This window comes from Sylvia atricapilla, chromosome 4, assembly GCF_009819655.1.
Source record: "Sylvia atricapilla isolate bSylAtr1 chromosome 4, bSylAtr1.pri, whole genome shotgun sequence".
NCBI lineage: Eukaryota > Metazoa > Chordata > Aves > Passeriformes > Sylviidae > Sylvia > Sylvia atricapilla.
Genome location: NC_089143.1, coordinates 3207326 through 3330422, shown reverse-complemented (window position 1 = coordinate 3330422; position 123097 = coordinate 3207326). Strand labels below are relative to the sequence as shown.

The window sequence follows — 123097 nt, the reverse complement described above, 5'->3', positions numbered from 1 at the left end:
TCTTCTAAAGATGTTTAAAGTGGGCAGGTTTTCCCATCAGTTTAGTTTGATAAACATCTTCTGCTCTTTCTTAATTATTTTCTTCTTTTAGTCCAGTCTGAGGAAGAGCTGTTTGCAGTCTGATTATTTCTCTCTTTGGGGGTTGAGGACTTTGTTTGGTGTTGTTTTTTTTTTCTTTTTGGAAGCATCCATTTTTGAAACGTGGCTTTTTAAAAGAGAGACTACTTTCAGAGGAGGTTGTGTTCCAAAGAGTAAGTCTGAAGTCACTTAAAGGGGCTCCTGGAAGTTGGTTTTGCCTCACTGGAATTCATGCACTTTCAGGAGGGAAATAAGGACTGGTAATTCTCTGGCATGAGCATAAGCAGCAGATTGGTTGTACCCTCAGCTCTGAGATATTTCTGTGTGGCAGTTAAAAAAGTAACAAAAAAGATAGTTACTGTCTACGTTTATGTGACATACAGTTGCTGGAATAAGAGCCCTTACATAAAACTTCTTTTAGCTACTTTGCATTTAACTTCATTACTTTATTGTCAATATGTGAGTTATATTTTTCCCTAGGGATTGAATAGAATACTTTTAGTAAAGCTGCTGAAGTCACCGCAACAGACCAAATAATTCTATCTTAGATATGAAAAATACAGCCCACACCCCCTGCCAATGTGTTAGAATTAGAATTCCTGTCCCACTAAAGGATCTGTTCAATATCCTGTATCCCATAATCCTCCTTATTTCAGCAGAGGACTAATGACCGAAAGTGCCAGATGTAGTTTACACTAATGTAAGAGAATTGGTTTTTAATCATGTTGGTAGCTGTAAGTACTGTAAAAATAGCTCGTGTCATTTTATGAACTGGTGGCCTGTTTGCTGTGCAGTCAGTACTTATCACTGTTCTCCTGAAGCAGATCAATAACAAATCTGTGAACAGTTTTATTGGGTTCCTCTTCACGGTGGGATTTTTATACTGGTAATCACTTTCCCCTTCAAGTTGATGAGACTCGTTACAATCACATAATTTTTACGTGTTCTTTGATTCCAGTTAACGTGTTTTGTGATTAATGTTCTGTTGCAGTTCAAGAACAAAGCTGTTGTTGGAAGGAAGATGCGTTCTTCCAAACGTGAGCCCTGTTGGCCAGCTGCTGCTGTCTGCTCCTCTATGGATGTGCTCAGAAAACAAACTGACAGATGATTAGCTGTCTCCATGTCACTGCTTGAAACACGAAACTAAAGCATATTCTTTGCTTCAACTTCAGATTACTGGCTTTGAATGGTGAAGGATGACTGAGTACTAGAAAGTAGGAAAAAAAAAAAAAAAACAAACTGTCTGCGTTTACAATTGTAAAAATTCAATGGCTGGTTTTACTTTGATAGTCAGCACAAGAAAAATGTGACCTCCTTGCTATCAGTTCATGTTCTTGGCTTGGTTTTGAAAATTTCCCTTTTAATTCGAATTGTTTTAAGTTATTGACGTTAAAATCAAATTTTTGCACTACTGGCTCTATGAACTGGGAGAAGAGCCAGTCTTGATTAGGAATAGTTTAGTTGCTTGGTGGACTGTATTTTCCTTTGAGCCCCTGATAAGCAATTTTTGAAGATAAGAAGACCTAAGTGAAATGTCTGACTATTTTTGGACCATTTTTTAGAAAACATTATTGTAAAAGCTCTGTTTTCCCTCAGCTCTGCCCTACCAATAGTTTGAAAAGTTGTTGAGAGGGGGTGAAAAAAAATCCTTTGGTTAATTGAACGCTACGGTGGGCCAGTGATGTGATAAAAGGCCAGTGTTCAGATGGGGAATATGTGAGTGAAACTGGCCAGCTGGGGATTTTTGGTGGAAGAAACTTCACCAAATAGTCCTATAAAATGGGATTTTATTGTCCCATTTGGAGCTCTTACCCCTTTGGGAAGCAAATGTTGGCCCTGAACTTGGATCCAAAAGGTTCTTTACCAACCTATGTTAATTATGAGGGCCACTGTCTCTCAAGCTCCCAACTTCCTCTTAATCAATATTTGTCTCAGATTTCTTGTTTCACTTTTTCTTCAAAGACACTGCCTTTCTTACTGCATAACTTAATGAATGCCATGTACAGTCGAGGAGACTTTACTGTTACAACTTGTGATATTTGCATTTACAGGACAATGGACTTTGGATTGCAATACCAAAAAAAGCCAAGCTGCTGCACATGGGAAATCCCATCCAATTCAGTTAGGACCTAGCAGCTTTCTTAGGCTCAGAGTTCACTGACCAGAATAAAAGAGGCATTTTTGGCTTTTCAAAGTCAAAGGAAGTTTCAGCGACACAAATCTAATTGTCTTGTGCCTTTTGTATACACTACATTTATCAGTGTTTACATTGAAATGCAAATGAAAACCACTTTAAGGAGGAACTTAGTTATGCTTTCTAGGGGGCTAGAGAAAAAGACAAGTCAAAAAAAGAAAGGTGGAAACCTCTCAGACTACACTGAGTTTGGTTGAAACAGGAAAGTGCTGCTATTATCAAACCTGAGTTACTGGGTTGGTTCACAGTGTAAAAATGCCAGTCATTTGTTCAGGAAACTGGCAGCAGGACTAATTTATATTCTTCTGAAAGCAAAAGATGTTATCAACTCTTCTACCAGCAGGGAACTTCAAAATTTGTCTTTCTTGGCTTTGCAACTTAAATAATAGCTGGTGTAGCAAAATGTGGGGCTTTTTCTTTACTCTAATGAGGGAAAATGTATTTATTTTACTTCTTTTTTTTTTTTAATCTAAAATTTTTACCAGCCTGAAAACATCTGTTTATTGCCAGAAGTGCCAGAGTGTGGATCCCTTGATGTAGAACACCCTTTTTTAAACTAGCATGAAGGTAGCATACAGTTTACATGATGCCTGCAGAGATCTAGTGACCAAAAGATTTTTTTGCAGCTCTTTATTCAGTGTTGTTCTGTCAGCTTACCTCGTATTCATGTTTGTTTAAAGGCAAACTTGTCAAGGGATAAGGGGGAAAGGGAAAATATATATTTTTAACACTTCAGGTTCTCTCTATCTGTAGAGTCTTGTTTTTTATGCAGTTAGTCACAGGGTGGTTTGTCATGGAGCATGCATTTCAAACTACTGAGTTACAAAGTTGAAATTCAGCTTCAGTGTATTTTAACACCGTATTTTTTCTGTGAAGACAAAAGATTTCTTCCCCAGCAAAACGTGTCCTGGAAATGGATCTAATACACAGGTGTCAGTCTCTCTGTGGCAGGGCTCTGAGATCTCTCAGTAAGGATCAGTGCAGAGAAAGGACAGGGATTAGGGATCAACAAATGCCTGCTTTCTCCACGTCTCAGAAGTCTCCCACTTGGAAAGCACAATAGCAGTAAAGAATCTGCAGTTTTGTTGCAGCCAGAGGCTGTCCCCCTCACAGAAACCTGATGGAGGCATGACACTGATGAAGGGAGGAGAAAGGGAAAGGAAGGATGGCAGCTCAGAGGTCAGCACTGAGCAGATCTGAGCCAGAGGGCTGGAGCTACCTGTGCTCTCTGGATGAAGAGCTGTGTGTCCATGCAGAGCACTTGGCAGCAGGCTTTGAGGGTTCCTGGCAGTTCTCACTGTGTAGAGTATGGACAAACTCCAGCTAATCATACTCCAGAGTCTAATTTCTGATAATATGACTGTACTCTTGGCTTGAAACTCTCTTAATACTTTCTATATCCAAGTGCAAATTCTCTTTTTGACGTACTGACCACTGTCAGTGCTACAATGCATGCAGGAGGATTTGTGAAGAAGTCAGGGTAGCAAGGATGCACTGTTGTTTGTCTGCCTACACTGATTCTCCTGGCCTTTATATTCTTGCTAGGCACTTTACTACAGCCTTTTGTGTAATTCCTGTATTTTTTTTAAGGAGTGCTTTTTACCTACTGTACAGTTGCTAATCTACTTTTTTGCTAAAAAGAAAATAATATCCCTGATATTTGTCTAGAGGTATGACTGCATTTCAAGCTTTAGTGGAAACTAGATGAGTTCTGCAGACTCCTCAGATGGGCCCGAGTCCCAAATGACAACAGAATTAAATTTATTTTGTATATATGTAAACAGTCATATGAACCATAGCTCCCTACATGTGTAAAAAAATTCTTTTATTTGTAGGTTAGAACAAATCTAAAACATCTGCACCAGAAGTAGTCCACACATTATCAGTAGATGTACTGGTGATGGAGTACTCCAAGTCTTCACAGAGAACTATTTTTGTTAAGAAAATGGAACACAATCTTTGTGAGCAGTTAAGATAAGAGCTGCTGTTATGCACTTTAATTCTTTAACTGGAGAGAAAAAAACATTGTCCAGGTCTAGGTTACAAACTGAAAGTTCTTTAGTGGGTGGGCAGGTAATGAATGGAACAGAAAATCACAGAGTGGCAAAAGTTGGAACAGACCACCACTGGGGTTATCTGCTCCCTGCTCGAGTGGGATCAGCCCAGAGCACATTGCAGGGTGTGAAATACAGATGGTTCTTGAGTCTCTCTTGTGAGGGACACTCCAGAAAGGAAACAAGTTTGTTCCAGTGTGTGGAATGCTGTAACTGGTTTTCATCATTATTTGGACTGAGAGTTCTTCCTCTGGTTCAGTTGGTTGGTATGTGGAGGGATGGGGGGGAAATATATTCCTACATCAATTCAGTGTCTAACGTTACCACTTGTTGATGCATTGCTGACATCAATAAATGCTTCATGTTCAGCATGCCCTGTGTGTCGTGGTCATTGACACACTGCCATCAGTTTTACTGTGTAGCTGAACAGCACAACACCATCTCTGCCAGGGCCTCACTAACAACACAGCTGCTGTAAATGTCCCCTCTCAGCCCTCCACCAGGAATCTTGGATTTTATAGGTGTGTTTCCCTTCTCCAGCTTCACCTCACAGTGCAGTGACACTGAAAGAGGTTGAGACAGAACCAGTTCTTTGTCTTTCCTGGGTGAAACACTTCATGCCTTTATGCTGGCAGAGCAGACAGAGCTCTGAGTACTCCTTTGAGTACTGTTGATGGGAAAAAAGGTGGAATTTTGTCCCTGAGAAAAGGGTGAGGGAACGGGGTGCCTTAAACCTCCCATACTTTATAGAAGTGAGAAGGTACAGAAAGATGGCTACTAACCAGGACTGTCACCCACAGCAGCTTTGTTCCATGAGGGTTCTCTGCTCCCTGCCAGGCCAGATTCTTCAGAGCTGCCTGACTTGCCCCTTTCCCAACAGCCTTCCTTAGGAAAGTGCTGGATCCACCTCCTGTGCAGAGAGGAGTGAGACTCTTGGCTCAGGGACCTCTAAAACTGCAGGAACAGTTACATAAAGATGAAAGCAGCTTTTTACCTCTTCCACTTCAGACATAACCTGCAGTATATGATCCAAGCTCATCCTGTTTTTAAAACCCTTCCAAAAATATTGATATTGAACCATACACAAACATTCTCATCCAAAACAAGATTAAAAAAAAGAATGTGCTGCTATGCAGTGGGGGTGGTGGGAATTCTCTGTTGCTATTTTACTTGCATCACCTGCTTATCTGTGACCTTGTAGTAGGATAGGAAAAGCAGCAGCCCTCTGGGATGAAACTTTGAGCAAGTGACATCTGACAGTTTTTCAATTGTTCCTTCTTTAATTTTTTTATCACCTTTCTTTCTCTCATTTCCTTCCCTCAAAGTCTAGATTAAAAGTGTTTAATGTGAAATGTACAATCACTACTTACATCCTCTTTATTATTTTCCCTCCCAAAGTTGATTGCAGATAGGTAATTCCTTTATTTCTCCAGTTTGTCACTCATCACTGAAATACAGTAACTCAGTCATCCTGAAATCCAGTATTTGAGACACTGATGACATCCTCCATCCTGGATCCCTGTAATCTCAAGCAGATGGTCCCAATAGTTTGATTGCAGCAGTTGGAAGAATGTTCTCTGTGAGCCATCTCCCCTTTCTCCCCCTCTGCATGCTCAGTTTAACTGATTGGCATAACTGGAACAGACCCAACACTTCCTGACAGTCATCACTTTCTGAAGTCACTTTCCCTTTTTTTTTAATCTGAAAATAGGATAATTTTATAGTTCAGTTCAGAAAGAACTCCTGTCATAAAGGCAAAAAACAGACCACACACATGTGTTACAGCCTGAACAACAGGAACTTGCTTCCAGTTACTTTCTCCATCCCATTAAGAGATGTAACCGGCCAGTATTTCAGATAAAACAGTAAATCTCAGCAGCTTCATATAAACCACTATCATCAATACTACAGCTACTCCCCAGAGCACGCAGAAGGACAAGAATGAAGGGAACAGGGAACTTGCCAAACTCAGCTATTTTATGGTGAGAAGTAAAGAAAGGGTATGGCCAGTGCAACCCCAGCTTTGCTTCGCTGTCCTACAAAAGATAAAGCGCATTTTCTCTAACACAGCTTCAAGAGTTCAGCTGCAGCCAACTTCTACCTGATGCACAGAGAAGGGAAAAGGCTTCCCCTTTCCACTTTCTCCAGTTCTTCCTCACATTATTCAACACAGTTAGCTGAGGCAAGTGTCTTAGGAGCATGGGAAAGAGAACTCTTGGGCAAAACAATTCCACTTCAACAGAGGCAGGAAATAATGTCTCATCTGTGCTGGCAGAAGGACACCAGCCTCTGCAGGAATCAGATCTTCACAGCTGGCATGAATGGGCAGATTTATTCCCAACCCAAGACTGTAAAATAATGCAGGAGAATCATCCTCATTTCAGTGCCCGTGTGAGGGTAGTGCAAGAGGGAAATAAACACCAAAGAAGCATCCTCATGGAAGAGAGAAATAAAACAATCTCCCATGACCCAAGCAAGGTGCACTAAACATCAGATAGACCAAGAAAATAACTTCATTATATGTATAGAAAAGCAGAGATAACTGATTTTACTCTGTGTAAAAATCGGGATTTATTCAAACTCAACCATTTTAAGTAGTTAGACAAATACTCAGAGTTCTTCTGGAGTATTTTGGCTTCCTTTGCCATCACTGACCTGGTGGTGTAAAACAAAAATCTTGAGAAGTCTGTTTAAAATTTCACTTAATTAGTTGACAGGTTAATAAACTGCAATGAACCCACACCACCATCCACTGACCTGTGAATATTCAGCTTCCAGGGAAGTTCTAAAAATTGCTTCAGTATAGAAGTGTTTTCTTTCAGCACATGTTGGTTTAAGTGAGTTATTAGTTAATTCAAGGTTGAAAACCCAATTGGGAATTTAAACAGACCTTTTTTATGTCCAGTTTGTTTTTACATTTCTAATCTGTTCTTCCTCCACCAAGGATCAGTCTTCCTTATTCCAGACTTTGCTAGGAAAAAATCTCAGGGACTTGGGATGCCTAAAGAGAGGTCCTAAACCAGAGTAAAAACCAAAGCAAAGGCATTGAGTAGCTTGGCCTTTTCCATGTCTCCTGCCCCCTTTTACTGTCCTTGTACAACCTTTTCTTGTCCTGCACCAGAATCAACTTCAGACAGACTTTGCTTTTCTTAAACCAACCCCTTCATCCACACTTCAGACAATGTCACACATCCTGCTTCCACCTTTCTGTGTTTTGAGTTGAATCAGAAGCACTTTGTTCAGGCTTCCTGCTACTTTTCTTGGATTTTCAGAGTAAGGGAATGAACCATTCTTGAGCATGGAGTAACCAGTCAGGTAAGAGAAATTTTTTGGTTATCTGAGTTTATAGGTCATCAGTAAATTCATGTGGGAGAAAGCCTTGAATACTCTGAATACTCCAGACCTATTTTCCTCCACCTCAAGGATGCTTCTTGCCTAGTTTCAATGAGGAAAAGAATTAAATGCTTTAAAAAAAAATTATATATATATATAAAATAGTGACAGAGAACATAAGGTTCCTGGAACACTCATCTGACTCCAGAAGCCAAAAATACAAGTGGATTAAAAATAGAAAGATCAAATATAACAGGTTTGGATATTGCATTTCTTCTGACAAACCTACTCAACAACAGTGTATTTTAAATGGATTGGGAAAAGCAGAGGGCTAGAAAGAGAATTCTTGTCTCTGAACGAAAAGGTGAACGTCTAGACATCTGGAACTGTGCCTGCACATTCATTTTTGCAAAAGCAATTAAAGCTGACCACTTTGGAAACAGAATTCAGGCTCTGAAGTTTACACTGTAATGGTCCTACACGGAAGAAATTGCTTTTTTTCATCATCTCTACAATTCACAATTTAAATCACTCCTTAATGGAAACGAAATCTAATTTTGCTGAGGAAATGAATGATGCACAGATGTCTCCCCAGCTGCTATCAACTCTCAACAGACAGATCACAGTGGTCAGACCAAGAGTTCTCTCACAGAATAAAGCATCATCTGTTTCATGCTGACCAGTGGCTTTGGAGAAACTCATTTGTTACTGGAAGAAAACTCAAGAGTAGAATTCTTTGAAGTGAAACACTGGTCTAGTGGAAGGTGCCCCTGTGCACGGCAGAGGGGTTGGAACTAGATGATCTTTTTAAGGTTCCTTTCAACCCAAACCATTCTATGATTCTATGACAGGAAGCAAAGAAAAGCACAGCACAGCACATGGGATGTTCAAAAGCACATCCCCATCGGCACTAGAACTTTTACTGTAGGCACACATTCACAAGGCTCTAAAAACTTCCTTTGATCCACGATTAAAAAACCTACTTCAAAACAAAACCCCCATGAAAGTCCTTCAAAGAGTCCTTCTGCTCGAGTTAACCAGATAGCTGTATCCATATGCTTTAGGCAAAGCTACTACTTTAAAGCAAATGCATCAAACTTCAGGAGTTCTTCGTTCCCTGTCTGTGCAAACTTTCCCTGGAGGCCACAGTCAGAATTCATCCTGCTTTCACTACCACTGCCTTAAAGCCAAAAACAACTGAAGTTAAAACACAAGTCATCATCATCTAAAGCATAATGGTCTAAAATAATAATAATAATGGGATTAGGATGCCTCAGAAGGAAATTGCAATCACCCCTCTTCCAGCTCAGGACAGTGAGAATTAAATTCCTGGAAACCCATGAAGATAATTCTGCTCTGGATGTGAAATCAGTCAGGGAGCAGAGAGTCAGATCCCTCTCTATCAGCATGTAGAATAGAACTATGCCTAACAAAACAGAGCTGAACTGACTAAAGAAACACATTCCAGGAAAAAATTTTGCAACAAAACCACCAGTCTGATGTTATGTAAGAAAACATTTCTTAGGCCTTTATTTACAAAAGCTTTAAAAACAAATACCCTCTGTTATGCAAATTACTCGTTTAAAAAGGACCGCCCCAGTTACATCATCGTCATTCAAGGAGGAAAAAAAGGTGTTTTGATTTTTTGTTTTTGCTTTTAAGTACAAGATAAAACAGAGTAATTGGTGAACACTGGAGATTTTTCTGCCATTGATTTCGGTGTCAAACACACGCACACACACACAATGTCAAGCATTCCATCATTCCAGGCTAGTATTTAGCTATTCAATCCCAAAACTCCTTCCTGCACAACTGCTCTGTTATATGCTATGTATGCAGGGTTAAGAACATAACTTTAGGGTCCTTGAAAACAATATATCTAAAATATATTGTAAGATATACTCAAAAATAAACTAGCATTACACTCCTCAGGCAACTTTATTAGCTGGAAATTATTTATATTTTGTTGTATTACAACAAGTATCTGTAACATCTGTCTTTGTAACAACTACAAAAAAGCATGATTTAATTGTCCTTCTAATTCAATTAAATAGTATTTTTTCAGATCTTTGGGGTTTATCTTCAACTAAACTGACTTACAAAAAATCATGAGATCAAGTACATAATAAATATGACTTCATAAAAAATATCTGAGGTGTACATTGCTAAGATAAAAGCCACAAGTTTAATCAAGGGAAATGTGCCATTACAAGACTCCTACTTTTCCATTATCCTTCAACTCTCAGCTTAAATGGCCAAAATGCTGAAGTCATAGCCGTTCTTTTCCTGAAGTGTGTAAAGCTGTTTTTTCAAGCCTCTTTTTCCCCATCACAGAGCTGTTTTAAAGCAGCAGGCCAACCAGCAGCTGACATGTGCAGGATATGTTGGAAGATGACCAAACACTAGTAAAGTAAGAGCAATTACTATGATTTCAGTAGTTTGTTTTGCTTGAACAAACAGAGATTATGCAGCAAATAAGTCCCGTTGTGTGGGTTGAGATACCAAGGAAATACAGCCTGAAGCTGCTGAACTTGGCAGATGATTGTTTTCTAGCTGAGGGCAAAAGAAAAAAAAAACAAAACAAACTTCAAATAAAACAGAGGATCTGAGTCAAGTCGCTCTCTAAAGTGCAAATTTGATGGTCCACAATCTTGAATAGCTAAAACGCCTGCATACTGGAAAGAACAGACATGAAGGGGGAAGTTAGTTATAATCAGAGCCAATTAATTTAGAGAAGGGAAAGACAAAAAAACCTGGAAGAACGATGTAGGCAAGTTTACCAGAATATTCATTCTCATTCAACTTTCCCCTTCTCTCTGCCACACTGATCCTATACATGCTTCTTTACAAATGGGCTTGGTGAGAGGCCAAAATGTCACCCAGAAAATTTGACGTATCAATATTTAAGATCAAAATCTGTGATAGGAACAGTCAAGTTTAGTACATAGAAAGGCAGAAAAGAAAGTGTGCTGAGAAAGGGGAGGAAAAAAAAGCCTTAATTGTCCAAGGGGTTCAACCAGAGATAAAACCTATATACAAGCATGTGGAGGTCAAAAAGACGGCCTTTCATTTCATGTCATGACTGTTTGTTGGCTTCTTCTTCATAAGCGTTTCCTGTGCCGTTTTGTACATAAGATGACCCCGAACCAAGACCATATAAGTGGCCACAATATTTGGCATCGTCAATGTGATCTTCAAAGAACATCTAAAAAGTTAAAAGAGAGATATGAGTTAGTGCTAAGGAAAAGGTTTTGTTTCAATAGAACCGCAGAAAGGCTTCAAAATTACTTTCTTTTTTAAATAAGCTATCAAATCCCAAGGTGCAAAAGATGATATAATTAGTATAATAAGACACTGAATCTCAACACATTATCACAATGTGTTATATGACACAATTATTTAAGTCTGTCAGAAATACAGGCAGTCCCCTGTGCACCTCTCCCAATTAAATGGCCAACTGCAATGTTTTCACAATTTTGTATAATTACTCATCACTCACATATCTGCAAAAGCAACAAAGATATTTCTCCATCTGATTTTTGTGGCACTTCTTACAACAGCCATATGCTTAGCATCCATCATCAGTGCCCATTCCCTTCCCTCTCCTCAGTGTGGAGTTTTCACCTGTCTTGGAATAGAGATGTCCTGATTTATATTTATGAGCACAAACCCCACTTGTCCTGAGGTGACTTTATGATGCTTGTATCCCCAGCTGTCATTCTGTTTGTGCTGGATTCTGAGTTCTGCACCTCTCAGTCTGGTTCCAAGGGCAAAGGGGAGAGAAGGAGCCTGCAGTTTGTTTGCAGAACCTGCACTTGCTCCCCTGCATTCCTTCACACAGACAGCTGCTGGAGAGAGCTCTCCTTTGCTTTTAGATAAGTTTTTTTCTAGCTAGCTGAGGCAGAGAAGTTCCCCAGACTGTGGTTTTTGTTTTTCTTGGAACTGTTCAAGCCTGCTCAGGACTGAAAACCAGAGGAGCACCAGGAGCACACAGCTGTGGCCCACCAGAGCCTGGGACGTGGCATTTTCCAGCACAAGGAGATGATATCTCACTGATATGAGATGGAGCATGATGAGCTACCCCACCCCAAAAGGACTTTCTCAATTTGCCATCTCTTCAGAACAACAGGAGGTTTTATTGCTTAATATTATTCTTTTTTCAATGCTTGTGAATTCTTTGCTTGTTAAATAAACTGGTTTTTTCCACTTTTCCCAAACCAATTGGGGGAGAGGCTGCTTGAATTTGCTTTTCTAGAGGGAGGTTTCCTCCCAAAATTTGCCCTAAACGAGAACACCATTGTAGACTTTAGAGAAATGTAGAAAGATGCATTTTCAGCTCCTCACAGAGGGCGAATTCATTTAATGAGGAACAGCAAAATTTTGTACCAAGACTGCATTTACACATTACAAGTCTAAGTTGGAAATGGAGCCTTTCAGTGGAAGACAAAATAAAGCCTGTGATATTCTGATACTCTGCCTTGCAGACTTGGGTTTTCGAGCACAAAATCACAAATTATCTTGCAAAAATAAGGCACACACGAACATTTTTCACCCTAAAACCTTCACAGCACTCCTGGACACCTCAGTGGTTCACACCCTGAATCATCATAAATAGCAGAAATCTAAGACAGGCAGAAGTTTGCAGGAAGAGAATGGATGCAATACACAATCTATGTGTAAGCAAGACTTCTCCCTTCAAGCTTTGCTTTTAGCAGCACAGTCAGGATGAAAAGTTCTGTACTGCAGGAATCAGAGACTTTAATTAAAAGTTTTACAGCCCCCCATAGGTCTTAATGAAAGAAAACAGGTAGGAAAAGCCAAAAATAACAACTCTACTCTTGTAATTTTCATTATTTAAGTATTCCTGATGGAAAGAAAATGATCAGTAACTTTTTTGGCTGGTACTCCAAGACCCAGCAAGCAAGTTGCCTCTCCTTCACAGCAATCAGTAACAAAATTTTGTGCCTCAAAAAGCACAAAAAGTGAAGTCTTTTTACTCAGAAATACATTTTTAAACACTGAACTCTGCTGAAAAGCTTAAAAAAATCTACATTAAATGTATTTCTCTCTGGTTACTACTGTGTCCTTATTTAGAAATGCTGCATTTGCAAAAGTATTCATAAGTACTGGGGAAAAAATTCATTATCAGTTCATGTCTGTTGGCTTAATTAAGTAAGTGTGTTGCACTAACTTAATTTGAGATTTCTACTTCTGGTGAAAGCTTTTAGAAAATAAATTCAACCAGCTAGTTTGCCACTTAACACAAACTGCATCTCATTAAAGAAACTATCATGGGTTGGAACCTTTATTCTAGAAAACTAACTTGAAAGGCTGCATCTTAAGCGTGATTATCATATTCTTCCCTTTCTCTGCTTTGGATTTGGGTACAAATCCAAGAGTGGAAGTTTAGCAATCCCAGGCAGACAGCAGCAGATGGGATGCACTTTTGAGTGCATCTGGAGCCCAGGACCTGCTGGACAACTGCAGCAGCTCCAGCAGAGGCAGAACAGAGTGCTGAGATGAGCAAACCAGCTTAACCAGCATCCTTCAGTGTTCAGTGGCTGTGTCACTACTAATATTTGTCAGTCTTGTGGTCATTTTCTTCTTCATACAAGAGGCTGGACTCCAGAAGGCAGATTTCAGCATATAATACTTAATGTGATTAAATGATGAGGTTTGATATTGCCATCTGTTTTGACATGGTAAATGGCATTGAATTGCTGGCAGAATGCCATGATCTGATGCACTGGCATTTGTTCAGTGCAACTGCTTTCCAGAAGAGGCCTGTTTGACATTTGATTATGCTGCTAATGCAAAATATCCTGATATTTTCCTGTTGTATGCAGACAAATCCCAAGGAAATGTGAAGCTTATAAGACCTGACTGTTCTTGGTGTAAACCTTGAATTGCCTGACCTTTAGAACCTTAGTTAAACTGTGCTTTGCTCAATGGCAAGGGAAATGAAATGCATGGAAATTCTCCAAAGCAGCCTGGAAGTCATTATTTAATATACCTCTAGCCTGAAAGTTTAGCTCTATGTGGTTCACATACACTCCTTCCTCATCTTTCAGCCTGCCACAAGCAGCAGTACACACCAGCTGGATATTATACTGAGCAAAAGCTCTAAAAAAAAAATATTGGCTTGAGTACAGTTGCCCAGAAAGGAGTCTGGCTTCAGCAGTTCATAAATCACTGCAGCAGCCACCTAAAAAAGGGCACCCTGCAAAACAGATGAGGAAAATAAACACCCCAAAACGAAACTTCACAAAAAATCCAAAAGTCAGGCTTAGGCTGGAACTGGGAAAAAATACTCACAGCAGCAAAGCAAGGAATCAGTGAGGCTGGTTCACACTTCCTCAGGAAATAATACAGGTGTTCTCGTATTTGTCAAGAAAGGATTGACCCCTGAAGCCCTTCAAAAACTTCTTTAAAATACCACAGACTTATCAGAATCAGCAATTCTACAATGGAAATAAAAACAGTATGTCCACCTACTTCTCTCATTTTGAAAAAGGCCATTCCTGTGAGTAAGGAATCGGATCCTGCCTGATGCTGTGGTCCTATCCTTTCCAGCTCCAACTGCTCAGCCACTTCTTGTAATCCACCCTGAAAAACAGAACATTTTTGTTTTAAAATGCTGAAAGAAGTTAAGTTAGAACATGGAACAGCTATATTTGGGAAAATCTGTTACACAGGCCATACCACCTCAGGCATTTTTTAGCTGTAACAGTCATTATACCAGATAAATGCATACCAAGAGCATCAAACTTTCTATATCAAACAGTGTTAATTAGTCTATGTCAGTATTGACTAAATAAAGCAGTCTCTGCAACCAACAGAAGTAACCAGATGTCATTAGTTCACAATTCCTTCAAGATGACTGTTGATACAATGCTTTAAAAGGAGACTACAGGGCTGTAGAGAACACACCAAAGTTGCAAATCTATCTTCTCTAAAGGATAAAACTTCTTCAGCTTTGAAGGAAATTTTCTTCTCAATAAGCTTATGTGAAAAATTATCCCCTTAACTGCAAACTGACTAAATAAACATCATTTTAGTGTCCTCACCAAAACAGTAATAGCTTCTACATGTGAGAGCAAAGCTGTCTAATTTTGGTTTGGTTTTACATGGATAACACTGATCAGCTGAAGGACAGACATGTAACACTGTAACCACAGTCTTTTAATGCTGTAAGCACAAAGACTCTTTTTAAAATGCATTAAGCTATAAAGCTACTGGCAAGACTGAAGCACATGCACATTCTTAAAGATCTAGAAAGATTAACAAGAAAAAAAAAAGACAGAATATTTAGTGCTGCCATAAGCATTGAAAGGCAAAAAGGTTGCACAAAGGCAATGCTTTTAAATAAAGAATGCCTAGTATTCACCTTCCCATGCACTCTTAACCTGTTCCAAGTACAGGAAGTGAAGCAGTAAAAGTGTAACAGTCAAAATTAAAATTCATGGAGCTATAAAGGAGTGTAAACTGAAAATCAGATCAAACATTATAAAAATTCCTTTGAATCTTATGGCAACATGTTTGGGTCCAGGTTTTTGTTTAAAAAGATGGAAGTTTCAATAATACAATTCCCAAATAACACCTACAAACTAACATGAAAACCTGGCACTGCTATTGCTAGTTTTAGTCTCTCTTGAGCATCACAAAAACACCTAACAACAGCTGATTGCTCCCTCCACCACACTACCCTGACCCAGAAGGGAGTCCTTCTCTCATGCCCAAAAAATGACAGGAGGTGTCAAAGAATAACTCCATGTCCTAGCCATCCCCATCCTGCCTACTGCAAAAATTCTGCAAAAATTCACCCTGTCCTGGCTGGAACCAGGACATTTTTATTCTTATTCTACACTGTCTATGTCATGTCCAAATCTTGTAACTTCCAATTATATATATATATATATTCACACACACAAGCACAGGTATAATTTCTTTAGTCAATGGCCTTTGCTCTGAGATGTCTGTTAATTTAGTGCACTGCTGTGGGTTTTATTTACTCCAATGTCTTCCAGGGCAGGAGGGCTGGTGTGCTGTCAGCTCACTGCAATCTGCATCAGGAGGAACTCATCAGTGCTTTGTGTGGACCATTCCACACTCACTGGCCACAGTAGCTATGGCATACAGTGGCAGTGGCATTCAGCAACCAATATTATAAAATTCAACATTACAAACTGTTCCTAGCCAAAAATGAAATCCCCTTGAAGTACACGTTTCCTCACGCCTCTGTGGGGAATGTGTAACCAGTTCCTTGAGTAAAAACAATCTCACAGATGGGTTTGCCTTTCTTGAGGCAGGACTAATCCAAACTGTCTTCCCCTAACACGTTGCTCATATGCACACCAGGGATTTTATCCCCTTCAATGTGTGCTATGTGGAGGTTTTGACTGGGCAAGGCCAGCTCAGTGAGCAGCTGGCCTCTACTTCATGTAGAACCCACTGTTAGAGGGTTCCACCACCCATTGCTTTCAATGTTTTTAATGTCCTTTGTACTATCTTATTTTTTTGGTGCATGATAGGACAATGATACACCCACTTCATACCATGCTCTCTGGCCCTGGTGTCTGTGAGACTATTTCTGAAATCAGTCCACTTACTCCACATGACATCAGTGGCATGGTGTGTGGAAGGGACTTTCCCTTCAAACATCCAACCAGCACTGGTAGTTGGGGGCCAAAAGGAGCTGTGCTTTGGTGCCAATCATTTCTGAGGCAGCTCAAACCCATTCATAAATGCCAGGATCTCTTCTTCAACTGGGGCTTAGCAGGCCTCAGATCCTTTGTACCCCCAACTCCAGAACTCAGAGGTCAGCCTCAATTCTCTCCAGGTACCTTCTGACAGGGGCTGCAGGAAGGCCACTCTCCCCAGCTGCAGTGTGGAGCACATACTTCACACCTTGTCTGGTGTGAAACATCAGACTGGACCAAAGGCTACCGGATGAACAATCACCCATTTAATTTGTTCAAAAGCTTGTTGTTGTTCAGAAATGCATTTTAAATCATTCTTCTCCTGGGTTACTTGATATAGAGGACTTTTAATTTGACTGTAATCTGAGATATACATCCTCCAAAAACCCCAGCACCTAGGAAAGCCGGTGTTCCTTTCTTGCTGGTCGGGGGGATCTAGCTGCTCTGTTGTTGACCACATCAACTGGGATCTAACAACATCCATCTCGCCATTTCCCTCCTAAAAAACTGACTTTCCTGGGCAGATCCCTTGACCTGACTTTGCTTTATGGCAACACCAGCCTTCAGGAGGATCTGGATTATTTCCTCCCCTTTCTCAAAAACCTCCTGTGCTGTGTTCCCCCATACAGTGATGTCATTAATGCACTGCAAATCTTCTGGAGCCTCGCCCTTTTGCAGTGCACTCTGGATCAGTCCATGGCAAATCATGGGGCTTTGCTTCCACTCCTGGGGCAGTGGGTCCCAGGTACTGGATGCTCCTCCAGGTGAAGGCAAACTGTGGCCTGCACTCTGCTGCCAAAGGAATGGGAAAAAATGCATTAGCAATATCAATGGTGGTACCACTTGGCTGCCTTGGACTCCAGTTCATACTGGAGTTCCAGCACATCTGGCATAGTGGCACATAGTGGTGGTGTGACTTCACTCAGGCCATGACAGTCCACTGTCAGTAGGTCATACAGGATTATTAAAGGGTAGTGGGTTTTGCTGACCACTCCCTGGCTCTCCAGTTCCCAAATCATCTCATGGACAAAGGTCACGGAGCACCCCGTTGGTGCAGTATTGTTGACAGTGCACTGCTGTGGTAGAGACTGGTAATTGTTGTTCCCTGACCCTCAGCAGTTCCAAAGCAGAAGGGTCCTCTGAGAAATGAGGCAAGTTACTCAGCTAATTCCCTCTGTCTCCACAGCAGCTACCCCAAAAGCCCATCTATGCCCTTTTAGGTCCTGAGGTAATCTATGCCAAGGGTACACAGAGCCTCTGTGTATCTCAACAGCAGAGACTCTGGTCCATACTGGTGGGGCATGGGACATCTGCCCAGTTTCCTCGAGCCTTTTGAATCTGTCCACAGTCTTGGACTGTCTTTCCACAGCCAAGGAGCAGGGTGGTAAGGAGGAAAAGAGATGATCTTCCTGTTATGGAGTCTGTCACCTGAAGGACTGTTTTTCCTCCTTCTTTCACTGACATCAATGCCAGTGAGCTGGTGAATGACAATGGTGTGCTCCATACAAACTCCTGCCACCATGGATTGTGTACAATGGACCTTGCCTGTGAATCTACAGGGGACTTCATGGTATTTGAATCCTCACAGATCACCTCCAGCACAACTAATTCTCTCAGGTACTGGACATCTTTCTCCATGGCATTGCATCTGCTTGGGCACACCACTATCTAGAGATCCATGAGAGAATACATTTCTCTCACACTTCATAGGAGTCATCTCCAGAGGCCAAGAGTTTCTATCCTCTTCCCAAATCCCCACCAGCATTGGGATACCACTTGCTTGGCTCCACTACCATCTAGTTTCATATTGTGGGCAATGATATTCCAGCCTCAGAGCAGACAGCTCATCTGGGGCTTTCATGACTAGGAGTTGAAATCTTTCCACTTAACTCACCCAGGGATAGGAACTGGGTGATTATCTCCGGCCCTGCCTCTTCCTCCTCTTGTGAAAGCTCTACTTCCTCTTGATCTCTCACTATGCAAACTGATTTGGTCTTTTCTTCTTCTCTGTAGGTGTGACTGTTACCAGCATGAGTTATTCTTCTGGTTCAGCTGCAGTTTGAGTGGTCACAGCACCTATTGATCTGCTTTCCTCCTCTTCCCCTAAGGGTTCTGGCTGCCACTGGACTGTATCCAGCAAAGAGTAACCAAGGCCTAGCACACTTCAGTGAGTTGATTCTTTATGGAGTTGCCACAGCATTCTTCTTGCAAATATTCTGTCACTTCATCAAGCTCCTGTAGTGATACTCTCAAAACACTGGAGGAGAGAATTTTCCAAAAGAAATGGCCCATTTTTTCCCACATTCCAAGCTACTCATGACTATCCTCCCTTGGCCAGATCTCTGGTTAACTTCCTAAAAATCTCTGTCCTGATTCTAGACACACTGCTGACTGTACTGACTCTAAACATGGTGTAGACCACACTGAGGAGACACAGCTGACATAGGAGCAAGAACATGTTTTCCTTAACATCCAAAGGAAATTCAAAATTATCAGAAGCTACTCTAACAGGCCTGAAGGAGAAAAAGGTAACACAAAGCTGGGGAAAGCTATCCTCCTCATTCTCCCCACAAACTAGGTATGATCAGCAATGGACTCCCAGAGGTAGCACCCAAGGTAAGGGTAGGAGAGCAGCACTGAATACACTGAATTCCCCAAATAATCCTCACTGCCCTTGATGTTATGATGTCATAAACATGACTCTAGTTCATACAATCAATATACATCAACAAAGCAATCCTGATCTGAAAAAGAGCACCCTGATGGGCACGTAGTACATTTATAGAAACATATGCAGGGTTAGGTACCACATCCACAAAAACAGACTAAGCAGCATTGTGACCATTGGCTCTGAATCTAATAGGACAACTGCTTAGATGAAATTTGTTTCTGATCTCCTCTGATCAGGTCTCAACCCTCCATGCCTCACACTGGGTGCCAAGTGAGGCTGTCATGGTTGAGGAATGGTATTCTCCAGTTTTGTGTTTCCATTAAAAGCACTCCCAACTACACTGCTGCTCACTGACTCCTCTCCTCTCCCACGGCAGACTGGAGAGGAGAACTGGAGGTACAAGAAGTGAAGATCACAGGCTGAGATATGAACCACTTGCTGGAAGATAGCACAAACAGAAATAGCAACAATACTAATGATAGAGTGTGCAAGAAAAGAAACATTATTGCTCACCCACAGAAACATCTGACAATAATACCTGACCACTCCCTCCACCACATTACCCTGACCCAGAAAAATTATTTGAGGTGTCACAGAATAACCTCCATGTCCTTGCCATGCCCCTTCCTGGCTACTGCAAAAATTCACCCTGTCTTGGATGGAACCAGAACAGAAAATTATTAGACTATTGAGATTCTCTTCCAGGGAAGACTTTTGCAATCCAGATGCATTTGCTTCACTCTTGGAGAAGGACAAATTCTCCCCAAATTTTCAGAGTATCAACCTTCCAAGAAAAAGGCCACAGAATAATTTACACAATCACACAACCATGATCAACAGCAAAACTACTTCAAACTGTCATTTCACAGCACAGACTCAGAGCTTATTGTTCTGTACCAAACCCCGAATTAAAAGCAAGTTTCCAACAATCAAGTTTCAAGTTTTCTACCAATCTACATTACTTAGGATTGCCAATATTATCAAAAGGTTTGGAATTATCTATCCTAAAAAGCTTTTTAGACTGTAAGCAAGAGTTTAACTCTTAATAATGCATTACTATCCCAAGTCAACTCTCCATCTGCATGCCAGTAAAGTCATAATAACAGACTGTAAATTCACAGAGTACTTAATTCCACAAAAAAAGCATCAAACAGATTTCCAGTTCTGAAGCCTATTTCTCTTTCCAATGCCAAGAATCTTTTTTGGGTGTGTGGGCGCAGAGAGTGGGAGACCTACAGCAGATCAGTGACTATCCTACAAAAAAGTAACTTAGACAAGTCAATAAAAGACAACTGCACAGCTGTTCAATTCACTGCAATTTAATAAAGATCAAAAGTGACACACATTAGGAGACAGCACACGCATTTTTAGAGCCACAACACTAAATGTTTGGTAATTTGTTTCAGGCAGCTTCTCTCAGTACAGTTCAAATCCACCATCATTTCATCACTGGTAAATTTGGAGGGGTAAAACAGTCCATTTCCCTTTCCCTGCTGTCACTATCAGTCTGCAGTTTAGGTGAGTGGATCAAAATTGACTGCAGGAAAGCTGACCTACATATTCAGCTCTGAAAAAAAAAAAAAAAAATCGCCCTTGTTCTTATGGTTTGCCAAAATAAGACCTGTGAAGGCTTTTCTTGTCTTCCAAAAAAAAAAAATATCTTACTGTCTCTAAACAATGCAGGTTACACACAACTATGCCTTAATTATGCCAGAAACTACAATAGCCTCTTTACTCAAGCCCACTGGGAATGTCACCTCTGAATGGTGACATGGAACATCAATTTGTCACCTCTTCTATGTCACTAAATTTGGAATATACATTCTGTTCTTGCAAAATGTGTCACCAGATAGGCACCAGATGCTCTGCTTTGCTTCACTGGGAGTGAGAAAGTGAGGACTTTTGGGGCAGGTTTCCACCCCCACCCCCTCACCTAATTTAAGACTTCTGAAGTTTAGGAGCATTTAAATTTTACTCCTGGCCTCTGTGGAGAAGAAGTGTTTTAAAGATGTTCCCCAATGCACAGCCATTTGCCCAGATGATTAGACCAGGAACAACTGTACAGGAACACAGGTAAGTAAACTTTTCTTACTAACTAGAAGAGTGATCTGTATTTTCAACATTAATTTGATTAACAAAGGATTCACACAATTTACCTCCCACCAAAGTAGGCTACTACTCAAAGTGCCACACTCTGCTAGTTCCTCTCAGAAAGAAACAAGACTATGAGCAGCACACAGCTCAGTAGCTCAGCACAATGAACAAGCCATTCCTTAGTTAGGTTTGATGGTACTAAGGTGAGTGTTCTCTTCTTCCTGCAGGTTATCATTAAGAAATCCTAGAGAGTTTATTACTTTCCATAAAAGCAACAAATCATCAACTGCCTCAGATGAGTGATGCACCTTACACTCCAGCAGCAGTCCAGACTCTGAACAGCTCTTTGGCAAGTAAAGCTGTTAACAGTGCCTTTAGGATCTTTTTTGCACTTCTGTCTTCCCCTTCACACACTTAGCTCCAGTTCTCACTCGTTTGCCAATTAGTAGCCTTGCTGGCCTGACATGAGAGATTAGTTTCTAGTTCATTTTTTTTCCCTAGAAGTCACATGTTGTCCCTGAACATATGTTGTTGTTTATCTTTGCTTATGGGGCCATCTGAAACATTCTTCACTTCACTTCTCTTCCCAAGACACTCCCACATCATCTTCCTGCAATTACCTCTGCCTAGATAACTGCAGTCCTCAGGTGGACTGCACAATGAGGAAATAAGAGTATATGAGACCCATCAATTCTTATGGCTAAGGAAATGAAGAATTAATTTCAAACATGGGTTTATCATCTATCAACAAAGCACTGTAATACAGTTTCAATGTATTTTCAACTGGCAAGCAGTTACAAAAATTGATTTGTGCTCTTGCTTCTAACAATGCCTTTAACAATAAATATATAAAGCTTGAGACAATGCTTAATATGCAACATCAAAGAAAAAGCAGACAGTAAAAATAGAGAAAGTATTTTTAAGCATGACATACTCTGCCTCCACATGCAAATTTTCTTCCAAACCATTAACAAATTACTTACTTTCAGATTTTTGCAACTCTTCATGAGATATTTGACATCATAGATGACAGGGAAAAACAACCGCAGTATCTCAAAGAAGTCCAGCTCTTCCTCAGGTAAGTTGGAGTTTGTCAGGATCTTGATTAGATAGCCAAAGTCATAACCACTGCAAATTAATAACAAAAACAACGTAAGCAAGTGACTTAGGAACGTCCTTTTGACTCCCAACATCAAGTCTTCATTGCACATTGACAGGATATTCTGTTTAAATTCAATGCAACTAAGACCAACTTCTATAAAAACCCCCTAAACTTCAACATAAATGGCCCCATTGCAGCTTCCAGAGAAAACATTTTAATTTGGTCTGACTGAGGCCAAGTGAAGATGCAAGAAGATCTGTCTACAGGAGTTTCTCTAAACCCTGAGATAAGGTAGGGCTGCTGGGTCTCCATCTGATAACAAGAATTTCCACCAGAAAACTCCTGAGCTGGTTCCTTTCACACAGACTGGAGTTTCTCACTACAAACTGAGACAGACAGAGACTTCTACAGTTCCTGAAATACAAAAGATTAATGAGTTTCCAGAGCCAATGCATGTTTATGCCTGGAGGAAAGTCTAACCCTCAGCAACAAAGAAGAGGAATTGTCTTTCAACTTTTCCAATTAAATCAGCACACAGACAACTAAAAACTTTAATAGCTTGTAGACTATTACTCTTTCTGGAGGCAATGAATAAGCTGGCAAGGTTTTTGTGTGCACATATAAGTCTGCAGGAGGCAGCAAGGTAACTGAGCAGTGCTTATTCATTAGAAAAACAGTGGTATTAGAGTGTGTACATGGAAGAGGGAAGAGTTTGGGAAGGCTTCCTCCTCCACACCTCGAGAGAATAAAAGAGGATGCAGGAATGAGGTGTGGCAGTAACAGGGAAACCACGTACTTTTACAAAAAGTTATGAGAGGAAACAAGAGGGTTAAGTACAGGAAAGACAGATATCAGGTATTAAAGCAGGACTGAACACCACCACACAAAAAGCAGTGACGACTCGTTAATAGTTTTTCCCAGGAGGGCAGCGATTACAAACCAGATTATTCATGACCTGACCATGAAACTCATCTGTTCTTATTTGCTGTACTCACAGGACTGCTTATGCACTGAACTAAATGGAGGAGTGATTAATGCCTGTACTAACAAAGGAGATGAAAACACATAGCAGGGCTGCCTCTGCTGAAGGCTTCATCAGTTTTGCTATTTAAGGAAAGTCAGCGTAGAGCTGAGGAATGATTCAAGTGAGCAGATGCCCACTACAGGTTCCAAAATTCTAGTTTTAAGACTTTGTGTTCATTCTCGATTACACAAGGGTCACACTCAAACCCAAGAATTTTTCAATTTGGTAAATACTGGCCAGGATCTTTAGCTGTGAGATAAGCAATAGAAAAGACAAATCTAAGAGCACTACAGCACTGATCCTGTGAGGATTTTGGATCCACAAAGAGCAGCGACTTCTCAAGGCTTCAGCTTGCACACTCAGTGTAAATAAGTTTACTTTCTGAACCTTTTGCATACAATAAGGTTCTCTCAGTCACCTTTATACTCTGAGTTTCTAGACAGAGGGTAGAAAAACCTTGAACACACTGGAGGTAAATGGACTGTTTGCTACAAGTCCATTAATACAAGATTTACAGTAACTATAGACTATTGCAGATCCCCCATGGGGGTTTCCAGTGCTCTGAGCAGAAATTTCATGTTTAACAAATCCTGCACTGCATCTGCTACTTTGAAGCTGTGCTGGCCACCTTCCAATCTCCACAGCAACAACCACTGGCCAGGGAGCAAAGGAGCCAAAGATAAAGAAGTATTTCAGTTGACTCTTACAAAGTAAAAACTGTAGTGAACTTGGCAAAACAGTAGCTTTGGAAGACTTAATTTTACTAGATCATTTGAAGGGGGAGGGAAGTGGTGGGAAAGTCCATATCAGCATAAAGCCTTCTAGAGAAGAAGAAGGAAAAGAAAGCAGAGAAAAAGCCACATGAGCAAAAAAGGCTGTTCAAAAAGACACAAAAAACACCGTTCAGGACTACACCTTTGGAGTCTACAATTTATTAGCTGACTGAATTCCTGATCATCCTCAAGGCTCAAATGTAACAGTCATATTAAAACTTTTAAAGTGAAAGAAACATATTAGTGCTACTCCTCTTCAAAAAAAAGCTTTCTTGATTTGTCTTAAAAAAAATGTGTATGAATAAAATAATAGAAAACAGATGCTCTCAAGCACTTCTGATTTCTTCAAAGAAGGAAGTACTTCAAGAAAAGAAAATTTAACATTCCTTTACTATCCATATGGAGAGGGAGCAAGCTATTACAAATAGCATTTTTGACTGAGAATTACACTTTTTTTTCACCTGGAGATTGTAGCAAATCCAAGCTTACAGGTATAAAAAACTGTCACTTCAAGACTAAGACAGATCCAGTAAAACAAATTTTGAGTGGCCACTGCTGAATGCTAAGAGAAGGCAAAGAAAGTCCAGGGTGAGCAATTATGTAATTACCTGCTCATTAAAGAAGTTTTCTTCTAACCCTCTAACAGTGATTAGTGGTTGGTTTATACCCTGGAGCACAAGGGGTGTGCTTGCCTTAAAAAACTTGTGCCATTTCTAATATAATCACCTGAAATTGCTTAGCACAGCAACACACAATCTGTGGAGCTACACAACACAAGCACTTAACTCTTACAGACATTTGTTTTGTTTTCCCACTGAACATGGACATCTCTAGGCAACAAGAGTAAAGATCAAACATGCCTCAATTTCTTTCCCTTACTATCAAGGAAGAATCCAGATAGCAAATTAACAATTAATTCTACTTAAGCACCATCATCTGAGTCATCTGAAATAAATTACAACTTGCAGGAGTTGAGAAAGCTTTGGTTCATTTTAAAAGACCAACAGAAATGAGCCAACAGCTTAAATTTTACTGAAATCAGTTAGACACAAATGATTATTGAAACACATTAGCTTGGAATTTTGCAGCGGCCCAAGGACATCTGGGCTTTTGTTTTCAAAGAAGCACATTTTCACAGACCCTCCAAAGGCAGACAAAGGAGATTACACACACAACTCAAAGCTTCAGCAGGGCAGACAGTTGAACATCCCCAAAATCAGCATTTCAGCTTCCTAACTTGCTACACTGTCAAGCACTCACAGCTCTTCTGACTGTGACAAAAATCACAAATTCAGGGCTTCCCCCTCCTCTCTCATTGACTCAAACACGTTTTAATGCACACACACCAGACTGGATGAAGCTGTCTATGAAGTTGCAACACACTAGAACTGGTGTTATGACAGTGCAAATATTTCTTCACTCCTATCTGACAGAACTGCAGGTCCACACAGATTTGCCAACGTGTCAGGGTGCCAAGGCAGCTACGTCAAATGCGGAGATCAAAAGCACACAGAGAGAACTACTCGAGAAGCAAAGAGCTTAGAAAGGAGCTGCATTCAAAGTTCAAGGGAATCAAAAGACCAGAAAATGAAAACCAAACTTCACACTCTGAGGAAGCAGTAATTCCCTTCTCCCCCTTAATATGGGACTCAAATTTTAAGAGTTAGTAGTAATTTAAGCATTTTAAAGAAACAGAGGCAATAGCACACTCAGCAACTATCAAGCACAGCTTTATCAGTTGTCAAAGAATATCACATGGAGAGCCTAAATGGAACAAATTTTCAACTGAGCTGCATAAGCTTCCACTGACAGAACAGAATCACAACCAAAGATGTGTTTAGAAACAGCTGTTCACTATTCTTTGAGGCACATTTTATATGACCCATGCTCATTTATAGCTTCGTGTAATTTTGGTTTTCTCAGAATTTAACCCACCTACTCCAGGATTTTGTGCACAAGATCATATCAACAAGGTCTGGAAAAGCACAAAAGCTTTAAATACTCTCATAATCAGTGTTTGATAAACATTTGCTGAACAACTGTCTTAAGAGAATTTCTGAAGGCATGTTCAGTGAAATCCTCAACAAAAACTCATTTAAGCAGGGATGAAACTGGACTTTGATTAATGAAGCCATTTCCAAACCCTTCATAAGCTGCACCAGTAAAAAATGGCATTATTGCACCTGGCTTGCTCTACACTTTGACCAACCTGTTAGTCAGGAATTACACACACTAAATGTAATTATGCTTTAGAAAGAATCTAAAGTTTTTAGGGTAGAAATCAGCTCAGATATGCCTTGCACTGGGCCCTTAGTCATCAGGCAATACCACAAAAATCACAAATATACACATAAGAGCCCACAATACTGTGTTTATGAAGCTGAGAAAAACTTAATGCTGATTTGACTTTTTGTGGTTATTTTGACACAATTTAAGGCATTCTTGTTACAGTATTCTTCCCCAAGGTGCTATTCTAGAAGCAAAATAGCAAGAGTAAGATTATTTTAGAGCTGTATTGTGAGTTGAAAACAGCTGTTAAGAGGAAGATGGAAGTGACAACTGTGCTCAGAGGATTCTTCTTTGTTTAACTGTCTTTTCTTTTAAACCCTTCTGCTTTGGAAACTCAGCCTAGCACTTCTTTCTACAAAACAAATCAAAACCACAACTTCTGCAATGTTATGTACTCTTCTACTACTGTCACACATTCCTTGCAAAAACAATACTTTAGTTTGTTTATTGAATAAATCCTTCTCTAATTCCATTTGCCTTTGTTTTTTCCAACTATTAATACTTATGGATGAAGAATTCTTTTTTCTAATTTCATCATTTACATGCCACCCAGCAATACAGCATGAAAGATAAACATTTTTTTAGCTGAGACTAATTTATTTTTAACCTTTTTTATTCACTTTACCTTACTGACTTCCTTAGAAGCCAGCATTTAAAGACATCAACTCAAGGGCATTACATAGCAATAAGCCCTCAAAGACACAGTTGCTTGCCAAAATTCTGGCTTTTGGGTAGCTAAACAACTACTGTGTATGTTTTGAAAGTGTTAAATCTTATTAACACTCAAAAACCTTTCGTATCATGACAGATTCATAGAGAATTAGCATTCACATTTTCTATTTCTACTTGAGAGACTGACTCCTTTAATGGAATAAGCAGGGAAATACATGCATAAGGTTTATCAGAGATTTCCTTCCAAGCTGAGTAATTTCTCCTGCCTAGATTAGCAGGAGATTTACAACAAATTTAAGAGTGCTTCGTAGACCATTGATAACTCTCTCCCATGAAACAAACAGTATTTCCTCAAGGACTGCTGAGGAATAGTTTGCTTTTAGCAATGTTTCTGTTAATATTGCACGTGTACAACGCCATCTGCTGGTTTAGCAATTTTGTGTTTTTCAGCTTTACAATTTTCTGGTTATTGCATCAACACCAAAGCTAAAAACACCAGGAAAACCCCTGTGTTTCCTGGAAACCCTCTATTCTTCCAATACAAAATGGTGTTAGAGGTATTCCAGCAGAAATATTTCCTCAGTCTTACCAACCGAGATAAGGGCTACAGACACAACAGCACCTGAAAGTCAGGAGATGTGAAATCCAAGCTCTAGAACTCCAACACCAATCAGATGATGAAACCTCCAATATTTCACATGCAGGATTTACCTATGAAAGGAAAGCCACTTGACTCCTTCACACAATACAACTCCTGATGTCATAAGCAGCTCTGCAAAGTACTGAGTCTCAATTCCTTCTTCTTCGTGCTTTTTAAACTGAATCCCAGACGTCGTCAACAGTTCAATTGAGTCCTGAGCATACATATCTTCTCTAAAAACAAAGAGGAAAAGTAAAATTCCAAAATCTACAAGTCTCAGCGAGGTAACATTTCTTTTTTTGCTATTCCTCAGACTTCACTAGCACAGAACAGGACCAATTTTACTTTGTTCCAGGTTAATTACAAAACCAACCATTTTCTAAGGTTTTTTTAACCTTCATTATCATTTCACCATTCCCAGCACCTCCATTCTTACCATCTTCATAAAAAAGTTACTTTCTGCTCCTCTTCCACTTACCTATAACCACTCTTTTGCAAGCCTACAGATGAAAGTGCATCTATTGAACTTATTTGGTAAAATATCTGTATAAATCACTTGATTTGTGACAAATTAAATGTAACAGTTGAACTTACAGAACTATGAGAAACACACGACAGATCCCAGTACTGAATTAGTTCTGTAGATAATATTTCTCAAAAGTTCTTTGTGATTTAAGCTTATTTAAATGTTTAGACCTGTTCATCAGGACTTGTTTCTCAATAAAATTGGAAATGGAGTACTTACTCCATCTGGTCAATCCTTAAAATTAAGGCATCTTAACTTCTTCTTTCTAAACAATCTGTTTCAACTTCAAAAACCTATTTTGGACCTAAAATTTAAGAGGATGAAATAAAAATTCCTCTATGATTTGTTTCATCCCCTCCTACCTCTGTGTTTATTCCCTTTAACTCTGTATTTTTTTTTTCAGTATAAGGATTTCATGCTGAAATTCATGTCTTGGAGTTTATTTTCTCCCTAAAGTTTTAACTGTATCATCATTACAAAAACACAGAATGGTTAAATGAGGAAAAACATTGATGCAAGCATGAATCCACTTAGAGAATGAAATTCATTTTACTGTCCACAACATACAACTCCACAAAGTCTCTTCAGTGTGCAATTTTAAATTTTAATAAAAACCAATCAAAACAAAGCACAAAAAACCCCAGACAAGACAACCAATATATCAAACCTTAGATTACTATAATATTCATAGACCTCAGAACTCTAAGAACTGTATTCCTTATTCCTAATAGCAAGTGATCATTCTTTAGAACATAGAGATACATCCTCAAGATGTATCTCTAGGATACATATGATACAAAAATGTGATTAAAAAAATCACATTTTTTCCTCCCTCCCACACAGCTGCTCATTAGTTCTCCAGCTCTGAGACATCAGCTTCTCAACATCTGTCTATCTCCATAATACATTAAAAAACCCATCCAAAACAAACCATTTCACCAAAAGGGGGTTTCATTCTAGCTCCTGCTCTGTACTAATCAGGTGCACAGTATGCTCAGAGAAATATTTATGCTCTTTAAAAGCACACTAAAACAAGACCTGGCTGGAACCACACACCCCCCCAAAAAATTACCTTTTAGGAAAAACCAACAGCTGTTTTGCTTTAGGAGGAAAACACTTGGCACAGTGCCACTTCCCAAAATGATGTTTAGAAACAGACAAAAATAAAAAAAAAGAAACATATATATATACACACACACACACACTAATTTCTCGTGCAGTACTTACCAAGTTTATATTTTTTATAACCCTCCCCAATCAACCAGTAGCAAGGTAATCTGGTGATTACCTGTATCTTGCCTTACTAAAGCTGTCTTATCTCTGCAGCCTCTGGCACAAATAGATGGAAAACTACTTTTGGTTTCAGTTGTTTGATATTAAGCAGACCTTTGAAGCTCAGAATATAAATGAAGTGTAGCACAGGCCCTTCTTCATAGATCATATTTTGGAAGTTATTAATTCATTCCTCTTTCTCTCATATTTAGTAGGTGTAGTATATTCTTCTAATTAAGAAAATAAGTAACTTTCATCCAGAATTCATATGGTCAGCTAAGTTCAGAGATACCAACACATTAAATCTGTGCTTTCTTTTCTTTTCTTTCAAGAGACAATCCACACAAGACTAAATAGAGCATGTCATTGCTCAGATCAAACTGATTTGTGACAATCCACAGCACTGCTTGTTTAAAAGAACACACACATCAAGAGAGGAAGCAGCAGCTTTCCTCTTAAGAACCCCAACTACTTTGAAAACAAGTCTTTTCATCTGCAGAAAAAAACAAAGGTCTGTTCTGTAACCTCCTTTGTAGGCTGTGAATTTAACTCATGTATATAAAGTTGTCCAGTTCTCAACTTGTAACACAACTGCCAAAAACCCTAAGGCTTGAACACACTTCAATGTCTCAGAAGTGTTTGTACTGATATTCCAGCCAATGGATAACCAACATATGAAAATCTATCAGACCAATTATGTTTACTTCAGAAAAAACAAAATCAAGGTACTAGTAACCTGCCAACCACCAGCACCAGATAAGCATTTGATCCTCCTGAAAAACTGAGGTTTATGCTTACAAAGTTTTATTACTGATAAAAATATCACATTTTGAAATGAAGTTCATGGTGTTTTTCTAATGTAGTAGAAGTCAGCTTGCTTTTTAACCAGCGCTTTAGACAAAATAATTCAGAATGACAACATCTAACGTACTTTTTTAGTCACTTCAGGAACTTTACTTTTTATTCCTTCAAGCGTTGGTATTTTTTATTTAAAGTATATCAAGAAACAATATGTGATTTCTATAACAACCAGTAAGAGTTAAACTAAGTTAAGGCAGAAGCACTCTGAAATGCTAAACAGGAAAACACAGAGGTAACTCTTGCACTAAGTATAAAATGCCTTCCACAATTTATTTTTTTTTAAAACTGCTTAGCATTTTTGACATTACCAACAGTAAGACAAACTGCACATAAATGAGGGATGAAAGGATGTTGGGCTGACAAAAGCTGACCTTAGATGAGTGTTTATGGTATTGCAATATTAAAATCAGATAGACAATAAACCTGCTACAATATCTACACATTTCCACTAAGTGAGAAACACGGGTTTAGCAGCACAGAAACCGAATACTCACGTTAAGTTAAATTTAAAATTAAATTGCCAAGTCGAAGTGCCTGGAGGGTATTCTCCTTGCTCATTCATAAACGTCAGTCCTAGCTGGATTATTTTTAGCAAGTCGACATTGCAGCGTAAGAGCTGGTACTGATAGTCTGCATTGCTTCGGAATTCTCCAATTGGCCTTGCAACTACTCCTGGAAATTCTGTGTCCTGCAAGAGCAGAATTAAAACCTGAACGCACAACAACCAAACAGATCGCAGCTGAAGAGTGCTGCGTGTAAAATTAACTTGTAAAAAGGTAAAATATCAGGGTTAATTCAACATCAAGACATCCTTATGCTTTCAATCTAAAAGGATGAGCAAGTTTCCTGACCCCAGCTAAAGTCACGATGTTTGCAGCGACCTGCTGGACAGACATCAAGCCCCCACTTACCATAGCTACGTAGTTATACTTCCGTATAACTTGACGAATTTTCTTCATCTCTTCATCCAAGTTACAAGCCCAAACTTCACAGATTCTTTGGCTATGGTCTACGGTAGCTGCTGGCATAGTGGGGGGCTTTAGAGACCATACAGCAAAAGTTACACTTGACCGAGGATCGGTTTCATAAAGAGGATTTCAACTGTTTTATTTTTTTTTAGCCTAAGAGAGATAGAAAGCAAAGCGTGAAAGTGTAAGTTTTTACTCTTAGCTTATATGAAAAAAAAAAAAAAAGGCTTAAACACAAGGATAAACGATTTTACAAAAGCAGAACAACACAGCCAACAAAACCACGAGAATTTCGGCGACGCGAGCTCGGATTACCATCAGAAACTAAAGCCCCACAGTTTCGTTAGTGACTGTTCCCCTCACAAGGGCGGCAAGGCGCCCCACAGTGACACGGTCCCGGGGACACCGGGCCCCTGCCCCGCGCCTCGGAAGGGCGCCTTCTGCCGATCCCCGTGCAGCCGCCAACCAAGCGGCAAAATAAAGCCACGCCAAACCGGCGGGCGGCCTCCCGCAGCTCCTAAGGGCCGCGCTAAACCAGCGAGCGGCGCGCAGACACCGACACACGGTGGGCCGGGTCCCCGCTCGCGCGAAAGGCCCCGGGCCCGCCGGGAGGAGGCGCAGAGCCCGGCGGGCCCTCACGGCTCCGTGCCGGTGCCGGTGGCCGCCCCCCGCTCGCCGCTCACCCCTCACGCTCGGGCCGGGCCGCGGCGGCTCTGGGAGGCCCCGCGCGGCCCCCGCGAGCCGCAGGAAGCGCTGCTGCCCCCGGCGCCGCCGCCGCGCGCACAAAGCCATTACGTCATCGCCGCGCGCCGCCGCCTTTCCCCGCTCCATTCTGGCCAATCGCCGGCCGCGCCGCCGCTCCTAACCCCGCCCCTCCGCCGCCGGGCTGGCGGGCGCGCGGCGATGACGTCACGCCTCCGGGGCGGGCGCGGGGCTAGGGGCGGCAGTGCCGCTCGGCGCGGTGCGCGTGTTGTGATGACGTCACGTCTCCGGGCGGGGCGGGGCTAGGGGCGGCGGTGCCGCTCGGTGAGGTGCGCGCGCGGTGATGACGTCACGCCTCCGGGCGGGGCGGGGCTAGGGGCGGCGGTGCCGCTCGGTGAGGTGCGCGCGCGGTGATGACGTCACGCCTCCGGGCGGGGCGGGGCTAGGGGCGGCGGTGCCGCTCGGTGAGGTGCGCGCGCGGTGCCGCCGCGGGTGCCCTCGCGCCCCTCCGGTGCCGCGGCGCGCGCCATGAACTGGCTGTTCCCGCTCGCCAAGGGCGGCGCCGCCCCCGCCTCCGCCGCGCCGCCCCCGCGCACCGGCCTCCAGCAGCAGCGGCAGCGCCAGCTCGAGTCCCTGCGCGCCGCGCACGCCTCGTGAGTGGCCGCGGCGGGGGGCGCGGGAGGGCTCCGCGCCGTGCCGGGGCCGCGCCGGGTCGGTGGCGTGGCGGTGGCGTGTCTCCGTGAGCGCAGGCGGGGGCCCGGCCGCGCCCCGGCCCTTCCCCGTGAGGCCTGGCCGGGTGCGCGCCGCCGTGAGGGTAAACAGGGCCCGGCCCCGCGCTGTGCCCGAGCGCGGTGCCGGGGGGTCGCCACCGGAGCTCGGGGGGCTGCCGGGATAATCGGGACACTAAAGTCACACCGGCTGTCGGGAGGCGGCCCCGCTGCCTGCCGTGTGGCCCGGCCCGGGGACGGGGCGTGGGTCGCCCTGTCGCTGACCCGCGTGTCGCAGAGCAAAGCCTGCTAATGGGTTATAATATCTTCAAAGTGCTGCGACTAGGTATAAAACCTCTCTGGAAGCCGCGTGTAATAGCGTAGTTCATTAAAGTTGAGAGTAAAAGAGAGCGCCGAGGAGTTGTGTGTCACAGTGGCTTTAACAGCCGTGGTGGCTTTACGAACTAGTTTTCCTAGTGTTTGGTGCTGCTTGCTAAAAACGGGCTGCTTCTAAAAAAACTAGTTTTGTTTAGATGGTCAGAAGAGGCCAGTTGTGTTTATTCCTGTTCGGCATCCACAGTTTGTAAAGCAAAAATGTTGTACTTTGTCCTGAGGTGCTCCCTCTTTGGCAGTATGTTTTGCCCTGTTTTGCTTAGTCTTTTAGGGCTCTTCACATTTTAAAAGGAGATCACATTTTATACCTTTGGAGTTATGGTTACAGTGAAGTAAGCATTCTACTGATCTACAACTTCGTAGGATTTCTGTAGAATTGGGATGGTAGCTGCCTCCAAAATAATTCAGAAAAAGGATGGAGAATGTTTCCTGTCCCATCAGACTGACACTAGGAGTGAAAGAGATATTAAATGTATTTCCAAGTTAATAACTGCAGATAGTTTGCATTTCTAATATTTTGAATTACACAGGAAACATAGATATGATGGTATTCTTATTGTTGCTTGCATAAACTTAAGTCTGTTCAGAGCCAATTTCACAGATATTTTTGAGACAGTTCACTTTTCTCAGGAGCTGTTCCTGTGGGCATATGGGAGCTTAGTTAACTTAAAAGTTTTTGTTCAGCTGGCCTTACTTGGCCTTTTGTTTACACCCACTCTTTTTAATCTGGCAGTGAGGTGGCCTCATCCTGAATTAAGTCCCCAAAAAGGGGATCAGTTTTAGCTTTTGTCAGTCAGCTTGCTGAAATGGTTTGCTGTTTGTTTGTGCAGGCACCAGCTCAAGCCCAGGCAGAGAGGGAATGGATCCAAGCACTGAGGAGAGGAATAAGCTGCCCAAATGTCATTCACTTAGGAGTGTTGTTGCCCTTCACCAAAATGCTCAAAATTCTTGGTATGATGTAGTTAACTAAGTCAAGTTTGGTTTGTGTTGTCTTAGGTCACAAAAGCTCAGGTATGTGTGACTTTAATTTCAGAAAAGCAGCTGTCTTTCTTTTATGCAGTCCCTCACAGCTTAGAAGCTTGAGAAAAAACTTTGCATTTAAAAAAGGAGATTTCTCAATTTGCTGTTGTTCTAGGCAAAGTTAAGAATGTATCATTTTTCCAGTGTACTCATTCCCACTTGGGGAAGGGGCAACTAAGGTTATTAATTCAAGGTTTTTCCTAAATAGAGTTATAACCGTTTGAACAGTTCAGTGAGATTCTGACTTTCTTGTTCCTGACTCCCTGTCTTCATCTTCCTCCCCAGTTCCCACAGGCTGTGCACATGAGTGGAGCATAATTATAGACCCAGGCTAATGAGAGGTGTGACAGATGATGACAGGAATGTGTGTGTGTGAGAGATTCCAGGGAGAATCCTTCAGTTAAAAAGGAGAAGGTGCAGACAGTGGTGTGTGGTGGAACACAGTAGAACCCTTGGTTTGAATTCTCCTGTGCTGAAGATATTTGGTATTTTCTTCAAGCAGCATGTGATCTCACAGGGAAAGAGCAACTACTGAGTTGTCTATGGGAGGAATAAGAGGGGGCTGTGGAAAGCAAGATTCATAGCTGAGTTAGTGTCTTAATCCCATTTGTTCCCCAAACTCTTAAAGTCTTAAATTCCATGCCTCAGTAGTGCAGAAAACGTTGTCAGTCCTACTCTGAACACACACTTGGAGGTAATGTGTTTTGGGTTTCTTGAGAGAGGACTTGTATGGAGTGTACCTGGCTGTGGATGGAGGAGCATTTCTGAAGTTGGATCTAAAGTTGTTTTCTGGGATTATTTGCCATTATTTGCCATTGGAGCTGTGTTTTCTCTCCTGTATAAGGGAGGCTTAGATGACAGAGAAGAGTATTACTAACCAGGTACAAGCAGAAAAAAAATACATGGAAGAGCAATCAGTCTGCTTTTGCAGTTTGTGTTGGTTCATTCTAGGATGGAGCTAATTTTCTGCCCTTCTGTCTCTTACTCTCAGCTTAGATGTGTTCTTACTGCCTAGAAATTCTGCTTCCAAGCTAAGTCTTCGTCTCCACCTCCTCCACATTACTCTCTTTCAAAACAGTCTTGCTGTGCATAGAAATTGTAGAATGCTTTGAGTATTGAAATCAACTTCCTATTAATGTTGCTCATTTCAAGAGTTTTTTCTGTCTGTAATTTACCTTTTGCAGGGAAAAACAAATTTGGATTCAGCCTTAGCAGGTTTTGTAAGGAGCATTGGTGCTTTCAGGAGGGCCTGGATCTTGGGTGTCACTGGAACTTTGTATTGTTGAAAGTAGCTCTCCTCCAGATAGTTCTTGAAAGTATTTGATGCACATAGTAAAAACTGCTGTTAAATGTTAGGCTGATCTATTGAGGAAGAATGCCTGGTCTAATAAATGTTGTGCATATGGATCTGAAGGCAGTGTTGCAGAGCAGTACTTAGTTGTGAACCTGATATAATGCCTTGGCAAAGTAAATGTTTAATCAGGTAAAATTCAGTGTATTAAAAAAACTGTGTTGTGTTGTCTTAAATTAAGTCAGGGGAGAAAGATAAGTTCAGGTTGTCAGAAGAGTGAGCAGTGTGATTTCTCCTACTGTAGTTCCTTTACTTGTGAAGATGTATGAGGTTTAAATGTTAAATCCACTATTTTTTCACTTTAATCTTAATATTCAATTTAGAACACTGAAGACTATTAGCTTATTCCAGCATTTTCAATTTTGTTCTTACAGGGCTTTTCAAAACCAAACTGAGTACAAATGTCTGAGGTCACACTTGTTTCTTTCAGACTTTTAGCTGTTACATTGACCATAAAATGGATGCTAACAATTTCTTCTTTGACAGCATTGCAGAAATACAGAAAGATGTGGAGTACCGACTGCCGTTCACTGTAAACAACTTGACAATTAATATTAACATGTGAGTTGTCTATGCACATCTTGAGAATTAAAATTGTTCTTAAAAAATAAAAATGAAGTGGTAATAGAGTATAAGAATAATAGAATTCAATCTCATAATTAATTTCAGGAGCCACGACCTGGATTTGTATTAGTGGTTATAGTGATTGGAGTGAAAGTGGCTCTGCACAAAATACAGATGTTCAGAGATCATATTTTGCTATTCTCAGTTCCTAAGAGAGCTGTGTGATTTTAGTTGAAGGTAACTGGGAGAAAATGCTTGAGGGCTCCTGGTAACTTTAATTCCCTACCACTGAAAATAAACTTGATTGGTGATTTACTAGTCTGCTGTAACTCCAAACTCTTACCCTGGTGAAGCTTCTGGATCATAACTTAAGCGATTTATTGTAATATTTCCTATGAGTTTACTTTGCTTTTGCTCTGAAAAATATTGTTAGCATTCTGTTCACAAGTTTTACTTTGGCTTGCAGAATTGGCCTGATATTCTTACAGGTTGCAAGGCATTGTATTTATAGTAATAACTTTTGAATTCAGAAATGTTGTTGTTATGCTGCAGCTTCTTTGTTGTTCCCCAGTGGTCAGAGTGTGCTGGTAACACCACAGCCGTGGGTTTGGTGCCTGTGCACTTAAGAGCTGGACTCTGATCCTTGTGGGTCCTTTCCAACTCAAAATATTCTGTGATAATTGCTCCTTTGTTATACTTAAATTTTGCCCAGTCAGTGCTCTCTTCAGTTTTGTGGAAATCTGGTATTCCAATCTGTTGGACTAATTTTGTAACTGAATAATCATTTTGTGTGCTTCGTTCATTGTAAACTTCTCCATAACTGTTCTCATGGAAAAGTAAGTTTGTGTAATTAATAAACTTTAAATTAAATTTAAATTCATGTAATTAATAAACTGCAGACTTTATCATGGAATGACACTGTAGTAATAATTATTCTTGTGTTTGCAGTTTGCTTCCACCTCAATTTCCTCAGGAAAAACCAGTCATCAGTGTTTTCCCACCTGTGAGACATCATTTAATGGACAAGCAGGGGGTATATGTGACCAGTCCATTAATAAGTAATGTATGTATCATTTGTAGTTTCACACAGATCTTCTTTTAATAGCAGTTTTAATACATGTCATACTAGATTATTGTTAATACTCCTGGTAGAAAAGATTAGTACAGATTCTAATCTCTTTCAAACTGTTTTTTGGGGGGCCTGAAGGCAGAAATTCAGAAGTATTCCACATCCTTCTAGTTATACTTTTAATCATTACTGACTTGAATATTCCATATATCTAAAACTGTTTGAAATTACAAAGGCTTAGAAAATTACTATCTTTTTTTTTTTTTGGTTATTATTAATTGCACAGTTCTTCCAACTACATTCCAGTGCATTCCAAATAAAGGAGAGGGATGCTTTAAGATGGTTTTGTAACATAGTTCTTTCCAGCCTAATCCTATTAGAATGGCGTCAAGGTTTTAGCTTTAATATTCAGGATTTTATTATGCTGTTCCTTTTGTCAATAAGAATGTGTTATTTTTTTGGAGTGGATGGAGGTTCTGACTCTTTCAGAATGCAGTTAATTCCTTTGTCCTCAGATATTTTAATTTTTTTCTTCTGTTCTTTGTACAAATGTAAATTGGTAACTAAAGTGGGGTTTTTTGGTTGTTCAACAGAAGTGCAGTACTTCATTGACTGCACTGATAATGGAATATACAAAAGACTTCTAATTTCTGTTCAGTTTTAGGTGGCTTTATCACTTTATTTGGTGTTTATACATACACATTTTGGATTAGCTGTTATGTCTGAAATAGCTTTTCAGCCCTGTCATGTGGGTATAATAAACCGTCAAGTTCAGCACTTGAACACTTCAACAATTTTGAAGTTCTTGGATTCCAGACATAATTTTTCTTCTTGATTGGATTTTGTTTTGTGTTTTCCCAGTTTACAATGCATTCAGATCTTGGAAAAATTATTCAGAGTTTACTGGATGAGTTTTGGAAGAATCCTCCAGTTCCAGCTCCTAGCTCAACATCATTTCCATAGTAAGTTATCTAAACATAACAAATGGACCTATGTCTATTAAGTTTTTAAAAAGAGACTAAACCAATTATAAGGAGGGCAGGGACAGGAATAATGTAATGGATATATTGGAAAAATTAGATTCCCTGTCCTTGCACAATTTCATGTGTATGCTTTATGATCTGATGGTTATGAGAAGAGACACTAGATTTCATTGGAGTTACTGTATCAACAGGCCTGATACAACTTTATATCTGTTTTCTTGAAAAAGATGTTTTTACATTATCAGGTGAAATCTGGAATTTGCTGTAGCTCATGATCTGAGCAGTTGTGTTTTTTCATATTCTGTTCATAGTCTCCCAGGCTTAGGGCAGCTTCTCTTGCACCATGTGCAGCAGAAATTGTGTGGTTTAAAGAATTGTATTAAATTCAAATTGTATCAGTACAACTGTGGTTCTCATGGCTGACAGTGATACTAAGTTTAGATGTGCTGCAGTTGAGAATTAAAAAAAAAATTAATGTTATTTAGAAGTAATTACATGTGTGTTGCCCAAGCTATTAAGGTCTATACCATGAATAAGAACTAATGCATGCCACAGATGCTTTTCTCACAACTTAAGGATGGAAACAATTTAAAATTATGCTGTCATAAATTTTTGAGTAGTTTTCTCATAATTAAAAATGTAAGTGTCTACAAAAATGCAGATTCATAGAGCTCTATACTATATTGCAGTATTAGCCAGACTTACTACACTGCAAGTGACTGAGAACAAAAAATACAATGTTCATGGCCACTTGAAAATTCATTCTTGCACCTTATCATTTGAATTATAATTACCAACCCACACAGAAGAAACGTGCTGTAAGCAGTTGGTCGCTCATGGTTGTGGTTTCGTTTGTTTTTAGCCTTTTCAACAAACCAGCTGGAATGCCTCCTTTTGCTCCTCAGGGGTTTCCATTCCTCCCTCCATACCCACTTCAAGAACCAAACAGAACCCTGGCAGCCATGCCTGTTTCTGAAGCAGTTCCTTCAAGCTACACTACAGATAAACCTGCTGCTCCCTCCTATGGCTTGATTGCTGATCTGCCACTGCCTGTTCCAACAGCAGAGACAGTGCTTCAGGTCTGTGTGCTGAGTTTTGCTGCCTAAGCTGTCAGACTCTGGCTGTAAGTTCCCTTAAGGGCACACAAGGCATTGCTGTAAAACTCAAGGAAGCTCTTGAGCGAGTTCACTTCATTGTTTTGCTGGTGCTAGGAAAACAAAACAGTTATTCTGGCTTCGATGAAGAATGTTTTAGAGCTTAAAGTCAGAGCAACAAGTTTGTCTGAGTTTCAGTGAACTAGTGGTGTGCTAAAGATCTTTGATTATAGGGGGTTTTGTTTTGGAGCTGCACTCCCCCACATGCAGCTGTAGCTGTATTTACAACCACAGAAAATGTTTTTTCTTTCTTTCTTTCTTTCCTGCTCAGAACTTATTGGGTGAGGGCAATGTGCAATCTCAAGTCCTTATATGTAGAGTTTTATCTAGTATGTTTATAGTCAAACTCTCTATTGCTGATAGACTCTGGAAGGAATTTTAGTTTTAGTAAAACTTTTTATCTAAATGTTTAGTCTTTAAGAAAATCATGTTTATAAAAATAAAAGTTTTCTTGGGCTTGGAGGGCACTTTTCCGGCTTTGTAGAACTTAGGTTTCCTACATTCTTTGGAGACAATTGTTTTTTCCTTGTCTAAAGCATTTATTTTCTGAGGGATTATAGCTTTAAAGACCACATGAAAGAGATCAAAATGTCAAATCTCCTCCTCTGTTCTCACTTCCCTGAGTTTTACTCTTCCTGTGTGTTTCCTCAGTCATCCAGCTATTTTCAAACGAAGGACATGGCAAAACAGAATTATTTTCCTTCAAAACTGAATCATCTTTTATGACATGCTATCCCAAACTTCTTCAAGCATTTTGTTGAGTTGTTTTCTGTTCAGAGACTACTTACTGCTCTTAATGCTTTTCCTGCTTTTCTTCTTGCTGGAAAATACCCATCTTCAGTTTTTGATTAATCGGGTTAGATATCAAGAAATTGCACGTCAAAAACCTACTAAGCCTTTCTAAACTTTGATTCAGGTTGGCCAGAATGGATTTACATACAAGATGCCTGATGTTCCTGATACCTTTCCAGAACTCTCAGAACTAAGGTAAATTTTCAGAAGGCAGCTGAACTTTCCATAGGTATTAAAAGGCATTTACTGCTGGCCTGTATGAGATATTTTGTCAGAAGTCTGTACCTGTCACTGAAAGGGTTTTGGAGAAATTATACTTAGAAGAACTACCACGTACTAAAGTATTTGAGTCAGAAAATAACCTGGCTTTGTATTCAAATTCTTCTTCAGGGTTATATTGGCAGCAACAGCACTTGATTCAACACCAGAAAAAAGAGTATTTATTTTTACTTTTCCTAGCTATCAGTGGTTTGCTGTTTTCTGAAGCCTTGCCAAGGACTTAATTTCTAGTAATTCAATAAGCCAAACTTTTGAAGGAGGAAATGGGACAGGTTCAAAAGGCTGGTTTAAAAGTTACATTCTCTTAAAGTCCAAAGGACAAGGTAAATGGTGAACTGTTTTGTGAGCAGCTCAGCATGGTCAGGGGAGGGCTGGACAAATCCAGGTGCCAACTGTCCCAGTGCAAATCCCTGCTACATCTAAATACTTTATACACAAATATTTTCATCACTTGCACATTATTCAAACAAAGTGTATTAGTTACTACTCCCAGCAGCTTGCTCAGGTCTAACAAAACTGCTTCCTAGATCAGTTTTGTGGGATAGAACGGGTCACAAATTCACTACAAACTTCTTCAGATCTCACTTCTTTCTGGTGGTGTCATAGTTCAGCAATTCAAAACTCTGTCCTTTCAACTGGGGGTTTTTTGTGGGTTGGGTTTTTTTGTTTCTCTTTTCCTTTGACACCTTCCAAAAAGAGCCTGTTCAGTTTAGCTGACTTACCTTTTAAGTTCTAGCAGCATCCTTATTACATAACAGCAAGCTAAGATTTTTGCCAGGAAGTGTAATTTGTTTAAACAAAACATTCTAATCAAGCCTGGTCCTTTTAAGAAGACTGGATTAAAATTCCATGATCCTTTTGTTGGTAGTTGAGTTGAATGATAGTGATATTGCAGCTGCTCTGAATAGTTCTGTTCTGTGTAGGTGGCACGGTTTTGGTGGCTGGGGGCCTTTTGAGTGGCCTTTGTGAGAAAGGGTCAGCAGCTGCCCCTGTGCCAGGCACAGCAGGTTTGGCAGCAAAGCTGAGTCCATAAGTGAAGCAGGCACTGCCTCTGAAAGGCATTTTAGAAAGAGAAAAGCCAGTGAGGATTGAGGGGAGAAATAGAAAAGTGCAATAATCCTGCAAACACCAAGGTCACAGAACAAGGGGGAGAAGGAGGTGCACCAAGTGCCAGAGCAGTTACTTTTCTGCAGCCTACAGAAGTTCTGGAAAAGACCACAGCAGAGCAGGTGTTTTAAAAATGTCCTCTGTAGCTGTAAGAGGACTGTGCTGGAGCAGTTAGCACACTGCAGTCCAGGAAGGAGCCCAGATTGAAGCAGGCTGATATGCCCTGGAGGAAACTGCAGCCAGGTATTACCCAGACTGAAATAGTCTCTCCTGGCAGGAACTGATTCAGTCTGTGGAGCAGGGGTGAACTGTGAGAAGGAAGGAGAAGCAGAGATAAACTTTTAAAGACTGGCTGTTACACTTGCAATTCCCCCTTGCCCCAAGGAGCAGGAGGCAGGGAGAGGTAGTGTTGGAAATGAAGGAATGAAGTTGAGCTGGAGGAAAAATGCAGTGACATGTTGTAGTTTTTGCCTTTCTCACTATCCAACTCTTACTGTAATTGACAATAAATTCAGTTAAATTTTTTCCAGTGTGTTTTTTTGTGTGATTGTAGTTGGTAAGTGATCTCGCTGTTTTTTATCACAACCCCTGAGATTCTCCTCCACAGTTGAGGGGCACTAAGAGAGCACCTAAGTGGCCATCTGATAGCTGGACACATACAGAGTAGCATTATGAAAAGTAAGGCTTGAAATAGGAACTACTCTTCAGCATGTTGCTTTTTAAAATCACTGCTGCATATAATAGATTCCACAATCCAGGAGAAAGGGGAAAAATTAGTTGTGGTCAAGTGTCTTGTATTTGTAAAGCCCTAAAAAATGCCTTAGACTTCAGCAGAAATGAATCACTTTGCGTGTGATGTTTCCTGTTAGATTTAATTGTACTTTCTTTCTGTTTGAATGCAGTATATCACAGCTGACCAGTATGAATGAGCAAGAGGAGGTGTTACTGGAACAATTTGTGACTCTTCCACAACTGAAGCAAGTCATTTCTGATAGAGATGAGTTAGTGAAAAGCATTGAAGAGCTGGCAAGTAAGCTGTCAAAATGTTAACGTGTGTGTCTGTGTTCTGTGAACTAAATCCTTTAAAAAAAAAAATAGTAATGGTGGTTTTATTTTCCAGAAAAAAACTTGTTGCTGGAGCCTAGTCTCGAGGCAAAAAGGCAGACGGTGTTGGATAAAGTGAGTGAATAATAAAATCATCTTCAGAAGTATTAGTGGTAATATCTGGGGGTTTTTTTCCCCAAGGTGGTAATGTTCTTTTTCTTCTTCCTTCCAGTATGAGCAACTCACGCAAATGAAAGCAGCCTTTGAAAAAAAGATGCAAAGACAGCATGAGCTTAGTGAGGTATAATTCCTATATGTCATCCTGTAAGAAAACACTTCAAAATATGAAGTTTTGATTTGTCTCTTTAACCATTAAAATATTTTTTGGTTAAACTCTCATTAAATATGAAGAAGATTAAATACTTCATCGAGTATGAAAAAAATGGGATGATGTAGCAAAAAGTTGAAAGCAAAACAGTGGGTTTTTTGGTTGGGTTTTTGTTTTTTACTGCTACAATAGAAGCAAAGTTGGAAGAAAAGAGTGGTGCACATATAGAGCTGTTTAGTACAGTCCTGGTCCAAACCAGTTTTAAGAACAGAATATTTTTAAAGGAGGCTTGTTCAATTAATGGCACTCATTTAACATAATGAGCTTGTAAAACTGTACCAGATGAAAGTGCTCAGTGACTTCAGGAAATGAAATTCTGCACTTCAGGCAGTATGTTCTATGTGCTGTCAAATCTTGCACATTCTACAGCACAAATAGGTTCAGAAAGTATTGGAGAAGGCAGATAATTTCTTGGAATGTTTACCAGGGTACTCATTAGAAGATGTAACTTCTAATGAACCACTTCCTGCAGTAAAATCTTCATGATTTGCAAGACTGGTCACCTGAGAATGCAACAATCTATCCAATTAGCATGCATAGTATCTGAATTTCAGAATGCACCCAAAATTACAAAATACAAAATAAAAAAAAGGGGAATAAAAAAGAAAAAAAAGTTGCATGACAGCAAACCAAATGATTTCATAGGTGATCTAAAGGTGTTAAAAGCTTCCTCACTGAAAATCAAAATACTCTAATTTCTACTGCCTCCTTTAACTTTAAAGTGGGCACAGGTAGTTGACATCAATAAACCTTCTATTTTTGCAAGAAACCACTTAAGAACAGGACATAATATCCCACTGCTGTAGTCCCTTTTCTTTTTTTTCTAAGTTATTCAATTTAATGATGGATAGGAGGCTGAGAGTTGAGGATTAGCAGCAGAATTTTTCTGCCTTTTTCCCCTGTATGTGCTGTTATCTTCATGTAGTGATGTTTGCTCTGTGCTGCCTGGTATCTCCTGCTCTCTTTCCTTCAAATTTCCAGACAAGTAATTTTACTTGCACTGTGAGTGGATTTTAGTCATCTTTTATTAGAGCAAACTCTCCCATGTTTTGTACAAAATGAATTTAACAGGAAATTGTTGATTACATTAAGGTTTTAAAGTACAGAAGTAAAAGATATTTTGCAGGATTGATGAAGGTTAGGCCAAGCATCTAAAATCTATAAATCACCTTAATTTTGCAGTTCTGGCTCTGTACAGACTCCTACTGGATGTGAATCATGTCCTGATTAACTGCCTAGACATATTTGAGAAAAAATAATGAAATTGTATGCAATAAACAAACAGAAGTAAGGTTTGAGGTTTATAAGAACAGAAAAATGAGTGTACTGATTTTCATTAGCAGCCCATCTACTTCCTGAGTAAGTGCCTTCTGCTTTCCTGTCTTCTTCTCCACAATCATTTCAAGGGTATTGAAAAGCTTAACAGTATGTGGATTTTGACCTTTTTATACTTCTCAGGTTAACTGATTTTCAAAAGTAGACCCTCCCTATTTATTGAAGAGACTTGAAATGTTAGTTCTACTCAGAAATTATACACCTGAGAACTTGTCAGATTTCCAAGCTGGATGCTTTCTACAGAGTAGGGTAAAAGTTGAAAATTTTTATTCCTTTGTGTGAATGATCATGTATCAGGACCTAAACTAGCAACACTTTCCCCACATTGAATCCTTTCTAGTTTAACAAAAAAGGATTACTGTGCTGTACCTTGGAGATGGAACTTCATCTGGTTACTTAGGCTTTTATGTAATAAAAGTGCTCTACCCACATATTCCATATTTATATAGTCATTTATCTTCTTGGAAATGTATATTTTAATGGACAGCTAAATATTACATTGGACTTTTTTATTTTCTTAGAGTTGCAGTCCAAGTGCTCTGCAGGCCAGACTGAAAGTAGCTGCTCATGAAGCTGAAGAGGAGTCTGACACTATTGCAGAAGACTTCTTGGAAGGCAAAACAGAGATAGATGACTTTCTCAGTAGTTTCATGGAAAAGAGAACGGTATGTAATACACAAACAGTTCTAATCCAAGGCACGTACAACACATAGTGAATAAATTTAGGACTTTTTTTAAAGTTTGATCAGTCCTGTGGTACAGAACAGTGATTTAGTGAGCTTTGACAGAAGAAAAAAATATCCTTAAATGGCTTCAGTCTATTTAGACTATAATCTGCATTCCAAAAGCATCTTTTAAGATGGGAGTGCAAAGGTCTTCATGTGTTGTTGCAGACATTTTTGTGCCAATTTCTTCTATATCTTGTACAGATAATAGGGGAACATGGCCACATTATAAATTTCAAATTTGAAAGGTTGACATAAACTGACATGTTGCATTAAACAACATTAATGTTTATTCTAAATTCAGAACAAATTCTGTTGATGAGGTTGAAAAACCACCATTCTTGCTCATGCTGGGACAAAAGTAACTTACCAAGTAGTTTACCTTTCTTTAAAGAAAGAAGTTTACCAAGTAGTTTACCAATAAATGCATTTTGTAACATTGGAAACAATCCTCTTGTAAGCAGTTTTGAATAGAATGTTATCAATACAGGAGGGTTTTCTTTCTTTAGGAAAGCCTGTAAAATAGCTAAATCATTAAGGAGAAACTGCAGCAAGCATTATAAAAAAATCTGCTTTTAGAATTCAGTCTTGTGTGTTTTGTTTCACAGCTCTGCCACTGCAGACGAGCCAAAGAGGAAAAACTTCAACAGGCAATAGCAATGCACAGCCAATTTCATGCTCCACTATAGGTAAACTTGGTTTATTAAACAATTTACCTCAACAATTTACCTGCAATGGATTTGTTACAGTGTTTAGTGTTCTCATAACACTTTCTGTGGGAATCAAGTATGTTCTGCATCTCTTGTTACTTGTATTTAAAATATAACTCCTGGAGAAATTAAAATCTCTAATTGTGTAAATTTGTCTTTACAGACTTCCTGCAAACTACACCTGCCAAGAGAACGAATGAAAAACCCAATAAAGCACACTTTTTATTAACTATGATTTGCAAATAGGCATCTCATCTGATCTGGTTGTATTTATAGAAGAGATTGTATACAGAGTTGGGATGGTTTTTGTACAAATTAGAATGTCTCTTTCTATTCTCATTGTACTCAAAAATCCTTCTATTGCAATCTTTGCATTAATTTCTTGTATTTATTGTTGATAGTTATAATATTTAAGTTCCCTGCTGCTATACTCCATTATTCAGAGATTAAATATCTAAACATGTAATTTTGACTAGCTTTTTACATTTTTATAAAAGACATAATTCATATCTTTTGTATTTTGAACTTTAACCATAGATTTGGCTTAATCTGTGGAAGACTTTCAGTGTTGCTAGGACTTTGGAAACTAAAGAAATTCTTAATGGAGATTGACAGTGGATTCACAAGCTGTCTTTTCTTGAAGCCAAAATATCAAAGAACAAGTTTTTTTTTACTTCTAAATAATACTAGAAAACGAAGTATAGCTTGTACTGTGTTTTGGATAAATAGATTGGGGATTAAGCAAAGGATGTGTTGGAGCAAATTATATTGGAATCAAAGTAGAATAAATGATATCTGCATAGATTTGGTATGTTAGTAGCACTGATGCACTGATTTCAAGAGTGGCTTGGTACCTACCACTAATTAAACACAATTTTCATCTAACAATTTCATTTTCTTTTTCTTTGTTCATAAAGGAATAATAATCAGGTCACCTTCCTGTTTCTGTTTTATGCAATATAAATATGTTCATCATGTGAGGACCTCAGAAACACTTTACAAAAACTAGTTCTGAAGTTCTTTGGAAAATAGTTACTTTTTCCTAATTTTAAGAAGCAAAACTAATTCAGTTGGAGCTGCATGGTGTCATATGGTAAGGCAAGTGATTGAATTTGGAAGTGAAACTTAATTCTGCACTTTAATGAATGAATCTTGCCTCTGGTAAGCTGACAGTCTTGGGATGGGAGCACATCTGGTGAAAATGGATAGGACCAAATGCAGTGTTCTGTAGGAGAAAAATACAGCCCCTAAATACATGCATGTGTTTTCTCTCTTGCTATTGTGAGAAGACACATTCTTTTTCTTAACCTTCTCAATGCATTAGACATTCAAAGAGGAAGGAGGAGGAGGAGTAGAAGGAATTGTACAGTTTTGAGAGTTAAATAGGATAAAGTGCTGATCAAGTAATGTATCAGAAATCCTGCTTCTTTCTTTCAGGAAGCAGTCTGGAGATAAACCTCTTAGCCAAGGCTCTACCTGTGTGTTACTTAGCTATAGGATGGCAGGTTCAAGCCTTAAACTACAGTCCAAGCATGTGCTTCTCCATATCACTGATCTTCAGTCCTAAACTTGATACTCTTCCAGCAAAATGTGCTATTTCTGAGTGGAGAAAAGTGAGGAAGGAGAATCATGTAAGTGCAGGAAGTTTGTTCCACAGGCTGGTGTGTCTTCAGTCTCAGCCCTGCCATTTGTTACACTTGTGTGATTGTCCTAAGCTGTTGCTTTTTAGGGTGAGTAAACTATTCACTGGTATTTTTTATAGGACTTATTTTAAAGCTGATCCAAATGCTGAGATTAGATGTCCCAAGAAAATAGATCTGTGGTCCAAATTAAAGATACTTAGGTGTTTGAAAAAAATAAATCAGCACTTTATAAGTGGAGTGGTGAAGCAATAATTTTAGAGGATCTTATTCCAAAAATGTGCTGCTTGTATATTGACATAGCACTCCTGCTGATGTGCTAACTGAAGCCTTAGATTATGTAAGCATCCAAGTGGTTCTGGACTTGTGTCTCTGAGTAGTGTCATTTCTGCAGCTCTGGAGAAGAGTTAGATGTAAGCCATCACTGTTACCTTCTTGGCAAAATCCCATCTGTTTTTGTGCTGAAATGTTGTTTCTGATCTCTTTCTGAGGGTTAAGGTAACACTAAAGGACTACACACAATTCTATACAGAGCTGGTTTGTTGTTTCTTGTGAACAGAGAAGGACATGGATGACCAGACATCTGGTGTTCTTGCTGTATTGGGCTAGTATCTTCTTTTATACATTTTATAACAGCATGAGAGGACAGGCTTCTGTTCTCAGCTGCCAGGTATGATGGTGCTCTGCTATCACTGAACACTTAAGCCAGGTCCCCTTCAGGGGATTTGCTAGTACAGGTTCTGAACACTGCAGCTTTGCCTCTTACGTTACTTTTGTGAGCAAATTTTCTAATTTACAACTTCTCCGTGGAGTTTTTCTGATGGTAGTGAAGTAGAATCTACCAGAAAATGTTCAATGCAAGTTCAGTGTTTGTTGTTCAGGAATTTGAAAGCTAAGTTCTCTTTTCTTCCTTTCTATTCTCTGATTGTTGTTACTATTCTATGGATTTTTTCACTTATGTTTAGCCCCTTCTGCAGTTACAAACCCATCCTCTAGAAAAGGCAGCACAGAAGTCTCTGTATTCAGAGATGGTGTATACTGGATTAGCTGCAGGAATGCTGTCAACATCCAGGAATGTCCATCCTGTTTCTGGTCTTTAAGGGCCAACCTGCTGCTGGTTGGCGGGATTTGGGTTGGTTTTTTTTTTTTTTTTTGTGGTTTTTGTGGGGTTTTTATTTTCTTTTTTCTTTTAGTTCTACACTGGTTGTGCCTTCCCTGGTCTACTTTCACCAGAAGAATAGGTAGAACACTGGTAACACTCTACCAGAGTTAGGGTTTTTGTTTCTAGCATGCTGGTAGCTCACTGTTAAACACATTCTTTACCTCAATTTTTGCCAAAATACAGAGTGTAGATGGAAATCAAGTTTCCCATAAAGTCTAAGAGAACGGTAGCAGCTGTTAGATGCATATTCTAAAGGGTTTTTTAAATATGTCAAGTGAACTTCTGAGCCATCTGGAATAACATGTTAGGTGCAATGACATGTTTCTTGGGCACCTTGCACAATGTCCTCTCACATGTTCTCCCAATGGGAAATTCAGCTCAATGAACAAGAAACAGAAGAGTAAGGATATGGTTGGGCTCTAATGTTGCAGTAGTTTGGGGGGAGAATGTACATTGTGTGTTGTAACTGCTAATTGAGTCTGGGGTTTGCCTAATTTTAATACCTGATCTTCTGAATCACAGAATGGGTCAGGTTGGAAAGGTCCACGCTGGGTCATTGGGTCAAACATCTCTGCTCAGGCTGGGTCAGGGACAGGATTGTGTTCAGGTGGTTCTTGAATATCTCCATGAGGAGACTCCACAGCCTCTCTGGGCAACTGTCCCAGTGCTCAGTCACCCACACAGTAAAGAACTTCCTCATAATCAGGTGGAACTTCTGGCCATCAGTTTCTGCTGTTGCCTCTTGTGATATTGTTCCAAGAAAAGCCTGGCTCCATCCTCTTGACAACCTTCCTTCAGATACTTGGAGATATTGATGGGGTCCCCTCTCAGTATTTGCCAGCCTGAGCAGCTCCCAAAGCCTGTTCTCCTAAGTGAGATGTTCCACTCATCTTTGTTGCCCTCTGCTGGACCCACTCCAGGAGCTCCATGTCTTGTTCTGAGGAACCCAAAACTGGTCTTCCCCAGCTGAAAGGTCCTGCATTTGCCTTTGCTGAATTTCAGGCAGTTCCTCTGCCCATCCCTCCACTCCATGGAGATTGTTCTGAAGGGCTGCACAGATTGTGTCATCAGTGAACTTACTGAGGAGACACTGTGCCAGCCACCACTGCAAACAAGAGACTGGGGAAGTCAGTTCTAAGCAGTGTGTACTGTAATCCTGTTTGCTCTTTATATACTCTGGCATCTTTGCCCCTTAGGACCTGGACCTAATGAGGAAGTTAGAAATCTTACAGTTTTACACATATCCAAGTTGTAACTCCTCCCTTCAAATACTAGAATAAATTTTTATAAAATAGAGATTTAAGAGACCTTCAGGTAAAAACTATGGCAACAAAGTCAGGTATCACAGCCTTAATTATTTTGAACAGTAAATACTGTAATGTGTTAAAAATAAAGACTTAAGTATTTTAATACATCTTGTATTTGTCTAACTTACAGTTAGGCATTGCAGGACTTTTTGAGGGGATACAGAATTGTGTTTCTAAGGGGATGCAGGACAATATTCAAGGACAAACTTTTTATCTACATGTTCACTGGTTTGAGCTTTTCCTGTTCAACCATTTCAACAGCAGTAATTCTTGGAGCTACCTTCACTAAATGGGCATTAAAAACCTGCATTGCATCTCTGGCTTTTGAAAATGTCTTGTTCTGGTCAGATACCTGTAACATCACATTTCTATGCAGTAATAAGCTATAAAGAGAGTCTATATTTCAATAATAAGAGAATACCTCAGCATAAAGAACTGAGTTCTTTAGTCTTCAGGAAGGGAGTAAATGCATCTGAATAACCTTAGCCACAGACTTAGTCCTTTCCTGGATTCAGTTGTGTTTCTGATGGACCTATAAAGTTTCATTAGCTTCTTTACATAATGATTTATATTAGAAGACTACTATGTTTTGTTTTAACATTTAACATGATTTGATTTGCTGGTTTCAGGTGCTCTACTGGCAATTAAAATAATCTAAGTAGATTTGAATGTTTATTTTATCTTCTTACCACCTCACTCTTGCACCTCTCTGAACTGAGGGTTTGCAGTACACTTGGCTCCAGATCTTCAGCATATTTTTGTGGTGACCTGCTTCAAACTCCCCCAGCACGTGTTCCTCCTTCCCAAATGAATTGTCAGCTACTTACCTGTCCTTGGAGGATTTTTCAGTCACTGTGGTGTTTACCTGTCCCTGCACTACAGTGTAAGGGTGACCTGCCAACCTAAAAGCTGCCTACAGCAGCCCCTGGCCTTGGCTGTATTTGTGAGAACTCCTGCCTGCAGATCAGGGCAGTGTCCAGGTAAAAGCATTAAGGCAGCTGGTCAATAGTAATGGCATTCTCACCTTCATTGCAAAGGCTGTCCCCACTTTGTTGCTGTGCTTTAACTGTTGGTTTGTGTCATTAAATGTCTTTCACACTGTGAACCCATGTCCTGGCTCGCTTCTGTCTTCAGAGAATGTGGTTCCCTGCCTTAGTTGCTGATTTCACAAAGAGCTTTCCTTCCCTTCCTTCTTTTACTTTCTGTTTCTGCTTTTTAATTTTTAGTGATACTATGTTGTTGTGGCCTCCAACTAATTAATTTTATTTTTCAGCTTTTTAGAATCCGTTACCAGTTTACCACATTTGTTTCTTGTATGGTTACCAATAAAAACAGCTGGCAGATAGTTTTCTTTCTGTACATGAGATGATGATCTTCTGTAAAGAAGGCTTCAGCTGTTTGATGCCATTGCCTTCACTGTCCCTTAGAGGCACATTCTGATAGTAAAGAGCAGCCTGAATCTAGTTAATTCAGCAGTTTGGTTACATTCATCTGTGTCCTGTTTCAAATTACAGTGCACTTACTGCAGTGGGCCAAATTTGCAAAGATTTGCAGCAAGGCTACAAGAAAATTCAGTTAATAAAAAAAATACAGGGGTATAACATTCTCCCATATAATTAACAGAATTGATGAGAGTCTCAGGGTTTTTTTAGTTATCAGCTGTAGATTCCTCCACAACTCTTAACTACTGGATTCAAGAATCAGAGTAGGGAAGATAGAAGAATCCCTTGATCTCAGTGACAAAGTGACTCTTGAGTAAATAAAGACCTCTATCACAACAATCAGGAAAGCAATCCTTTCATTCTCTGGTGTGCAATACCATCACACCTAAGTGTTTATTTGAAGGTGTTTCTCATTAGCCTGATAATGCCACAGATACATACAGGAATGAAAGCAGCAGTAGTTAATGCAAAATTCCAAAGACTAAAAGACACATCACAGAGGGCTGAAGGCTTAATGAAGAAAATGTTAATATGTTAACATTTTAGTTGTAAAGCCAGTTAGGAGCTGCATAAGCAACACAAAGACAGTGCTTTGAGTTTGCATATCTTGCTCTTCTGCATTTATTTCTAGGCATGTCTAGCTGAACACAATATCATCATATACAATTTTACATTTTAAAGATGTACAATAACATTGCCCATTTTCAAGCGATTTTTTGGCAGAATATTTGTCTGTTTTGTTTTCGTTGCTGTCTTTGCAGCATGTTTCTTTAGTCTGAGAAAACCCAAAGTTTCCTTTAATGCCATAAAGTTTACAGGGTATGTTTAAAATTTGAAACACTTTTAAAGGTGCAGTTAAAATCAGGGCTTTAGTTTTTCATAAAAATTCATCCAGATTAAAAACCACAAGGCTAGATTCTCAACAGAATATAATTTATAGTTGTTCTTATTTTAATTGAGCTATAGTGATTTATCAAATTGAGGATCTGGCCTTTCCAATATAACATTAAGATAAGCCTTGCTGTTAGAAATTATTTGTTCAAAGACAGCAGCTCCCTTCAGAGGACAGTAATAACACTGAAGTTGACCTGTTCACTTTGAATAACATGTTCACAGAACAGAATGAAAAGCCATTCCAGAAAAGCAGACTGAATAATAAAATCTAACAATTCTAAGTTGAGGTATATTTATATAATACAGTTCTTTTTGTTGGTCTGTACTTGAAGGAATAGTGTGAAATGCAATCAAAGCAAACTTACATTCCTACCACTTTGCTCTACTAGAGTTCAATTCTGCAGGTAAAAGCAGCCATATGAATTATATTTTTAAATGCTGGCTTGAAATAAAAAAAAAACCCAACCAAAGAAACTTGAAAGCGTTGCAGCCTAACATGGCCAGCCACCTTTTTAATGAGTTTCAAGACGTTCCAAATTTTGAACATTTTTCACAGTTGTTTACTTCTGAACTGCTGATTATGAAAACTATTACTCCTGTTCTTAAAAACAGCAGAATTCTTAAATGAGATTAAACTTCCTGGTGAATGATGAATTACTCCTTTTCTTAAATTAGTATTGCAATGCCCTGTTCAGTTGGCAAATACTAAAAGGGGAATTTTGTGTGAGGACAAAAAAACAGTTGGTTATGGTTACTTTATTTTGAAGAACAAAATTTGGAAGAAGTATTTTCTGTAACAGTTCTTTTATGGGCACAGCTATCATTTACTAATTGAGAGTGATGCTTTATAAGTAATTTCTGGAAGTGATTTGATATTCACTATTCTCTCCACTGTGTATGCACCTCACTCCCACTCAAAACATTTTCAAGGAGGAAAATAGGCTGAAGAATTGGGGATTTTATCACCTTTAAAATTTGACCTTTATATCTTATGTAGGTGGTTTGGAACAAGGGTAAGATACACACAAATTTGATAACAAAACATAAAGAGCTTGAGTTTACTTTTATGTTTGATAACAAAACATAAAAGTAAACTGCCTCATGTACCTTTTGTTACAAAGGGGTGTTTTAGCACAAAGGCTGTTTGTTACATCACTTGAAGTTTTGGTCACAGAAATCGGTTGAGAATTGAGTACAAATGCTGCATTCAGATGCAGCAGCAACAACTGTTTATTAATGATTTTTTTTTCAGGATCAAAGCTTCATTTGTCCCCCTGAGCCAGGGCATCCATTTTTTAGTTTTGCTTTGCTGTAAAGGATTTTAGTAGGGGAATATGCAAAATAATTGTTTGAACCTCTAGTGAAGAAAAAAGTGAAGAATATACATAATATGTGTGAAGGCAAATGAGCTCTACAAAAATAAGTTTTGACTACTTCACCATTGAGGCTAAGAGTAACACATCTTCAACCTTGTGTAAGAGAGTACTTTGGAATTTCATATCTTAGGAGAAGAAATATTATTCTGTCCAATAAATAATTATGGAAATGTACAAAGTAAGGAATGATTGGGTACAGAATTGATAGAACAACCACCAGGTTGGCTTAATGAAATATGACAGCAGATATTACCTTTCTTTAGTGTTGTGTCTTAAAATTAGTAATAGCTTGTTCTGCTTAGACCTTTACTTACACAATTGCACAGTTCCCTTTCTTTGGATTATTTTGTTTAGGCCACAGACCACTTCCATTCTTCATGTGGGGAAAAGATGTCATTTCAGACTGTATGAGACTTTATGTCATCTGGATCCTTGCTGCCTTGAAGGTATTTCAGCCTGCCAGAAACACAGCCTCATCAGAGTCCTTGCCACTGTCTTCACTAGGCAAGCAGCCACCTCCACTTGGGGACTTACAGCTTAAGTCCTCCACCCCAGACTCCTGGTCACTGTTGGCTGAGAGGTCAGGATCAGAGCTTTTCAGGTTGTCCTGTGTCAAAATCAGGGCAGAATCTTCATCCCCTTGAGAAGGGCTCCGGGATGGGAATGATTTCAGATCACTGCTGTACTCCTGAGGAGTGTTAGCTAAGCTGTTGTTGGAAGTATACAGTCCAAATTGTTTGCCTCGGTCCTCTTGCTTACTCTTGACTTTATTATTACCTGATTGTGATTTCTGAAGATTTGCCAACCTCTGAAATAAAGAAAATGGGATATATCATGTGGACACATTTAGGGCCCAGAAATCCTCTTATATGTCTCCTTGTTTTCTTTCTTCTTAAAAAAACTTTCAGAGCCCAACCAACCCTTTAAAAGTGACTATTTGCATTTATGGAGTGTGAGAAGTGTGCAATTTGTCACAAACCAATGCTGAATTACAGCATTCTTCTGAGCTACAATTCACTGAGTTACAGAAGGGTTAAACTTAATTTCAGTAGTACTTGGACACCAACATAGGTAAAATTTTATCCTTAAAGGATGAAAGTCCACTTTTGTGTCTTAAATGCAAAACATTGACAATAATTGATCTGAGAACAAAGATGATGGCTGAGCATCCTCATTCCAGAAAAGGATGCAGCATGTAGGGAACTCTGCAGCATATGGAGCTGGGTTTCATTTCTCATCAGTTACCAAGTCTGGGGTATCAAGCTGTTTATTACCTCTTGTAGGACTTCCAGCTCTTCTTCCAGCTGCTGAGTTTCTTCCTTCACTGCCATCAGATAATCAGTGACTGACTGTCGAGGATGCAGCCCCTTTTCAAAGCGGTTGTACATACCACTCCAGAACCTGGAATTGAGGGCAAGGGCAGTGGGCATTGAAGTCTCAGGAGGCTACTTCACCAAAGTGGAATTTTCCCATTGGGTGAAGTAGCCTCATGAGACTTAAATTCACACTCTTTTTTTTTTTTTTTCCTTTTTTTTTCCCAGAAATTTATTGTCCTAAATGATCTCTCCATGCTTATTCATCATTAGAGTTCATAGACTATTTAGCAAGGTTTATGGTTCATTTGCATTTCTTGCATCCTGGAGGTGCAACTCATAGACAGCTCAAACTAATTCTGATACACAGTAGAAAGAAAGGTAGTTTAGAGAAAGGTTCACTGAATGCAGAATTTTGCAGGCTTTATTTTGGTATTATTTTCTTGTTCTACATTATGGACTGTAGAGCAATGGTACCTATAAAATAGCCAATGGTAAAGACAGCTTTTCATATTCATAGTTGTCAATTGTTGTTCAAGTGCTGGTGCTCCTCCTGCCTCGCTGGCCCTGGGTGTGTAAGCAGTTCAGCAGACAGGTTAAGTAGCTGAGCCCTGCTGTCCACTGCAGCTGTCTGGCCAAGGAGCTGACAGATATTTTTGGAGCACGTGCATGCTGCTTGCTGGCTTATTATTCCTATCCCAATGGGATACTATTTAAATCACATCCCCCCTGAAGTTTATCATCTGATAGCTCATGCTTGGAAATCTTTACGCACCCGAGTAATTAGATTACAATCAACAGGATTGCTTAGCCATTGGAGGATCTGCTGTATCAGTACTTCTTTTATAAATCCCCCCATCCCAAAGAAGAGGATTAATGACTATTTTTGAATTGTTTTAAAGTGGATGTGACCTGGTAGAGTAGACATGAAAGAATTCCATTTCTGTCATTTAGGATTTTTACTGGCTTTTTGAACAGGTGCTGTTACTTGCAACTGGAAAATAAACTGATCAGTTTTACTTAAATGACAGTTTTAATGAATTTTTATTCAAGTTCTCCTGAAGTTTGTTAAGACTAATGGCACAATTAATTAACTCAGAATGTCAACAGTAACATTTCTGAAGTATTTTGTTATATTTTGAAAAAATATCGGGAAAAACTTAATTTCATTTTACTTGATATAACAACATTGGGAAAGTCTGGGGGTTTTTTACAAAATACTTGTTTTAACAATGAAATCATACGATTTCTTGAAAATCTTCTCTTACTTTTGACACCAATTGATCCAAAATAACATCACAAAATCTTGGAATGGAAAAAGTTCAAGGAACTATAAATTTAGAAACAACAGACAAGAACAGGACAGAAAGAGACACTTCCTCAGTGGAGGAAGTGAGTAACCATGAAATTAGGACACAGAACTATCAATATGGCTTTAATCTTAAGCTTCTTTTCAGACTAATACTCTGTTGTGGAATGGTGTAGAGGTGTTGGCTGCCTGTGAGCACACAAGGAACAAACAAACTGCATCTGAGACTGAATTTACTCTATCAACAGCCTTACAGAACAAGAAATACTTCTATACAAAGGAGTTCTGTTCTGTGCTACAATCCCCAGCAGCAAGTGATGCTACCTACTTGTACAAGAAGTTGCATGGAGCTATCTGTGGGTGCAGGGTGCCTTGGCTCTGGCTGTGGTCTGACCTGTATAAAGGATTCAGGTAATCAGCACGGTTTTTCCACAAGTGAGCCCACAACGAATACGTTCGTTCTTTGATTCTGAAAAACAACACGTTAAATAAAAATAGTTGAAGCCTCTGTTACAGTTCAGGGATAGCTGAAGCTTAGATGCAGAATTCTTGTCCTCCATACTTCCAGTCTACAATCAGCTTCCTTAACAGAATTAGACTTAAGTTACAAGAATAGAGAAAAAGAGACCCATATTCCCTTGCTGCTCACGAAAAGCAAAATCTGATCCATTTCCCATAAAGCAAAACCATCTTGAGTGAGTAGCTGGAGAGACTGGTTCCTTTTTGAGGTGGAGAAGACCTTTGCTTTCAGACTGATTTCTGCACCAAAGGGACCTCACATTTAAAAGCACTCCTATCCTGCTGAGCTGCAATTTCTTACACAGTTAGGCCTTGGGATGTGGTGAGCTGTGAAGGCTTTGATTTTAAATGGCCTGTGGCACTGTGGCTGCTCTGCATTTGAGCAGTGAAAGGGGTGAAATGGCAGCAGCCAGCAGCAGCCAGCAGCAGCCTCTCATTGCTGCTGCTCACATGATCAGGCTGCTGGAGAAAAGCAATGGATAAACTCAAGTATTGAGCAGCCAGGGCCCCAGGGAGCAGATCCAAGCAGGAGCACTGCCAGCAGTGATGATGCTGCCTTTCTCTGGGCCTCAGGGAGGTAGATTCATTCACAATTGCTTTGGGGCTGCACAGCAGAAGGACAGTCTGCCAACTCCGTCCTAGGGAGGGCTAACAGACAAAAAGGCTGGTCATAAGGAAGTACCTAAGAGAGCAGGACTAAAATGTGAGAGCCAAAGACAGGTTAAAACACAGAGGAGCAGTAACTCAAACTGAGAACTTAACTAGAGTTACTATCAATTTTGCATTTTAGAGCTACAGGGCCAGATTGTGTATTTTGTGTTGTATTTTGTCAGGGCTGCAGTAGAGGGAGGCCCACATGGCTGAAGGCGTAATGCTCTTGTCAATTTTCACTAATCCCTGTCTCACACACCAGGGATTATGCTCCCAGCAGAGCCACACTGCAGAGGATCAACTTTTTTTTGGTATTAATCTGTGTTGCCAGAAGACAACAGGCAGCCTGTGCCTTATGAAACACATCCATGCAAACTGGAGAATGTCTGACTGCTCAATGCACCACCTGCCACAGAGCCCATGCATAAATCTGCTACTAAAGAGAACATTTTCATACTTCAGCTCTCTTCTCTCCTTCTGGCTGTTACACAGGAAATTCCCAAACTGGCAAGAATAGATATGATGCTGTATGTGGATGAGGAATCTTTCATTGAATTCGAAGGCACAAGGAAACTGTTCCATTAACTGCCAAACACATTCGATGAACTGGTCAATAACAGGTGATATCTCCTTTGGATCTCCATCCAAATTGCCATACCTGAAACAAGGCAAGATGCATCCAATTAGAACCTGAATTCCTGAAAGAAAACTGAATTAACTCTAAGGAAAACAAACCTTTCACTTTTAGTGTGCAATTTACATCTTAGGCATTCATTTCTAAAATCTCAATAATACTATATTTTTACTTGTAAAAATGACACAAGAATTGTGAAGTAGAATGGAGGTAGAATTACAAAAAAAAATCCCTCTTTTATTGGGTGTCTTGTTGCATTACAGCTACAAAAGGCTGGCTGCTGCATAGCCATGTTTTAATGCTATCCATACAAATTATAAGTTATCAGAAAAATGGCTGAAATGGCTGCAATGACTTAATGACAAAAGTGTGTCCTAAGACAGTCTCTAAATAGTAGATTATTCCCCAAACAAGAAAACAGAGCAGGAGAGCTACATTATAACCTCAGAAGAAAACAGATTAAAGCTGCCCTCTCTTGGTGAAATTTCTAGGAAGTGGGAAATGTTTACATGCTACTGTGACTGTCAAGTGAACATGAAACTTTCTGTGTATAAAAATGCCTCTTGGAACCACTTCCACTGAAGAAAAGGAGCCTGAAAATAAACACATAGAAGTAAGAAGTGTTTTGTAAGTCTACATAATAGGAAGAAGCATTTTCCATCAATTATCCTGCTTGGGCAGGGTTGGGGAATGTATGTGCACTTATATGTACACATGCCAACAGAGTAGAGTTTCATAAACATCTAAAATTGAAACTTCTATTACCATCAAAGAAAACACAGCAATATTGCACAGCAAACCAAAGCTATCACTGGTTGTTGCATTTCATAATACCTTTTACTACTGATAATCATAAAAAACTGACAGTATCATATTAAATGTAGTAATAATTCCCACTGGAATTTCACAGGTGCTGTGAAGATGCAGAGATTTTCTGACCTTTGTTGGTTTTTAAAACTATAACAAATCAATACTTAAATCAAGCAGCATAATGGAGTTAAATACCAATATAAAAATTGTATGTTTAATTTTTACAGAAAATAAAAGTAGTCATGAAAGAAAGAAAATGTATCCATATTTTCTTCAAACATTTTCATTCCATTATAGCATTTACATTGGATCGATGTTCAAAATACCTCATCCAAATAAATGACTTTCCAATTTTCCTGACACTTCTGAGCAGATCTTGCTGGGTTTTTTTAGAACAGAGTGTAACAGGAAGAGTGTATTTTATATAATAGATAACTCACAGACATACCTAAGATCAAGTAGTGCATTAAAGATGTAGAAGTCCCTCTGATGAACAGGGACTTATGTGGGGGGCTTTGTCACAACTAGAAGATCTGCTGGAGTCCAAAGTGCTTTTGCAAGCCAAATACACACTACTCACATGAAACTCTCAATGCTCATTGAAACTGCAAAGACCAGCAGGCAGGATTCTCTTCAGGAGTGCATAAATAGAAATATTTCACTCAGACTTCTCCAGGCAGCTAAATTATATAGTTGGAGAAAAGGGTATGGCATTTTCCTGGGGCATTCTTTGCGAGGCAGCAAAGAAGTAAAACTGGAATGGCAGCAGATACAGACTACATAAATATATACATATAGAGAGGAAAACCTTAGCACTGCCTTACCTGTGGTTAAATTTGTGACCAAAGGAAACCCAGTCTTTTTCAATTAACACCTAAAATGAGAATATTGCATTCAATGTTGTGGAGTGTAGCTGACATGTTGAAGCAGGCAGAAGGATGGTGTAAGCAAACAGTGTTGGAATCCCAGTAAATTCTTAGAATAAGCAGGAAAATGGCAAGCAAGCAATATTAGAATCTCAAAGAATTTTCAAAAGTAGCAGAAAAATATAATGAGTGATGAGCCAGCTCAGGGAACCAGCACTCTTCACAGATGCAGAGAGGGTGGCAGTATTTCAGCACAACTTCAAATATCTTGTTTCACTGCTTTCTAAAATAGAACTTATAAATGTATCAAACATCTTTTTAACATGTGACCAGTAACTTGATAACCACTTCTAGATGCTTTACTACTACTGACTGACTGATTGGGAAAGGAACAGATTTTCCATTATAGCTGCTCATTGCAATCTAATGTCTAGAAAAGACATACTTCAAAATTAAAAACGTTCACTGCAAATGAAAACAAATTCTTGCTTGCACAAAAGCTCTTCAGGCTGTGAGAAATTTTCTTGGTCACAATTAGGAAATAAAACCAAACATAGGTGACCAACTGATCCCCACCTTGAGTAATGTTTCATAGAGAAATTGGGAGACTTTAACATGAACATATAGAAGCCTTCCTTCCTACTTAAATCAAACCAAACCAAACCAAAACAAGGGTGTATTTTAGGACAGTTAATTTCCTATTAAAAACAAAGATATTGATCTTAAGTGATGCCATGCTTCATTTACTCTGTGAAAGAACCCGCTTACCATGAATCCCTTCATAGTTCTGTAATATGGGTCCAAGAGAAGGCTTGCTACAGAGCAAACCTGGGCTGTCCTATCCCAGCCATCAGAGCAGTGAACAAGCACACTCACACCTTCCTCAGCCACAGCCTAAGGATACAGAAAAAGTCAGAAAGTTCACAGGCAGGGAGGAGGACAATGGTAAGAGAGAAACAGTGAGACAAGAGCCATATAGAGAGTATTAATTTGGGAACTGAGAAAGGTCATTCATTTTTTACTCTTCCACGTGGTTCTTAAATAAAGTTGATTGTTATTCATCTCATTTGAAAATCAGTGTGATTCCTCTAATTTGAAAAGTTTCATTCACCCCAGGCCATGCAATATGGTGGTTGAGAATTACCACTTTATGCTCCACTACACTACAGGAAGATGTGGGATTCACTTCAGTTAAAATACATCAATCTGTCAGAGCAGACAACTACCTACAGCAGATTCAGATGCTCCAACTCATCTCATGCCACTAAAAGAACAGCCAGACTTGCAATATGGCTCTGAATTTTTCATCCTGATGGTACTGTCATTAAGGGCAATGTCTGCTCCCCATGCCATCAGCAGCCTGGATATTACTGCAGCAATGCACACTGCATTGCTGCAAAGTGCATGCACCAGTGCATTGCACTGGTGACATGCTCTAAAGGCTTGTAGGGAAGCCTGTGGTAGTGGGAAACTTCCATATCTAATAAGCAAGATTTTATCAGTATCTTTAATGTAATAACTGGGGAGAGAAGATTCCATTTTGTGCATAAACACACAAAGAAGAATTTGTACTGAGTTCTCCAGAGTCTGATGTTGTATTATTTTTAGAACTTGAGGGTTGGTGGTTGGTTTTTTTTTTAATTCTAAGGGGTTTGGCCTTTGTCATTTCTAAAGAGAATTAAATTTAGGAAGTAGAAAATAAAGTAAGTTAGGAAAAATACTGTTAGGAAAAAACAAATCCCATTTAGGTTAATTTTGGACTTAATAGGGAATGAGGAATAATAATAAATTATCTATGTTTATCTCAAGAGACAAGTAAATTCCACTAAAATAGAACCCCTGTGGGCAGAGGACCAAGAACTGAGAACTGAAAACTGGACAAGTAAGAATGGGTCAAAATGCATGTCTGAGAAGGCACTAGGCTAGCAAGCAAATGCACAAAGGATAATAAGACCTGCCACTGGGGAAAAACTGGCAAAGGTAATGTAAGTGACCTTATTTCTATAAGGTAATGAAAAGTAGTAGGGCTGGGAGTAATAATAAGTGTATTTATTGCAGAGTTGATGTTCAGGTAAGAAACTACATTTGCCTACTGAGAAGGAAGAAGGGATGCAAGAGAAACAAGCAGTTAGTGAGGAGAGAAACCCATGAAGTTTTATCTGTATAATTGTCTTATAATAGGGGAAATAATTTCTTATTTCAAAACTGTTTTCTGAAAGAGTTCTCAAGTATATAAAAGTAGAAACTGCTAAAGAGTTTGGCCATGGTAGTACACAGGAGTTGGTTCAAGAGGTGAATTTGGTTACCTGATAACTCAGAGGGGGTAACACAGTAGCTAGATATTGTGTATAACATAATGTATTATACATCATATATAGCTGTATGTATATATTACAACTACCACTTCCACAAAGAAAATGCCCAGAAACCCGTGGAAGAGGCAGTGCAAATAGAGAAATAGAGAAAGAAACAGTAACAATCACTGTTGGGGAGGGAAGTCAGGACATTCAAATGTCTGACATAACAAGACACAGGTTACTAAAGGCTTTAGGGAAAAGAATACAAGCTTTTGTTTACTACTTTAGAAAAATGCCAACACACCAGCACCTAAGAATCACCTCTCCTCATACACAGAGCATTGCAAGGTGGGCTTTTTTCAGGTATAACATCACTGAAGAGATAACAGAAGTTACCCACAAAGAATTTGGTCCTCATTTTCTGTATCTGGTTACTCCAAGTTTTGTTCTCATTTTACACACTTTACCTTGGCAATAAAAATGCCAGCATCCATAATGGCTTTGATGTGCTTCAGCCAGCCAGAATTTTCTAGGCCCCACAGAAAGTCACTCATCGAAGGTGATTTCAGCTCACAAACTGCAAAATAAGATACATTTTAAATGTAGAGTTATTAGAGTCCCTTAAGCTTCATTGACTGTTCAGCCTTGGATTATCTCTTCTTCAGATATTCGCTGTGTAAAACATGCATCTTTTGAAAAGAAGAACTACTTCACAGTCAAATGTAACCTTTGAGAAGCATATTTAAGAAATGGGCTGGGTCAAATTTCACCCAATATGTTGATTTAATTTAAAAAGAGAAGCTGTCATAAAGCCTATGGCAAACAAATACAAATCCATCCTTCTGTGAAGCATGTCATTTCCAAGATTTGTGCTTGGAGTGAAGTTTTCAAACCCCTGGGAGGAGTTCATGGATTCAATGAGGGCTTGGAAACAGAAAGCATTCCATTTCTGCTGTTGGACAGACACCTAAATGGTGCCACTGACTCCTACTCCCAGCATCACCACAGATGGTGGTGCTTGAGTTGAAGTGCTTCACTCCACATTTCTCCATTCCTGAATTAAATGTTACTAAAGCTTCACTTGGGAGTCAAAAAGTATTCTGGTGGTGAGGAGAAGACATAATCCATCAAGGAAAATATTTTCCTGAAAATCTTCCGAACTCTATTCCACATTTGAAGACAAAAATTACCACAGCTCAGTTTTTACTCTGTTTCTATTCTGTTGTATCCAAGTATCTATGGTTAATAATAAAGAGTTTGTGGCATCAGAAGAAAAAAAGCAATCAGAATCTAAATCAGGTACCTCAGTCTAGCACAAATACTCAGGGAAATTCGGTGCAATCTATTTTCAACAGTAAGATGCTAAATTCACCCCATAAATAGATTACATCTTTATTTTGATCCTTGTAAAGTTATATTGTCTTTTAAGGAAAAAAGGTATTAGCCAGTGAAATTAATTTTCAGAGCACAGTGGAAAACATCATGGCTTTTACTGAGTTAATGTCAAGTAACTGATCTGTCAATTACTGATGTCTTAGTAAGTCTCTTGTGGTCTGGAAATCTTAAAAGACTCAGTTATTTATGGCCATTATGGCCCCTGGCATAGCTTTATTTTCCTTCAGTGTAATTGAAACTTAATTTTACAAGCCAAAGACAGAGCTTATACCATATCTGAACTATCTGACTGTCCTAACTCCATTTAGTTCAGAAGCAAAATGGCCCAATGTGTCTGCACAAAGTCTTGCAATGTTTATATGTAAGGCCCCTTCCAGATGGTTATTTTAAAAGTCATTTTTGGAGGATATTTATAAAGATGCAGAGATAGCAGCACTGAGAGCAAACAGCTTTTCACATGATTAATGTTCCTGTGCAGATGGAAGCATGACCAATTAGTGGCTGAATTCTGGCTGAAGCTGCTGTCTCTGTTTACAAAAGCCCAAGGTAAGGCTGAAACAGTGCTTTGCTCATTCCCACTCCCAAATTGGAGTCAATATTTACTGACCACTTCACTGAGCAAAGTTCATCCTGTCCTAAATGCTGTATATTTCACATGACTTTGGCAACCGATCTGGACCTTAATACTGAGTTCAATGATGAATTCAATGATGAGGATTATCCTATGGGGGAAAGGCATTTCCATCTCAGCAGAAAAGGTACCAAAATCTTGGAGAAATATGTCCTGCTTCATGCACAGAGTATGCACAGGAAAATGAGGAGCCAACAGGCAGAGCTTTGAGGACCCCAGCAAAGTGCCCATGTCCCAGGATGGGAGGAAAAAACAGAGCACATGTTGGAAACTGCCTCTTCCACCAGCAAAAGTACCAGGGGGGGATGCTGGACTATCCCCCTCATTTCTGGCAGGACAGCCATAAGCAGAGGAAGGAATAGCTGCTGTGGGCCAAACCCACGGGTTTTCTTACTGGCTGATGTGTCACAGGGGTCCAAGGATCAGAGGGCTGCTCCTATATCAGCAAGTGCTGCTCCTGCAACGAGGGGAGGAGAAGCTGCTATTTGCTGTTTAAATACAGACAGGGAGCATGTGGGGCCAGGAGCTCAGTGCACGGAGTCAGCTCTCAGCTGGATGTGCAGCACAGCCCACCCCAAAGGCCAAACAGGCAGAGCCTGGAGCTCCATCAAGAAAAGGCCCTGCCTAATGTCCTTCTAATGTTTAAAGTTATTTCAAGGAGGTTTGTGCACAGGATCAACATTATCTCAAGGGTCTTCCATGTATAAATGCAGAAAAATAAAAATCCATGCTGTACTAAAGGCAGTAGAGGAATTTTTTTTTTCTCTCCGAAGAGAAATTCCATCATGTTGAGATGCATTTTACTGACTGCAATACAGACAAATCTCAACATTTCTTGGATATTCTGAAAAAAATTTATTCTAAAAAATTAATCTATTTATAATGCTGGTATTATTTGCCAAAAATCAACATTATACCAGGGTAAGTATATTTTAAAATAAGATATATTGGCTTGAAATAAAGTCAGCAAAATCGCAAAGCTCAAACCAATTTTTACCTACTCAAAATATTGATATTTTTATACGTATACATTTCATTTCTGCAGCTTTCCCCCCAAAATTATATATGTATATATATATACATATATATATATATATATATATATATGTACATAAAATTATACTCATTTCAATTCATAATTGAAATGAGTACATTCCTAATATAAGCGCATTTTCTAATGGAAAACTGAAGATTTTTTTTTTCAAACTCTCTCACCATTGGAAGTTATTTAAAATTGCATATTGGAAATAATCTGCAGTCTGGCATGTGAAGATAGATGCCTTCCCCTTCACTTCTGCTTAGCACCAGTCAATTGAATGAAACTGGCCTTGCATTTCAGCAACACATCTGACTAACTCTATCTTGATGTCCTCTTTTCATGCTGTATACTTCCAAGCAACAATACAGCTCATATTAAACTAAAATCAGTTTTCAGCAGCCTCATTTGTATTTTCAGATATAAAATCTTACAACAGATCATGAGCAGCAGGCCCACTCTCTAAAAAGTAGCGTGATGTTTTACTTAAGATTCACATAAATACAGTGATATTGCTGTCTTATTTATGTATTCTTTTAATGATTTAGCTATTTTTATATTGATACTGATAATACACCAGTAATTGGTAATTATTGATATATTATCGAGGTATTCATTGATAAAAATTTAAAGCCATATTAAATGTGTGTTAACCTTGACAGCCTTTTTGGTTCTAGGTCTCTTTGTATGGTCATCAGGTAAAAAAAGGTCACCAGAAAAACAGATTAAGAGACACATACAAATGGAAAAAGATAAAAACTACCCAGCATCTGACATGAGGAAACTGAAATACACTAGTACACTGAAAGTCAGGAGATTTTTCTTTTACAAAGTCCTTAACTTCTCTGATTTCTAATCTTATCAGTCAAGCTATGAGAGATTTCAACACAGCAAATATAAAACCTAGTAAAAAAGCAGATGTTTTAACTACATGGTTTATTTGAAAACAGATGCTAAGAATTTGTGCCCTCCAAGCAGCCTGAAGTGTTAAATACATTAGAAATTACCTTGTTACATGCAAGTTTGGGCCATGGGCCATTCTCATGAACTTTTGGCTCAAAAACCATACACAGCACGGCCCATGGAGCCAAACTGGTTGTTTGCTATTTTAACTTTGATAGTCTTGAGTTGAACAAATAAAGGGACCTGTTTACTCACCCAGTCTCTCTAGCCAAACAAGACTTCCTAGTGAACAAAAAAAATCTTTCTGTTTTCCCACCCGAGACCCTTACACCAAGGAAACTCTCATGAAGAGAGGGGATGTTTTACCAGCATCACACTTTATGCTTCCATAAAGTGCTCTAATTTGAAAACTAACCCTTCTTAGATTTCAAATTTACATTTGCATGCACTCAGTGGGAGACAGATGAAGTGTAAAAGAGCAAGGGCAGAGCATCAAATCAAGAATAAGATAGATGAAGGTGATTTGGGAGGTGATGGAAGTTGTTGGTGTCCATGAAACAAATACAGAGACATGGTGGAGTGAGCACTCTTTCCTATTTGCTTGTTAAAAATCAACAAGCCATTGAGGGTCAAGGATGGCTTACTTATCCTTGCTCTTTTCCCAGATGACCTCTAAACAGTTATGCACTGCAAATACGAAATGGCAGAACAACTTTGCTGGTTTATATATACTGCTAAGCATTTATAAGGCAATTGTTATTAATTTCCATGGGATATTGAAGATGATGAATTGTTGCACTCATTGACTGTGAATTTCATTACTAGACCTGATGTGATATGTCCTCTACAGGGCAGGAATAAGGTTTTTGTTAAAATTCATAGTCTAAAATGCATGACTACCTTTTATAAAAATCATGCCAGAGTTTTTCTGAGCTTTAAAAAAAAAAAATCAATCAATTTTTCACTAGCCTCAAAGTCAGCTATAAAGGATTTTTTTTCATTTCACCATCAAAACGTAAATTTAAAAAAAAAAAAAAGACATATTAGCAGCAGGGTGCACCTAATTAAAAATCGTTTTATCATGAAATGATATTTGGATTTTAGCCAGAAAACAAGGTGTTTTCACAATTAAGAAATCACCATCCAGTACTTGCCATGGTGCTGCACTGCACAAGTCCCATCAGCCAGCAAGTCCCACTGTGCAGTTGCAACAGGTAAAAATTACTTTCCATACTCTTTTTCTCTGCTGCTGATTTCAGAGCAGCTATTCTTACTTCTTTGACACAAGGATCAATTCTTTCCTCTAGATTCCAATGAAGAGGAATATTACCTTCAAGCATTTTCTGCAGACTGTTTCTCATAACATGGATGTTCTCAATGCCTATGAACTGGAACTTGATGTTGGAGTAGTTGTCTTCATTTTCATATCCCTTCCCTGCTGCTCTGTTTGCCATGGCGTTGAGCTGAAAAACACGGGGAAAACTAGATGAAAACCAGTAGCAGAATCTTTTCAAAGCAAACCTTGTGGTCTGCAGCAATAAATCAGAGGGGTTTAAGTCAGGGACAAATAGGAAGCAAGGGGCTATGAATTTGGGATCTGTTTACAGCCTATTGCAGGGCGCCGGGTTGCTGAGCCTCTGCTATCCCTATTTCACACACTTTGAGTGAAACCTCCTTAGCGAGGTTAAACACAAAACCCCCACAGCTCAGGGAGGATTCCTCTGCAAGAACATGAAGGTTTTAATCTTAAAGAGCAGTTTTGATTTTACATTGGCTCAGCGTTGTGTTTCCCAGCAGAGTAAACCAGGAGGTGGCAGCATCACACACTGCAGTGCTGCTCGAGTTCCTGTATTTCACTGCTCCAACCATCCAAAAACTCATACAGCTTACTTCTTCGAAGCTTGCAATAATGAAGAGAGAGCTGGAATAATGGTAAGTTGGCTCTTGTTATGCAAGACTACAAAATACTTGAATTGACAACGTTACCACAAGTATTTTCATCTGCAGTGCACAGCTATCAAAGGAGTTGCTGTGCTTCAGCCAAAATATTTTCAGCAGGAAGCCGAAGTTTTGTCTTCAAATCTGTTACTTGCTTCCTGGCATGGGAAAGCTACTAAATTCTTTAGTTCAGTTTTTCCAAGTATAAAATTAAGGGTAGAGTTAATGTTTATTTTCCCCCCTTTTAGAACCCTTGGTTGGGAAGGAAAGCTGTCTGCCAAGCTCCTTAGCCAAATTTTGATCTTTGGGCTGAAAACTAGAGCTGATAAAAATAAATTAAGTACTTTTACATTTTCCTTCATAAGTCTTTTTAACTAAATTATTCTTTCATTAAGTACCTATCTACTCTTTGGGGAGTTTTGCCTCTTTAGTTTCTTTTCTTCAGAGGCTTTGGTAACTTCAAGAGGGAAGTTGCTGATAGTGTAAGAAAGAGCACATCCCTACTCTCACCTCCAGCTACTGAAGTCTATCTAGTCTTTATCACCTTGAGCTGTTGGCTAGCATGACAATCTAAACACAATGTCTTTTTAACTTCCAATGTCTTCTAAATCATTATTGAATTTTTATATTTCTCTGTAGTGTATTTTTTTAAGCTTTTATCTTGGCCAGAGGGTTTTATTAATTTATAGTTTTAGCATCTGATGTCAGTATTAATCATATTTCAGATTGTCTCTCAAAACCACCAAAGTGCTGGAGACATTTAAAGGTCTCTTCCATTCCTGTGATCTCAGTAACTTGCCTTTCCTTAACCTTGTGCAGATGTCACTAGATTTCCAGGAGAAATCATGCAGGGAAAATTACAGTATAAGCAGGCAGAGGTTTGCAACATTAGAAACAACTGTAAATACATCTTATAATGGGAATTATTTTTTGCCAGTCTCATCAGAAATATACTTACTTGATAGCTCCTTTGTCTGTGTAAACAGTTAAAATCACACTTTATTTACTTTTCTGCATCTTGACATTTTGCTAAGAACAGGAAAAGGGAAAGGTTCAGTGTCAAGGAGAAAATTCTCCCAGAGATAACAATGTAGTCAAGGTTCCTAGTCAAGATTCCCCTGATAAAGCCTCATGTACCTGGGGAGTTACACAGATGTAATTAAGACCAGAAGTGACTTGGTCAGTCTCTCAGGTTTATCTTCCCTGATATATTCAGCCCAGTCTTGCTATGTGCAAGAAATTTAATGTACTTACTTTGGGTCGAGTGTCAACAACATATATGAAATCACTTCCTGGATTGGCTTTTCTAATGGCCTGGAGCATCTGTTCATCCTCAAGGCATCGAGCACTAAAGCCAGATAAAGGCTGGCTGCTTCTGCAGATGGAGGCCTGCAGAAAAGCAGACAAGCAAACAAAAAACCTAACATAATTACAAAGTAGAAATTATTTAGCATCCAGAAGCATTTACAAAAGCAGATCGTTAGATGTTTGCATAGATGTACAATTACACGAGAAAGGCAGCATGGTAAAATTAATCACGTTAATAAATGCATTGTTTTTAATTACATGTTAATAAATGCATTATTTTTTAAAAGACAAGGAAGAATTAAAACAATACAACCCCACTGGCCCAAACCTAGTCTTATTCTAAATTTTAGAGCTAATTTTAAGTATCCTAATTTTAGAGCTATTTTAAGTACTGTATTTCCCTAATGTGGAATAACTCCTGAAAGCTGATATCATGAGGATGAGTACAGCCATGAAATCATGAGAACATTGATATAACATAAAGAACAGATCCCTTGGCACTCACACTTACCAGGTACTAGACTGATTACACTCAACCTACACCAGTGCCTGCTTTACTAAACAGCCTGAAAGCATGAGCCCAGAAAGCAAAAATGCAACCAGGCCACCAGTGATGGTGCATTTTTAGCACTGCCATTGAAAAAAGACCTCACTGGATAAGAAGTGGGTCAGGCAGCCTGACTCCTGGAGTACTTGTATTATGCAGGGCTATCGAAGGAAGCAAGAGAGTTTCTCCACAGACCCATCAATAATCACCCTCTTTCCAGACAAAACCAGGAAAGAAGAAACGAAATGTGAAATGGGTGGGCAAGGAGATTTTCGTTTTTACTAGGCAGAGGACAGCTAGATTTATAGAAGGCAAGCAGCTAATATATGTACTTTCTAAGCACTGAACACAGGCATGAAGAGAATCTGCCTGCTGAAGGTCACAACCTGTGCAGACTGTCCTACAGATTATTTATGACTGTGAGAAAGGTCATGCTTTTTTCAGTCACATCTTTGAACTATCAGTAATTAGACAGTAAAGTATGTGTCTTTAAGAGAGAAACCCCGAATTGTATGAGACCCTGTCCATACTTTATGAGCAGTTTTGCAAACAGGTTCTTGTTATTTGGAGGTTAGTCTTCTGATCAGCACATACTCCAGTGATTTATAACTGGAGTGTAAGCTGAGCAGATAGTTCCAGGCTTTGCTCTTATCATATTCACACAGACTGTGTAAGATGCAGAGGTGTCACATCACCACTGAATTTGTCAGGACAAAGGAGCTACGTAAAAGTTCTGTCTGTGAAAGACTGAATGGGTGGTACCTGTCTCTTCCACGTGCAGCATGCTCTTCCCAAACTGTTGTTAAATCTTATCCCTTTCCTGCCATTTATTTACTAGCAACTCATGGCAACCTCCAAATTCACAAGGAGGCATTTCCTCCAACACTGTTTTTCTAGCTCTTTGAACCATAAAGGATCCAGGAGTAAAGACAATACTTCAGATCCTGGTACTTTGAACATTAACCTGAATTTCAACCACAGCAGGGAAAAATTCAGGCTCAAACATGAAACTCATCCAACCTGAATTACCATATCCTGTAATCTAGCTGACCCTGAGACCTTTTCTTTCACTAAGAACTAGAAATGTCCAAGTGTTTTTATCCTAAGTATCTCTATTTGGACATAGTTGATCATGCAAAGTGATTAACTCTGAAAAAATTAATCTTAACAAAAGGTTAAAAATAATACATAATTTATGCAGAGATAGTATTTACTATTTAAAACTTTCTATTCTCCATTTCATTGTAAAATCAACAGATCTTTATGGAAGCAATGCTCTGATGAAATGCAGGGTAAAGGAGTAAAATAATGTCTTGTTCCTTTCTTCTGAAGCTTAAATCTAGGGCTGCTGTAAAGACAAGATTTCCATAGAGATTGTAGCTCATGATTTGTGTTTGAGACATTCTGCAGAAATATGTCCCATCCTGTGTGGCAAGTGCCACAGATGCCCTGTAACCCCAGACTAGCTCTGTCTCTTGGAAGGTGTTGAGGGTTAAGTTTGTCCCTTTTTCACTCTAAAGAATTTTTTCCCCATAAGTTACCAAGAGGACCAAGTGTTGGACACTTAAACAAAGAGGTGGCCAAAATCTGGTTGGAGAGATTTTTTCTTTATCTCAGTTATGGAGGGGGTAACTGCCTTCTCTGATAAGAAGCCAGCTGTTAAAAACTGGGTGGAGCAGTTGCTTACCAGATGGGGCAGTGTTGCTTACCTCTGTTCATTCCTCCGAAACGCCCATGGAAATATCTTTTGTTATTGGACCATTAATGCTCACCAATGACATCTCACATTACATCATCCCATTGTGCTAGGCAGGAGGCGGCCAACGGAGCTCTGTCACATTGTCACACCTCTCAAAGAAGGCTACTTCTCTCGACCCTTTGGCTTCACAGGACTATCTCTGCCTCCAACAGGACCACATCTGCCACTCCAGGAGGGCTGACTTTGGACTGTTCCCAGCACCCTGACCAACAGGGAGACAGGTTGTATTTTTGACTCTTTCAGGGTTTTTCTGGGATTAATTATTGGTTTGTTTGCTTGCTTATTTCTTCTGTACTACAACATTTGTATTTTTACTATCCCTAGAAAAAAAACTGCTATACCTATTCCCAAAATCTTTGCCTGACAGCCTTTTAATTGCAAATTTATAATTTGGAAAAGGAGAGAGGGGGGGGTTACATTCCAAGGGAAATTCCAATCTTCTGTGGCAGATACCTGTCCATCTAAACCAGGACAGAAGGTCCTGACAATTCCCCAGCACTAGGGAAGACCTCTCAATGACACTGTGGACTGAAGCAGGAGTCACACAGATCCTTTGAGAGTAAAAAGGGGATATTTGTACACCATTCTCCTAACTGGTAATGACACCTGAGCTCAGCCAGTCCCTAAGGGGCTGGAACACAAATATAAAAAACACCCAGTTTGGGGAATCCTTCAGTCCAAGGGTCTCCTTGCTCACCTCAGCTGCCAGAAACAGAAATGCAAATAGCCTGGGTACAGGGGTTTTTTTCCAAATGGTTGCAGACAAGTGAAGTAGTTCCTTGCTCAGGACTGAGAACGTTTGCTATGAAGAGGGGAAAGTGGACCTCCTCACTCTTGCAGACAAGGAGAGTCTCTTCAGCATAACCACAACATGCTCTCAAGCTACCAGATCTAAAACTGCTCTGTTCTCCTCCCAGTCAGCTACTAAGCTGCCTGCTACTGGCCTTCACTCTGCCACTCATGTCTCAGGGCCCCTTGTACTACTCCAATTCCTTGTGATACAGAGATCACATATTTTTTGTCTTACTGGATGATGAAACTGGGTTTAAATGTCTTCATTAAATGTCTATTAATGAGCTAACCACACTAACCAGCCCACACTAATAACTTTTTTTAATTAAATAAGCACTGGTTTTGTCTTGCAAAACCTTCCTAGAAGAATCATGAGACCAAGGCCAAAATAACCAAACAGTTTGTGGCTACCAATTCACACTTACATTGTTCCCCTTGCAGTAGTAGGAAAGAGCTGGGAAACGCCTTCGGCTGCGGAATTTAGAACTCCCCACTATGATGTGTGCAGTTGCAGACTTTGGTACATAGACTTCTGTAGGATAGGAGTCACAGACCTGTGAAAGAGAACTCTGTTTGTCTGCTCTACAAAGTACAAGTAGCATTAGCCATTTCCACTCTCATGGAAAAAGAGCACTTCTCCAAGAGCAAAAACAAAATACCAAGGAACTCAAACCTTGGGGGATTGCCTGTTAGTACTGTATACACATCACTAGCATTGCTCAGAACATTCTTTTGAAGCTGGAAAGTATTAATCCTAACTTACAGATGGCAAAACTGAAGCAAAAGGGTTGAAGGGCTGTATTTGCAAGTGTTAATTTATGTCCTGTTGAGAATAGAAAGGTTTAGCACACAGTCATTCCAGACAAGATTTATCATTACATATAGCAAGGTTGTATTTACAATTGCAGTATCCTCTGTAGCACAGTTTGGGAGTAAGGATGGGAATGGGTGAAGTTCTCAAACGTTCTGCTGGGAGGGAACAATAATGGAAGGGGACAATAGAGCCAAATTTCTTCAGAAAATTTGATAATAAAAGAAAAAAGGACAAAAATAGGGACAGGGAGACAACAATTAGGACACATGAAATGAGGTTACCAAAAGGCAAGCAGCCCTGACAATGCCTACTACTTCTGAGAGGAACCTGATGAGCCTGCAAAAAAAAGCCCCAAATTCCCTCTGAAGACAAGTGAGACCACAGATGGAAGCCTGGTTTTATCCCCTTTTCCTGATATTGTCTGTAGCTTTCTGACTGGGGTAAAAAGGATATTCAGTATCCCCCTTTGCCTTTCTGAGATGACTAAATCACTAAGAATGCTCAGGAAGAAATTATTTTCTGAGCCAAGGGATATGTAATGAAGGAGAAACAAAATGAAGGGCTTATGGTTAGAGTTGCTGCTGTGGTGAACTGGATTTTATTCACGATGAAATTTTTCCTACACTTTATTTTTAAAGAGATCACACATTTTTTTCCACCCATTTTAACAAAAAGAAAACAAACCCTGACAGCACATTTAGTCTCTCTGAGAATGTCACAGTCTGTCCTTAACATGGATATGTTCCAGCAACAGAACCAATGGAGTGCATGGACAAACCTTTTTCAAAAATGTCTTGGTTATTATTTCTCACAATTAATAAATATTGTAAGGTCTTAAATCATACAACACTGAATGAGGCAGGACAGCAGGCAGCTAGGAAGATACATGACCTGTAAGATATCTGTGAAAAACACTAACAGCTTCAAAAGGAGTGTGGGAACAGCCAGTGAGGAAAAACTATTCAGCTTCAAAAGGAATGTGGGAACAGCCAGTGAGGAAAAACTATTTCCAAGCTCACAATCTGGAGCAATTTTTTTGTCTTAAAATGACTATGTTATAATTTTACATAGCCCTACGTATCAGGGAAACTCTTATTCACACACATAACATTAGGTATGACTTAAACATCTTCCCAGGCAGCTGAACTCTAACATTTAAAACACACTGGACTTATTTTCTGCGCTTCATTTCCACATCAGTTAAACGAAGACACATCCTTTCTCTCACTTTCTGTGTGCCATTTCATGTGAAGTAGTAGAGGAACTGCACCTTACTACCTGTGTGCACAGCACTGAGCACAAAGAGATGCTGCCACTAAGCACTGTGGTGGTCATCAGGCTGCTGATTTATTGCACAGAGAGCCTCTGTAACAGAAAAATCACTCACTCCGTAGTCTCTGTTCACATCACTAATCTGCCAATAGCTGTTTGGAACACCCATCCGATTATATTCTTCATTCAGGTCCACGAGCTTCCAGCCTTGCTCTCGTTCTTCTTTATCTAATTTTGGGTTGAAGGAGAAGCAATACAGCTCTTCATATTTCACTGGGAAAAAAAAAAAAATAAGCAAAGAAACAGAAAGAGTAAATGACTTCAGATTTCTTGTCTTGAAATCACACTTCAAAACCAGAACTTGGCATTGACCTTGGTGCAGCTTCCTTTCAAAGGCTACACTTTGCGTTACATCTTTACACATGGTTTGTGTCTACTGTCAAGGAAACTTCAAAAGTACATGCTGTTTTGTTATTAGTACATGTTGCAATGTATGTGCCTTAATAGAAGTGCTACTTAGAAGATACTGTTGTGCTAGTTTCCAGTAGATTTGTAAATGCCTTCCCCAGAACAAAGAAAAAATGTCAGCAATATGCTTTTATCCACAGAATAAAAGCCAGTGCCAGAGTAAGCACTGACTTCTTCATGAAGTTCTTCAAAAGAATTTGCTATCTAGAGGTAGTTTAGAAGTCCTTTTATTAATGTAAAATCTATCCTGTGTAAAAGAAAAAAAGATATGAACAAGATATGCAGCACATTCTTCCAAAAATGAAGAAAACTTAGTAGTCTTCATCCCTAATAAGGTTTCAAATAAATCAAATGAAATCATAGTTTCGTGGACTGCAAAATCCTGTCCCTGAATTATTAGCAAATGCATTTGAGATACACATGATGTAGAAAAGAATAAAAGCATAAAAGAAGCATATGCTAATCAGTCATTTTATCAGGAAGTTGTTTGAGTAGCTATGCCACCTGTCTCCCTCAACCACGTGCTGTATATGAATTTTGGTGGTGATAAGAGCTTTTAACTTTTTTTAGGAGTATTTCTGCATTTAATGAGTGCCTGAATCCTGGTGACCAGTGACAGGCAGACACCACTGCCATGGAATTCATGAGTATACAGCACACAAATTTAAATCAGTGCTGTCATTGATACTTTAGCTACTGCTGTGTCACAAGGGCATATTTCATTCTGTTGCTCAAAGCTCCTTAAACCTTTCCAAACAATGCACCTTCAGCTTTAGAACTGAAGTCACAAACTGAGTCCTCTCTGATTTCATAGTTCTCCACTGAAATACTTGTTCCACAATAATGAAATTTAAATACTGCCTTTTCTAATAACATATACCTAATAAGCAGGATCTTACTTCACTGCTGTGCTCTGTACTGAACAGAACTTACAGCTATAAAAATAATAACTACAACTCACCCTCCAATAATAATAAGGCTCCCATCTTTTTCTACAGAAAGTCTTTACTTTTATTTTGATTATGCCTTCTAAAGGTCTAATGTAAGTTAAGTTTTGCCTTTTTAAATGTCATTAAATGGATTGTATACATACACATATAAAATATAAAAATAGAAAGAAAAAAACCTTTATATTAACTCTGTCAGGAACATACTGAAAATCAACAAAGTCTTGAGTAGGGAGAAAAAAGAGAATGATTTCCAATTTTGCAGCAGTTTTAACTCCTACTGCATTTTCTAATTTCAAACCTCTGGCATGGCACAGATGAGGAAGACAGTCTGGTTTATTTCTCATCTGTTCACCTAAAGTTTTAGCACAATCCAAACTGAGCTTTTGGTATCATTCTGAGCTCCTGTTTTCACTGCTTCATTGTCAGTTGTCAGAAAACCTAGATTTTCTTTCCAATGGACCTGCTGTTCACAGGCACAAGGAAAGCCTTTAAAAATCTACCTATGCATCCAGGTTATTTATGACAGAAGTCTGCCTCAGCATTGTAAGTATTATCATATGATGATATCTGTATGTAGTACAAAAATGTTCAAGTATTAGTAGCCAGTGCCTCAAAGGTCAGTTTCCACATCTTTGCCAGTATTTATAAGACCTTTCTTATCTTTCTATAATTTTGCCATAAACATCTGCACACCTGCTATTAAACATGTAGTATCTCATGGTCAGCTTGTCACACAAAATGGCTTAATTAAGCAAAAAAGGCCAAATTCTGCTGACAGCTTGACCTCATTAAAATTCTAGCAAAAATAAAATTAGGCGTAACCTTCACCTTTAATGTAACTAGGAGATCAGACAGCACAGAACATGTTAAAGCAGTATACAACATGAGCTTCTCTCAGGAATGAATGAAAAGAACAGGCAGAGAATGGAAAGTAGAGTCTGAATAGGTGTGGTCATGGAGAAAAGGGTACCTTCTAATGCTGAGAAACCATATTACCTAAAGAAAGTACAGCTGCGACAAAATGACACAGAAGAGTCAGGTACAAGTGACTCAGCTTGAATCAGAGCCTTCTAATTTTGAGTAGGTAGGCAGGATTTTATCCTGTCTCAAATCACAATCAGATAGTTTGCTGGAGAAGGAAAACTACTGCGCAGCTAAACTATACAAAGTGCTAATTCTGCAGTGCTGTTACTGCATCTTCTTCACTCAGGCACACACTTTAGTCAGTCACTAAACTTGTATTTAGTTTGCTGGAGAAGGAAAACTACTGCGCAGCTAAACTATACAAAGTGCTAATTCTGCAGTGCTGTTACTGCATCTTCTTCACTCAGGCACACACTTTAGTCAGTCACTAAACTTGTATTTAGGGTCCTCAGCTACTTTTCCTGTGATCATTCTGGTGCATAGCAGCACACACACCCCCTGCTGCCTCCAAGAAAAAGGATTACAGAATCACATGCCTTCATCATCTAGCTTACCAAGTTACTTCTACAGTTATAAAGTACTATTGCTAATACTAGTACTTTATAAAGTTCAGTAGCTGTGCTGGTGGACTGTGCAATTTTTTTCCCCTCTACACAGTAGATAAAGTTGGTACTCTCCTAACAAGAAAAAAATTAAAGCCAGCTGTTGTCAGCTTTGTAAAGACTACAATAGACAATTTCTTTGCATACCGTTAAAATAATAATAAAGAACAAAAGTTGGTGATGTATTTCTAAAGTCATAGCTTAAAATCAACAATCCAGAAGCTTTGTCTGTTGGGTCTTAGGAGAGCAGAGTGCAGAGAGGAGCTATAATGTAGGTAATCAAAGGTTTGGCTTTGGGGCAATATTTGGTTTTTCATTGAAAAGGGGAAAGGTTTCAAAAGGATATTGAACTGAATTCAGAAACACATGGGGCATATTTAAAATGTAGATAATAATAGGCCAAAACACAGGCAGCCCAGTGAAATAAAACAACCACTTCCTGCAAAACCTTCCACTGATTTAAAGGAATATCTGCACAGCACAAAAAGTCAAAATGGAAATCTTGACAGGACCACTTAATGTACTGCAAAGTTTTCATTACAACAGGGACATAAAAGTTACCTGTATTTAGAATATTCTCCTAAATTTACATTTATACAACTCATACAGCAAAGGAGTTGCACATAAAATATCATTATAATATATTTTATGGCACATGACATCCTAGATTATTATTCTAAATAGAAATTCATGTCATACTTTATGGAGTGAACTACTTGTTATAATGAGCTTTCTTCATTGCTCCACAAATGACTACATCAATATTTCTTTCATAACACATCCGTCTTGAAGAGACCTGCAAAGGACAAAGATGCAGAGATACATTTCTTCCATTAAATCCTCCCTCTTCAAGATGCAGATTGATTTTTGTGCTGCTCCTTTCCCATACCTGGTCGGGCCAGACGTATCAGAGATATGTAAACGTCATGGCAGTCTCGTTCCTGGGGGATCACCAGCTGGATGACCTGGAAGTTCTTGCAGCGGATCAGTAATGGGCAACCAGTGGCAGTGGTGGCTTGCTTCTCAATAGAGGAAATTTGGCTGTGGAGAACCTGAGGGGAATTGAAAAGAGGTCTGCTTGTCAAATCTTTAAGAGGAAATTTATTTATAATGATGTGCCAGAGCAGGCACTGTAGCTTCCACTACTGTTTCAGAAAACCCTCACGCTCCTCCTCTTGTAGTTTGGTTCCTATCTCCAGCTTCAGGCTCAAGTAGCTTGATACATCACCTGCAGACAAAGAGGCATTTCTGGAGTGTTTCAGCTGCTCAAACATCAGCCTGCTCACATGATCCAAAGCTTTTTGTTCCTTTGCTTTAGTGCGAGCTAGCAGTTGTCCAAGTTCTTTTCATCTATTCGCACAGCAAAAAGATGAGAAGCATCAGTTACATAAGGCAAAAAATATTGTGCCTCCCCACGGGCAGAATGGTAATACTGATATCATTTTAACCACTGCATCAAATGAGATGAAACATTACAATAAAAACCTGGTAAGGAACAGTGGTATCAAAGGAAGGTGGAGTTAATTAGTGCAAAAATGGACAAGGGGTTTAAGCTACCTAAAAGGCTCTCAAATCTACGATGCCAAGCATTAGCTGTGCCTGTATGTGTACATGTGCACTGGTTTTGGTTGGGGTAGAGTTATTTTCCTTCTCTGTGGCTGACATGGGGCTGGATTTGCACTGAACAGGGGGCTGATTATATAGACATGGTTTTGTTATTGCTTACACAGAGCCAAGGCTTTCTGCAATGCTGGCAAGGTATCTGAGAGTGCCTGGCAGGCTGAGAGGAGACACAGCCAGGACAGCTGACCCCGACTGACCAAAGGGATATTCCAGACCATATGGCATCCTGCTCAGCATATAGAGTGGAAGGGAGCAGGAAGCAGGCTACATTTGGAGTAATGACATTCACCTTTCCAAGTCAGTTACGTGTGATGGGGCCCTGCTCTCCTGGAGATGGCTGAACAGCTGCCTGCCCATGGGAAGCAGTGAATTCATTCCTTGTTTTGCTTTGTCTGTGTGCATGGCTTTTGCTTTCCCTGTTAAACTGTCTTTATCTTAACCCATGAGTTTTCTACCTTTTACCCTTTAGCTTCTCTCCCTGATTCTGCTGGTTGGGGGAGTGAGCGAGTGGCTGTGTGGGGCTTGGTCAATGGTTGGGGATAAACCACAAGAAAATGCAACGTATGCTGTCAACCAATCAAAGCTCTTAATTCAAAATACCAGTTCATTAAAAAAAATTAAAGTATTAAACCAACAAAATCACTGATTCAACACTAGCAGTAAGGAAGAAGGCCAAGAATTGACAGAGCCAAGGAAGCAGTTCACATTCAAGACATTTCTCCTTAGTTCTTCCTGGATAATAGGAGCAACAGTGCAGTTTACAGCAGCTCTTCCTCAGTCGATCACATCTGGTATTCAGAGAGTGAAGGCCCTTCTACTCCCCTTACTATACCGTAATATCTAGAATCCACTGAAAAATTTTGAAAATTACTAGTCTGGAACTTCACATGACCTCATAAAAGCATCCATATGAACTAATTTACCGTTTTTAAAGTGTTTTGAAACTCATTTTCAAATTACCATCAGTAAAGCGCCATGCACTTACAACTAATTGAAATAATAAAAATTCATACCCAGGTTTCTTTGCGAGTTTCAGAACCATTCTCCACAAATATGACATGGGTAGCTGTTAAATACAAGGTGCCCACCACAGCTCTTCTCGAAGAGAAACGATCAAGTAGCCTAACATTTTCCACCTAGACAAAAAAGTGACAGAGGTAAAAAAAGAAATAATTAGGCTATGACAGAAAGCTCAATAGTGAGAACTCAGTGTTCACATTTTGTCTGTTACAGATCTCTTTTCAGCACAACATTAAATATGTGGTTAGATAGGGACAGGCGGCCGGAAGATCTCGGACTGTAACGGTGAGGAGGAGAGCAAGCCCCATCCCCCTCTCGAGATAAGATACCCCTGAAAGGAATGTAGACCCTCTACTAACATGTGCCAGTACTTTTCCACTCCAACTACTAACCCAGGAGGTGTGGCAATATCCTGTTTGACGTAGTAGTAGATAAGAAGTATAAAACCTGAACCTTTTACTTAATAAACGTCTTTTGTAACCGTCTGCCATATTGGTACCATGCGTCTGTTACAAGACCCGACCCACTCATGAAAGTAAAGTGGAAGTCGTGCTGTAGGCCTAGATACCAGAGCCTCCACTGTGGCAGAAACAGCGAACTGCTACAAGTGGTGCCGAAACCCGGGAACGATTACCTCGGAGGACGGGAGCTACGCTTTGGAAAGGCACAGCGGGTAGGAGTCGGCCGGTCCGAACTCCTGAGGAGGAGAAGGAAAAGGGGGGACGCCCCCAGGACCCCGCGGACAACATAAAGCCCGTGACGATGGTCGTAAGTTTAGATGCGGTCCACTGGAAACAGCGAGACCAAAGGGATTTATTTCTTGCTATTGCAAGATTATCGGATTTTGGCGTTATAAAACGCCCAATATATATATTAAATTCAGAGGGGTGGGAGAAATATACAGTTGCCCTGGCGGAAGATACAAAAGCCACCGGCAGCGGAAAAGTTTTAAAAGCATGGGGAAAAGTTGAAAAAGTGTTGCGAAAAGCAATGGAAGAACAGGAGGCTTGGAACGCTGCAAAAACGTGTTTATTCACGGCTAAGCAGCCGGGGAAAGGGGACCGAGGGGGCGCAGGACCCTCCGGAGAAGCCCCGGAAGAGACGGGGGGGGGGCGCAGTGCAGCAGAGACCCCAGGGGAAAAGCGGGAGCCAGACGCCTCATCCCCCTCCACAAATACATGCATAAAAGCCGCGGAGCACGCGGAAAACCCCCGGGTCCCCCCGCGAGAGACCCCAGATCCGAACACCCCCGAAAAAACCGCGTCTTCCCCGATAATCCCTCCTTGCCGCGACCAGGGTCCGAGCGGCGGCACGGCGCTAGGACCGGCGGCGGCGCCGCCCGCGCGGAGCGGCGGCTCCCCGGCACGGTCCGAAACGGCAGCCTCTCCGGGCGCGGAGACGCAGCGCGGCCGCGCGGAGGAATGTGCGCGGTCTGTCTGGGAAGAACTAGCGCGGCAGGCGAGAGACGCAGAGAGATTAGCTGCCGCGGAGGGCATACACCCCCCGCCATATGGCCAAGATGGCGCCGACGGTCCGGCGCGGGGGCGGGGCGACCAATCGCCGCTACCCCCCCCGCCATGTGGCCAAGATGGCGCCGGCCACGTGGAGCGCGCGCGGGGAAGGGCGCCACGTGGCGATGCGAACCCGGAAGTGCAAAACCCCGCGACCGAGCATGCGTGGGGGGTCGGAGGAATTCCGGAGCCACCGACCTACATGGCGCATGCGCGGGAGAGCGGGGGGGGGGCGAACACGCGGACAAGGTCCCTTACCGGTGTCATCTACCAAGGGCAGGGGCGAGCAAAAAGGGGAAACGTGGGACAACCCCCGCGCAAGGCGCCAGCGTCACCCCCGGTCGGAGGGGGGGGGGCCGGGCGCGGGAGGCGGAATGGAGTCAAAGCAGAGGGAACATCCGAGCCCACCCGCCGAAGGCGGGACGGGGGCGGAGTCCGGGGAAAAAGCATAGCAAACCGGAAGCTTACCACCAGTTCACTTCCGATACGGAAGGAAGTTACAACTCCACGGCGAGCTCTACAGAGGGCTCCGAGTCCGATTCGGAAACGGAGATAACAGATTTTATAAAGTTTTCAGCGAAAACGAGCAAAGCTTTTAACAATGTAAGGGAACAAAATCAGGGCAAATTAACCGATTGGGGGAAGATAAAATTAGCCTGTGCAGAGTGGGAACCTGCGGCTGCAATACACGCGTTCCCGGTACGGGTTTCAGGCAACCGGCAGAACCAGAGACGGACTTATACCCCACTCAGTACGAAAGAAGTGCAGATTGTGGTGAAAGCGGTGCAGGAAAAAGGAATTAATTCACCCCTGGTGTCCACACTGATCGATGGTCTTTTTAGCAATGATGATATGCTGCCTTTTGATATCTCACAAATAACCCGTATGTTTTTTGATGGAGCAGGGTTGATTGTATTTCAGCAGGAGTGGTCCAATTCATGCACAGCTGCCCTAGCTCAAGCCTCAGGGCAGGGACAGCCTCTACATGGCTCTACTCTGTCCAGACTGCTTGGCAAACATGACGATGTGGCCACGCCCCAAAACCAAGCTGCACACCTCACAGCAGAGGAGGTGAAAGCAACAACCAGGGCAGCTAGGGAGGCAATAAGGGCAGCTTCCCGGGTTGTGGACAAGTCCACGCCATGGTCAACGATCAAACAGGGGGAAAGTGAGAGTTTTACACATTTTGTGGACCGATTACAGGCTGCAATTGATTCATCCACCCTGCCTGCAGCTGCAAGGGGACCGGTGGTGACAGATTGCCTAAAGCAACAGTGTAATACTGTAACCAAGGAAATTTTACGGTCTCTGCCTGCAGGAGCCAGCTTAGCTGACATGATCAAACATGTGGTAAAGGAAGAACACCTAATACCCATGCAGGCAGCGGTTCATACCCTAACAAATGCAATGGCTTGCCTGAAATGTGGCCAAACAGGTCATGTAGCAGCAAGCTGTCCCCAGCCAGCACAGCAGTCAGTGGCAGCACCCCCGACCCAGCAGCGTCAGAGACCCACCTGCTGGAATTGTGGAAAAAGGGGACACCTGGCCAAGGAGTGCAGATCCAGGCCTCAGGGAAACGGAAGGGGGAGGGGGCGTGCGGGCCATATTCAGCCTCCTCCCACTGCGAGATGGCCCAGCCTTCCCAATACCCAGTGGGGCAGGGGACCTTCATACCCCATATATATACAGGAACCAGTCAGTGTCTCATCCCCACCAGTCATTCAGTGGCAGAACAATGCACCATCACCAGCAGCCAACATGCACCTCTCACCACCACAAACTGCTCCAGTGTCACAGGGTCAACAGGGGACAAACCAGAGCGGAACCCCTGGGTGGCCTTGGTCATGAAAGTGGGGAGGGAGCCCTTGAGGGTGTGGGGGACGTGTCAGCTCTATGGCAGCCAGGACCCTCACGTTTTAGGGCTTCAGTTTTTGGCAGACACTGGATCAGACTGCACCATTTTTCCTCAATCACACTGGCCCAGACATTGGCAAATTAAAGAAGTCCCTCCTGTGAACGGGGTGGGGGGACAATCCAGGGCATGGAAAAGCACCCAATTGGTGGCGATAACACTCCACACAAAAAAGGGGCCAGAACAAACAGTTGCCATTTACCCTTACATTTTACAGGATTCTCCACCCTTAATAGGAAGGGATGTCCTGGCTATGCTCGGAGTCAGGATTACAAATTTATAATGAGGGCCACTGCCTTACACCCTTTGCTGCCGATCAAATTGACCTGGAAATCATCAGACCCTGTATGGGTTGAGCAGTGGCCCCTATGTGAGCCTCGCTTGGCAGCTTTAATAGAACTGGTTGAGAGGGAACTGCAAAAGGATCATATAGAAACCACTGTGAGTCCTTGGAACACGCCCGTTTTTCCTGTTCCCAAAAGGTCAGGAGAGGGCTATCGCTTAGTCCATGACCTGAGAGAAGTGAATAAAACAATCCGACCCATAGGCCCAGTTCAGACACTGTTGCCCATGAACTCAGCTGTTCCTGAAGGACAGCCATGTGCAGTATTGGACATTAAAGACTGTTTCTTTTCAATACCTTTGCATCCTGAGGACAGGGAACGATTTGCCTTCTCTGTGGTTTTCCCGAATGGCAATCGGCCCAGCCTGCGTTTCCAGTGGAAAGTACTACCTCAAGGTATGGTCGACAGCCCAACCATCTGCCAGATCACCGTGGACAAAGCACTGATGCCAGTCCGACACTCCTATCCTGCTGCCACCATCATCCAGTACATGGACGACATTCTGGTCTCAGCACCATCAGCGAACCAAGTGGATCATCTGGTATCCAGGATCACAGAGACCCTCCAGGCCAACGGCTTCGAGATTGCGAGCGCGAAGATCAAGAAAGGACCCTGTGTCACCTTCCTAGGAGTGGGAATCACAAGCTCCTACGTGACACCTCCTAAGGTGAAAGTCCACCGAGATGTTAAGACGCTCCACGACGTGCAACGCCTGGTAGGATCACTGCAGTGGCTTCGCAACATCGTCCTGGTTCCTCCTGAGATCATGGACCCTCTGTACGACCTCCTGAAAGGAAAGCACCCCTGGGAACCCAAGGAGCTGACACCACAAGCGGCGAGCTCCCTCGACTTCATCGAACAGCAGATGTCCACTGGCACACTTGCCAGATGGAACCCAGCGATGCCCCTGGACTTATATGTGCATTTTACACAAAAGGGGGGAGTGGGAGCATTGGCCCAAGGACCTTCTGAAAAGGCCCGACCGATTCAATGGGTGGTCCTTGGAAGGCCTGCTCGTGCATTTTCCCCAGCAGTAGAATGCATCGCTAACCTCATCATGAAAGGCAGGAAACTCGCCTTGAAACACCTAGGGACTGAGCCAGCGAGAATCCACCTTCCTTTTCGCAAGCAACCGACCATAGAATCAACCACAATCTCGGAGCATCTAGCCCTTGCTCTCGTCGGATTTGGAGGAGAAATCTCCTACTCCACCAGACCACCCTGGACTCAGCTGCTGACCATAGTCGACATAGACCTACCACCAAAGGTTATGGACAGACCACAGCCAGGACCAACAGCTTTCACAGACGCTTCCTCCACTACTTCTACGGCGACAGCAGTGTGGCAGGTAGGAGAGCAGTGGCAGTGCATCAAAGCATGTGACCCCACACTGTCAGTGCAGCAGCTGGAAGCTACAGCAGTAGCCCTGGCCTGTGGACTTTTCCAAGAGGAACACCTTAACATTGTAACAGACTCTATATTCGTGGCAAGGCTCTGCCTAGCCATGGCAGGACCAGGTGTGTCAACATCAGCAGCAGCCCTAATGCTAGAAGAGGCACTCTCTTCACGAAAGGGCACTGTATCAATCATTCACGTCAATAGCCACAACCCAATCAAAGGGTACTTTCAGATTGGCAACGACAAAGCAGATGCTGCAGCGAAAGGGGTCTGGACACTGCAGGAAGCCCGTCAACTGCACGAATCCCTCCACATTGGACCCAAAGCACTAGCGAAGAGATGTGGAATCACAACCGCGGATGCCAAACATGTAGTGGCTACCTGCCCTCACTGCCAGAAATCACCCCTGTGGACTAGTGGAGTCAACCCAAGAGGTCTTAAGCCCTCAGAAATCTGGCAGTCGGACTTCACCTTGTGTCAGCTGCTGAAGCCTCGAGCATGGCTTGCAGTAACAGTGGACACATTCAGTGGAACGATTGTAGCCACCCAGCATCCCAAGACTAACTCCAAAGCCACAATCCAGCACTGGCTGACAGCTATGGCGTGGCTTGGTATCCCCAAGCAGATTAAAACAGATAATGGTTCCAATTTTATTTCTAAACCAGTGCAGGAATTTGCCTCCAAATGGAAGATCACATTAGTGCAAGGTATCCCATATAACAGTACTGGTCAAGCTATAGTCGAGCGAGCAAATCAAACCCTGAAAACTAAAATAGAGGTGTTGGCAAAAGCAGAAGGCTTTAACAATTCCATTCCCTCAGGAGAACAGGCACGCATACTGGCAACCGCACTGATAGCATTAAACCAATTCCCCAGAGGAAGTGAAGCAAATAATCCCATTCAAAAGCACTGGGCCTCCAGAGCACTAGAGGAGGGCCCGCAGGTTGTAATTAAAAATGAGCTGGGTGAATGGGAACGGGGCTGGAGATTAATGCTTACAGGGCGAGGGTATGCAGCTGTCAAAAGGGATGGGAAAATCAGGTGGTGTCCTATTAAATCAATTAAACCTGATCTCCACAGTGAGCAGGATGAGACTAATGAAAACTGTGAGTTTCTGTTTACAGGACATGCTGGTGGGGCGACCACGTAACGCGTACACGCCTCTCCCAGAGGAACGAGACGCACCACCAAGCCGTCAGAAAGCACCAGAGAAACCCACGCGGGCAAGATCCAAGCACCAACGATATGCCTGTGTGATTTTGTTGCTGGGGTTTGTCGCCAGAGGACAAGCCAGCTCAGATTTCTACCCACACCAGCCATTCAGGTGGGTCATGAGACATCTTACCAGTGGTAAGGTGCTCAGAGACATCACCACACCAAACAGTCCATCCTTCGTGCTTCGTATTATCGATTTGTTTCCAGGACAACCAAAGGTAGACCCTCATTCTCCATTTTCATCACACACATACCTATCCTATTGGTGCCCAGCTTCAAACGCAGGAAAAAGCTATTGTAATAACCCCGGCTGGGGATATTGCGGACATTGGGGATGTGAGACCATTGTAACAGACGCCAGGCCGTCAGGGCCTGGGTGGGACCCACAAGAACCTGACAAATTCCTGCAATTCACCTGGGCACCCGCAGGTTGTAAAACACCTCTCTCTGTACACGGGAATTCCTATCGATATAGCTACAAGATTCCAAAAATCCGAAAATGCATATACTATAACATGACAGTTTTGCAACCCACTCATCCTAGCTGGACGGTGGGCAAGACCTGGACAGTGGTCCTTCAAGGGTCAAAAAAGTGGGTGAACGTGCAAATTACCAAGTCTCAACCCTCAGAACCCAGAGCTGTGGGGCCCAACAAGATAATTAAAAGCACACAGACAAAGAGAAATATGACCTACCCTAAGGCTGCACCTACGGGTGTCAGCAGAACCCCAACTAGTGATGCAGAAGCCTTTCAGATGGACAAATTAGCTAGGTCAGATCCCGATCCAATCTTTCGTATGTTAGAAGCTACCTTTCTATCCCTGAATGAATCTAACCCTAACCTAACCAATTCCTGTTGGCTTTGTTATGAAGTCCAACCACCTTTTTATGAAGGAGTTGCTTTAAACACCCCATTCAGTTACTCCGCCGCTGATGCACCCCAGCAGTGCCGATGGGACACACCTCGCAGAGGGATCACCCTAAGCCAGGTCTCAGGCCGAGGCAAATGCTTTGGTAATGCAACCCTGGCTGAGCGAAAAGGGAATGTCTGTACCAGAGTTGTAAAGCCTAACAGAAAGAATAACAAGTGGGTAATACCTGCTACATCGGCAATGTGGGTTTGTCAGAGGTCCGGAGTAAGTCCGTGTGTATCTCTTCCCAAGTTTGATGATTCTAACGATTTCTGTGTCCAAGTTCTGATTGTTCCTAGAGTCCTGTACCACTCAGAGGAAGAAATGTACAGCCTTCTCGAAGAATCCAACAGGCTCCACAAAAGAGAGATATTGACAAGTGTTACCATCGCAATGCTACTCGGCTTAGGAGCGGCCGGCACAGCGACAGGTGTCTCAGCCCTGGCAACACAACACCAGGGTCTGTCTCAACTGCAAATAACTATAGATGAGGACCTGCAGAGGATCGAGAAGTCCATTTCCTACTTGGAGAAGTCAGTCTCTTCACTCTCAGAAGTAGTTTTACAAAATCGGCGTGGACTGGATCTTTTGTTCATGCAGCAAGGAGGCCTGTGTGCAGCCTTGAAAGAGGAATGCTGCTTCTATGCAGACCACACCGGAGTCGTCAGGGACTCCATGGCCGAACTCCGAAACAGACTGGCTCAGAGACAGAAAGATAGGGAAGCTCAGCAAGGCTGGTTCGAATCCTGGTTTAACCAATCCCCTTGGTTAACCACTTTAATTTCCACCTTGGTAGGCCCATTGGCAATGCTACTTCTATCTGTTACCTTCGGACCATGCCTGCTGAACAAGATAGTTTCATTTGTCAAAGCTCGCCTAGATCAGACTAACATTCTGTTCATAGGCCAACATGAGATGCTGTGAATTTAAAATTGCCAGTCACAAGATTTCCAAACTTGCCTGGCAAAAATTTACTCAAGTTTTCAAACTCCTTTTTCCCTTATTAAGTCCTAACCTTCTACCTCATTTAGTGCCTATATCTATATATATATATATATGCGTATAACTACCTCGTTCTTTAGTGAGAGAGGGGGGGGAGATGTGGTTAGATAGGGACAGGCGGCCGGAAGATCTCGGACTGTAACGGTGAGGAGGAGAGCAAGCCCCATCCCCCTCTCGAGATAAGATACCCCTGAAAGGAATGTAGACCCTCTACTAACATGTGCCAGTACTTTTCCACTCCAACTACTAACCCAGGAGGTGTGGCAATATCCTGTTTGACGTAGTAGTAGATAAGAAGTATAAAACCTGAACCTTTTACTTAATAAACGTCTTTTGTAACCGTCTGCCATATTGGTACCATGCGTCTGTTACAAGACCCGACCCACTCATGAAAGTAAAGTGGAAGTCGTGCTGTAGGCCTAGATACCAGAGCCTCCACTGTGGCAGAAACAGCGAACTGCTACATAAATATCAAAGTATAACTGTGGGAATACACAAGTCTGAGAGTAAGATAGACTTAACTAGCATAACTAGTCTGATGACTAGGATGCCATGGCAAGGACAAACAGAACTTTGAGCTTACGAGAAGATGGGATTAAAACCTGTTGAAGGGAAAAGATTCAATCAACCCCCAGAGATAAAGATGTTGTATAATGCATGAGTTGCTTGTATGATCTTCTAACCTAATTATTGTAGTAGAAATTATTAACCTCACTGAAATGGTATATAAGACTTGGAAAACCTGAGTAAAATCGAATTCTGATCATGAATCAGTCTTCCTGTCTCCATCAATAGCCGGTAATTGGTGCCTGGTGTGAGAAGAACCGTCTATCTGACGGCAATCGGCGACGCCCCTGGAACTGATCGTGACGGTGAAAGAACCGTGTTTGGGCCCACAATCCCTGTGCACTGCGACGTGACAGGTGAGCCAGGGGACACGGAATGTCCACCGAGAGAGACGTCTATGAAACCATGCTCCTAAGCAAGCATGGATCCCCCATCCCTAAGAGGGACCTTAAGTCACTTCTACGATGGGTGTCACGCATATTTCCCAATACCACCGCTTCCTCTATTTTTACTCTCTGCTACTGGGACAAGGTCGGTGTAAAACTCTACGACCTGGCCACGGTGCCTGGCCATGAGCCAGAGCTTTGCCTGCTCCCTGCTTGGAGGGCGGTCATGGACACGATTAAAAAAGAGGGTGGAGGCGAGGTAACCTGTGAGGACACCGCAGAGACGGTCCCTGCAGCCGTGGTTAACCCTGATCGGCCCAGGTCCCACTCTCCCTCTCCCGTCCGCACCCCCTCGTCGACAAAAGCCAGGGACAGAGCACAGACACCACCTGTAGCCTTGCCACTATCCCACCAGCGACCCCAGAGCCGCCAAACGTTAATTGATTATGCGGACAGTGACTCTAGTAGCGACTGAGAGTCTTTCGACCCCGGCCCCGAAAAAGATCCGGACCTATTCCCTCCAAATATGCATAACAATTGGTTACAGATATAAAAGAAAGCCCTTAAGGACAGAGACTTTGAAACTGCGGCAGAAATCTTTGTAGCCCCCGTGCAACTTGGCCCGAGGGGGGGGGGAATCCACAATGGGAGCCCTTAGGCCACTCGGAAATTAAGGAACTGCGCCGTACAGTGACAGAATACGGTTTGGGATCCCCTTACTTCAGTAATTTACTAAGAGCAACCTTCACTACCCATCTGATGACTCCTCATGATGTTCAATTCTTGGCAAAACTTTTGCTCACCCCAACGCAATATGCAATATTCATGGTGGGAAAAACGAGATTCACTTTTTACGTAGATTTTAAGAAATAGGTTTAATAAAAGATAAGACAATTAGGAGATAAGGAAAAAGCAAAGTACGGCCGGCCGGGTGACTTGGCATTTAACCAAGTCCACAAATTACTATTTCACAGGCTTTCTTTAAATACCCTTTCTGTTGTATCAGTCTGTTGAATTCATATTTTTCCATAAACTAGTTTTCATATTCCAGGGACTGTTTTGCATGGCCCCTCCTTGGGTCTGCCTTTTTATAGCATTTGTGTTTCTTGGCTGTGTCTTCATTATCACCTCCTTGGGCCTTGGTCTGTGCTTCCTTCAGATGGGAGATGCTGACAGCTGGTGTATCAATAGCAGAGTCTTCTTTACATGTTCACTGGATGTTATCCCGGCCAAACAAACAGTTTAAGCATATTATACCAATACAACCACTATGCCTAATTTTCTTTACTAACAGCAGAAATAAAAACTTATATCCTTACCACAAAGTTATTAATCATATAGCACACATCTTGCGAAAAGCCAACTTTATAATAGTCATTTATAACAACGGCACAATGGAAAAAAAGACTGGAAAACTTAATTTTAACATATGCAGGGCATGCAACCCAAGCCCTGGCTGCCTTAACTATTGACCAATTGGCTGGCAGGGGGTGCACACCGATCCCAATGGCCAGGCTGCCTTACCGAGGGAAGCCCTGGAGGGAATCACCAAGGCAGCCAGGTATGCATTTCTCAAAGTGCCTGATGCCAAAACGCTGCAACAACCCTTCATAAATATTAAGCAAGCTCCACAAGAACCCTATATGCAGTTTGTGGACAGACTGAAACAAACTCTGGAGAGACAAATTGATAATGATCAAGCCAGGGATGTCGTACTACTAAAACTTTCTGTTGAAAATGCGCCAGAAGGGTCCTCACTTTGCTAATTCCTGTCGCTCTAAATTTCACAAAAATGGGCAGCCTTTGCAGGGAAACTCATCTCGCAGCGTGGGATGGCGACGCGTGAAGACACAGGTTCCACAGCTTCCCCAGGCACAGCTGCCAGAACCAACCTTCAGCTTCCAGCCAGCCTAGCCCCCGCCACTCGGACCATCGCAGAACTACAGGCAGCCACTCCAGGAAGCGCCGGGTTGGACATATCAACCAGCGACACAGTAACGTTAACCAACAGCTCTGTATTTTGTCTCCCCACAGGGATTTGTGGTCCTTTGCCGCAGGGCTACCATGCTTTGCTCTTAGGTATATCTTCTACCTCAGTAACAGGTCTAGTTGTTTTGCCAGGAGTCATTGACTCTGATGCAGTTGGGGAAATAAAAATTAGGGCTTGGACTCCACAGCCCCCCTGCGTGATCCCCGCAGGCAGCAAAATTGCTCAGCTTATACTTTTCCCGATAGCCCCTTTGTCCGCACCCCCGATAGCTACACAGAGTGGAGGTGGGTTTGACTCCACAGGGGTGCCACAGATTTTGTGGACACAACCTATCACCTCTCAGCGTCCCACATACGAATGCAAAGTGTCTCTGAAGGGCAAGGAGGTAATTTTAACCGGAGTTATTGATACCGGCGCAGACATTAGTCTTATCTCTCAAAGTAAATGGCCAAAGGAATGGCCACTAATACCGGTCTCCCAATTCCTTTCAGGGGTGGGTGGGAACAGTGAAAGCTACCAGAGCCAACACTTGGTGCAAATTACAGGACCTGAGAGGAGAGTAGCTAACGTCAGACCCTCTGTGGTTTCGGGTCCCCTAATCTTGTGGGGGAGAGATGTTTTATCACAGTGGGGAATTTCTATGCAGTCAAATTTTGCATAAGGGTCATTGGTACGCGCGACACCCCCAAACTGACTTGGAAAACCTCCAATCCCGTTTAGGTGGATCAATGGCCCATGTCATTAGAAAAACTGCGCGTATTACAGAAACTTGTACAAGAACAGCTAAAAAAGAGACATGTAATCCCATCAAATAGTCCCTGGAATTCACCCGTGTTCATAATTAAAAAGCGATCTGGGGGGTGGAGGCTGTTGCATGACTTAAGGAAAATAAATGAGGCAATCGAGGGAATGGGGCCCCTACAACCAGGACTCCCTTCTCCTTCTACGATCCCTAGAAATTGGCATCTAATAGTGATTGATTTAAAGGATTGCTTTTTTGATATACCGCTGCATGCAGATGATGCACCCAAATTTAGCTTTTCTGTGCCAAGCATTAATATGCAGGCACCGCTTGATCGATATCATTGGTTAGTACTGCCTCAAGGACTGAGAGACAACCCGACCATATGCCAATGGTATGTGGCAAAAATTCTGAGTCCAGCACAGGAAAAAATGCCTGATGTTCTGTTGTATCATTATATGGATGGTATCCTCATATCTGCAGAAACTGGTTCGTGTGGAGGAAGCAATGCGAGCGGTCTGCCAGGCTGTTACATCAGCGGGCCTGACCATTGCGTCTGAAAAGGTTCAAAAGACATCCCCCTGGATATATTTGGGCTGGTGAATAAGCATGCATTCTATTTCAGCACAACCCTTGCAAATTTCAACTGAAATCAAAACTTTACATGATGCACAGAAACTGCTGAGAACCATAAATTGGGTACGTCCCCTGCTTGGGATTTCAAATGCAGATTTAGAGCCATTGTTTGCCCTCTTGGGGGGAGAGCCCGACCTTTTATCACCTAGGCATTTAAACAAAGAAGCACGGATTGCGCTTCAGAAAGTGGCTGATGCTATCTTTCAGAGACAGTCAGCCCGTTGGGCTCCTGAATTACCATTGTGGTTAATTGTTCTGAACCCCAGCAAGCAACCCCATGCTTTAATATTTCAGTGGGACTCAGAAAAAGCAGACCCTTTACTAATCATCGAATGGGCCTTTTTGCCTAATAATATGCCCAAGACTATTTCCATGCAGGATGAACTTATGGCCACGTTAATTATCAAGGCTCATCAAAGGCTGACCTCCTTGGCTGGAAAAGATTTTGAATGTATCTTTCTGCCTCTCACTATGTTTTATTTCAATTGGTTGCTACAGATGTCTGAAAAATTGCAAACTGCTTTAGCAGATTACCCAGGACAGATATCTATCCATCCACCTAAACACAAATTGTTAAGTTCTTGTTTTAACTTACTCCCTAAGCCAAGGAGAAATGAGACTCCTTTGTGAGCTATGACAATATTCACATATGGTTCTGGGAAAAGCCATATACATCAGTGATTGTATGGAAAGATTCTGAAACTGTAACCTGGCAATCTGATATTGCTGTTGTTGAAGGGTCTCCACAAATAGTGGAATTAGCCGCTGTGGTCAGAGTGTTTCAGAAGTTCAGTACACCTTTTAATCTGGTTACTGACTCCGCATATGTTTCAGGTATTGTTCAAAGAGCAGAAAATTCTGTTTTGAAAAATGTTAAAAATGACTTTTTTCCTGGTTGAAACTGCTGGTTACTCTGTTAAGACAAGAGGACGGCTCCTTACTTTGTTATGTATATTAGGTCACATTCCAACCTCCCAGGTTATCTCACTGAAGGTCTCAAACACCTCCTTATACAACAGAAGGGGGGAGCTGGAGACAACCCCACTGAAAGGCTATGCAAAGCTCTATACATTTTTAATTTCTTAAACTGTTCAATGACAAACTTGAATCCTCCCATGACTAGGCATTTTGCATCATCCACATCGCTTTCCTGCAAGGAAAAACCACCAGTACTAATCCGTGACCCAGAATCTGGTAAAATCCTGGGCCCTTACCCCTTGATCACTTGGGGAAGGGGCTTTGCTTGTATCACCTCAGAAAGAGGACTTCGCTGGATTCCTGTAAAGAACGTGAGCCTTTCTGAGAACCTCTACCGTCAGTCTACACCGAGTCCACTGCAGAGCAGAACCAGGAGGAACCCCACCCAGACTGCAGCTGATGTTATTTTGTCCTGTCTCGGAAATTGTGAACTTTGAGTTTCCTGTCAGTATAAAGGGTGTGAAAACTAGAGATATTACAGAGTCCTTTTGGTGAAATTCAGGCAAACAGCCATTGAAATTTTAATTATACCAGGGCACAAGAAAAAGATAGTCCTCACCTCCCCACTCTCAGGAGGCAAGTATTGAGGAAATCCGAAAATATCCATATTTGCAAACTGAAATGCAGACAAAACAATTAAGTGAGTGCCTTATATTTGACTGATCTTTCAAAAAGGAAATACGCTAAAAGGAATATTTTTCTCTCTACAACATAGATCAAAACAAACAAGCAAAAAACCATGGGATTGAATCAGATGCTATGCTTATTTATGAATCTTTCTGATCACTCAGAATCTATCCATAAAAGCATTCAGATGCTGAAGGATAGTGTGTTTAAACTAAAGGTAGAATCTGGATCCTGGCTAGATAACTTGTTTAGTGGCTGGGGTTTGACACCTTGGCTAAAAGATTTTCTCAGAATAGGAATACATGTTATGATTTTAATAGTAATTATGTTAGTTATTGTTATAAATGATAAGCCAATTCAAAATAACAGAATTTATTTAGCAAATTTCAAAAAAACCCAATTAAAAGTCACAATAAAATTGGACAACATCGATCAAATGGTGGGTGGGCAGAGTGACAGTAACAACAGTACCATCCAACCTCAGCCACACACACTAGGTCTGGTGTAAAGTCTTTTTATGTGGTTTATTTGTCTTGAGGCTAAGTCCGTTGAAAATCCAAATATTCATGTATCTCTTTATTTCCAAGCGAGGTCTTGAAAGGGGTTCCCGTAAGTGTGAAAAGACGTTGATAGTCTTCCTGGATCTCGTCTTTGGGGTGCTGATTTGATCATCCTCCAGATCCCCCACCAAGATTGATATCAGATATTGAGCAGCTGTGAAGTGGAGGCCCATCCTTGATGAATGGGCCATCTCCAGTCCGGCCATGTAATTTCTGTTGCAAATGTTGTGGTTTCACAGCTGGCACCACAGGTCTTGGAATCTCAGAGATGCCCTGGAGTAGCTTTTTAATAGACCCAAACTTTGATACACATATTTATCCATTACATTTACCACAGTTATGATACCTTGTTTGCTTCAGTGTGTGCAGAGACTGATTGATAAGGCTGTTAAAGGAGTGGTTTTGGTTAATACAGAAGGGGGAGATGTGGGAATACACAAGTCTGAGAGTAAGACAGACTTAACTGGCATAACTAGTCTGATGACTAGGGTGCTGTGGCAAGGACAAACAGAACTTTGAGCTTATGAGAAGATGGGATTAAAACCTGTTTAAGGGAAAAGATTCAATCAACCCCCTACGATAAAGATGCTGTATGATGCATGAGTTCCTTGTATGATCTTCTAACCTAATTATTGTAGTAGAATTTATTAACCTCACTGAAATGGTATATAAGACTTGGAAAACCTCAGTAAAATCTAATTCTGATCATGAATCAGTCTTCCCGTCTCTCCATCAATCGCCGATATATAACTACACAAGAAAATGTGATTATATTATATGATCTATTTCCAGATCTTCCTTAATGTTCCTTTTTTCCTCTCTTGTGGTACTTCTCTATCCAAAAACCTGTTACTTCCAAACACAATTTCTCACTTGAGCTCTTCCTTGTGATCTCATCTTACCAAAACTCTGTGACAGCAAGGCAGGGCCTGTCCTTCAGCTAAACTCTAGCTCCATTCAAGCCGTTCCAGCTAAATTAAAATAATAGTAAGTAGGAGATAATAATGGTAGACTGTCTTTCTTCAATGGGTCTCAACCAGGCAAATTTTCTTCCATGCAAATCTCTGCTAATATTTAAAACATTAAAAGAGTTAAAAGAGTTTAAGAGTTAAAAAGAATCATTTTGATGTTGGTCCCTACATTCCTGTTATGCAGAGGTCATGCTGGAAGTTTTTGTCTTCAGTCACTTTTCATTGGGACTCAAGAACTCCATTCCCACTGCTCTCCCACCTTGGGCACAAAATGGGCATTGTCCATTGCTGCACTCCTGCCAACAGGAGAGTCCGTAACACGTTATTGACTCCCAGATCACCTGAGCTTGTGACTCACACATCAGTAGTATTTTGTATATGACATGTGCTACAGGCACCTATTAGGGATAGGAACTCGATGACCTTAAAGATCCCTTTGAACACAAACTGTACTGGGCTTTCTGACTGAGAAACAAGAATAATCTAAAAAATCAATAAGCTGGATATTCAGCAGGATAAAACCTGCCCGAAACACAAATTTGCTACCATGGGTTTTGATGGATCTCCTACTACAACAATTTTAAAATGAGTAATAGTTGATTTTCCTGAAGAACAGAATGCCAGCATCTGAGAATTACATGTTTGCAATGTGTACTCCAAATACACTGCACTACTTTAAAAATAGGAATAAAGAAAACCTTAAAATGAAAATAAGCCAGTTTAGCAGCAAAATGCTTAAAATCAAACAATTATTAAAGCAGAGTCATCTCCCTCAAGGCCAGTTATAATCTGTTTTAAACAAAAATAAAACTATTTATTTAAACAAAAAAAGCCTTCTAGAAAGCATGGATGAAGTCTTTTCCCAGGGCCATCTACTTCAGAGGTCATGTATTGGCTTGAGAAGGAATGGAAGAAATACAATATTAATCCAGCAAGCATTCAGCAGCAAAAGAGGAGGGATGATGCAAAAGAAGAATGTAGGCAGTGCCCTTCTGAAAGGAGCCCACAAAAGCAATAAAAATCAGCCTTGTGTGGATGAAGAAAGGCCCCTGCACTGCAGCCCAGCCAACAAGGACTCTGCTGCACAGGCCCTGGCCTTGCACAAGGCACTCATCACCCACCCCAGCCTACAAAGTCAGCTAACGTGGGCCATGAAACACAAGCAAAGCAGGCACCCACACAGCAGGGCAGGGCTGGGGGATGAATTTCCAGACCTCCCAGGTCACATCCTTCCCCACTCATCAATCACAGCCCCATGATTGAAAAATGCTAACCAACAAAGCTCCTCTTTGGTTGTGGTTTGTTGTTTGTTTGTTTGTTTTTTAAAATACATAGCTACAAATAAATTAAAGGTTGGATCTGAATGAATAGGGACAGTTGCAGTAAGAGCTGTGTGCTGTCTGATTCCATCAAAGCAAATGCAGTGGCTGCACTGGGGGAGATGAGAATTCACCTCTCCCTGCAGTTTGTGTCTGAAGGTCAGTCACAGCAGCTGAGGGAAGAGTCTGAGAGGCAGGCATGTACTCATGCTCCTTCAGGATCCCAGCCCAGCTCTGGGGCCTTCCTAAGATGAGGTCACACTTTTTAATAGCCATAACTGTGTTTACATTCCATTAATTTCATTAAATAACATCTTGTATATCTGTAACTTATTGGCATCCGTGACACCCTCTGAGAGTGAACTTCACATTTCAGCCTTACATTGTACAATAAAATCCCTTCCTCCTGCTCTTTTTAAATCACCAGTAATGTGCCACACATGCTGCTACAGATCCCTCCCTGTGTCCTTGTGTTCCAAGAGTGAAGAGCCCAACTTCACACAGTTGTGATCTTTATGGAAGCTGCTCCAGACAAGCTCTTCCACGCTTTTGATTATTCTGCGTGAGGTCTACTTCCTGAGAAAAGGCCAAAAGTGCAAATAGGATTCCAAAGTTGGATGTAAAACAGGTTTTTGTGGTTTGTGTAGTGAATAGTGATGTTTGCTTTTTATTTAGTTTGTAAAAGTTCTCAAACGTTGCTTGCTTTTTTGTTCCTCTGCTGAACACAGTGGGGTTTGGGTTAGTTTTGGGGTTGTTTTTGGTTTTGTTTTAGAACTGGCAATTGTAACTCTTAGTCATGCCTGCATACCTAAGTTAAGATCTACCCTCCCCACGTGTGTTATTTTGTATTTAATAATGATAAATTTAGTCCAGCAGTATCATGAGGCATTGATCAACCTATGATTTCATTCTGCTGATCAAAGGATTCAGAGAATGAGTCTTCTTTACTTTTGTGCACTCTCCCAGTCAGGAAAAGAAAGCCATGCCCAGCAGTGTCTTTAAACCTAGAGACTTTGGGAATAGAGGGGAACACACATTGCAACACAGCTTTGGAAGAAGAGCTGTTTCTCTATCTAAAAAGTCACAGCATGCTCATAAATCAGCATTAATGGCCAAAATTTGTATCAGAAAGATATAATAATTACTTTTCTTTTATTTCCTATAAACAAAAGCTCCACTTTTTTTGCCATTGGAGAATGTAGGAATTTATGTATGTACTGACACATGTCAGGAAAAAGGACAGAGACCATGCACAGCTGTTCACCTAAAATGAACAGCTGGTATGAGAGACCAGATTGGAAAACACAAGTCTGTAAAGCTGAGAGCTGGAAGACTGCAAGGAGTTAAAAGGAAAGCAATAACCAAGGTAGTCTAGAGAGGGGCATCTAAGTAAAACTTCAATAATTTAAATTATTAATTTGAAGCTCTTGCCTATCTCTCTTTTTTTTTTTTTTTTTTTTTGGTTGGTTTTTTTGTTTGTTTGTTTGGTTGGTTTTTTTAAATTTCTTTTTTCTTTCCTGGTGGTTGTGGTTGTCTTGGCCTAAAGAAGAGACCACCAGGAGATTTATTTCAATGACTACAACTGCTTACATGGAGATAAATAAAGTTACCCAGAAAGTCTATTTCCAATGCAACACAGATGACAGAAAAAAACATGCAAAAAATAGAAGTTAAAGGGAGCACAGATTAAGAACAGATGGAAGGCACTTTTTACTCAGAGAACAAACATGACAAATGACTTATGAACAAGGTTGCCAGGAGGTCATTCAAGAAAAAAAAGGTCATATTAGGGAAAATCATGGGCCAAAGTTTTATTTAGGCACAACTCCCACCAGTTTCAGTGGGACTCCCACCTAAGGAAGAAAGCATTTGGAAAAGTTCACATGCCAAAATCTAATTCCTAAAAATACTCATGTACCCTAATTTGTTTTCATTTTGTTTAGGTAACTTTTTTAATAAGCTTTGACTGCATGGCCTGTTTTTGAATGCTTTTGGAGTATGCTACTTTCATCCTCACTTCTTTAAGCTGTTTCAGCGTCTCCAAACACGTCAGCATGGCACAACAGTGCAGAAGTTACTTCTTCTATTTCAGGCTGTTCACAGCTCCACATGGGAAAGCTTTTTCACATAAACACAGGATCAGTTCTGACTGTGGGCTCAGACTGAGCAGGGAAAGGAGAGTGAAGGAAAACTGCATGGCAGATTGGCCAGAACTGGAGCTTCCTGTCACAGCAAAGCTCATGTGCAGCATGGAGATACATCAGATTTTACCTGACATAAAATGGTCTCTACTATAGGATTTTCCAATAAAATGAATTATGGAAAAAAATCTCAAAGAGCTTTTTTTTTTTTTTTTTCTCTCACTACATAGGTTCTAAGTCTATGTGTTTGCTTCCTATGCATCTATCACCTAACCTGATGAAGATGACACTTGAACTAGTTCTGCCATGGTCATCACTGACCTGCCTGTTAGCACTGAGCATCCTGGAGAAGCTGAAGAGCCTATTTGTGAGCCAAGGAAAAAGAGATCAGCTGCTGTACCCAAGAGCTCCCCGCTCCTTTAGGAGGAGCCCTGACTAATTCCTCTCCTCTAATCCCTTTTCCCAGGAAGGAGAAAGGCAGAAAACCCTCCTAGCCAGGAGAAAGCTGCCAATGAAAGGTAGGCAGGGAAGATCCTCACTCAGGCCACATCCTCAGGAGCTTCTCTGTTCTTTAGACAGTTGAAATTCATTGCTCTACAACAACGTGTGAAAGCAAGTTGCATGTACAAGCTGATAAAGTACCTTGAAATTTGGCTGAACAAATGAGTTTCAGTGATTCTTCAAGGATAAAGAAAGGCCACTTTGACAAACATCTCTGCTGCTGGAAAAGTTGACCCAAAGCCAAGGCTGGGCTCTAGGGGCACACACTTGGCCCTACAAAGGCTTCTTCTAATCCATCCCCTTGGGCTCCTGGACTGAGCAGGGATTTCTGCTGCCTCCCCTGCTCTCCTTAGGAGGTGACACACACGAGTAAAAGCAAGAAGAAGCTGCATCCTGGGAATTCATGACAGGACTCTCACTGGCCTCAGCAGTGCGGGCAGGCAGACAAAAGCTAAGGGAAGAGCTTGTGAAAGCCAAAACCCTGAGCTTAATGAGAAAAAAGGAGCACAGCTGGTATGGTCTGAGGCCAAGTGGAATATTTGAGCTCTCTTCACCCTGGTTGACCCCAGCTATCCATGTGTTTAACATAATTCCTGAGAGTGAAAAAAGACAACATGTAAAAGACCAAATGCTATGACTTTTTTTCTTTCAACACAAAGATAGTAGGGTTGTACTTGTTAAACAAAACATACAATAAGTGATTTTTTTTTTTTTGGCGTGATCTTGGAGCAAGAATAAAAAGAAATTTGAATTGCCAATTGATGCTGTCTTTTAATGTGGTTTCTATTCTATTTCATAAGAATTATAAAAACTGTACTTGATGCATGTTACTTTTTTATTTTTCCCCTCTCTGAAAAGATCTCCCCAGTGCAATAAAATAATGAACAGTCTGTGAAGATAGATAGTTGCGTATGTCAAAATACTCCAACAAAGCCAAAAATAAATCATTAAATTTAAACTAAGATACCTTAAGATATGCACTGTAAAAAGTTTCCTCAGGCCAAATCTGGCAGGATGAGGAAAAATATTCAAGAAAAATCTAAACAAGTTTAATTTTCTAAATGACTAAAGTGAAATGGAGGAAAATTAAAAAAAAGAATAAGGAATGATTCATAACAGCAAGACAGAGAACAAACTACCTAATAATTTGGCTTTTAAAAAAAGATCCTATTGTCTGCTAAGATCTGTAAAAAGAGTGAGGTCAGCACCACATTATCAGATACACCTGAACAGAATCTGCATAATGGGAGCAGTAAACAAGAGCCTTTACAAGAATATAGAGCATTACAATATTTCAACATTGCAACACAAAGCTCACACATAAAGTTTTCTCTTTCAGTCTATATTAGATCTCATTTGAGGATGAAAAGGATAAGAGAGCAATTAAGTGTGTTCTATTAAAAATCCTAGATAAGAGCTTTAATTTAGGAAAAATAGGGCTTCCTCAAGGCAGTAAATCTTAATACATTTGCCAAATTTGTTTAGATTTAGTTCTGAAAAGATATATGGGGAGAAAGAATTCTGCATGCAGCCAAGGGATACTGAAAAGAACTATAATTCTAAATTCCTGCATTTGATACAGGTTTTTCTGTCACATGTTTAAAACCAAGCCCTGTTCAGCAGCCTATTTTAGACCAGCAGTACCAAACCATTTCAGCTGTGCAGGCCATGAGAGATTTGCGTTAAAAATGGATTTGTAGGACTCCCTTTTCTGGTGCTAGGGGTTTGTCCTTCTCAGCAGAGTACACCTGCACAGCAGGAAATGTCAGTGTGCATTTTCTGTTGTAAATAGATCATTCCTTTCGTTTACAGACAGCAATAGCTCAAATACCACCCACTTGAGCCCATTAACAGCAGGCCGAGAGATTCCAGCCTTGACCACCCCAAAGCCTAACTTCTCAAATCCTTCAGTCAAACTTCTTCTACTGTGCATAAAAAGGCTCTGTGATATTCTGACCAGTTTTTACTAAATATTTTGAGAATAATGGCTGTTAGAAGATTTTGTTTAAATAGAAATTCATACTAATAAGAAGGCAGCTTGATGACTCTAATTCAAAACAAATATTTTATAGCACAATTCCAAACAGATATTTTAAGTTCAATCCCACAATATGTGGATATTTTCTGCAGTTCCTTTTTTCATTTTATCCACCTCCAGTCTGATGTTACCACAGAACATTTTGTGGCATAATATAATACAAAGCTTACTTGTATTAAATTTATCCTTTGGGCTCAAAGTTTCATAGCACAAAGATGGAATAGACAGAACCCAAAGAAAACTAAATTGCATTCTAAAGAAGGAACATTTATTAATAAGAAAAAAAAAATCCATAATTTACAAAATCAGAGTTAAATGTGTCCAGGATTACTGTAGATGTTTTAATGCATCATTTGACTAAAGCAGTGAAGTAGAATGACATATTTGAAGCCATTAAACATTACTGGACCCAGAACAGGCTAAACCATTTTTAACCATGATATAAAGTCAGAAAACAGGTATGAAATCAGAAAATACCAGTTAAAATATAAGACACAGTGCTCTAAGTTGTAAGCTCAGAGGAAAGTACAGAAAATACAAACAAAACTCGAAATGCAGAAAGTCAGCTTGGCACTTAAAAGACGTTGCAGTAACATGTTTGCTGTAAACAGATGACCCAAAACACCAATAAAAGGCAAAGGCCATGCCAGCCTCACCTCCTCTACCTTTTTAAAGTAGCAATTTAGCAAAAGTTTAGCCCAACTCTAGTACTATAGTGAAGTGCCTGTGGCACTCCATTCCCATTCCCAGTCAGGGAAACAACCAGCCCACATCCCCAGGTGTTTCCCAACATCACCTCAGGGCTGCTGGCACCTCTCTACATAAATGAAATAAATCAATCTTTTCCCAAAGGAATTGTGCCTTGGATACAGAGAACACAACTATAATATCACATCTTACCTCAACACAAGGCACACAGAGAGTAGTGGTAGAATATCCCAGCTTACTTTAAAAAAAAGGTGGAGATCCACTAAGCCACAACATGTAGGCTCAATTTTGCTATTGATTTGGATAGATATCTGAACAAATATTTTGCCATTTACATTGTCATATATAAAGTGGATATAAATTCCATGGGTTTCCTGATGGAGACTTTGTGGAAAAGGACATGCTATAAAACTTTATTTTAAAAAGCCAGAATTATGGAAAGTAGATTGAAAACAGAAGCAAACACACAGCTCATTTACACACGCTGGAAATTTATTCTGTGAAGCAGTACATCTGGTAGAGAGATTTGTCATTAATGTGGGAGCAGATCTCCAATTCTGCCTGAGAGAGGCATCACTGAAAGGAAATACCTCACTGTAACATCACAAAAACGAAAGCACTCGAGCAACTCAAGTCATCCCAAGTATTCTGTTACCACTGAGCCAAAAGAATTCCTGGGCTAAGTCCACTGAAGGCAGCTACTACACCAGGGATAAACTGATGTGCTCTTTATTATAAGGCCATTAAGTAGGCCTGCTGCCAATACACAAACACAAATGAGATGAAGGGTTACAAATAAAATAAAGTAACTGATTAGCTACAGTGCATCAAGTTGCCCTGTGAACATATCTACAGAGCTCTATCATCCTGTCCATGGCCAGACACACCTCTACACATGCTCATAAAACATGCCTCTAATCCTCTCAGAAGCATTGCTGATTTCTTGTTTTCTGAATGTTCTGAGCTGTTTGTCATATTTTGGGGTTGGAGAGTTATCCTAAACTATCCTGCTGTTCAATCCAAACTCATGTCAGTCACTGGCTTGACTAATTTTTAAAAGAGTATAGGAGTTATATACAATCCTATTTAGCAATGAGGGACAGTTTCCAACTCTTAAATTACAGGTTTCATACACAGGATGGCACTTACCTTGTGAAAATATAGTGCCTATGTGTGTTCATCATGTATGCACCCTGTTTTCTACCAACAGTAAAATGATAAAACAATAATGGCCAGTACACCAAACTGTGTGCTAGCAGGTGGATACACACACACTGTTGGAAAAGCACCAGGAGGGCTTTTGCAGTGAGAAATCCTACTCCAGAAGAGTCCTGCAAGACTATGTGTGGGCAAGAGAGACACCAAAGAGACACAGACAGGCATAGTAGAATAACTCTGGGAAAAACAACCCAAAATATATCTACAGAACAATGGACTGGACACAGGAAAGAGGTCTTGTGGTCACTGATGACATTTCTCTGAAATTATCAGAACCTGCTGGGTTGTGATCAAGATTTACTGTGAAGCCATAGATAAGGTGAACATGAATTTTTTTTTTAAACACATCTTTGAAGCTAGAAGGGAGCAATACTGAAGGAAGCTACTCAGGACTTTCCAATAGACAGAAGAAGGTAATTTTTGTAAAGCCATGATCTTCTGGAACATGCTTCCATAAAGGCTACGGAGCCAGAGAGTGTCATCCTGACCTCACACAGAGAGGTCCATAAATGGACACTAATGGAACCAGGAAGAGCTGGACCCTAATACAACTGTAGATGCTGGTAAGCTCCAGAATGTCACCAGGACTAAATGTCCCCTCTCCTCTGTCACTCTGACACAGAGTAGTCATCTTAATGATCCTGCTGGTATGGAATTACCTTCTGCTTTTTTCATGTCTGTTATGTTTTATCAGAATAATTTTAATATTTATGAACCATAAGTCACTATAGTCTTATTTCACTTAAAATAATTGCTGATACCTAATAGGCATCATGTAATATAGACCTCCCTTTGAAGGAAAAGCTTCTACTTGGGCCAAGAATTTTGTTTTCAGATATTATAAAGTTTATTAACTAGCTAAAGTATGGGATTTACCTTGATTTTCCATTTGGCTGGGTTTGTGAATCAAGGAAAGTCTCATTATTCTGAGATTAATACATTTGCAGAGCAGGGCAGTCACTTCTCAAATTCTCTCAGGACAAGACTGTATGGAGTCAGGAAATGTGACACCAAAAGCTAACACATGATGAGTTTTCCCTCACCTATTCTTACATTACAGGCATTGGGAATCATTTAATGTTCAGTTCCAAATTATCAAAACCAAATTCAGTAAAAACAGGAAAAAAAAAAACAAAAAAAGTTCTGGTGACTGATTTTAAGCTGAGGGGTAAAAGTAAAATCAAAGGTATCAATTCTGTTAGGTAGCTGTAGATACACTGATTTTTCAGTGTATTTAGGAGCAACTGGAGACATGAAGTATTTCAGTAGTGACTCCTGCTGATTTTCTGCCTTTATATTGGAAATTTTGAAGGATTTTTGTACCACTCATACCTTTAAATCATGCCTTCCAAACTGCTCTATTGTATCAGATACCTTTATAATGTAAGAGACTGCCAGGATCCAGGACTGCAGAATCACCTCACACTGAGTAAGGCTTTCAGAGACCTGAGGCATTGGTACAGTGCCTTCTCACAGTATCACAGACAGAAATGGATTTTACATGTGCAGAGTAATATTTTCAGGACTTGGATGTAGAAAAGAAAACAGATAAACTTCCATTGCCTGCAACAGGGACTTGAGTGGGTCTTCCGTTCACAACAAATACAACCATTTCTTTTTTTGATATTTTCTACCCTTAGTAATTTGTTTTCAACACCTTTTTTAATTCATGCTTTCAGCATTCTTCAGCAAATGGTCAGGAGCATTCTGACAATTTCCACTGATTGTATCCTACCTGCAGGAGGATACAGTCACACTATTCAGAAACTCTTCCTTCCCAAAAACGCAGATAATAGATCATGAAATGAGATGAAAGGCAGTTGTTATAAATGCCTATCTTCTTAACAGATTTTCAGCTTAACACCTGAAGGCCAAAAAAGATAGACAAATAACAAGGCCCTAATCTCAGATTCATGCCATCATATTAAAGGCTGGTAATAAATACAAAAAAATTTACTTAATTTCAGGGGGTTGTGTTAGTCAACAAACAAATAGATAAATAAATAATTGTGAAAATACATCCCACTCCATTTGAAATTAGCATATTGCTCTGGTTTACTTTTCTCTTATTAATCTAAACCTTTCAGAATGAGAAACTGCATTTCCTTTTAGAACAAGGTGGCAATTTTGTTAACAAATACAGGCCTAGTGCTGAGAAAGATGCAGAAAAAAAGATTGATTGCATCGGCTAACGATCAAAAATACGCGTAGAAACCCTAAATCAATCCATCACCAGGGCAAACCGAAGGCGTCTGAAAAGCAGGTAATACAGCTCATATTTTCGGGTACCCACAGCCCCAATTTCGGGCACCTAGCTCCCATTTCGGGGCTCCCAATTTCGGGCACGCACAGCTCCCATTTCAGGCACACAGTTCCCATTTCGGGTACCCACAGCTCCCATTTCAGGCACACAGTTCCCATTTCGGGTACCCACAGCTCCCATCTCGGGGCTCCCATTTCGGGCACACACAGCTCCCGGGCAGTGCCGGCCTGAACACAGCGACGGAACCAGAGGCCCGACAAGCCCGTGCCGCGGAGCATCGCGCCCAGCTCTCGGGTTGCGGGCACTACCAGGGCAAAGCGGGGGAAAGCAGCCCGCAGCACCTGCTGGAAGGCCGCAGAGGGCTGCGGAGCAGGAGGAACCCAGAGGATGCGGCCGCGGCCCGGCGGGACCCACCTTGGGCATCCGGATGTGCTCCATGGCGGCAGCGCCCCGCCGAGCTCCTCATGCGCCGCCCCTGCGCACCTGGCCTCCTCCCGGCTTTCTCCGGCCCTGCTGCTAAAAGGGGTTTTCTTTATTTCTTTATTTCTTTTTTTTTTAATACTAAATTTTCATTTTATGTTGTTTTTTTGGGTTTTTTCCCTCGCCTTTTCCGGCGCAGATGGGAAGGGAGCGGGGAGGATTGGTTGCCGGCGGACGATGGACCCGCGCTGCGGCGGCGGCAGGTCAGCGGCTGGCTCCACCTCCCCGGCGGCTGCCATGGAGCTGGTCACCCCGGCTGAGGGGATGCTGATCGGCCCGGCTGAGGGGATGCTGATCGGCCCGGCTGAGGGGACACGGCCCGGCTCAGGGGACACCCGGCCCGGCTGAGGGGATGCTGATCGGCCCGGCTCAGGGGACACCCGGCCCGGCTGAGGGGATGCTGATCGGCCCGGCTGAGGGGATACGGCCCGGCTCAGGGGATGCTGATCGGCCCGGCTGAGGGGATGCTGATCATCCCGGCTGAGGGGATACTCGGCCCGGCTGAGGGGACACGGCCTGGCTGAGGGGACACCCGGCCCGGCTGAGGGGACACATGGCCCGGCTGAGGGGACACCCGGCCCGGCTGAGGGGACACATGGCCCGGCTGAGGGGACACATGGCCCGGCTGAGGGGATATGGCCCGGCTGAGGGGATACTGAGCCCGGCTGAGGGGATACTCGGCCCGGCTGAGGGGACTCGGCCCGGCTGAGGGGATACGGCCCGGCTGAGGGGATGCTGATCATCCCGGCTGAGGGGATACTCGGCCCGGCTGAGGGAATACCCGGCCCGGCTGAGGGGATGCTGATCATCCCGGCTGAGGGAATATTCGGCCCGGCTGAGGGGATACTGATCATCCCGGCTGAGGGGACACGGCCCGGCTGAGGGGATGCTGATCATCCCGGCCCTGGGGATGCCCGCGGCAGCCGGCCACAGCCCGCACGGTCCGCTGCCTCACCGAGCATTGCCCTTTCTCTCGGGATATCACTGAGGAAAGCATAAAGCGAGCTCTGTGGTGGCCTCCCCCCGTTTTGTTTGTTCCCTGGCCCAGCGTGTCCAGTAGCTCGAAGACAAAAGCTGCACTTGCTGAAACTGAAGGAGTGAATTGTGTTTATCGCCAGCTCTGTGTGTCTGTAACTCGCGACTTTGCTGCATCCTCAGATTTGCACGAAGGAGCATCTTCTGTGACGCAGTTTGCAGCCTTATACCAGAAATACCTTTTATCATCTTTTGCCTTACCTATTGCCAGAGACCTGTTTCCTCTTGAAGCAAAAAAAAAGAAATTACTCTGAGATGGCTTTCCTAGTTTACCAGTGTGAAGATAACAGGTATCTCTAACTATCTTCGAATTTCTATTCTATTCAGAGCAAAATGAGAAACTTCACAGTGTTTATGCCAACGTGCAAATGACTGGAGGTGCTAGTATATTATTTCACCATAAATATAAAATGCCCAGATATTCTATAGTGATCAAGGTATTCCAGCAATTCTTCAAAAGTAGGGACTAGCCTCATGGAGGCATAGAAATAAATGCAGAGACCTGCCAAACAAACCCCACAAAAGCCACAGCAAGAGGACTCTGCTCCAGAGCAACAGAAGCTCTCTGCATATCCTCTTCTTGCCTGCAAGAAGACAGCAATGTTAATTTATTTGGTCAAGGATAAAATATGGGTTGAAAATAACGTGGGGTTACCAAAAACAGTAATGCATTTTACCCCAGGGTAGGGGAGCAATGGGTACGATGGGAGCTGCACTGGTTCCAAAGTTCCTCCAATCCTTGCCACTTTCTTGCTAGTGAATGGCTAGATTAGGGGGTTTTTTCTCCATTTTTTATCCACAAAACCGAGGGCATCAAGAGGTTTTTTTGTATATTGACTCTTACATGAGAGGAGACAGAAGCTGTACTATCATGAGTGGAAAATAAGTCACTCCTGGATTTGACCATTCTGCTTGCCACCCCCATTTGGGCCCATTTCTGCCCACTTTTCTCTCACAGTTCAGCTGCTATTTTGGATAGCATCCATAAGTGTCCATAAAGTGTGGCCTTGACAAGACTCTTGATCAGTGGCATATTTTTATTGTCTATTTTAGGCCAGAGCATCAGAATCAATTAAGAATTAACCAACCATGGAATATGTTTCCTTCGTAGTTATGGCTGATTATCATCTCTTGGCATTATCACAAGGAGTAAAGTTGGAAAAAAAGTACATTTATCCTTTCAGTCCCCAGAGATGATTTTACTCTGGTACATCTTGTGATTCATCACAGCCAAGTTCAAGTCCTACAGCTGATGTCAGGAAAACTTTCAGATGCCAGGGACAATGCACTTTAACTCTGCCTCACATTCATCACTAGCTGCAAAACTAAAGCATTGCTGTTCATGTAGTAATCGGTTGCTCAACATCCTGATAGAGTTTTTGGCTTGATAAAATAATTGATAGGCAAATGCAGCTGGAAATAGAGCTTGGATTTAGCTAAAAGTTACATCTAATGCAATTGTCATGGGAAGCTTCAGTAAGCACAGCCTTCTAAAAATTCTCTTACTTTTTTTCATTTACATTTCAGGCTTATGAAGACTGCTGCCTCAACAGTCTGGAAATTTAATCCTCTGTAAAGGTATAACCAGAAATCTGCAGATTGCTGCTCTAACTCCACTAAAATGTAAGGGGAGGAAAATTAAATTGCCATGCCTACATAGGTTTTGACCTCTCTACTGAAACTGCCAATAAAGTTCTTAATTCATTTCCCATGAAGAAGACTGGTCACTGATTCTGAGGACTAGAATCATAGCAGTGTAATTATTTTCTATATCCATAAGTAACAGAGTCAGCTTTCAGCCTTATCCATTAAAACCTGAAAGAACATTTCACTTCCAATATGTAAACGTTTCTGTTATATTCAGTGGAGTCACCCAAATACTCAGACATTTTGCATTCTACCTACCTGGCCTGAATTGGAGCCATCATGTTAGATGTGGAAGGCTTTTTGGATTTATTTGTGTTTTCCAATTCTATCTTACTTGTTTAAGTGGTAGTTTCCTGTGGGCTGCATTTTAATATAATACAAAACTAAATAATCCGTTTAGGTACTTCTAGTATTTATTTAAAGTTTAGTCTACAGATTTGTAGACATAAATACTGCCATGTAGGGAAGAAAAGAACTGAAAATTGGAGGTATAACAGCTTTGTTGCTGGGACAGCTATAGCCAAGGTGACAGAATCCTCCAGCTAAAGAGTCAGGTATATGGGATAAAGATGTGGAACTTGGGCTCAGCCCACATCACTGTGGGCTAAAGGCAGACTGTGGTTTGAGTGCAGCCCTGGGTTTGTGGGCTAAAGGCAGACTGTGGTTTGAGTGCAGCCCTGGGTTTGTGGGCTAAAGGCAGACTGTGGTTTGAGTGCAGCCCTGGGTTTGTGGGTAAGGAATGGAGCCTAAAAAACCCAGCTTGACATTTCACCACTGATGGCAAAAAGTGGGGTTTGGGCATCAGCTCTTTCTCATTCTCATCATACAGGTCTTTGTACATTATTTGCTGAAAATTCCACACAAACCAAATAGGACTATATCAAGGCCAACCGACTTTCTTATCAGTTTTTCTTCTAATGAAAATATCCAGTAAGATGCATGGCAAAATAGACTTTTTATAGTAAAAAAAGGGAAACAGTACCACTTTATACCATTAAATACAGTATATTAATACATTTTGAAACATAACGTATCTACACCATAATACAAAAGAGTGTTGTGGAATTTGTAACTACTTTGTAGTTTCAAAATTTCGGAATTATTTTCTTCCACAATTTCACAGTACTTCTTTGCTGGTTTAACCCCTTCATAAGAAAAAAAACCAAAAACACCCCTATAATTTCTTAGAATGATGGAATCTTTAAGTTTGGGAAAGACCTCTAGGGTAATTGAGTCCAGCCATTAACCTAAACATGCTACCATTAAATGTAATATCCAGCTTAAACCTTCTCTGGCACAGCTTGGGTCCATTTCCTCTCATCCTGTCACTTCTGCCTGAGAGAAGAGACCAATCCTCACCTTTCAGGCAGTTGTAGAGAGTGATAAGGTCTTTCCTGAGCCTTCTTTTCTCTGGGATAAACAATCCCATCTTCCTCTGCTCCTCCTAAGATTTGTTCCTGTTGTTTCCTTCCATCAGGGATTTTTGCGCCACTTTGTCAAATGATAAAGATTAATTCTGTTGGAACATGTTTACACTTGATCTAGTAAGCACCACAGATGCAGAAACAGCATGTCTGTTTGTATTTGTTTTGTGACTTTTGAACTTTTTTTAGGGAACATGCAACCTTCTCCTGGTAAATGAACTTGGACACACAGACTTCACCCCCAGTTAATATAGCAGGAGTTGCATGTGACAAGGTAAAGGATGCAGCTTCCACTTTATTGTTTAACTTGACTGTTACTTGGTTTGACCTTTTAACTTTTCCTTCAAGGATGGCTCAAAGTCTTTGATTTTGCCTTGTTATAAAACATGGTTGCATTGTTATAAAAGCAATTATTTTTTTGCAGGAAAAGATACCATCCAACCTCTGGAAATTGGAATGGTTTTGATGCTATTCTGCAGATAAACTGATATTTATATCATGTAACATATATCACATAACAGTGTGGTACATGATATGTGATGCATCACACATGATATCTGGCCAGGTTTGTGCTAACTGGCCAAAAATGCATAGCAGGGAAATAAAACAGACAAAACTCTAGAATTACTCAGGATATATGTCCATTTACTTACACGAGGATTTCACAAATTGAAGAAACAGATATGATTATGCCAAAGTGATAACTGTTGATTAAATAAGAGCATTTCAACAAGATTAGAATACTCAATCCTGTTGCTCTGGAGGCTGCATTTTTCATAACAAAGCATGTCAGCACAGCCAGCTGGAGATACAGTGGGAGAAGGTCAGTTGTGATGTCCTGGAGCTGGAATTTGTCATAGCACACACAGCACTTAAAGAAAGCTTAGCACTTACAGGAAGGGCTCAGTCAGTTACTACAAGATGGATTGCAGGGGCAAAAAGGAGAGAAGTGCTTCTCAATCTAGCCAGTAGAGAAACAGATTCTTCCACAAGATGATTTAAAGCTTCTAAACTCTTGAAATGGTGAAATACTGCTTAGAGGTTTGCCTCCAAACTGTAGCATCTGTTATATGCTGACTACCTTTACACTAGCTTGTCCCAGATCTTAGAAAGGAAATACTCCCTTAAATGATATTAAAGAATAAAAATAACTTTCAAAAGAAGATATATACTATTTAAACCACCTTTATTTTACACTATTTCCATTGAAACAATTCAGTCAGAGGCTCAGCAACAACTCAGGAGAAGAAAATAAAGACATAGAGTTGAAAGCAGATCACAACTGTGTGTAGTCTGAGGCAATATTGTTCAATGAAAAATATCATCATGATAGTAAGGCACCTTCCAATGCTTCCACAAGGAAAATTTTCTCAACTTATGGGACTATAATGATGGTCTGCCTAGAGCATTTCCCCCTACATGAAGAAAAATATATGGACATGGTATATTTGGGTTTAGGAAAAAAAAAAAAAAAAAAAAAAGTTAACAATTGCAGTGTTGCCTGGTCTTTGTATTAGGATTAGCTAAAGCTATGCTTAAAATACTAAAGAGTTTATCTTGAAGTTCCCCATTGATCTAGGATGATCAGAATTCAGTGAAGCAATTGTGGCTTTTATAGTCATGATTATGCATGTGTGTGATAGTTGTAAACTAATTTTGATTACTCTGCAAATTTTATAGAAGCTACAACACTGTCTGAAGTGAAGTTTTTAAAAAGGACAGTTGTTTCCCAAAAATGAGTAATAAAACCCTCACTGAAATGCTGCTTCATACTTCAAATTCACAGCACATGAAAGTGTATTTTTGAGATAGCTTGTTTCTCTCTGCCTCTAAAAAGAAACCTTAAGATTAGGCTTCTTCTTTCTATTTTTTTCCCTTTTTGTGGTGTTTTTTTTTTTTTTTTTTTTTTTTTTTTTTTTTTTTTTTTTTTTTTTTTTTAAATAAGGTGCTGGAGCCAAACACCATTCTTCAAATGTCTCTGCAGAACAACTGAAACTGATGTAATTCCTACCACCTGACTGACAAGCCATTGCAGCCATCACAGTAAGTGGCCAGAATCAGTTTTGGCTGCTTTACACTTCTTGAAATCCTTCTGAATTTCAGGTAATTGCCTTGGCCCCTTATCTACCATAAGATTATGGAAATAAACTGACACTGTAGAAGCTGTCAGTGAAGTATCATTAAACCTCTGAGTTCAAAATACACAGTAATCTTTAAGCTACTGACAAACAATTTAGTTTTTGAGAAACAGCTGATTAAGCAAGGGTCATGGAAACCTCAGTGTGTTATGAAGGTGTGTTATGAGGTTTCAGTGTGTTATGAGGTTTCAGTGTCTGAAACCTCAGACTGAAAGTGTGTTATGAAGAAATTCACATGTGCTTTTACAAAACTTGCCCATTTTTATACTTGAATTCACTTTGTTTCACCTGGTCAGTATTTTTCAGGTTCCATTACTGCTGCCTGGGTTTAGGGAAAAAGGTAAATTTTGGGGTGGGTTCTGAAGAAAATTCAAACTGCTTCTGGCATTCCTGGACTAAAATCTCTGAAAATCAGGAAATTTCTTTTCTCTAACTCTCAAAATTTTCTCATCCTGTGTAGTATTAAATTTGTGCTCTTTATCTCTGTCAATTATTTCCATGAGAAGACAGCGTTTGATGTAATCTGTTCCCAGAGCGGAATGTCCAGAGTATTGCTAAAAAATACTTTTGCTCATTGGTCACAGGGTGCACGAATTATTATGGTTGAATGGTCCTCATCTGAGTGGAAAGGATGCAATGTCTAGGAAAAAACATCTGTGAGAGGAGATGTACCATTAACTTCAGACAGTTCTAGACATGGTTGTACAAAACCGCCCACTTTGAGTCAACAGTTATAAATGCCAATTAGTTAACAGTTAACTAACTTAATGGCTGTAGTCAACTCATAAGCACATGTCTACACTGTGTTTTTTGCTGTGTGCCACAACACGAGCCACTGAACTGGGTTGTTACTTGCCAGCTTACATCCCTAATGCTGCTGGTCTGCATCTGCATTAGTATCAAGGGAAATATTCACATTCTACTGTCTCAAACCATTCCAGGTCTTCGTGCCCACACAGGGCAGACCTCTCGTGTCTTTGCTCACAAGCCACCTGCCTCGTGCACTTTATACATCACTGGGTTAGGTAACAGCCATGCTTCTGACTTTTGTCCTTTCTAGTCCTGCAGAAGGGATTTGGTTGGAATCCTCTGTGGTGTCCTCAGAGGCAGAAGATACTCTGTCTCTATGAAGCCAGGGATGGGACCTTCTGTGTTCCACAGGCATCTCTTTTTCTGCTGAGAATGAACTGTACAGTAAAGATTAGTCCCAAATCCTGAAGTGGCTGCTCTCTGCCATTCAGAACTTCAATTTTTTAGCAGGCTGTTTGGTGGTTCTCCTAAGGATTGAGAGCATCTTGGGGCATTCCTGAGAACACAATGCTCTTGGAAAATTTTGGGATTGTTTCAGACAGAGAGAGAGAATTGCACTTGGCAATTCATGTTTCTACACTGTCAAGGAGTGCTCAACTACAAAAATTTCCTCCGAGCAGTAATGATCAAATCTGAGGCAGATCTAGCTCCACTGTCTCTGACTGCATCTGGTGGGAAAAAGTAGAGAGAGGAGGAAAGAGAAAAAATTTTCCAGATTGACAAGTAGAAGTATTTGTGGACTGGTGTTCAAGGATTCCCTGCCTTCTTGTTTTGCAGAAGCTGCACTTCAGAAGTGTCAGTCTGTAGTATTTATTACATATTGATACATAAAAACTGCATTTCAGAGAACAATTTCACTAGATTTTGAAGTGTCTAAGCCTAGCTTCTGTACTATTGACTCTGTTATCTTAGAAAATTTTTATATTTACTGAATTATTTGAAGTCTTAATCTTACTGCTGTGTTTTGCAAGAGGGAAAGATCAGCATTAGTAGAATCATTCAAGAAAATACTGGGATTCAAGATAAGTTTATGTCTTTCAGATGTTTCAGCTTTTGGTGTTATTTTTTCTTGTCAAGGTTTCTTTTCTTTATTGGAAAAGCTTTGTATTGGAATATTTCCAAAATCAAAGGAGTCGATTAATTTGTTTCATATTCCAGTGAATTTTTAAACATTTATCTTTAAATCTGCATTTATTGAAAAGTATAGTTATTTTATTTGTTTGGGTTTTGTTTATCTTGTAATTATGATGCAGAAATGGGAAAAAGAACTATGGCCTACATGAGAGAAACACATACAATAACAAATATTTCCACTACATGGAACTTATAAGAGACACAAACCTCAAAAAATTTACTTCTAAAAACAAAAATCTCTCCAAATATGTTATGGTTTAACATTTATTTGAAGTGAATCTTTAAAAATACCAAAAGTCTGTCCTCACAAGTGAACATTTTGAGCATGACAGTAAAAAATTTGTAAAGTTAAGAAAGATAAGAGGGTCCTTCACTGATTTGCCTGACATTTTATTGAGTTGATTAAACAGTGCAGAAATGAACTCTTTTGGGGGAAGACATGATGTTTCCACTAGGCTGTCACTTATTAACACCCAAGTACATTTTTACCAAAAAGGATAATATGCCACTGTGATTTTTGTCAATGTGATCATCAAAACATAGTTTTTGGTAGCTGACAGGGAAGAGGAATGGAGGATCGGGAAGAGAAATGGAGAATATGACAAGCAGATACCTAAATGAAACCATATAATCTTAATTCTTATTGCCTGAATCTCTTTCTGTATTTGATATTGGTAAATATATTACATGGGTATGTTTTGCAGTTAAATAAACAATCAGTCAAACAAGGCCCTTGAAGGCTTATTTAAATGGAAATGTGTGATGTAGATTTAGTAGAGTAGAAATTCAAGGTCTGTGTAATTTAGAGCCTTGTGTAATTTTCCCATTGTTAAATCACACGTGGTCTCCCTCACAGCAGTGACCTTAGTTAGAGTTTGATATGGCAATAACTGTAGGCATAAACCATAATAAACTCCATGCTACATCATTTCTAGGAAATAAAATTTCACACTCTACATTAATTCCATCATAAACTCATTTTAACAGCATTCATTACATTAACAACTCATCAATTGATTCTATTTGCTATATGATCCAACACATTAGTGTTAATATGAGAAAGTAAATTGCAATATGAATTACAGACTAGAAGGCTGATGTGTTTTCCTACTTTTGAGAAATCTTTTTGTAGTTGCTTCTCTCTGTTAAACTCTTTATTGGTACCTATTGAAGGGATGAGGAATTCTGACTGTCATCTGGACAGCTTAATGGGTGCTCAGAAGTTGTGCAGTCAGATTCTTCATTTCCTAAATGATTTTTTTGTATTATTAACTACAAACAAATTGCAGGATGGACTGGTTTTTAGCCAGTAACCCTCTTTATATATTTTGTACTTGACTGTACAAAAGTCAACCTACTAAACTGCATTGTTCCACAGGTTAGAGCAAAACTAAGCAAGGAGACAAACAGATTTTCTACTTCAGGATGTGACACGGTTATGGCAGACACTGCTTCTCATTGCTTCATCTCTAGTTCTTTTCTTAAAAGCACACTGAGGTTTTGCATCACCTTGGTAACTGTAGATCTTGGAGCAGGTATTTTAAATACCATAAAGACAATGGCAGTATGATGTCCCACTAGGAAAACTCCCATCAAGTTTACCTGCTCTAGGATTCCATTCCAGAAGATGATTTCACAACATTGAGTTAAATCAAGATTTCTACTCACAGGTTTTTCAACAGATTTCAATGTTAGGTATTTGTTGGAGCCTGGTACCTGCTATGATATTTTCCCTGAGAATTTAGAGCTGTCATATTAACTCAAGGGATGGAAAATGCAGTAGTCAGACATAACCAGTTAGTATCAAAAGAAATACAAAGCTATGTTTTGTTTCACCATTTTCTATATGAATACTCTGAGGTTTTCTTTTTGGTTTTTTTGTTGGGTTTTTTTGCTGTTGTTGTTTTTTGGTTTTAATTTGCATTTAACAAGGCTGTTTAAGTCAAAGGAATTGTCATGTGCTTGTTCTTACTGGCAGTAGGGTGTGAGGTAGCTGCTTTTTCTCTGTATGATTTTTCTGATCTATACAAACCGAGACATTCCTAGTTCTTAAAATGAAAATATTAAAAATAGCTATTTTTCAGATTTTTTCTGGCACTGTCTCTTCTCTTGAATGTAACCTTTGACAGAACTAAATAGTGGCAAGTTTGAGGCCACTTTTTAAAAGCATCTTGCTAAAATTAGCCTTATTTGGAGGGTGTGAATGAGAACAGCATGAAAGTTCCTATTCAGCAAAAGAGTCATAACAAATGTATCAGAGTACTGTTGGGAGGAAGTACACCAGTCTCTTTCAAGCTGAATAAAACTCCCTCGTACACACACAAACTCAAAAAACACACAAAAAAAACCACCCCAAAAAACCCAGAAACAAACGAACCACAACAACAACAACAACAAAAAAAAAACAAGCTCCCAAAAAATCATAAGTAGCACTAAGGAATAGAAAATATGTTTCTGTTATTGTGGTGGATGACACATTGTATAAGACAGCTGCAAGTCTTCACTTCTCTGAACAATCCTCATCCTCCTTCACCCTGAACTACTCTTTCCCTTTTAATGGAGGATTTTGTTTCTTGATTAAGAACCTAATTCTGCAATACGCTGAACTCACCCAAACTCAAGGGGCTTTAATTGGGAGGATTAAAGTCATTAAAGAATCACAGAATCATAGCATATGCTGAGCTGGAAAGGATCATCGAATCCAATTCCTGACCCTGCTCAGGACATCCCAAAAATCTTTTCAGGGGTGTGCAACGCCTTACCAAATTGAACCCTGAATAAAAGGCATTTCTTCTCTTTGAACAGGTTTCCACTTAGTCCATCTCTTCAATGAATGAGAATTTCTGGTTCAGTATTGCAATACATACAGTCTTTGTCACCTTTTTACTATCAGGTTTAACACAAATACCTCTTACAGCAAGTGTTCAGTGTCTGAACCCCATTCTTTAGTCTTTGCATGACTTGAGTTGGAACAACAATGAACTTCTCATTGTATCTTTGTGATGTAGGGGTGAAGGGGTCACCAAAACTCTTTTGCTTCTATTGTAACTGCAATGTTCTCTCCTTTTTGAAAAGGAGAGGAAAAATCAAATCCATTCATGACACAGTTCACATAAACCCACTTTAGGCCCAGAACTTCAGGGGCTGATTGGAAAGCTCCACAGGTACTCAATGCAGGCTGGAGGAGACTATTCAGTGCATCTACTGCTTTGACTGCTGCTCTGGAAGAGACAAGAGAGGAAAACTAGCTAAGTGAGAAGCCTGTAGTTCTATAGCTTCACTATAGTTCTACAGTGAATGTTTTGTGTAGCATAAAAGAGGAGTAACATCAACCCATCTCTCTGACACTGCTGAATCACAGTCCTGTCAAAATATTCTGGTAACAAGCTGGGCAAGACTCAGCATCAAACTCAGAGGGAAGCTGCTCGTGCAAGCTGAAGTGACAACGATAGTCTGAGCCACTTTTGGATTACCTTCACCACTTTCTGGTTTCTCTGAGAGGAGCTGGCTCCCACATTGCACTGCCAGATCCACCCCCACTCCCATATGTGATCATCAGTCCCTGTGGACAAGAAGAGTGACACAGCTCGTAGAGGCTAACTATTAATGTGCAGTAACACTTCTGGCTTCTATACTGGGCATGGGAAAGTCCACACTGATAGACTGATGTGTTGGAAATGTGCCTAGCAATACAGAAAGCCTAAATTCTTTTGTTAGGTTTTTTTTTATTCTATTCCATTTTACAACATTCTTGATTTTCTGGCAAATTTCTATGTAATCTGGTGGCTTATTTTTTCCCACAAAATGGGAGAGTTTATAAAAAGTGTAGTAGTCAGGAACTGTACCTTGTCTGAATTTAAAGGCAGTCAATTTTCTTTACTAATATCTTAAGGCAGTGAATATGGCAATGGGATTAAGGGCAGGGGATGAAGTGAAAAGAGAGAGAGAGAGAGAGTTTCCAGAAGTTTTTGACTGCTGCAGAGAGAAAGTAAGAGCCTCACCTAAACAATACTCTGCAATGTCAGCACAACATCTACTAGAGACCATGGAATCTGACACAAGATGGTGTGGGATAACTCCAAGATCCCTCTTCTTGAACCCAGTTACTTTAGCAAACCAAGCAATATATATTTCCTTTCTTTCTACTGCAGCTAGTTTCCCTTTCTGGCACCACTTTGGTGTGGTGCCAGATCTAAAACATAATGGTTTCGCTATGAAATCCTATTTCTTTTTCACTTTCCTATGCTAGGGCTTTCTGTAATGTTTTCTTACTAAATGCCTGAAGTTCTGTCATATTGAAGTCTCAGTATTAGCAGTTTGACTGTTTTAGCATGGACTCACAATTTCTCCTTTTACTCAATCTTGTCTGAATTATTCCCTTGTCTTCAGGTTCTCCTACTTGAATAAAAGACTTAATCACTTCCCATTTTTCACACTTGCTATATGAAAATTTTTCTACAGATCTGAAATTCCATATAAAAAGAATGAATCAACTTACTGAAGCTCTAGTTCAGGCACAAAAAAAGCCAACACAATCCTGGTTTGAATGCCATATAGAAATACAGGAAGCATTAGTGTCCTGTAGCTAGTACAGGACCTGGCAAGCTCCTACATGAAAAAGTCTACAATTTTTTTCATTCATATTCAAGAAATAGGAACTAACTTCGAATAGGTGTAAGAAAAGGCAATTAGCTTGATCAGGGATCAACTGATTAACTTCCTAAAAGTGTATTTGAGAAGGAAAGGGAGAGGGAGGGTTATTCCAACTAGAGGATAGTACTGTCACTCTAAAAAAGAATAAAAATATAAATTGTCTGTGGATTTACCTGAGGACGAAACAGTAATATCTCTTAACATCAGAGCAATGAGTCTCTGAAATTCCCTTCTAGAGAGATAATTCAGAGCTTTTGAACTTCAGTGACCAAAAAACTGCTTATATGACTCTGGTTATGATGAGTCATTCTGTTTTAGCACACAGCCTGAAGCATCTGTCTTGAACACAGATTCTCAGTTTTGTGAAACTTGCATAGTTCAGGGTATCTTAGGAAAAGCCTAAGTCATAAGTTACAGGGGAAGAGCTGCACCATTTCTGACCTTTACATTCACAGATATTTACTATGTGAACCATAATAACTGCAAAACTACAAACTGCACCATAGCTGTTGCCATTCACTTTAACTCTAGAGATCTGCTATTTTTCAGCAAACTGGATACCACAAAACTTGGGGCTGGAAGGTCTTCAACACCAGGATTAATGAGTCATGCCTGATATTACTTCTGACAGGGAGCAGTGATGAACAAACTACCCTTCAAAGAGCTGCTTTTAGACCAGTCTGTGTCCAACAGGCACTTGCAGGGTGTTAATTTCTGTGCCTTACAAAGCATTTAGAGCCAACTTGTTAATCCTCAAAGGTATAATGTTGTAGCAAGTTGAGTTCAGCCCCATGTTGGATATCTTGCTTCTTTGGGTCATACTAACACATCCTCCTTTTCCTGGACTCTTTAAAATTGTGAAATAAATCAAACCCATGAGTGCTCATTTTTATAAAAAAGAATACATAAAAAATAAAACCACAAATTGTCTTTAAACCATTGTGCTTAGGTCTAATGTTTTGTGGGCAATGTAACAAACATAGACAGTGTTCTCCAAAAGTACTTTAGTAATTAAAATACATCCACCCTTTCAGAAAGACAAAGGACTGAAGTAGATCTTGTAGATATCATGAAGCTATTGTGAACTACTCCTTTATATAATCCTCTTCATAAATCAGCTAGCTCCATTTTGAGACCAGTTACTTTATTTGCCCTCTCCACATATACCACTATTATGAAAATTTAGATATTGACTCATGTATCTCAGCCAAGTGAATTCATGGGCTTCTTGTGCCAAGCTCTCCTTTTGCCAACATCTTCTTTTGCCAACCTAAACAATTCCTTTCTTTCCCAAACTTAGCCTTTTAAATGTATGCTGCAATCATATCTCTTACTAGTCTTATATTTACTGTGATAAAAACCTTCTTTTTTGAAGGTTTTCACTGCAGATTTCAGTATAACATAAATACATCTTGAAGCAGGATTTGATGAGGGCAATTGTCTTGTGACACCTGGCAGTTCATTGACAAGATTTTCCTTTGCATTTTTCTTTCCATGTAATTTGTAAGCTTACCATATGGTGCTTGTGCATTCAATATTTTAACAAATGTAAAGATCAGCCAAAGAAAAAGAAATTATAATGCAAACTTAGATATAGACAAATGTATTACACAAATACTTACTCACATTTGAAGTCATGATTCACTGCTTTCTACACAGTAGTTTGTTCACTCCTCCTCCATAAGTGGCAAGCATGGCTCAGGTACATATGTTGGCAGCTAGAGGGGATAATTTATAATTATTGATGTCATGAGAAAAATGAAGTCTTCTACAACTTGTTGCTGTGTTAAGTTCAGGACATTTCAGCTATCAAAAGAAGAAAATATTAATATTGCATAACTCATACTTTTTGTTCAAGAAAATGAATAGTAGTGTACAGAAGGGTGGTGGATGCAAATCCATCATATGAATAATATCCTAGATTTAATACCCTAGAATCCTCTGGTGGGTTCAAAGAATTTTGCAGGATACATTTTCAAATGTTTCATGTCATCTCTTACTGATCAATAGTAACTGCAGGAGCGCAACAATACAAGCATTTTGTTGGTGCCTTCCAAAGAAGGCATTGTTCCAATGAAGAAGTGATCAAAAACGTCAAATGAAAAAATCCAGTGGTAGTTATAGGAAGTTCTCTAGGTGATATTTTTCTTTGAAGAAAAAACTTGAAGAGCAAATGTTCTAAATCATGAAGAAAAAATCTGTGCAATATCCAAAATTTTGCATTCTTCCTTACCACTTAAAAAATTTAGCTTTATCTCATCAAAAAGCTGCAAACACATGATTTTAATCAGCTCCAGAGTACATATATGCATAACATATTCTTAGTTATAAAATATACACATCAAAACACTGATGAGCAAAGACATATGCAGTGCAGCTAGTCATAGAATCTGTGGCATCTCTGTAGTCAATTACAAGCCCCAATTGCAAACATTCTTTTCCTTGGGGAATAGTTCAGTAATTAATGAATGCTGTTGTTCTGCAGAGATGGAGCAGGGTGTGCTGACATTATGGTTTCCCCAGTGGTATAACTAGGACTGAATGATTTAGAGAACTTCCGTCCCACCACACTTAGCAGAGCTGAACATAAAAACGTGTCAGTATATATTTATACTCCTTCTTTTCCAAGGGCAGAAGGACTGTTTAAGTCTTTCACATCTGGCTGCTCTCTCCCACCCTTTTCCTGTGGGAAATTCTTGTACATCTTCAGCCGCAGAGAAGGGGATGAATAGCTGTTTGAGGGACTACACAGCAACCCAAAGGTCAGTGAAATCTTCCTGGGAAAGCTGATTAAAAGTATTGCTTTATTCTCAAAAGTAATTTGTAAAAAATTTTGGTCCATTTCTGAGTGGCAGAGACATGCTGAACCACTCAAACTGATTTAGGAGAGCTGGAGGTTGTGATTAGCAGGAGCTCAAAGATACAATGTAAAACTGCTGAACTGAAACAAAAACGTGTGATGAACATCCAAGTAATGAACTGTTAACTAAAGACCAGTGCCATTGATATAGAATTACCTTTGGCATTAAAATTAACTATCTGACTGAAATGTGTAGAGCAGCTCACGTTTCTCATGATGGGCCTACAGTGTGCAATTGATGTGGAGTGTTAAAGTGCCTCCAGACTTTTGAAGAACCAAGACCACATATCAGGAAAAATGTAATAGCAGAGAGGCAAAGCTCTATATAAATAGTTACCAGAATCCAGAATCAAAAACTTGTTAAAAGATAACCTTAGCATCCTTTTTGCAGAAACATACAAACCTTTACACAGACGTTTGTTCTCAAGTGCAAACTTTTTTGCAGGAATCCCAGCAGCTCAATGAGGCAGCATTGGTGTCTGGTTATTAAAAAAGCTTTCTTTATAAAACACAGGCAAGGTACTTTCTTCCCTCTGAACTGAAAGTTTGGACTCTTCAAGACAGCCGAGTGTCTGAGGACATTAAGTCATACAGTCTGTGGGTTCTGTTGGTGTTGGGAAAGAAGAAAAGTTTATGGTTCAGAAGTTATTCTGAGCTTGCAGAAGTGATGACAGTAGCACTGCCCAACAGCACCACTTTTACAGGACCATTATTTAGTTCCAATTTTAGTTCCATTCCAATTCTGCTGCAACACATTGTAGTTCTCTTTCTGCTGCTCCCCATAACAGACAAGCCTGCATTGGCAGATGCTAATTTTGTGCAGGACTCCAGGAGTAATGCATGTGATGCATAAATGTATCAGTAGTGCATACCATTTGTGAATTTAACTAGCAGCTCTGCATAGATCAGATTGAAAATCTTGCAGCTACTTCATGTCTTAGAAAAAGCCAAAAACCAAAATCACTACCCCAACTTAATTGAAGAGATTACCTCCCTAAGTTCTCTCAGACAAATTAAGGTGTCAATTCGATGCACAGGTCATGTGGAAAAGTAGAAGAGCTGAAAAGAAGCCAACCCTTACAATCCCATCAGGCAAATTTCTGTCTCTAAATGGGCCAAAACTCATGCTGCTGGTCACCTAATACTATCTTACTGAGGCCACTCATGTGATTCATTATGGTTAATCAGACCCTAAGTACTTAA

General features: G+C 40.6%; 3 protein-coding genes and 1 long non-coding RNA gene across 5 annotated transcripts; 2 read left to right on the top strand and 2 right to left on the bottom strand.

Moving 5' to 3' along the window:
- Positions 1–9161: 9161 nt before the first annotated feature.
- Positions 9162–32031, bottom strand: CNOT7 (CCR4-NOT transcription complex subunit 7). Of its 2 annotated transcripts, XM_066316938.1 has the most exons (7): positions 31934–32028; positions 31194–31403; positions 30777–30970; positions 27695–27856; positions 22107–22251; positions 14155–14265; positions 9162–10864 (listed from the first exon to the last, which is right to left on the bottom strand). In XM_066316938.1, the coding sequence occupies exons 2-7, from the start codon at positions 31308–31310 to the stop codon at positions 10736–10738; spliced, it is 858 nt and encodes a 285-aa protein (XP_066173035.1). In that variant the 5' UTR covers positions 31311–31403; positions 31934–32028; the 3' UTR covers positions 9162–10735. The 2 variants fall into 2 exon arrangements, with proteins under 2 accessions (XP_066173035.1, XP_066173036.1); XM_066316939.1 differs by lacking the exon at positions 27695–27856 and having other exon boundaries at positions 31934–32031.
- Positions 32032–32380: 349 nt separating this feature from the next.
- VPS37A (VPS37A subunit of ESCRT-I) lies at positions 32381–46461 on the top strand. The gene is made up of 12 exons (XM_066316937.1): positions 32381–32605; positions 35910–35984; positions 36936–37050; positions 37918–38018; positions 38902–39118; positions 40110–40180; positions 42274–42401; positions 42492–42550; positions 42648–42716; positions 44660–44803; positions 45472–45552; positions 45737–46461. The coding sequence occupies exons 1-11, from the start codon at positions 32481–32483 to the stop codon at positions 45550–45552; spliced, it is 1185 nt and encodes a 394-aa protein (XP_066173034.1). The 5' UTR covers positions 32381–32480; the 3' UTR covers positions 45737–46461.
- Positions 46462–51507: 5046 nt separating this feature from the next.
- Positions 51508–106239, bottom strand: MTMR7 (myotubularin related protein 7). Its single transcript, XM_066316936.1, has 15 exons — positions 106128–106239; positions 79769–79891; positions 78022–78184; positions 74304–74461; positions 72528–72656; positions 68951–69085; positions 67089–67221; positions 62261–62370; positions 60265–60390; positions 59455–59504; positions 57644–57844; positions 56345–56485; positions 54669–54795; positions 53102–54202; positions 51508–53069 (listed from the first exon to the last, which is right to left on the bottom strand). Exons 1-14 carry the CDS (start codon positions 106149–106151, stop codon positions 53846–53848), a joined length of 1977 nt encoding a protein of 658 aa, XP_066173033.1. The 5' UTR covers positions 106152–106239; the 3' UTR covers positions 51508–53069; positions 53102–53845.
- Positions 106240–110332: 4093 nt separating this feature from the next.
- On the top strand, positions 110333–112608 carry LOC136359865 (uncharacterized). Its single transcript, XR_010743357.1, has 3 exons — positions 110333–110419; positions 110489–110573; positions 112284–112608. It is a non-coding gene; the product is annotated as an uncharacterized lncRNA (long non-coding RNA).
- The last annotated feature ends 10489 nt before the right edge of the window (positions 112609–123097 follow it).

What these genes read in the sequence shown, in the direction of transcription:
- MTMR7 (XM_066316936.1), bottom strand. Translation starts at nt 106,151, where the DNA reads ATGGAGCACATCCGGATGCCCAAG. An exon ending in AAACTCGCAAAGAAACCTGG is followed by an intron (nt 78,185 to 79,768) that starts GTATGAATTTTT and finishes AATTCCCCTCAG; the next exon opens with GTTCTCCACAGCCAAATTTC. An exon ending in AAGGAGAGAAGAGAGCTGAA is followed by an intron (nt 56,486 to 57,643) that starts GTATGAAAATGT and finishes GTTGTTTTTCAG; the next exon opens with AATCAAAGAACGAACGTATT.
- VPS37A (XM_066316937.1), top strand. Translation starts at nt 32,481, where the DNA reads ATGAACTGGCTGTTCCCGCTCGCCAAGGGCGGCGCCGCCCCCGCCTCC. An exon ending in CCAGTCCATTAATAAGTAAT is followed by an intron (nt 37,051 to 37,917) that starts GTATGTATCATT and finishes GTGTTTTCCCAG; the next exon opens with TTTACAATGCATTCAGATCT. An exon ending in GTTTCATGGAAAAGAGAACG is followed by an intron (nt 44,804 to 45,471) that starts GTATGTAATACA and finishes TTTGTTTCACAG; the next exon opens with CTCTGCCACTGCAGACGAGC.
- CNOT7 (XM_066316938.1), bottom strand. Translation starts at nt 31,310, where the DNA reads ATGCCAGCAGCTACCGTAGACCATAGCCAAAGAATCTGTGAAGTTTGG. An exon ending in AATTTTAAATTTAACTTAAC is followed by an intron (nt 27,857 to 30,776) that starts GTGAGTATTCGG and finishes CTTTGTTTTTAG; the next exon opens with AGAAGATATGTATGCTCAGG. An exon ending in CCTTTTTCAAAATGAGAGAA is followed by an intron (nt 10,865 to 14,154) that starts GTAGGTGGACAT and finishes TTAACTTTTTAG; the next exon opens with ATGTTCTTTGAAGATCACAT.